Source organism: Hevea brasiliensis, unplaced genomic scaffold (genome assembly GCF_030052815.1).
Source record: "Hevea brasiliensis isolate MT/VB/25A 57/8 unplaced genomic scaffold, ASM3005281v1 Scaf1, whole genome shotgun sequence".
Lineage (NCBI taxonomy): Eukaryota > Viridiplantae > Streptophyta > Magnoliopsida > Malpighiales > Euphorbiaceae > Hevea > Hevea brasiliensis.
The window spans coordinates 726,734-870,912 of NW_026614585.1; positions in this window are offsets into that span (position 1 = coordinate 726,734).

The following is a 144,179-nucleotide window of genomic DNA, read 5'->3' on the forward strand; positions in this document are numbered from 1 at the left end:
AATAATTAGTAATGTCCAATTAGTTAAGTATAAACAAGAAAAATAGAACATAAGAAGTTAAACGAGTCGAGATTCACAACGATGAGTGACCTTATCAGGAACGACTGCGAAGTCATTTTAAACTCAAATTTCGAACCTTAAAATGTGACGCTGCGGTCCTTAGGACCCTTATAAACACAGTGGACAAGAGAAAATCATGAAAAAGAACTGTTAAGCCAGTCAAATAATTAGGTTAGGGAGCCGGAAGAAATATTGGATTATTTGCAAACCGGGAAGAACCGGCGAGGGGCAATTTGATCAATTGACCCCAAGAGCTAACTCCTGACCTAACTGTCAAATAAAATCGGAGAAAAGAAAATTTCGGAATTGAGAATTAAATTAAAGAACTAATAAAAAAAATAAATAGAAAAAAAAAAGAAAATAGAAAAGTTAAAAGGTGATGACCTCATGCATGATGCCATAAAAACAATACTTAATATATTTATTTAATTGAGATTTTTGGGTCTTCCATAAGGATAAAAATAAAAAAAAAGAAAAGAAAAATAAAAATCAAAGTCTTCTTCCACCAAGCTTGCCGCCCTCACACACTCTCTCTCTCCCTCACCATTGCAAACTCCATTAAAGCTTGTCTTCAAGCTTTGAAACCCTCACTAAACCTCAACTTCTCCCATACTTGCTTCATAAAAACTTGTTCTAGTCACTTGGGAAGGAGCTTGACAACAAAAAGAAAAAGAAAGGAAGAAGTTTTGAAGAAAAAGAAATTCTACATAAAAGGTTAGTAATCAAATTTGATAATTTGAGTTTGATTCTTACATTTCTAACTTATTGAGCTTGTAAATAAACTAAAAATGGAAAGAAAATTTGTTGAGGGATTATATAGAATTTTGGATAGCTAGGGTTTGGTTGGACAAAGTATAAATTTGTTTGAGCTAAACATGTTAGGAAGCTTAATTGAGTTAAGAGAGCATGTTTATAAGTGTTTAATTAGCTAATTGCAACAAATGACATGAATTAGGGTTTTGAACATTAGGGTTTAGACACAAAAAATGTGAAGTGCTAAATGATGTCTTTGACATTGTTTAAGGTGAGAAATGATCATTTGTGACCTAATTAAGTGTGTTAGAAGTATTTGAATCAAAGCCAAATTCAGATTGGGTATGCACCATGACCAAAAGTCAACTTTGAGGGACTAAAAATGGAAATTTACAAATCCAGTTGGTATGGGAGAAATTGGGAATGAAAATAGGCACTAAATTACACAATTTTCATTTAGGAAGCATGCCCAAAAAGTGACCAAAACCTAGTGAACAAATTGACCAAAATTGGAAAATTGCAGGCTGCCCTGTATAAACTGACCAAATGAACAGTGTTTGTTCATTTGGTCATAACTCGAGCTAAGCAGGTCAAAATGACCTGAAATTTTACCAGTGGTTAGATGAGATATAGACCTAAAACTTTTATGAAGAATACAAACCCAAATTATGCCATTAACCCAATCAAATTACTAAACAAAGTTGAACCACGAAATCTGCAGAACTGCAGATTTGCCATATGAACAGTAAAGTTTCAATGGCTATAACTCTCTCTAGAAAACTCTGATTTAGGTGATTTTTAAACCGATGGAAACATAAGACATAGTAGAACATTTCATATGAAGAAATTAGACCAAATTATGGACTTAACTTGATCAAATTGCTGAACGAAGTTGGAGCAATAAATCTACAGAACTAAATTATGCAGCATGAACAGTAACTGTATTTTGGCTATAACTTGAGCTACAAAACTCCAATTGGAGTGATTCAAAAAGGAGAATAAACTTAAGACAATAGGGAAAATTTTCTATGAAAAAATTTTTGCCAAATTCCAACAGTAAAAGGACCGATGAAATAGTGCAACTTAGGACTCCAAAACTGAAAATTGGCAATTTTTCCTTAAAGACCTAAGTTTTGAGAAAATGACCAAAACCAACAAATTTAGTGACCAAAATGTGGTATGTGGGTGAAGTTGGAGTTCCCATACCTATTAAGTGTTAGAAAGTCAACAATTTAACTTGAATAGTGTAGTGAATAGTAACCCGAAACACAAAAATTTCAAGAACGTCGAGTTTAGCACGTTAGAGCTAGGTAAAAGTGAAGCTAAATTTATTTTAGGTTTATGTTAAGTTCTAGTACTGAAACATTATAAAATTGTGTGTTTCAGTTGGAAAGAATACCGGGAAAGAACCCGAGGAACCGAGTCGAGGCCAAGAGGCGACTCGCTTGAGGTTTGTGCACAACGTGTAATTTTTGTAAATTATTTGCTGCATAGAATCTCTTTAGCCTCTGGCTATTGAGATTCTATTTATTTTGAATGGCATGAACTAACTGTGAGTTTTATGAAATGTGTTTGATACTTCGAAATGAAATTGTTTGGAATAAAATCTCATAATTCATGTTTTGTGTTTAACTCGCATGCTCAGTTCAATTTTTGAATAAATGTGATTTAAATTCTGCATAAAGATTATTTTAGTATGTTGTGCACCACTGAGTTCTAGTACTCAATGATAATGTTATTATCGCCGCATAGAGACTAGAGGAGCAAGCAGATCGAAATGAGAGTTGAGGATCTATCAGCTTGAAGTTATCGGGTATAGTTTATACCCTGGCTGTAAATATTTATTTTGATGTATGTATTGCACATAAATGTATGAACATGTAAAAATGGTTCTTGAGCAGCTTGTACAAAGTTTGTATAAAATTTGTAATAAATTTTAGTTTGGATTTTCTGAATGTAAATTGTAGTATGATGTATATACAAATTGTTTATCTTTAAGGAAATATGAATGAATGATATTGATTGACAGTATTTTGAGAATTGTTAAATTTTGAAATTGAGAAAATGGTTGAGATTGATTGTGAATTTGAAGTAGTTGAAAAATTATTGGAAGTGTTTTTTTTCAGGTATTTGAAGAACTGTTTTCTCAAAATACAGATGGAACTCTGACAAAATTTTTATAAAAGTTGCGAAAAAATAAAATGGACCAAAAATATTAACTAGTTTTAATTTTAATTAAATATTTTAAATACGTATTAGAAAATGCTCACCACTGAACAAAAGTAAGAAAATTGTTTTAAAATCCCTTGTAGGGTACTTAATGAGTTATTGGTAGGTGAAGTTCGGTAGTTCATTAGGTATTCTATGGGATCATGTTATGCTTTACAGAGGAGTAAGGTATGACATGTTTTAGTGGTATCAGAGCAAATTTTTGAAGTATGTTTTAACTTGAAAATTTGTATCTTTCCTTATTAAGTACAACTGCTCAATGTCCATATTTGTTAAATACAGTGCATTACATAATAAATATGAACTAACGGAGGAAAATCTCCTTGTGTTATTTATTCAGGAGATACCCTAACTTCAGCCTGAAATGGAAGAAAGGGGTTGCTCAGTCGAGCAGTCTGTTGAAGCTGAGGCACAAGGGGAAGCCCCAGCTTTACAGAATGTCAGTGGATTTGTAGCACCAGCCCCACAAATGCCGCAGTTTCCTGCACAATTTGTACAGCAGATGGCTGCAATGTTTCAACAAATGGCTGGGGGTATGCCTGCTCAAGCTCCACCCCAGACATCTGTGGAACAACCACTGCCTCCAGCCAGATAGCATGATAAGTTATTGAAGTATGGGGCTACAGAATTTAAGGGTACAGTTGACCCTTTAGAGGCAAAATAATGGCTTGAAAGGATGGATAGAGTATTTAAGAAGCTGCACTGCCAAGATGAACTGAAGTTTGAATATTCTGTGTCTCTACTGCAAGGGGATGCATATGATTGGTGGAAGACCATCCCCCACAGCTTAGCTGAACCACCAGTATTGACCTGGGATGACTTTATCAGAGAATTCAGACAGAAATACATCCCAGATGCATATGTTGATCAGAAATTACAAGAATTTTTGAGTTTGAAACAAGGGAACCGATCAGTGGCAGAGTATAAGAGGGAGTTCTCCCGCTTAAGTCATTATGCTGGGAGTCTCCTTTCTACCAGCAAGGCAAGATGCAAGAGATTTGAGACTGGTTTGAAGCCCAGTTTGAGGATGCAAGTAGTGGGATTCAGGCATAGCAATTTTTCAGAACTCATGTCTCAAGCACTTGAGCTAGAAAGGATTGAATCAGAAGCAACCCCAATAAAAAAAAAATCAGAGAAAGTTGAGAAATCAGAGAAAGATAAGGGGGAAAAGTCAATAGAGCCGAGTTTTGGTGGTACCTCTGGAAAGAAAAAGAAGTTTGGTGGACCCAGCAGGGGTCAAGGTGGATGATTTGGTAGGGGCAGATTTTCTGGACAGAGACCCCCTAGGTCTGGTCAGCAGTCGAGCAGGGGTTCACATTCTGCCCACCCCTGTGAGGCTTGTGGCAAGATTCATTGGGGGGGGAATGCTATTGGGCCATTGGAGCCTGTTTTAATTGTAGAGGTAAGGGCCATTTAGCAAGAGACTGTACTAGTGCTCCGTCTCCGAGATACGGTCCAGCTCCTACTACTGCTGAGGGATCTATTCAGAGTCCTGCTCCTAGAGGTTCACAGTCAGTTGGCAGAGGAAGAGGCAGAGGTAGAGGCACCGTCAGCGCCAAGGCACGATTGGTCACCAAAGACAGTGGAAGTGCTTCAGTCAGGGTTTATTCAATGAGACAATGAGAAGAGGCTGAGACTTCCGATGTAGTAGCTGGTATATTCTCTATCTCTGAACAAGAAGTATTTGTATTATTTGATCCGGATTCAACCCATTCATATGTTAGTGCTAGCATAGTCTGTTCACTTGCTGTTCCATGTGTGCAAATGGATTTTGAAGTGCTAGTAACTAGTCCGTTAGGACAAGAGGTCCAGGTCAACAGAATCTATAGAGACTGTCCTTTGGTGATCCAAGGACATGTTTTCCTATCAGACTTGATTGAAATGCCCTTCAGAGAGTATGATATCATCTTGGGCATGGACTGGTTAGCCAGGCATTACGCCATGATTGACTGTAGACTGAAGACGGTCACTTTTGGTCTCCCTCTGTACGGTGATGTGGTAATACACGGGGAGAGGCATTTACTACCATCAAATATCATTTCAGCTGCACTAGCCAGAAGAATGATCAGAAAGGGGTGCGAAGCATACTTGGCACATGTGATAGACACCCAAGTGGGGAGTCCAACACTAAGAGACATCCCTACTGTATGTGATTTTCCAGATGTGTTTCCTTCTGAATTGCCAGGATTACCTCCAAAAAGAGAGGTGCAGTTTGAGATTGATGTTATGCCTGGTGTGGACCCAATCTCCATAACGCCATACAGAATGGCACCAGCAGAACTAAAAGAATTGAAAGTACAGTTGCAAGAGTTGCTTGACAAGGGCTTTATCCGCCCTAGTGTGTCACCTTGGGGAGCGCTAGTGTTGTTTGTAAAGAAGAAAGATGGCACTCTCCGCTTGTGTATTGATTATCGACAGTTGAATAAGGTGACAATAAAGAACAAATATCCATTGCCCCGCATTGATGACTTGTTTGATCAGTTGAGGGGTGCAGCTGTGTTCTCCAAAATTGACCTGAGATCAGGTTATTATCAGCTGAAAGTACAAGAGCAGAGTATTCTTAAAACTGCCTTTAGAACCCGCTATGACCATTATGAGTTTTTGGTTATGCCATTCGGGTTAACTAATGCTCCGGCTGCTTTTATGGATCTGATGAACACTATCTTCAGACTATACCTCGACCAGTTTGTTGTGGTATTTATAAATGATAAATTGGTCTATTCGAGGAATGCAGAAAAGCATGATAGACATCTGCGGATTGTACTGTAGACTTTGAGGGAGAAACAGCTATATACCGAGTTGTCGAAGTGTGAATTTTGGCTGAAAGAAATATCTTTCTTGGGGCATGTAGTATCAGAAGAGGGTATCAAGGTAGATCCTAGTAAAATTGAAGCTGTCCTTAATTGGAGGCCACCCAGAAATGTCACAGAGATTCGCAGTTTTCTGGGTTTAGCTGGATACTACGGTCGATTTGTGAAGGGATTTTCCATGTTAGCATCTCCATTGACCAAGCTTCTTAGAAAAGATGTGAAATTTCAGTGGACGGACAAATGCCAGCAGAGTTTTGATGAATTGAAGAGATGTTTGACTGAAGCTTCAGTCCTGACTTTACCTACCCCGGGTAAAGAATACACAGTTTACAGTGATGCTTCTCACAATGGGTTAGGCTGTGTATTGATGAAAGATCGAAATGTCATTGCCTATGCATCACGCCAGCTAAAACCGCATGAGAGGAATTATCCAACACATGATTTGGAGCTTGCAGCTATTGTGTTTGCTCTTAAGATCTAGAGACACTATTTGTATGGGGAGAAATGCTACATCTACACAGATCATAAGAGTTTGAAGTATTTGGGCACCCAGAAAGAGCTGAATTTGAGACAGAGGAGATGGTTAGAGTTGATAAAAGACTATGATTGTCTAATAGACTATCAACCAGGGAAAGCTAATGTTGTGGCTGACGCCTTAAGTCGTAAGACCATGGCAAGTCTACGGGTTACTCCTTTGTCTTTGGTACATGAGTTAAGATCATTGCATGCCAGCTTAGAGATTAATAATGATGGGCAGACAGCAGTTGCATGGCATGTACAGCCAGTGTTGATTGATCAGATTAGAATGGCTGCTCAGAATGATCAGAAGTATCAGAGACTGTTGGAAGAACTCTAGCAGGGCAAGAAACCAGAATTCTCAATAAGAGATGATGGTCTGTTGCTACACCAGGGCAGAATGTGTGTTCTTAATGATGTTGATTTGAGGCAGATCATTTTGAAATAAGCATACGAGTCTCCTTTTGCCATGCACCCTGGTAGTACAAAAATGTATAGAGGGCTAAAGGAGCATTACTAGTGGATGGGTATGAAAAGAGATGTGGCAGAGTTTGTTTCCAAATGCCTAACTTGTCAGCAAGTGAAGGCAAAGTATCAAGTACCCACCGAGTTGTTACATCCACTACCAGTACCAAAATGGAAATGGGAAAGAATAACAATGGATTTTGTGATGGGACTTCCAAAGACACAAAAGAGTTATGTTGCAGTATGAGTCATTATTGACAGATTGACTAAGTCTGCTCATTTTTTTACTAGATCGAATGGACTACAGTTTAGAAAGATTGGCCAAGTTATACATCGATGAGATTGTGAGACTGCATGGAGTGCCAGTATCCATCGTATCAGACAGAGATCCTAGGTTCACTTCTAGATTCTGGGGTAGTCTTCAGAAAGCCCTAGGAACTAGATTGAACTTCAGTACTGCATTCCACCCACAGATAGATGGCCAGTCTGAGAGGGTAATTCAGATCTTAGAGGATATGCTATGGGCTTGTGTGATTGAGTTTGAGGCCAGTTGGGATACACGCTTGCCTTTGATTGAGTTTGCTTACAATAACAGCTACCAATCAAGCATTGGGATGCCTCCATATGAAGCTTTGTATTGCAGAAAATGTAAAACCCCGTTGTGTTGGGATGACGTGGGTGAAAGAAAGATGATTGGACCCGAAATTGTTCAGCAAACTGAGGAAAAGATCAGAATAATCAGAGATCGACTTAAGACTGCATCAGACCGTCAGAAGTCCTACATTGATTTGAAGAGAAGGGATATTGAGTATGCAGTGGGTGAGAAAGTTTTCCTCAAAGTTTCTCCTTGGAAGAGAATTATGAGATTCGGCAAAAAGGAGAAACTGAGTCCTCGTTTTATCAGGCCATATGCGGTTTTGGAAAGAATGGGTCCTTTGGCATATCGTTTGGTGCTACCTCCAGAGTTGGAGAAGATACATAATGTCTTCCATGTGTCTATGTTGAGGAGGTATTGATCAGACCCATCTCATGTACTACCAGTGGAAGAAATTGAAGTAAATCCAGACCTCACATATGAGAAAGAACCCATAGTGATTCTGGCTTAATAGGTGAAGCAGCTACGGAACAAGCAGATACCTTTAGTAAAAGTGCTATGGAACCATCATTCTGGCCAAGAAGCTACTTGGAAAGCAGAGGAAGACATGAGGAGACAACACCCACAGCTGTTCAGAGATTGATACCAGGTAAAATTTCGAGACGAAATTTATTTTAAGGGGGGAGAATTGTAACACCCCTATTTGTATAGCACAGTATATATTTCATCGCTGGATGTGAGTTGGTCCGACAATTAAGGAGATTAGAACCATACTTAAGACAACTAGATAACCTATAAACACAAATAATTAGTAATGTCCAATTAGTTAAGTATAAACAAGAAAAATAGAATATAAGAAGTTAAACGAGCCGAGAGTCACAGCGATGGGTGACCTTATCGGGAACGACTGCGAAGTCATTTTAAACTCAAATTTCGAACCTTAAAATGTGACGCTGCGGTCCTTAGGACCCTTATAAACACAGTAGACAAGAGAAAATCACGAAAAAGAACTGTTAAGCCAGTCAAATAATTAGGTTAGGGAGCCGGAAGAAATATTGGATTATTTGCAAACCGGGAAGAACCAGTGAGGGGCAATTTGATCAATTGACCCCGAGAGCTGACTCATGACCTAACTGTCAAATAAAATCGGAGAAAAGAAAATTTCGGAATCGAGAATTAAATTAAAGAACTAATAAAAAAAAATAAATAGAAAAAAAAAGAAAATAGAAAAGTTAAAAGGTGATGACTTCATGCATGATGCCATAAAAACAATACTTAATATATTTATTTAATTGGTTTTTTTGGGTCTTCCATAAGGATAAAAATAAAACAAAAGAAAAGAAAAATAAAAATCAAAGTCTTCTTCCACCAAGCTTACCGCCCTCACACACACTCTCTCTCCCTCACCATTGCAAACTCCATTAAAGCTTGTCTTTAAGCTTTGAAACCCTCACTAAACCTCAACTTCTCCCATACTTGCTTCATTAAAACTTGTTCTAGTCACTTGGGAAGGAGCTTGACAACAAAAAGAAAAAGAAAGAAAGAAGTTTTGAAGAAAAAGAAATTCTACATAAAAGGTTAGTAATCAAATTTGATAATTTGAGTTTGATTCTTACATTTCTAACTTATTGAGCTTGTAAATAAACTTAAAATGGAAAGAAAATTTGTTGAGGGATTATATAGAATTTTGGAAAGCTAGGGTTTGGTTGGACAAAGTATAAAAGGGAGCTTAATTGAGTTAAGGGAGCATGTTTATAAGTGTTTAATTAGCTAAATGCAACAAATGACATGAATTAGGGTTTTGAACATTAGGGTTTAGAGACAAAAAATTTGAAGTGATAAATGATGTCTTTGACATAGTTTAAGGTGAGAAATGATCATTTGTGACCTAATTAAGTGTGTTAGAAGTGTTTGAATCCAAGCCAAATTCGGATTGGGTATGCACCATGACCAAAAGTCAACTTTGAGGGACCAAAAATGGAATTTTACAAGTCCAATTGGTATGGGAGCAATTGGAAATGAAAATAAGCACTAAATGACACAATTTTCATTTAGGAAGCATACCCAAAAAGTGACCAAAACCTAGTGAACAAATTGACCAAAATTGGAAAATTGCAGGCTGCCCTGTATAAATTGACCAAATGAACAGTGTTTGTTCATTTGGTCATAACTCGAGTTAGGCAGGTCAAAATGACCTGAAATTTTACCAATGGTTAGATGAGATATAGACCTAAAACTTTCATGAAGAACACAAACCCAAATTATGCCATTAACCCAATCAAATTACTGAACAAATTTGAACCACTGAAACTGCAGAACTGCAGATTTGCCGTATGAATAGTAAAGTTTCAATGGCTGTAACTCTCTCTAGAAAACTCCGATTTAGGTGATTCTTGAACCGATGGAAACCTAAGACATAGTAAAACATTTCATATGAAGAAAATTAGACCAAATTATGGACTTAACTTGATCAAGTTGCTGAACGAAGTTGGAGCAATAAATCTGCAGAACTAAATTCTGTAGCATGAACAGTAACTGTATTTTGGCTATAACTTGAGCTACAAAACTCCAATTGGAGTGATTCAAAAAGGAGAATAAACTTAAGACAATAGGGAACATTTTATATGAAGAAAGTTTTGCCAAATTCCAACAGTAAAAGGACCGATGAAACAGTGCAACTTAGGACTCCAAAACTGAAAATTGGCAATTTTGCCTTAAAGACCTAAGTTTCGAGAAAATGACCAAAACCAACAAATTTAGTCACCAAAATGTGGTATGTGGGTGAAGTTGCAGTTCCCATACCTATTAAGCATTAGAAAGTCAACAATTTAACTTGAATAGTATAGTGAATAGTAACCCAAAACACAAAAATTTCAAGAACGTCGAGTTTAGCACGTTAGAGCTAGGTAAAAGTGAAGCTAAATTTATTTTGGGTTTATGTTAAGTTCTAGTATTGAAACATTGTAAAATTGTGTGTTTCAGCTGGAAAGAATATCGGGAAAGAACCCGAGGAACCAAGTCGAGGCCAAGAGGCGACTCGCTTGAGGTTTGTGCACAACGTGTAATTTTTGTAAATTATTTGCTGCATATTGTTTTGAATGATTTGAAAAAGTGAATTGAGACATTATTTATGATACTTTAATCAAAATTGTTGAAAGTTATTGTGTATATTTGAAATGACAATGTTTAGCAAATTATTAAGATAAGTTTTGAAACCACAGTGTCATGACCATATATTTGAACACCTCACTAGCACGACTAGTGGGGGTAATTAGTTTCGAATTTTGATTTCTTCTCTGGAGAAGTGTTGAGGTGTGCCAGTAGAAGAGAATGTGAATGGATATCTATATATTTGAGCTAGCTAGCCTTGTGATGTGATTTCTCTTTAGCCTCTGGCTATTGAGATTCTATTTATTTCGAATGGCATGAACTAACTGTGAGTTTTATGAAATGTGTATGATACTTCAAAATGAAATTATTTGGAATAAAATCTCATAATTCATATTTTATGTTTAACTCGCATGCTCAGTTCAATTTTTGAATAAATGTGATTTAAATTCTGCATAAAGATTATTTTAGTATGTTGTGCACCACTGAGTTCTAGTACTCAGTGATAGCTATTATTGCTATCGCAGATATAGAGACTAGAGGAGCAGCAGACTGAGCTGCTGAGGGTTGAGGATCTATCAGCTTGAAGTTATCGGGTATAGTTTATACCCTAGCTGTAAATATTTATTTTGATGTATGTATTGCACATAAATGTATGGACATGTAAAAATGGTTCTTGAGCAGCTTGTACAAGTTTGTATAAAATTTGTAATAAATTTTAGTTTGGATTTTCTGAATGTAAATTGTAGTATGATGTATATACAAATTGTTTATCTTTAAGGAAATATGAATGAATGATATTGATTGACAGTATTTTGAGAATTGTTGAATTTTGAAATTGAGAAAATGGTTGAGATTGATTGGGAATTTGAAGAAGTAGTTGAAAAATTATTGGAAGTGTTTTTTTTCAGGTATTTGAAGAACTGTTTTCTCAAAATACAGATGGAACTCTGACAAAATTTTTATAAAATTTGCTGAAAAATAAAATGGATAAAAAATATTAACTAGTTTTAATTTTAATTAAATGTTTTAAATACCTATTAGAAAATGCTCACCACTGAACAAAAGTAAGAAAATTATTTTAAAATCCCTTGTAAGGTACTTAATGAGTTATCGGTAGGTGAAGTTCGGTAGTTCATTAGGTATTCTATGGGATCATGTATGCCTTACAGAGGAGTAAGGTGTGACAGGGCAGGCATATAGCCCGTAGAACAATCATAACCAACATATATTGTCAGTCCATGATTTTTTCATATAGGCAGTACTGCTTTCTGTGATCCCTAATTGGTATACCAATCGATCCAACTATATACATGTAAGCCTAGGTATACTTTGGGCAAATTAGTACTATTAAGTACTTATAGTTTTATTATTTTATGCTATGTACTATTAAGGGTTCATAACATATTGTTATTTCACTTCATGTACTATTTATGCTTTATAACATTTTCATGTCATTATAATGGGAACATAGGTCCCAAGTACTTAGTCGTATAACTTATGTATTTATCACTCTCATATTTTATGTCATGTACTATACATATTTATGGTATTATTATTTCATATGATGGAAACATAGGTTCCAAGTGTATTTTCCGATGACTTATGTAGTGGGAAAGTGGGTTCTACATACCTATTTCATGTAATTTAACATGTAGTGATTTATTAGGGATAAGTCCTTACTAAAAACAATTTAATTCAAGAACCTTTCTTTAGTTTCAGTTTTACTATTTTGAATTTACATATCAAGTTGAGCAATTTGTGGCTACTGTTTAGCCCCACTTTCTTCATGGAAGTTGTTCTTCTATGTCTTGTCTTTATTTTCCTTTTTGAATTATGTCATTTGGATTTGTATAACTCAAGTTATGGTTAAATAATCATAAATGATTCAGTTGCAAATTCTGGTTCCTTATCTAGGCAGTTTTGGTATTACACTTTAACAATTTATTTGAACATGTTCTAGAAACATTTAGGCCTAGTGTTCTTCATAGGATTTGTTGCCCTATGTCTTATGGTCACTCAAAATTTCTAGTTGCAATTTCTTAAGTCATGTAGAATTACTTATAGTTACATTTTTGGCTGGACTAAAATGTCCTATACTAACATGATTTCCATTTAGGTCAGTAGCTTTGACCCAAAATTTAAGCTTCTTACATTCATAATTTGAGGAAGGTGTCTAAAACAAAGTTAAAGCCTTATTTCTTAGGTTTCCAGAACTATATGGAACATTTCAATTGAAGTTTTCTAGTGGGAGATATGCTTATAAGACTATGCTGGAGTCAATGGTTACTTATGCACATTTCTAGAATTTATGCACTAAATTGGCCTAGCCAATTGACCTATTTCTCTTGATTTTTGGGTTTTGGTCAAAATACCGATCTTGTAGGTCTATGTCTTATTGAAATTTTAGCACTAGTTTTAGGGCATTTGGATTTCTGTGCCAAGTTGGTCAAGTTCCTAAACAAAGGCAATTCTGAGCTATTTTGGTTTTGGACAGTTTTAGTGTCCCAAATTGTGCAAGCAATTTGACTTGGTTAATGGCATTTCTGGGCTTTATGTTCTTCACAAAAGTTGCAGCCCTATGTCTAAGCTTTCCAATGGTATAAATTTCAGGTCATTTGGGTCTGTCTACAGTGAGTTATTACCAAATGAAGATATACTTTTCATTTGGTCATTTTCTGGGTTTATAATTTGGTAATCCGGATTAGGGCAATATTTAGGTCACTTTTTTTGCAGAATTTAGGCATGGTTTCCGCATGAAAGTTGGAGCAATTTAGGTCTAGTTTTACCTTCAATTGTCCTCATACCAATTAGGGTCACACATATTCACTTATAGCTCAAAATACACACTGATTTCAACAATTACTCAACCTGCAAGGAAATTTCACTTCCAATTTTCATTCCTCTATCTCCTAAACTAAAATTGTGGCATTCATGGCACTTCTAACATTATCAATTCATCTCAAAACATTCATATTCTAGCAATTACATCAAGTCTCCAATGATTAATTTAGAACCCTAATTCAAATTATCAAAATCAACAATTCACATTCCATAAATTTTCTAGTACATATAACTTCAATTACTTATCAATCAACATCACTAATCTCTATTTACATGTATGAATTAATCACACTCCCATGCTTCTCAAGGTTGCCAAATTGAAGCAATTACATAAGTCTCATCAAACAATCTCAATTTGCCAATTTAAAATAATTACACAGTATCCCCAAATTATCATCAAACCCTAATTCAAGTTTCCGCAATTTATACATATCACATGCAATTAAATTCTAGTACATGTAATCACCTTAACCAACATCACTAATCATCATTTACATGTAAAAATTAATCAATCTCTCATGATTCCTATGGCTGTCAAATTGAAGGACTCATAAACAGTCATCAATTTCTTCAATTTTCTCATCATACTAACTCAATTCAACCTCAAATCAAGGATTAAGGAAGAATGGTGGGAAGATTAAGCACTAACTTTGTTCCAAAAATTTCTCAACCTTGTGAAAACTCCAAAATTTTCACTTCTTGTTGCTGCCTATAGCCTTCCCAAGGTGTGGAGACAAAGTTTAATGAAGGGACTTGTGATTTTATGTTGAAAATGAGAGGAGTTTGAAGCTTGCATAAAGAGCTTTAATGGAGGAGAGAAATTAGATGAATTCAGCCATGGGAGTGATGGAATGGAGAAGATGACTTGGTGGATGGATTCTTGTCTTCTTATTCCTTTATATACCCCCACTAAGTTTATTTAATTGATTATAGTAATTCAAGTTTTCATTTTTCAATTTACACCCCCCATATTTCCTTTAATTACATTACACATATAACTTTAAATTTTCTTAGGGTTTTCAAAATTTAATATCACTCTTTTTAAATGGACATTTAGGTCAATAGTCAACTTTAGGTATCAAATGACCAAAATGACCCTCTTTGATTTATAGTCTAACTTTTTCAATAATAGTGATTTAATTCCTGATCCAACGGTTTCTTTAATTTTTATTTTCATCTGTACTGATTCACTAAATTTTCTTTGACATTTTTAATGTCATCTGTATCTCAGTAGACTTTTAATTAGGTCTTTAAATTATTTCTCAAGGTTTTCCTACGGTCTAGGATCGTCAACTATCTATGCAGTGACTTTCCGGTGCGGTCACCCATCGCTACGGTTCCGGCTCGTTTAACCTAATTACATTCATCTCTTTTATTTTTCCATAATTTTTTTGGTATTTTCTTATCATTTATTCCATCATTTTATGCCTCCTCACTATCATTTAAGTGTAGTTCCAAATATTCTGGCTATTCGAACAAATATCATTCGTCGAAATAGTAGAACGTACGGATTATCTACGGTGAGGGTGTTACACTATATTGCATCATTCATAAATATCAGCTAAAGATTTGGTTCCCCTCACTGCATTTTCAGTATCTGAATCACTTCCAATGTCAACTTCATCTTCTAAAAAAATTGCATCTTATTCTTGAGGCATGTTTCCACCAGTGAAATCATTGCTAGCAGTCATAACTTTTTTTTTTTATCCCAACACCAAGATGCAAATTCATCAAATTTGATATTTTTGCTGATAATCACCTTCTCAATTTGCACATTAAACACTCTATAACCCTTCACATTGCTTCCATATCTAAGAAACACTCCAATCTCAGCCTTGTGATCCAACTTACTCTTAACATCAAGCAAAAATGTGTAACAAATGCATCCAATGACTATGTCGCAAGGATTTTGCGATCGCCGGATGATTCTCACTGAAGTGGAAAAAAAGTGAGGAGTCACCACTTTAATTTTAAGGAAAATTAAAGGAAACCATTACTAAAAATAAAAAACCACTTTCGAAACAAAGATTCTAGGTTTAGAGTCCGTTCACGGGTGAGGAAGGTGTTAGGCACCCCACCTCATCTCTTAACGAGGGTCAGCAAATTTAACAATGTGCTCTTAATTACTTATGATTGATAATTTGGGGGGTTTGAAGTCACGATGTCAGTCCTTATTATTGATAAAAGGAGCATTTAATATCTCACCATTTTGGGTTTCCCAATAACACGGGTACATGGGATGACCCTACAGTGAATTGATGTTTTGTTTATTTGATTTGTTACATATTTTATCTAATTTTTCTGCTTTGAATTGGGATTCTAATTCTAAAGAGATGTTATTTGGGTCCCTAAAGATTCGTAATGAATGAGGAGGATTCTTGGCTCATATGTTGTGTACCTAGGTATTTAAATATTGAAATTTGATTGAAAAGATTTCGAGAAAGGACTTTCTCCTAATCTCTTAAAATATTCTTATTAGAATTTTAGCTAAGAAAATTCGAGTAAGGACTCTCTTCCGATCTCTTGAAATGTGTATATTAGAGGTTTAGCTAAAAGAATTCGGGTAAGGACTCTCTCTCGATCTCTTAAAATGTATATATTAGAATTTTCGTTGAGAGGATTCAGGAAAGGACTCTCTCCTGATCACTTAAAATGTGTATATTAGAGTTCTAGCTAAGAGAATTCGGATAAAGACTCTCTCCCGATCTCTCAAAATGTATATATTAGAACTTTCATTAAGAGGATTCGGGTAAGGACTCTATCCCAATCTCTTAAAATAAGTCAAAGGTGAATTTTAAAAGGTCTCGGTCATGAGACCGAACTCGTTTGACCCTATTAGATATGAGAGCATCGCTCGCATCTCCTCTCACTTTTCATATTATCCTAGCCTTTTAATTTTCGATCTCATGATTTATTTATCTAAACTTTCCTTAACTTATTACGAATCCTCATTTGGAGTCTTCTAGACATCTTATTTTGGAGGTTTCCCATCTGAGCTTAATCACGAATCTCGACCTCATTCCTGTTTTCCTCAGAGCTAGACTGAGTAGATAACCTCCTAATTTGTCCGAACTGTTCCTAATCATTTTTATCCTGGTCAGAAATCTCCACATTGTTTTCTCCCATCCGTACTCCTTATGGTACTTATAGAATATCAGTATCTAGAATTATTTTTTTCTACACGAAATAACATAAAGAAATTAAGGACAACGTAAAAATGAAAGATAAAACTCACGAATGTCACAAAAAGGTGGAATAAGTCCAATTCGACGTAAACTTATTCTAAAGATTCTTTGCAATGAAAGATCTAACAAAGACTATGTCATGAACTTTTGAGAATGATAAGTCGAACACTTATTTATGGAAAAGGCTGAAATAATGAGTAAGCTAGTACCGATGTATTCCTGTATCCGAAGCCACTAAAACTGAGACGGTAAGGTGATTTTGAGGAGTTATAAATGATTGAAATGAGAGCTTATTGACAAGTGGTGATTGAGTTTTCAAGACCATCGCGGTTGTTCATGGTATGGATTGCCAGGCCTATAGCTTCTGTGGTAAGATTCTTTAGAAAACTGTTTCTAAAGTCTCTAGGAACCTTGAGAGTTTCTAATTGAAAATAAAGCTACAGTAAAATTCTAGGGTTTTTCCTTAATAATCATCACTACCTCCATAGCATTGCATGCAGGTGTTTATAGGAGATGGGTACTCAAAACAGAGGGTCAGGATTCCAGCAGGAGGAAATGCAGGGCTCGAATTTAAAAGGACGTGATCTAACGTCTTAGAATTAAAGAGAATCAAGATTGAGGGTCAGGATTTGGTTCAGAATCTCTATCCTTTCATTCTTTAATCCAACGATCAGGAATTCCGCCTTACAGAATAGATCCAAGGGCTAGGAGCCAAAGGTGCTGAATTAGTTATTCACTTTTGATCTAAAGGTCTCAAATTTGTCCTTACAAGTGTGATCAACGATGTAAATTGAGATGTACTGGGCTGCTTTAACCGTTTAAGATCCGATGGTGATGAGTTAATCTTACAAACTTGAAAGTGATCTTGATTCTCCAAGCCTTCTAATCTCTATAGGTCATTTCTCAGTTTAGCCGATCTCTTTTATGGTTGGTAGACCTGAGGCCTCTTGTTCTGATCTCTCAATTCGGCTCTCTCTGCATCTGACCTCTTTTTTTCCTGATCTTAATTTTCGACCCCTTCCTCACCTCTTAAAGCAATTATTTCTTCGATTATCGATGAACCGCTTCGAGTTCTGCATGCAACAAATGCCAAGACCCTAATATATGTAGAAAAATTTTATCCTTCGCATACTCACAACCTTTCTGTTTCGGTGAATTTTCAATGTTTTATTTTCCCGTTCTTGGCTTTTCTGTAAGAATTCTTCTCATGATAACCACCTTAATCTTTTTTTCAAATGTTTTCTTTGTTCATCTCCTAAAAATGAACAATTTCGGTGATCAGAGGTTTATGAAGGCATTGTTTGATGATGGTGAGGGAACTGGACTAATTGACTGATCAAGGTCGAAACTGACTATCGCGCTAATCTCAGATCGGCTCATCGGTATGGCTTGCAGACCGGTCTCTGATAAGAGGACTGCTAATTTCAATCTTAATATCGGCGACTACCTCTTGAAGTTCATTTTGCTCCTCACCATCTCGGGGGTCCAGATCGTAGCTCAATTCTGGTCGATGACATCAATGAAAACACCGAGCTTCCCATAGTCTTTGCCATAGTTGAGGAGAGCTACCCTCCTGATCTCCACGTATCTCTTGAATGGCATCTTGAAATCAGGAGTGGTTCGATTGGTAGGAATAAGATAGGTAGAATGTAGTGGAGGGAAATTTGTAATTGTTGATCTTGAGAGATCACCCAAATGATGTAATCTAACCTTTTGGAAATAAAATGAAGTTTTATTTATTAAAAATTAATTATTTATTTTATTTTATTATTGCATTTTTTTCTGATCTCTTAAGACTGTGTCCGATCTGATCGTCACAATTCGTACTCATGGACTTATCTCTCCTGACTGCTCTTTAAATATCTGATCTCCCTACCATGTTTTTGGAATTTACCTTTGATGAGTCATTAAAATAGTCCAATCCCATTAATTGAGGCGTCTCCTAGGGCTGCGTGAGCATTTAATGCTCGGGCAAGTATAAATAGGGAGGAGTGTTGGCCATTTGCCTACTTACTCAATTTTGAGATTCTCTAAGTAACTATTACGTTCTTTCCTGCCTTTTAAAGTTTTCTGTCACCATTTTACACTTCGGTCAGAGTTTTAATCTTTTTCTGATCAATTTTATTTTTTATCTTCAAAAATGAGCAGTACCGACGGTCAGAGAGCTGCCAGTCCTCCTTCTTTTCACATTTTGTGGACATCAAATGAAGGTGAAGTGGCCAGACTGAGTGAGTGACCTATACCTTCTACAACCATTGTCCCGATCCATGGTCGAGTGACCAAGTCAAAACAAGCATCGTCTTCAAGGAAAGAGAACTTACCAGTGGACGAGTTGCCATCGGTCCTCAAGGAGACTGATCTCTAATCTATTAACCAAGAGTAAAACCTTCCAACTCACTCCTTCGAACTTATCAGATGTCATGGCGATCTCCGAGCTAATCATTTTTTTGAAAAAATTGACCTGATCATGGTATATGAAGAACAATTAAAAGCCAAGCTTCGGTTTCCCCTGAATGAATTCTATAGAGTCGTTCTGAAGTTCCATCATGTCTGTGTAGCCTAGGTGCATCCGAAATCCTGGCGAACTCTAGTGGTTTTCAGAGGTTTATGCCGAGCTAAAAAGCTTAAGCCCACGGCTAAGGTTTTTGCCAAGTTGCATAGGCTTGCTCGATAAAAAAAATGATGAATATTAGTTTTTCCAAGCCAAGCCGAACTGTGGGCACTTCACCGATCTCCCTTCCTTGTTGAAGAGTGGGAAAGATTGGTTTTTCATATTGAGGAGCGAGGATCCGAATGGCTTTGAGGGCATTCCGCATAGTTGGCAGTATTTGGTTCCTTCAGTTCCATAGAAGATCGCCCTAAATAAAGATGAGGACGCCATGGTGAAGGAGTTGAAGGATCAGGCGGTCACTCACAAGTACTCATGTTTGGATGCGGTTATGGCCGAACTGAAATGGTGGTTAATGCGAGTGATCGCCTGTGAGGACTATGAGCTGCAACTGTCTGACCTCGGCCCCAAGATTGGTATAATCTAGATCTTCAGTCTCCTAACTTTGGTGATCTCACTAACTTGATATTTGTGTAGGTATGGTGGGAGGTGAGAGTGCAAAGGAGAGCCACAAGCGAAAAAGAGAGCTTGCCCAGAAAGTGCAGGAAATGAAAGTTACTGCTGCTGCTGCTCATACGCCAAGGCGGGACTTGGTAGAAGTATCGAGCTCTCCGTTCTGACCTCCAGAGCAACCCACTTCGGAGGTAGAAATTGTTCCTTCACCACCTCGATAAAGCCGAACCTCCACCTCTGCCGGTCTCTTTAAATGCAGAAGGGGGGGTCTTCCTGACCAGTCGTAAGGACACTCTTTCGAGGTGCTCAGGTCCTTATCCATTCTTTGGAAAGGAACTATTTAGTTCGAGGTAATCCTGACCTAGCCAAGGTCTTAGGCACCACCATCTGTTTTCAAGAAGATCGAAATAGATTGGCCCTGGATAGCATTGACGATCTCCTGGCTCAAATGATGAGCTTGGGTTTGGAGACCATTTCAAACCAACATATAATCAGAGAAAAGGCCCATCTCTTGAGATAGGAGATTCTGAAGGCAGTCCAGGACGCAGCTTTTGCCAAAGCCTAACTCTCAACTGCTCAGGACCATATCATCTAGATAGAAGATCGGGCGAAGTCTTACGAGGAAAGGATAGCTGAACTGGAGCGGGAACTTGAAGACGCTCGAGCTTGCCGATCTACCAATGTCACTCGACTTACTGAAGAGATTAAGGCAAAAGAAGAAGAAGCCCTGGCGAGAAAGGCTGGTGCTTATGTGAATGCTCATAGTGATCTTATGGCCGAACTAGTGAAGCGCTATCCTGAGGAAGACTTCTCTTGGATGGAGGATCTCATACCAAGAGCTAAAGAAGATAGCGAGGAGGAGCCTGAGAGAGAGAGGGAATGATGAAACTGAAAATGTACCTGAAGAGCAGGTTAGGTGAGACCCTCCTGCCAAATGACTTGTATATTTTCTATTTTAAAATGAATTAAGTCTTTTCATGTTCAATTTTCTTGATGAGATCGGAAAATATCCAAACCAAATTGCATGAGTAGTTAATCAATTGAATAATGTTGGACATTAAACCTGAGACCGGTTATTAATCATAAAACATCAGGCCACTTCAAGAGATCAGAAAACTATTATACGTGAACATGAGATCGGACAGTGCTGTGACCGAATATCGACTGAAACCTTGAAACATTTGAAGAGTGATTTGGTAGAATTTTAAAGATTTGAAAATGACTTGAGTTTATTAGGGTCGTAATCATTTTTTAGAGATCGGATAAAATCTTAGGTTTGTTGAGAAATGTTTGAACAATTCGAGCGAGATACTTGATTACAAAACTATACGCAGATTTGGAACTTTGAGGTATTTGAACATAGTGACATCAAAAAACAATAGCATGTAAGATCGAATAGTCCAAAGATCCAATATCGATCCGAACACATTGAATAAAGATGAAGAGATCGGAAAATAACCTAACTTGAACATGAGATCAAGTTATTCCGAAGACAAACCATTGCTGAGTTCAGAAAGGTGACCTGTGATTGGCTCATTAGTTTAGAACGGATAATATTAGGATGGAAAATCCATTTAAGAAAACATTTGAGAATTCAATCTCATTACAACTTTAAAAGAAAATTGTATATTAAGTTATGCATTTGAGGGTCGACCAAATTATAGTGTTTACAGCTGTCATTCTTTACATAATTTCTATTAAAGTGAATGAAATTCTCTTGTATAGGAATCATGTAAAGATTTAGAACTATATTTTGGGCAGCTGGGATATTAAAATAATCTTGGATCTTGAATCAAGAGGTTGATAACAGGAAATTAATGCTGAAAATTAAAATCAACTAGGATCTCGAATCCAGAGGTTGATAACAAGAAATTAAATGTTGGAAATTAAAATCAACTTGGATCATGAATCCAGAGGTTGATAACAGGAAATTAAATGCTGAAAATTAAAATCAACTTGGATCTCGAATGCAAAGGTTGATAACAAAAATTAAATGCTAAAAATTAAAATCAACTTGGATCTCGAATCCAGAGGTTGATGACAAGAATTAAAGTGCTGAAAATTAAAATCAACTTGGATCTTGAATCCAGAGGTTGAAAACAAAAATTAAATGCTGAAAATTAAAATAAACTTGAATCTTAAATCCAGAGGCTGATAACAAGAATTAAAGGCTGAAAATTAAAATCAACTTGGATCTCGAATTCAAAGGTTAATAACAAAAATTGAATGCTGAAAATTAAAATCAACTTGGATCTCGAATCTAGAGGTTGATAAAAAGAATTAAAGAGTTGAAAATTAAAATAAATCAACTTGGATCTTGAATCAAGAGGTTAATAACAAAAATTAAATACTGAAAATTAAAATCAACTTGGATCTTGAATCCAGAGGTTGATAACAAGAATTAAAGGCTGAAAATTCAAATCAACTTAGATCTTGAATCCAGAGGTTGATAGCAGGAAATTAAAGTACTGAAAAATAAAATCAACTTGGATCTCGAATCCAGAGGTCAATAGCAGGAAATTAATGCTGAAAATTAAAATCAACTTGGATCTCGAATCCAGAGGTTGATAACAGAAAATTAAATGCTGAGAATTAAAATCAACTTAGATCTTGAATCAAGAGGTTAATAACAAAAATTAAATACTGAAAATTAAAATCAACTTGGATCTTGAATCCAGAGGTTGATAATAATAATTAAAGGATGAAAATTAAAATCAACTTGGATCTTGAATCCAGAGGTTGATAGCAGGAAATTAAAGTGCAAAAAATTAAAATCAACTTCGATCTCGAATCCAGAGATTGATAACAAAAACTAAATGCTGAAAATTAAAATCAACTTAGATCTCGAATCCAAAGGTTGATAACAAGAATTAAAGAGCTGAAAATTAAAATCAAGTTGGATCTTGAATCCAGAGGTTGATAACCAAAATTAAATGCTGAAAATTAAAATCAACTTGGATCTTAAATCCAGAGGTTGATAATAAGAATTAAAGGCTGAAAATTAAAATTAACTTGGATCTTGAATCCATAGGCTGATAGCAGGAAATTAAAGTACTGAAAATTAAAATCAACTTGGATATCGAATCCAGATATTGATAGCAGTAACTTAATGCTGAAAATTAAAATCAAATTGGATCTCGAATCTAGAGGTTGATAACAGGAAATTAAATGCTGAGAATTAAAATCAACTTAGATCTCGAATCCAGAGTTTGATAATAGGAAATTAAATGCTGAAAATTAAATTCAACTTGGATCTTGAATCCAGAGGTTGATAACAAGAATTAAAGTGCTAAAATGAAAATTAACTTTGATCTTGAATCTAGAGGTTAATTGTAGGAAATTAAAGTACTGAAAATTAAAATCAACTTGGATCTCGAATCCAGAGGTTAATAGCAGGAAATTAAGGTTGAAAATTAAAATCAACTTGGATCTCGAATCCAAAAGTTGATAACAGAAAATTAAATGCTGAGAATTAAAATCAACTTAGATCTTGAATCAAGAGGTTAATAACAAAAATTAAATACTGAAAATTAAAATCAACTTGGATCTTGAATCCAGAGGTTGATAAAAATAATTAAAGGCTGAAAATTAAAATCAACTTGGATCTTGAATCCAGAGGTTGATAGCAGGAAATTAAAGTACTGAAAATTAAAATCAGCTTGGATCTCAAATCCATAGGTTGATAACAGGAAATTAATACTGAAAATTAAAATCAAGTTGGATCTCGAATCCAGAGGTTAATAAAAAAAATTAAATGCTGAAAATTAATATCAACTTAGATCTCGAATCCAGAGGTTGATAACAAGAATTAAAGAGCTGAAAATTAAAATCAAGTTGGGACTTGAATCCAGAGGTTGATAGCAAAAATTAAATGCTGAAAATTAAAATCAACTTGGATCTTGAATCCAGAGGTTGATAACAAGAATTAAAGGCTGAAAATTAAAATCAACTTTGATCTTGAATCTAGAGGTTGATAGCAGGAAATTAAAGTACTGAAAATTAAAATCAACTTGGATCTCGAATCCTGATATTGATAGTAGGTAATTAATGTTGAAAATTAACATCAACTTGGATCTCGAATCCAGACGTTGATAATAGGAAATTAAATGTTGAGAATTAAAATGAACTTAGATCTGAAATCCAGAGTTTGATAACAGGAAGTAAATGCTGAAAATTAAAATCAACTTAGATATTGAATCTAGAGGTTGATAACAAGAATTAAAGGCTGAAAATTAAAATCAACTTGGATCTTGAATCTAGAGGTTGATAACAAGAATTAAAGGTTGAAAATTAAAATCAACTTGGATCTTGAAACCAGAGGTTGATAGTAGGAAATTAAAGTACTGAAAATTAAAATCAACTTAGATCTCAAATCCAGAGGTCGATAGCGAGCAATTAATGCTAAAAATTTAAATCAACTTGGATCTCAAATCTAGAGGTTGATAACAGAAAATTAAATGCTGAAAATTAAAATCAACTTAGATCTTAAATCAAAAGGTTAATAACAAAAATTAAATACTAAAAATTAAGATCAACTTGGATATTGAATCCAGAGGTTGATAATAATAATTAAAGGCTGAAAATTAAAATCAACTTGGATCTTGAATCCAGAGGTTGATAGCAGGAAATTAAAGTACTAAAAATTAAAATCAACTTGGATCTCGAATCCAGAGGTTAATAACAAAAAGTAAATGCTGAAAATTAAAATCAACTTGGATCTTGAATCCAGAGGTTGATAACAAGAATTAAAGAGCTGAAAATCAAGTTAAGTTGGATCTCGAATCCAGAGGTTAAAAAAAAAAATTAAATGCTGAAAATTAAAATCAACTTAAATCTCGAATCCAGAGGTTGATAACAAGAATTAAAGAGCTAAAAATTAAAATCAAGTTGGACCTTGAATCCAGAGGTTGATAACAAAAATTAAATGCTGAAAATTAAAATCAACTTGGATCTTGAATGTAGAGGTTGATAACAAGAATTAAAGGCTGAAAATTAAAATCAACTTGGATATTGAATCCAGAGGTTGATAGCAGAAAATTAAAATGCAAAAAATTAAAATCAATTTAGATCTCAAATCCAGAGGTCAATAGCAGGAAATTAATGCTGAAAATTAAAATCAACTTGGATCTCGAATCCAGAGGTTGATAACAGAAAATTAAATGCCGAGAATTAAAATCAACTTAGATCTTGAATCAAGAGGTTAATAACAAAAATTAAATACTGAATATTAAAATCAACTTGGATATTGAATCCAGAGGTTGATAATAATAATTAAAGGCTGAAAATTAAAATCAACTTGGATCTTGAATCCAGAGGATATGAGGAAATTAAAGTGTAAAAAATTAAAATCATCTTCGATCTCGAATCCAGAGATTAATAACAAAAACTAAATGCTGAAAATTAAAATCAACTTGGATCTTGAATCCAAAGGTTGATAACAAGAATTAAAGAGCTGAAAATTAAAATCAAGTTGGATCTTGAATCCAGAGGTTGATAACAAAAATTAAATGCTGAAAATTAAAATCAACTTGGATCTTGAATCCAGAGGTTGATAACAAGAATTAAAGGCTGAAAATTAAAATTAAATTGGATCTTGAATCCATAGGCTGATAGCAGGAAATTAAAGTGCTGAAAATTAAAATCAACTTGGATATCGAATCCAGATATTGATAGCAGTAACTTAATGCTGAAAATTAAAATCAACTTGGATCTCGAATCTAGAGGTTGATAACAGGAAATTAAATGCTGAGAATTAAAATCAACTTAGATCTCGAATCCAGAGTTTGATAACAGGAAATTAAATGTTGAAAATTAAAATCAACTTGGATCTTGAATCCAGAGGTTCATAACAAGAATTAAAGTGCTGAAATTAAAATTAACTTTGATCTTGAATCTAGAGGTTAATTGTAGGAAATTAAAGTACTGAAAATTAAAATCAACTTTGATCTTGAATCCAGAGGTTAATAGCAGGAAATTAAGGTTGAAAATTAAAATCAACTTGCATCTCGAATCCAAAAGTTGATAACAGAAAATTAAATGCTGAGAATTAAAATCAACTTAGATCTTGAATCAAGAGGTTAATAACAAAAATTAAATACTGAAAATTAAAATCAACTTGGATCTTGAATCCAGAGGTTGATAGCAGGAAATTAAAGTACTGAAAATTAAAATCAGCTTAGATCTCAAATCCATAGGTTGATAACAGGAAATTAATGCTGAAAATTAAAATAAACTTGGATCTCAAATCCAGAGGTTAATAAAAAAAATTAAATGCTGAAAATTAAAATCAACTTAGATCTCGAATCCAGAGGTTGATAACAAGAATTAAAGAGCTGAAAATTAAAATCAAGTTGGATCTTGAATCCAGAGGTTGATAGCAAAAATTAAATGCTGAAAATTAAAATCAACTTGGATCTTGAATCTAGAGGTTGATAACAAGAATTAAAGGCTGAAAATTAAAATCAACTTGGATCTTGAATCCAGAGGTTGATAGCAGGAAATTAAAGTACTGAAAATTAAAATTAACTTGGATCTTGAATCCAGATATTGATAGTAGGTAATTAATGTTGAAAATTAACATCAACTTGGATCTCGAATCCAGACGTTGATAACAGGAAATTAAATGTTGAGAATTAAAATGAACTTAGATCCGAAATCCAGAGTTTGATAAAAGGAAGTAAATGCTGAAAATTAAAATCAACTTAGATCTTGAATCTAGAGGTTGATAACAAGAATTAAAGGCTGAAAATTGAAATCAACTTAGATCTTGAATCCAGAGGTTGATAGCAGGAAATTAAAGTACTGAAAATTAAAATCAACTTGGATCTCGAATCCAGAGGTCGATAGCGGGCAATTAATGCTGAAAATTGAAATTAACTAGGATCTCGAATCAAGAGGTTGATAACAGAAAATTAAATGCTGAAAATTAAAATCAACTTAGATATTGAATCAAGAGGTTAATAACAAAGATTAAATACTAAAAATTAAGATCAACTTGGATCTTGAATCCAGAGGTTGATAATAATAATTAAAGGCTAAAAATTAAAATCAACTTGGATCTTGAATCCAGATGTTGATAGCAGGAAATTAAAGTACTAAAAATTAAAATCAACTTGGATCTCGAATCCAGAGGTTAATAACAAAAAGTAAATGCTGAAAATTAAAATCAACTTGGATATTGAATCCAGAGGTTGATAATAAGAATTAAAGAGCTGAAAATTAAAATCAAGTTGGATCTCGAATCCAGAGGTTAATAAAAAAAATTAAACACTGAAAATTAAAATCAACTTAAATCTCGAATCCAGAGGTTGATAACAAGAATTAAAGAGCTGAAAATTAAAATCAAGTTGGATCTTGAATCCAGAGGTTGATAACAAAAATTAAATGCTGAAAATTAAAATCAACTTGGATATTGAATCTAGAGGTTGATAAGAAGAAATAAAGGCTGAAAATTAAAATCAACTTGGATCTTGAATCCAAAGGTTGATAGCAGGAAATTAAAGTACTGAAAATTAAAATCAACTTGGATCTCGAATCCAAATATTGATAGCACGTAATTAATATTGAAAATTAAAATCAACTTGGATCTCGAATCCAGACGTTGATAACAGGAAATTAAATGTTGAGAATTAAAATCAACTTAGATCTCGAATCCAGAGTTTGATTACAGGATGTAAATGCTGAAAATTAAAATCAACTTAGATTTTGAATCCAGAGGTTGATATCAAGAATTAAAGGCTGAAAATTAAAATCAACTTGGATCTTAAATCCAGAAGTTGATAGCAGGAAATTAAAGTACTTAAAATTAAAATCAACTTGGATCTCGAATCCAGAGGTCGATAGCAGGAAATTAAAGTACTGAAAATTAAAATCAACTCGAATCCAGAGGTCGATACCAGGAAATTAAAGTACTGAAAATAAAAATCAACTTGGATCTTGAATCCAGAGGTCAATAGCAGGAAATTAATGCTGAAATTAAAATCAACTTGGATCTCGAATCCAGAGGTTGATAACAGAAAATTAAAATCAACTTGGATCTTGAATTCAGAGGTTGATAATAATAATTAAAGGCTAAAAATTAAAATGAACTTGGATCTTGAATCCAGAGGTTGATAGCAGGAAATTAAAGTACTAAAAATTAAAATCAACTTGTATATCGAATCCAGAGGTTAATAACAAAAATTAAATGCTGAAAATCAAAATCAACTTGGGTCTCAAATCCACAAGTTGATAACAAGAATTAAAGAGCTGAAAATTAAAATCAAGTTGGATCTTGAATCCAGAAGTTGATAACAAAAATTAAATGCTGAAAATTAAAATCAATTTGGATCTTGAATCCAGAGGTTGAAAACAAGAATTAAAAGCTGAAAATTAAAATTAACTTGGATCTTGAATCCATAGGCTGATAGTAGGAAATTAAAGTACTGAAAATTAAAATCAACTTGGATATCGATTCCAGATATTGATAGTAGGAAATTAATGCTGAAAATTAAAATTAACTTGGATCTTAATTCTAGAGGTGGATAGCAAGAAATTAAAGTACTGAAAATTAAAATCAACTTGGATCTCGAATCCAGAGGTTGATAGCAGGAAATTAAGGTTGAAAATTAAAATCAACTTGGATCTCGAATACAGAGGTTGATAACAAAAAATTAAATGCTGAGAATTAAAATTAACTTAGATCTTGAATCAAGAAGTTAATAATAAAAATTAAATACTGAAAATTAAAATCAACTTGGATCTTGAATCCAAAGGTTGATAATAATAATTAAAGGCTAAAAATTAAAATTAGCTTGGATCTTGAATCCAGAGATTGATAGTAGGAAATTAAAGTACTGAAAATTAAAATCAACTTGGATCTCGAATCCAGAGGTTAATAAAAAAAATTAAATGCTGAAAATTAAAATCAACTTAGATCTTGAATCCAGAGGTTGGTAACAAGAATTAAAGAGCTGAAAATTAAAATCAAGTTGTATCTTGAATCCAGAGGTTGATAACAAAAATTAAATGCTAAAAATTAAAATCAACTTGGATCTTGAATCCAGAGGTTGATAGCAAGAAATTAAAGTACTGAAAATTAAAATCAACTTGGATCTCGAATCCAGATATTGATAGCAGGTAATTAATGTTGAAAATTAAAATCAACTTAGATATCGAATCCAGGCGTTGATAACAGGAAATTAAATGTTTAGAATTAAAATCAGCTTAGATCTCAAATCCACAGTTTGATAACAGGAAATTAAATGCTGAAAATTAAAATCAACTTGGATCTCGAATCTTGTAACACCCCTTACCCATCCACAGTGTAGCCGAGTAAGGCATGTCACACGAAGTGCCAGAGCACCTGATCTTATCTGATTTCATTATAGTTCTTGATTAATTGTTTAAAAGCTTTATTTAAGGTTTAGGCTATTTTTACTGTTTATGAAAATCTGACTAATTTGGAAATTTCAAAAATTTTAACGACAATCGGGCAAAGTGCCTGCTGTAATTTGGACTAATAGTTCTTCTGAATATTTGAAAAATAATTTCATTATATACTCAAATTCATAACTCAGATTATCTCAAAGCATTCTCAACAGTTTCTCAAACTCAGATTCAATCTCAAAATTTCTCAAACTCAATCTCATTCCGAATCATTATGATTATATAATCAACTCAGATATCATAATTCTTATATTTTATTAACTTATATAATTTGCCAATTAAGTACATAAATTTATCAAGTACAGGATATACAAATGAAATTACAGTTACTAATTCATATTACAATATAAGCAGTAATTATAATGTACAGGTTATAAAACATGCTTAAAATGAGTCCTATCTACATGCATTGCTAAGGAGGTGACAACCTTGTACTCTTCTGACACTTCTGCAGATCTAGACTCTAAAAATCTCAGTAGACAGTTTACTGGTTTTACCTTCAGTACCTACACGAGGAAGCAATTTCATCGCGCTAAGCATTTCTGCTTAGTGGTGCAATAGTACAACAAGAAATAATATATACAAATAAAGAAAGAAATAAATCATAATCTGAATACTCAGGAATCAATTTAATTTAGTATGGTATTTCTAGCATTAACTATCTTATATACTAGTTTGTTCCTCTTTGGAAGTGCTAAGTTTATTACCTTTTAGTAATACTACCTAGTATACAAATTATTCTAACTGTATTGTATTTCAAGTCTCTACGGTTCTGCAAATTATATTTTTATTATGTTTCTATTGCTAATCTCGTTTACTCACTTCATTCAATACTTAATTTAATTATACTGAAATTTCATTATACTTAACTTAACTTAAACTGCCTGAATTGAATAATATTTTAATTAACTGCCCGTGTAGCCTGTACACTGACCAGTATGGATAAATGGATATACTAGCACTGGGTACCTAGTACCTCGGGTCGTCACACTATCTATCACAAAGTATCTCTCAGTGTGCAAACAGTGTGGCTAAAAAGCCATATAATCAATCAGGCATTAAGTCAAGTATAATAACACAATCTGTATAGCCATAGGCTATTAAAATCATAGTATGGCATAATAAGCCATAAAATACAATATAACATAAAGCCATTTACAAAACAGCTGTCAGAATCCTATTGGCATGCCAACTTATCCAAACTAGTCAACTAGGCAAACTAGGGCATATTACAAGATTAAATATTTATTTTTAGGGTTTACTGGTCATTATACAATTCATTGGTCAATGAAAATGTTGACCTTTTTATACATCATGCATAAGTTGATTCTAGTATCAACATGTCACAATTTGCATTTAAATATGCTACCAATATAGTGCAATTTACAATTCTCACAAGTTGGCATTTATTGCCAATTTACTTCAAGGCTTCATTGTATGTTAATGTCAAATTTTCAATTTTAGTGTGCTAGATTAGTCTAGCTTAATGTCCATTTCTCTTGGTTTTTAGCTTCTGGTCAAAGAAGCAAAATTGTAGCTCTATGTCTTATTGAACTTTTGGCACAAATTTCAAGTCATTTTGAGTTGTATAGATCAAAATATGGTCAATTTACTAAAGCTGGACGATTGCATTTTTAGTGCAAAACTTGGTCAATTTTAGGTCAAATTCAGTTCTGGCAGTTTTGCTACCCTAACTTGGGCAAGCAATTTGACTTGGTTCTGGTCATTTCTGGGCTTTGGTGTCTTCATAAGAATTGTAGCTCTATGTATATGCTTTCCATGGTATAAATTTCAGGTCATTTGGACCTGCTTTGAGTGAGTTATAGTCAAATGAGTGACTACTATTCATATGGTCATTTCTGGGTTGCAATGGTTCTGGACAGTTTGATACCTCAACTTGTGCAAGCAATTTGACTTAGTAAATGACATTTCTGGGTTCTGTGATCTTCACCAAAGTTTTAACTCTATGTCTAACTTTTCATGGTAAAAATTTCAGGTCATTTGGACCTGTTTTGAGTGAGTTATGGCCAAAATACTGGCTACTATTCAAATGGTCAGTTTTCAAGTTTGCAAGGTTGCAAATTCGGATTAGGTCAGTTTTAGTGTCACTTTTCGGACAGAATTTAGGTATGCTTCCAACATGAAAGCTGGCACATTTTGTACCTAGTTTCACCTCCAATTGGCCTCATGCCAATTGGGATCACACATTTAGGGTTATAGGCTCAAATGTATACTGCCCTTAACACATTCCTCAAACACCCATCCAAATGCACATTCAACTTGTTCTAGTTTACTTTCCATACCTAATTCTAACTTTGTATATTACCATATTCATCAATCACTTTACATTATAGTCAATTTGAGCAGAATACAAATACCTTCAATACACCAATTATAATTCTAATTCACAAAGTCCAATGCTAACCATGTATACACATAAAATACTCCTAAATATTACATATAACTTCCACTACTAAATTACATACACATTCATCCATTCTTAATAACACAATTCATCAAGCAACTTCATGAATTCAAGCATTCTTTAAGAAGTCACAAAGGCCTAAAATGCATAAGCCTTCTACCATTGCTTCAACTCCAATTTCAAATACTCAATTATCACATACACATGAAGTTAACTTTCTAGTATATTAAATCACCTTAATCAACATTAATTCCCATCAAATAAATGTAAGAATAAGTCACTAACCATGCATTTTCATGGCTGCCAAAACTAAGGTTCACCAATACTCAATCATTTCCTCAATTTTTCTTAGTAATTCAACTTACCCAAAGCTCAACACAAGGATTAGTGAAGGAAAATGGGAAGATTAAGCACTAACCTTTTTTATGCTTCATCAAACTTCATCAAATCCTCTCCTTCTTGCTGCCTATAGCTTCCCCAAGTTGAGTAGGCAAAGATTAATGAAGGAATTTATGTGGAAAGGTGGCTAGAAATGGCGTGCATGAAGATTGATGAAGCTTCAGCCATGGAGGAATAATGGTGGATTCACTTCGGCTGGATGAAGAGAGGATGAAGATGAGATGTAATTCTGTCCAAAAGGCTTCATATAGGTCCCATAAATCATGGTTAGTGGAGCACTAAGTTTGATTAATGGTTTAAATAATCCAAAGTTCCTTAATTTGTAATTATGCCACCAATATTCCACTATTTATATAATGTACCACATTTTTATTTTTCATGATATTTTCAAAGTATAATACCACTTATTTTTAATGGACATTGAGGTCAAAAGTCAACTCTAAGTGTCAATTGACCAAAATGCCCCTCTTCGGGTCAAATTCAGACTTTTTCAGTGATACCAATTCACTCCTTGTACCGCCGATTCCTTAAATTTTCGTTTTTGTTTATATTGACTTACTAAATTTTCTTTGACATTTTCAGTGTCAATTACACCTCAGTAGACCTTTAATTATGTCCTGAAAATATTTCTCTGATTTTTTCACGGTCCAGGGTTAGTCAACGGTCCTCACCGTAACTTCCTGGTGCGGTCACCCATCGCTACGGGTTTGGCTCGTTTAACATAGTCACATTTTATCTATTTTATTTTCCTTAATTTTTCTCATCACATATTTCATTATTTTATACTTCCTTACTATCATTACAATGTAGTTCCAGATATTCTGACTTTTTGGGGCAGACATTAGCTGTCGGAACAGTAGGACGTACTGTCACACCCTATCCCTTATAAGGCACGACATGTTCCCGTAGCATACTTAATGAATTACCAAACTCCACCTACAGATAACCCATTAGTTATGCTACAAAGGATTTTAAAACAAATCATAACTTTTTATCTTATCAATTCTTTTGTGGAAAACTGCATGAGAATAGTTAAAATTCCATGTAAACATTCATTGGAAATAATGATAGACTAAATATTACAAAAGTTACATTTTCATAAGTCTCAAAGTAAAATACAAAATAGTTACAAACTCAAAATGAGATAGCAATGCAATGCTTTTAAATACAAACTGCTCAATATCCATACATCCATACATATAGGTACTAAATACATCCAAAGGAATCATAAGGGTGTACCTAATGTAAATACCCACAAACAATACCAAAATGCTGCTGTCAAGTCTCTCACTCGGCAGCCTTCTCCTTTCCCTTTCCTGCGACAGCATAAAGAAGCTATCGCTGAGTATATCACTCAGTGGTGCACTAAAATTTCAAAACTTAAGGTAAAAACACAATTTGTCAAAGCATAACAAATCTCATCCTTCTTAAGCATGAAAACATCACAATAGTTCTAAGTTCATAAGAATCATTTATTGGAATAACATTTCAAATGAGAAATCACATTTCATAAATAACAATTCGCAAAGCATTAGTGTTGCCAACATCAACACACAGTTTAGGCCATGACACAAAATTTCACGATCAGTGCCGTGTTGTACACCACGACAAAGCAATCTCAACCTCATTAACCGTTATTAATGAGGGAAGGGCTAGCTAGCTAATGAGTACTCATATAGTCTTACCCCACTAACCGTTATTAATGGGAGACATAATCAATATCAATTACCAACCCTAAGTAGTCGTTACTACTGGAGAGTTTCGAAAGGGACTGTCATGCTAACTGTGGTTTCAAAACAGTTTCCAAAAATTTTCCATTCAACAATCACATTTATAAACCAATAAACACATTTAAATTCATCATAATATCCAAATAAAGGTAGCAACACCTAAATTTATTAAATGTAAGAGAAAAACCATATTTCAGTCAAAGTAAACTTGTTCAAAGTAAACTTGTTCAAAGTAAAATCATTCAATTTAACACATTCCAAGCAATTTACAAATTTAAAAATGAAGAAATGTTAGTTGTGCACAAACCTTCAATGCTCTCCTTTATTGTTACCTACTTCTCCTTGTCCGTTCTAACTTCTTTTTCTACTAAAAATACACAAATAGAATACCTCAATACTAATCTCAATTGCTGCCAAGAACTCATTATATGCATGTCTAATGCATCCTAAGTTAGCTTCGAAAATTTTAGAATATTTTGGTTTTGGGACAGCTTGGTGCCCCAATCTTTGAACCCAATTTTTACCTAGTTTCGATCATAATTTGATGAGGTGTTCTTCATGAAAATTGTTCATTTAGGTCTTAACTTTATTTTCCTTTTTGAATCGCCTAATTCGGAGCTGTGTAGCTCAAGTTATGCCCAAAACACCATTACTGTTCACATCACTATTCATGCTGCAGATTTTGTTCTAGCAGATTTATCGATCCAACTTCGTTCAACAATTTAACCAAGTTAAGTCCATAATTTGATCTAATATTCTCCATATGAAATGTTCTACTATCTTAGGTTTCCATCGGTTTAAGAATCGCCTAAATCGGAGTTTTCTAGAGAGAGTTATAGCCTTGCAAAATTTACTGTTCATTTAGTCAATTTTAGGTGCCCAGATTCTGGCAGATTCGGTGATCCGAATTCGTTTCGCAATTTGATTGAGTTAAGTTCATAATTTAGCCTAACATTCTTCATATGAAATATTGTACTATGTCTTAGGTTTCCATTGGTTCAAGAATCATCTAAATCGGAGTTTTCTAGAGAGAGTTATAGCCATTGAAACTTTACTGCTCATATGGCAATTCTGCAGTTTTGCAGATTCAGTAACTCAACTTTGCTCAATAATTTGATTGGGTTAATGGCATAATTTGGGTTTGTGTTCTTCATGAAAGTTTTAGGTCTATATCTCATCTAACTACTGGTAAAATTTCAGGTCACTTTGACTTTCCTAGCTCGAGTTATGACCCAAGCATGATTACTGTTCATGTGCACAGTTCATACTGCAGTTTTTCAAGTTTGGTCAGTTTGTTCACTAGGTTTTGGTCACTTTTTGGGCATGCTTCCTAAATGAAAATTGTGTCATTTAGTGCCTATTTTCAGTCCCAATTGGTTTCATTTTTGGTCCCTCAAAGTTGACTTTTTGTCATGCTTCATACCCAATCTGAATTTGGCTTTGATTTAAACACTTCTAACACACTTAATTAGGTCACAAATGACCATTTCTTCCCTTAAACTATGTCAAAGACATCATTTAGCACTTCTTCATTTTTTTGGTCTCTAAACCCTAATGTTCAAAACCCTAATTTTTCTCCCATTTGGCCAAAACCCTAGTTTAGGTTCCATATATATTTTCTTTCATTTTCTTATGAAATTTCATCATAAATTAACTTCATTCCAAGATTATTCAACTAATCTAACATGAAAAGAAAATTACCTCTTATTGATTTCTTTCAAACTTCACTTTTTCTTCCAATTCTTGTTCTCCTTGCTTTTAATCTCTCAATCAAAGATCTCTTTGATGTTTTCTTTTAGTGGGCTATGGAATTTATGAAGAAAATTTAAGGGAATTAAAACTTAGAAGGGGAAATCAATGAGGGGAAGAAGTGGAAGAAGAAGAGAAAAAGAGAGAGAGAGAGAAAGAGAGAGGAGAGGGTGGTTGCCTCTTATGAAAAAAAGAAATGAAGAAGACATTTGTCTTCTTATATATATTATCCTTATGACACAATTAAAATTTATAATTTTAATAAGCTAATTTTGGGGATAAATATATACATATACATATATATATATATATACATACATATATATATGTATATGTATATATTTATCCCCAAAATTAGCTTATTAAAATTATAAATTTTAATTGTGTCATAAGGATAATTAAACTTAAATTTTTTTTCCCTTTTTTTTTCTTTACATTTACACTTAATTTTTCCTTTTAATTAAATAATTAAATTTAACTATCAAAAACCCATAAGTCTTTCATTTTAATTTTGTCATAATGGAAATAAAAGTTTAAGTTTTCATTTCTTAAATTTTCCCTTACATATTTTTACTTGAATTTTTCTTCAATTTTTATCCCATAATTCAATTCATTAATTTCATTTAATTTAATTGATATTTTGATCAAAAGTCAACTCTTGAGGTGAATTGACCAAAATGCCCCTCATCGGGTCATAATCCTTCTTTTTATAATACCCGATGAGTCCTTAGTTTTTTTTTTGTTCACTAGAATTTTTATTGTGTCTATCTCAATTAATTTTCTATTTATTTTTGGTCCTCAAGGTGTCTTTGAATAGTATTAGTCGCGGACCAAAAATGGTACTATTCATAACTCAGAGGTTCGGGGTGTTACAATTCTCCCCTCCTTACAAATAAATTTCGTCCTCGAAATTTACCTGGTCTCAGTCTCTTAATAGCTGTGGGTGCTGTCTCCTCATGTCCTCCTCACGCTCTCATGTAGCCTCCTGGCCTGAATGATGGTTCCACAGCACTTTGACTAGAGGTATCTGTTTGTTCCTCAGCTGCTTCACCTCATGTGCCAAGATCTTTATGGGCTCTTCATCATATGTCAAGTCTGGATTCACCTCAATCTCCTCTATTGGCAAAATGTGAGAGGGGTCTGATCTGTACCTCCTCAACATGGAGACATGGAAGATATTGTGAATCTTTTCTAACTCCGGAGGCAATGCAAGTTTATATGCCAATGGACCTACTCTTTCCAGAATCTCATACGGCCTAATGAAGCAAGGACTTAGTTTCCCCTTTCTACCAAACCTCATGATCCTCTTCCATGGGGAAACTTTCGGGAACACCTTGTCGCCCACACTATACCGAATATCTCTTCTTTTTAGGTCAATGTAGGACTTCTGTCTATTCGTTGTAACTTTGAGTCTGTCTCTAATGAGCTTAACCTTTTCTTCTGTCTGCTGCACTAATTCTGGACCAATCAACTTCCTTTCGCCCACTTCATCCCAACACAAGGGAGTTCTACACTTCCTGCCATAAAATGCTTCATATGGAGGCATTCCAATGCTTGACTGATAACTGTTGTTGTAGGCAAATTCAATTAAAGGCAAGTGTGTGTCCCAACTCCCTTCAAACTCAATCACATAAGCCCGAAGCATATCCTCCAAAATCTGAATGATCCTTTCGGATTGGCCATCTGTCTGTGGATGGAATGCTGTACTGAAGTTCAGTCTAGTTCCTAGGGCTTTTTGGAGACTACCCCAGAATCTAGAAGTGAACCTTGGGTCTCTGTCCGACACAATAGACACTAGCACTCCATGTAACCTCACAACATCATCAATGTATAGTTTGGCCAATCTTTCCAAGCTGTAATCCATTCTCACTGGCAAAAAGTGTGCAGACTTGGTCAATTTATCAATAATAACCCAAACTACATAATGATTCTTTGTGTACGTGGAAGTCCTGTCACGAAATCCATAGTGATTCTTTCCCATTTCCACTCGGGAATTGGCAATGGCTGTAGCAACCCTGCAGGCACTTGGTGTTCTGCCTTTACTAGCTGACAAGTTAGGCATTTGGCAACATATTTTGCAATGTCTTTCTTCATTCCTCTCCACCAATAGTGCTCTTTCACACTTCTATACATTTTGGTTCCACCAGGGTGCATTTCAAAAAGTGAATCATGTGCTTCCTTTAAAATGGTCTGCCTCAGTTCAACATTCTTAGGAATGCACATTCTGCCCTTATATAACAACAAGCTCTCATCATTTACTGATAATTCTGGTTTTTTGCCATCCCGAGCCTCTTCCATCAACTTCACATACTTATCATCCTTCTGTGCAACTGCTTTAATTTGTTCTGCCAGCATTGGCTTCACTTGCCAAGTAGCTACCATCTGCCCATCTTCATTAATCTCCAAATTAGCATGCAATGCCCTTAACTCATGCACCATGGACAATGGAGAAACCCTCAAACCAGCCATAGTCTTGCGACTTAAAGCATCAGCTACAACATTAGCTTTTCTAGGCTGATAGTCTATCAAACAATCATAATCTTTTATCAGCTCTAACCATCTCCTTTGCCTCAAATTTAACTCCTTTTGTGTGCCCAAGTACTTCAAACTTTTATGATCTGTGTATATATAACATCTCTCCCCATACAAGTAATGTCTCTAGATCTTCAAGGCAAAGACAATGGCTGCTAGCTCCAAGTCATGTGTAGGATAATTCCTCTCATGCAGTTTAAGTTGGCGTGAAGCATAGGCAATGACGTTTTTATCTTGCATCAACACACAGCCTAATCCGTTATGAGAAGCATCATTGTATATGGTATACTCCTTACCCAAAGTGGGCAAGGTTAAGACTGGAGCTTCAGTTAAATGCCTCTTTAACTCATCAAAACTTTCCTGGCTTTGATCAGTCCACTGAAATTTTACATCCTTCCTAAGTAGCTTGGTCAGTGGAGATGCTAGTATGGAGAATCCCTTCACAAACCTTCGATAATACCCAGCTAAACCAAGGAAACTCCGAACTTCCGTGACATTTCTAGGTGGCTTCCAATTAAGAATGGCTTCTACTTTGCTAGGATCCACCTGGATACCTTCTGCAGATACAACATGCCCCAAAAATGAAATCTCCTTTAGCCAAAACTCACATTTCGACAGTTTGGCATACAATTGCTTCTCCTTCAAGGTCTGCAATACTATCCTCAAGTGCTTGTCGTGTTCCTCTGCATTCTTTGAGTACACCAAAATATCATCAATGAACACCACAACAAACTGGTCCAAATATGGCCTGAAGATAGTGTTCATTAGGCCCATAAAAGCAGCTGCAGCATTAGTCAACCTGAATGGCATTACCAAGAACTCATAGTGGCCATACCGAGTCCTAAAGGCAGTTTTAGGAATACTTTGCTCCTGCACCCTCAACTGGTAGTAGCCCGATCTCAAGTCAATTTTGGAGAATACAGTTGCATCCTTCAACTGATCAAATAAATCATCGATCTGTGGCAGAGGATATCTATTCTTTATGGTCACCTTATTCAACTCTCTGTAGTCTATGCATAGGCGGAGAGTACCATCCTTCTTCTTCACAAATAATACTGGTGCTCCCCAAGGTGACACGCTAGGGCGAATGAAACCCTTATCTAACAATTCCTGCAATTGTACCTTCAACTCTTTCAACTCAGCAGGTGCCATCCTATAAGGAGTGATAGAGATTGGCTCCACACCAGGCATAGTCTCAATTTCAAATTGCACCTCTCTTTCCAGAGGCAATCTCGGTAATTCTTCCGGAAAGACATCCGAAAAATCACATACTGTAGGAATATCTTTAAGATCTGGACTCCCCACCTGGGTGTCTATCACATGAGCTAGATAAGCTTCACATCCCTTTCTAATCATCTTTCTAGCAAGTGCAGCTGAAATGATGTTGGATGGCAATAACTACCTATCCCCGTGTATCGCTACGTCTAAATACTTGGGAATACCAAAAGTGACTGTCTTCAGTCTACAGTCGATCATGGCGTGATGCCTGGCTAACCAATCCATGCCCAAGATGATATCATAATCTCGGAAGGGCATGTCAATTAAGTCTGACAGGAATGTATGTCCTTGGATCACCAAAGGACAATCCTTATACAATTTGTTCACCCTAACCTCTTGTCCTAAATGACTAGTCACTAGCACATCATAATCCAATTTCACACAAGGAATAGCAACAGAGCATGCAATACTGGCACTAGCATAAGAATGTGTAGAACCAGGGTCAAACAGCACATATACATCTCTATCAAAAATGGAGAAAGTAGCAGCCACAACATCTGATGTCTCAGCTTCATCCCTCTGGCACATGGTGTACACCTTGACTGGTGCACCATTCTGCTCTGGTTGGCTCACTGTGTCCTGGCTGCCAGAAGTGTTACCTTTACCCCTGCCTCTGCCTCTATTAGTTGTCTGTTGTCCTTTGGAAGCAGAACCTTGAACAGATCTCTCAGTGGTAGTAGGAGGCCCAGATCTGCGGGCACTAGTGCAATCTCTAGCAAAATGCCCACTTCCACCACAGTTGTAACAGGCTCCTATGGCCTTATAACATACTCCTCCATGAGTCCTGCCACAAGTCTCACAAGCACGGGTAGGAAAGGAACCCCTAGATGTCTGCTGTCCGGATCTAGGTGGCCTTTGCCCTGAGAATCTTCCCCTACTAGATCCTCTGTTACTTGGTCCCCTAAAGCTCTTCCTCTTACCTGAATTGTTACTTGGACTTTGACCTGTAGGCTTATTGCTCTTCTCTTTTTCAGTGGTTACCTTCTCAGATGCCCCTTCCAGTTCTATCCTTTCCAATTCAAAGGCCTGTGATATCAACCCAGAGAAGTTATCATGTCGAAACCCAACCACTTGCAATCTCAAACTAGGCCTCAAACCGGCCTCAAACCGTTTGCATCTGTCTCTACTGGTAGTGAGTAGGCTTCCAGCGTAGTGGCTGAGGTGAGAAAAGTCTCTCTTATACTCAGCTACAGTCTTGTTCCCTTACTTCAAACTAAGAAACTCCTATAGCTTCATATCCACATAGGTATCAGGAACATACTTCTGTCTAAACTCCCTCAGAAAGTCATCCCATGTCAAGATCAAGGCTCAGCCAAATTGTGGGGAATGGTCTTCCACCACTCATATGCATCTCCATGCAGCAAGGAAATTGAATATTCAAACTTCAACTCATCTGTGCAGTGCAATTTCTTGAAGACCCTCTCCATCCGTTCTAACCATTGCTCAGCTTCCAATGGGTCCACTGTACCCTTGAACTCTGTTGCCCCATACTTCATTAACTTGTCATATTGTCTGGCTGGGGATGGTGGTTGCACTGGAGGTGCTTGCACAGGAGCTTGGATCGTATATTGCCGACCATTTCTTTGAAATAGTGCACCATCACGAGCGAATCCGAGCAGAAACTGCATGGGTGGGATGGGTGCAGCCGATCCACTAGCATTCGTAAAGGAGCCGGGCTTCCTTGTACCTCACTGCATCGATTGCTCTACTGTGTGATCCCCCTCTTCCATATTGAATCACAAGGAATTCTACTCCCTGAGCAACCAGCACAAGGAGATTTCCCTCAATTAGTCCATATTTATGATGTAATGCACTATATGCATTAATAATGACAATTGAGCAGTTGTACTTATAAAAAATTTTCAAACATGCAATTTCAAAACTTGTATAAAAACCAAAGCTCTGATACCACTAAAACATGTCACACCCTATCCCTTATAAGGCACGACATGTTCCCATAGCATACCTAATGAATTACCAAACTCCACCTACAGATAACCCATTAGTTATGCTACAAAGGATTTTAAAACAAACCAAAACTTTTTATCTTATCAATTCTTTTGCGAAAAACTGCATGAGAACAGTTAAAATTCCATGTAAACATTCATTGGAAATAATGATAGACTAAATATTACAAAAGTTACATTTTCATAAGTCTCAAAGTAAAATACAAAATAGTTACAAACTCAAAATGAGATAGCAATGCAATGCTTTTAAATACAAACTGCTCAATATCCGTACATCCATACATATAGGTACTAAATACATCCAAAGGAATCACAAGGGTATACCTAACGTAAATACCCACAAACAATACCAAAATGCTGCTTTTAAGTCTCTCACTAGGCAGCCTTCTCCTTTCCCTTTCCTGCGACAGCATAAAGAAGCTATCGCTGAGTATATCACTCAGTGGTGCATAACTAAAATTTCAAAACTTAAGGTAAAAACACAATTTGTTAAAGCATAACAAATCACTTCCTTCTTAAGCATGAAAACATCACAATAGTTCTAAGTTCATAAGAACCATTTATTGGAATAACATTTCAAATGAGAAATCACATTTCATAAATCACAATTCACAAAGCATTAGTGTTGCTAACATCAACACACAGTTTAGGCCATGACACAAAATTTCATGATCAGTGCCGTGTTGTACACCACGACAAAGCAATCTCAACCTCACTAACCGTTATTAATGAGGGAAGGGCTAGCTAGCTAATGAGCACTCATATAGTCTTACCCCACTAACCGTTATTAATGGGAGACATAATCAATATCAATTACCAACCCTAAGTAGCCATTACTACTGGAGAGTTCCGAAAGGGACTGTCATGCTAACTGTGGTTTCAAAACAGTTTCCAAAAATTTTCCATTCAACAATCACATTTATAAACCAATAAACACATTTAAATTTATCATAATATCCAAATAAAGGTAGCAACACATAAATTTCTTAAATGTAAGAGAAAAACCATATTTCAGTCAAAGTAAACTTGTTCAAAGCAAACTTATTCAATTTAATACATTCCAAACAATTTTCAAATTTAAAAACGAAGAAGTGTTTGTTGTGCACAAACCTTCAATGCTCTCCTTTATTGTTACCTACTTCTCCTTGTCCATTCCAACTTCTTTTTCTACTGAAAATAAACAAATAGAATACCTCAATACCAATCTCAATTGCTGCCAAGAACTCATTATATGCATGTCTAATGCATCCCAAGTTAGCTTTGAAAATTTTAGAATATTTTGGTTTTGGGACAGCTTGGTGCCCCAATATTTGAACCCAATTTTTACCTAGTTTCGATCATAATTTGGTGAGGTGTTCTTCATGAAAATTGTTCATTTAGGTCTTAACTTTATTTTCCTTTTTGAATCGCCTAATTCGGAGATGTGTAGCTCAAGTTATGCCCAAAACACTATTACTGTTCACGTCACTGTTCATGCTGCAGATTTTGTTCTGGCAGATTTATCGATCCAAATTCATTCAGCAATTTGACCAAGTTAAGTCCATAATTTAGTCTAATGTTCTGCATATGAAATGCTATACTATATATTAGGTTTCCATCGGTTTAAGAATCGCCTAAATCAGAGTTTTCTAGAGAGAGTTATAGCCTTGCAAAGTTTACTATTCATTTGGTTAATTTTAGGTGCCCAGATTCTGGCAGATTCGGTGACCCAAATTCATTTCGCAATTTGATTGAGTTAAGTTCATAATTGGCCTAATATTCTTCATATGAAATATTCTACTATGTCTTAGGTTTCCATCGGTTCAAGAATCACCTAAATCAGAGTTTTCTAGAGAGAGTTATAGCCATTGAAACTTTACTGCTCATATGGCAATTCTGCTGTTTTGCAGATTCAGTAACTCAAATTTGCTCAATAATTTGATTGGGTTAATGGCATAATTTGGGTTTGTGTTCTTCATAAAAGTTTTAGGTCTATATCTCATCTAACTACTGGTAAAATTTCAGGTCATTTTGACCTGCCTAGCTCGGGTTATGACCCAAACACGATTACTGTTCATGTGTACTGTTCATACTGCAGTTTTTCAAGTTTGGTCAGTTTGTTCACTAGGTTTTGGTCACTTTTTGGGCATGCTTCCTAAATTAAAATTGTGTCATTTAGTGCCTATTTTCAGTCTCAATTGGTCCCATACCAATTGGAGTTGTAAAATTTTATTTTTGGTCCCTCAAAGTTGACTTTTTGTCATGCTTCATACCCAATCCGAATTTGGCTTTGATTTAAACACTTCTAACACACTTAATTAGGTCACAAATGACCATTTCTTCCCTTAAACTATGTCAAAGACATCATTTAGCACTTCTTCACATTTTTGGTCTCTAAACCCTAATGTTCAAAACCCTAATTTTTCTCCCATTTGGCCAAAACCCTAGTTTAGGTTCCATATATGTTTTCTTTCATTTTCTTATGAAATTTCATCATAAATTAACTTCATTCCAAGTTTATACAACTAATCTTACATGAAAAGAAAATTACCTCTTGTTGATTTCTTTCCAACTTTACTTTTCTTCCAATTCTTATTCTCCTTGCTTTTAATCTCTCAATCAAAGATCTCTTTGATGTTTTCTTTTAGTGGGCTATGGAATTTATGAAGGGAATTTAAGGGAATTAAAACTTGGGAGGGGAAATCAATGAGGGGAAGAAGTGGAAGAAGAAGAGAAAAAGAGAGAGAGAGAGAGAGAAAGAGAGAGGAGAGGGTGGTGGCCTCTTATAAAAAAAGAAATGAAGAAGACATTTGTCTTCTTATATATATATATATATATATATCCCCAAAATTAGCTTATTAAAATTATAAATTTTAATTGTGTCATAAGGATAATTAAACTTAAATTTTTATTCCTTTTTTTTTTTTTTTACATTTAAACTTAATTTTTCCTTTTAATTAAATAATTAAATTTAACTATCAAAAGCCCATAAGTCTTTCATTTTAATTTTGTCATAATGGAAATGAAAGTTTAACTTTTCATTTCTTAAATTTTCCCTTACATATATTTACTTGAATTTTTCTTAAATTTTTATCCCATAATTCAATTCATTAATTTCATTTAATTTAATTGACATTTTGGTCAAAAGTCAACTCTTGAGGTGAATTGACCAAAATGCCCCTCATCGGGTCATAATCCTTCTTTTTATAATACCTGATGAGTCCTTAGTTTTTTTTTTGTTCACTAGAACTTTTATTGTGTCTATCTCAATTAATTTTCTATTTATTTTTGGTCCTCAACGTGTCTTTGAATAGTATTAGTCACGGACCAAAAATGGTACTATTCATAACTCGGAGGTTCGGGGTGTTACACGTACTGACTACGAAAATGAGGGTGTTACAAATCCAGATGTTGATAACAAGAATTAAAGTGCTAAAAATTAAAATAAACTTGGATCTTGAATCCAGAGGTTGATAACAAAAATTAAATGCTAAAAATTAAAATCAACTTGGATCTTGAATTCAGAGGTTGATAACAAGAATGAAAGGCTGAAAATTAAAAATCAACTTGGATCTTAAATCCAGAGGTTGATAATAGGAAATTAAAGTGATAAAAATTAAAATCAACTTGGATCTTGAATCCAGAGGTTGATAGCAGGAAATTAATATTGAAAATTAAAATCAACTTAGATCTCAAATCCAAAGGTTGATAACAAGAATTAAAGTGCTGAAAATTAAAATTAAAATTAACTTGGATTTATTAAAGGCTGAAAATTAAAATCAACTTGGATCTCGAATCCAGAGGTTGATAACAAGAATTAAAGGCTGAAAATTAAAATCAACTTGGATCTCGAATCCAGAGGTTGATAACAAAAATTAAATGCTGAAAATTAAAATCAACTTGGATCTCGAATCCAGAGGTTGATAACAAGAATTAAAGTGTTGAAAATTAAAATCAACTTGGATCTTGAATCCAGAGGTTAATAACAAAAATTAAATGCTTGAAATTAAAATCAACTTGAATCTTGAATCCAGAGGCTGATAACAAGAATTAAAGGCTGAAAATTAAAATGAACTTGGATTTTGAATCCAGAGGTTAATAATAAAAATTAAATGCTGAAATTAAAATCAACTTGGATCTTGAATCCAGAGGTTGATAACAGAAAATTAAAGTACTGAAAATTAAAATCAACTTGGATCTTGAATCCAAAGGTTGATAGCAGGAAATTAATGCTGAAAATTAAAATCAACTTAGATCTCGAATCCAGAGCTTGATAACAGGAAATTAAAGGCTGAGAATTAAAATCAACTTAGATTTTGAATCCAGAGGTTGACAAAAGAAAATAAAATACTGAAAATTAAAATCAACTTGGATCTCGAATCCAGGGGTTGATAACAAGAATTAAAATGTTGGAAATTAAAATCAACTTGGATCTAGAATCCAGAAGTTGATAACAAAAATTAAATACTGAAAATTAAAATCAACTTGGATCTTGAATTCAGAAGTTGATAACAAAAATTAAATGTTGAAAATTAAAATCAACTTGGATCTTGAATCCTGAGGTTGATAACAAGAAATTAAAGTGCTGAAAATTGAAATCAACTTGGATCTTGAATCCAGAGGTTGATAGTAGAAAATTAATGCTGAAAATTAAAATCAACTTAGATCTCGAATCCAGAGGTTGATAACAGGAAATTAAATACTGAAAATTAAAATCAACTTGGATTTCGAATCCAGAGGTTGATAACACGAATTAAAGACTAAAAATTAAAATCAACTTGGATCTTGAATCCAAAGGTTGATAACAAGAATTAAAGTACTAAAAATTAAAATTAACTTGGATCTTGAATCCAAAGGTTGATAACAAAAATTAAATGCTAAAAATTAACGTCAACTTGGATCTTGACTCCAGAGGTTGATAAGAAGAATTAAAGGCTGAAAATTAAAATCAACTTGGATCTTGAGTCTAGAGGTTAATAACAGGAAATTAAAGTGATGAAATTTAAATCAACTTGGATCTTGAATCCAGAGGTTGATAGTAGGAAATTAATGCTGAAAATTAAAATCAACTTGGATCTCGAATCCAGACTGAAAATTAAAATCAACTTGGATCTTGAATCCAGAGGTTGATAACAAAAATTAAATACTGAAAATTAAAATCAACTTGGATCTTGAATCCAGAGGTTGATAACAAGAATTAAATGCTGAAAATTAAAGTCAACTTGGATCTTGAATCCAGAGGTTGATAACAAGAATTAAAGGCTGAATTAAAATCAACTTGGATCTTGAATCCAGAGGTTGATAACAGGAAATTAAAGTGCTAAAAATTAAAATCAACTTGGATCTTGAATCTAGAGGTTGATAGCAGGAAATTAATGCTAAAAATTAAAATCAACTTGGATCTCGAATCCAGAGGTTGATAACAAGAATGAAAGTGCTGAAAATTAAAATCAACTTGGATCTTGAATCCAGAGGTTGATAATAAAAATTAAATGCTAAAAATTAAAGTCAACTTGGATCTTGAATCCATAGGTTAATAACAAGGATTAAAGGCTGAAAATTAAAATTAACTTAGATCTTGAATCCAGAGGTTGATAACAGAAAAATAAAGTGCTGAAAATTTAAATCAACTTGGATCTTTAACCCAGAGTTTGGTAACAGGAAATTAAATGCTGAAAATTAAAATTAACTTGGATATAACTTAACCAACTGTTGTGTATATAACTTAAATGTTCACAAAGTAAATCTGATGCAGAGTGTTATTTCAAACAAAGTTTACTTAGCAAGACCCTGAAGATAAACGATTGTTGGAAAAGGCCAGAACGAGTTTCAAGGTTTGGCTCATGATTTTCTCCAGCACCCTTTTGGCTCTTTCCTTATTTTTTACTGTTTCTGACTAGAAGTGCCCTTTTGGGTTTTCACTCTTAGTTTTTTTTTTGTACTCTCTTTTCTGGGGCGTCCTTTTAAATTTTCACCCTTTGTTTATTTTGTAGAAAGCGCCCTTTTGGTTTTCGCCTTCTTTCCCTCATTTTACTAGGAGCGCCCTTTTGGATTTTTACTCATACTCTTTTTTTTTTTTTTTTACTCTTTGCTGGCTTTGCAGGAAGCGTCCTTGTAGGTTTTCACTTCTTAGGTGCACCAATTGCCTGATGATTATTTGCCCTCCTGTAAATCTCAAAGTAAAATATATGAAGTTACCTGTGTTTAGATTCTGATCTTAAAAGAAAGCTTTCAATAAATTAATAGCGCATAAACCAAGGTAGACGAGATATGCACAAATTTATTCATGGCTTAAGAAGATAATCATTAAAAGAACAAAGGTACAATTTTATGGCTAAGAGTACAGGAATAAATCTGACAAATGTCCTCAGTTAACTTTAAAGTCCCTCAACTACTATCGTTTTAAGTGACCTTTAGAAAAATGTGTTGTGTATTTTACTGTCCTATGAGCTAGGGATCATTCCTATTTCTTCGCCGTCTTCAACTAGAAGCGCCCTTTCGGGTTTTCACTCCCAGCTTTTTTTTTTTTACTCTCTTTTTCGGGGCGTCCTTTCAGATTTTCACTCTTTGCTCATTTTGCAGAAAGCGCCCTTTCAAGTTTTCGCCTCCTTTCCCTCATTTTGCTTGGAGCGCCCTTTCAGGTTTTCACTCCTACTCTTTTTTTTTTTTATGCATAATATCTTTTTACAGCATCCGCATTCACCAACTGTAACACCCCTATTTGCATAGCCTGGTATATTTTACTGTTCCGGTGATCGGTATCGGTCCAGACAATTAAGGGGATTAGAATCATATCTAGGACAATTAGATAAGCCCTGAACACAAATAATTAGTAATTGCTAAATAGTTAAGTATAAAGAAGAAAACAAAGTATAAAAAGTTAAATGAGCTGGGAGTTACAAGCCGGGAGTTACAATGATGGGTGACCTTCCCGGGAAATGACTGCGAGGTCAATCGTAACTCGAATTCTGAATCGAAAAATGTGACACCGCGGTCCTTAGGACTATTGCGAACACAGTGGAAAAGAGAAAATCACGAAAAAGAATTTTTAAGCAGGTCAAATAATTAGGTCAGGGATCCAAAAGAAATACCGAATAACTTGCAAACTGGATTGAATCAGCGAGGGGCGATTTGGTCAATTCACCCCTAGAGCTGACTCCTGACCTAACTGTCTATTAAATTAGAGAAACGAATCTTTGGGAATTGAGAATTAAATTAAAGAACTAATGAAAAAATAAATGCAAAAGAAAAAGAAAATTAAAAAAGTTTATTACATCATTGGAAGACATCATGAATGATGTCAAAATACAATTTTATTTTCCCCACCATAATTGACCAAGTCAAATAAGACTAAAAGGCATAAAATAAACATAAAATTGAAAAAAAAAAACAAATCACTCTTCTTCTCCCATCAAGTTGGCCACCGTCCCTCTTGCCATCTCCATGGATGAACATTTATGAAAGCTTGAGTTCAAGCTTTAAAACTCCCACTAAACCTTGCTTTGACCCTAAATTAATCTATTAGAACTTGATAAACTCACTTGAGAAGGTGATTAGGCAAGAAAGAAAGAAGAAACAAGGAAAGAAATTGAAGAGTTGAACATCAAAGAAAGGTTAGTGGTTTGAATTAAAAATTTATGCTTAATACTTATGTTTTTAATATAAGTAGCTTAGATCTTAACTTAAAATCAAAAGAAAATAATTATTGGGGGGCAAAAAAGAAATTTCGGCCAACTTATATTAGGGTTTGAAATGAATGATTTTGATGTGTTTGTGTGACACCCCTTACCCGTGTACAGTATACTCGAGTAAGTAATACCACACGGTGTACTGGCACTCTCTAATATACCTTACTTAATTTGTGTCATGCTTTTGAAGTTAATTTATGAAATATGATTTGTTTTAACCATTTATCAAAAGTATTATTTATTTGAGGTTCCGAAGATTTTAAGGAAAATCCGGCGGAGTACCGGCTAAAAATGGAGAAAACAGTTCTTCGGAACCTGTTAAAAACACTTCCAATATACAATTTCATTCATACTCAACTCCAATATTATCAACAAAACTCAATATCAATATCTCAATAATTTGTCAATTTCAGGTCTCAACAACCTTTTCATTTCTCAAAACATCCCTTTCTCAGGGTTCTCATATATAAACAACCATTAAATACTCAAATTAATACCATACATGACCATAAATCTTTATTATTTACATGAACCTCAAAATACATTACATAAATCCCAAATACATATGAGAAATTAAAAAGTTAATTACAAAATGACAAAATGACATCTAGTGTCCTACCAATGCACTGCAGGTGACGAGGTGACACGGACAGCGAAGCTGCGGATGGACTCACCCAGTCTGTGGTCTACTGGGCTCGCGATCGGGATCTCCAGTACCTACGCGTGGAAAAAGCAACGCGCTAAGCAATAATGCTTAGTGGTGCAATAATGCTTAGTGGTGCAATAATATAATAAACGAAAATAGCAAGAAAATAAATGTGTATAGAATGTGTATGCTTTCTTTGTTTGGTATTGATATATTCATTGTTTCATTTACGTTGTTCACTTTTATTCATTTGGTTGCCCCAAGTAACCTACACTAGATGACTGGACTGGATAACGGGTAAACTGGCACTGGGTACCTAGTACCTCGGGCCGTCACACCATCGGTCACATACGTATCTCCCGGTGTGCAACAGAACAGCTAACAAGCTGTAAATAATATCCGGCACAAGGCCAAGTCTCAATACAAAGTCAGAATGGCTAAAAGCCATGAAATCACAGAATGGCATTTTTGCCATGTGCAGTACTGCTAACTGAACCCTATTGGCATGCCAAACTATCCAAACCAATCTTGTTAGGTATACTAGGGCATTTGAAACTCTTAAATTTGTCAATTTGTGAATTTCAATTTTTTTGGTGTTACTATTCATCATGTCAACAAAAATATTGACTTTTAGAATAAAAATGTGTACATCAACTTTGGCACTCCCAACATACCACATTTGGTGTTTAAAACTTGTTGGCATTAAGTGTTTTTGCCATTCCAAAGTGTAACTCAACACAAACAGATTTTTCAATTTTGGTGAGTCAACTTCACTGTTCCATTGGACACTGTTACTGTTGGAATTTGAGGAAATGTAAAACATGAAAGTTGTTCCTTATTTTGTCTAGTTGAATTTCATTTTTTGAATCACTCCATTTGGAGTTTTGTAGCTCCAGATATGGCTCAAAAACCCAAGCTGTCCGGATATGCATTCTGCAGAAATTTACCATATCTACAGTGCATGAACAGTAACTTGAGTCACTTGGTTGAATGGTTTCTGGCCATAATTTGGGGTAGCTTCCTTCATGAAAGTTGTTTGTCTATGTCTTAACTTGTTGCTGTAACAATTTCAGGCAAATTGACCAAATCTACAGTGAGTTATGGCCAAATGAACAGTTACTGTTCATTTGGCAAATTCTGCAGAATTCAGTGCAGGGCATCCGGATTGTGGCTGAGTTTTGACCCTTTTGCTTTGGTCTTTTGGGCATGGTTTCTTCAGCAAAAATGTGCCATTATAAGCCTAGTTTCATGTCCAATTGGCCAAACACCAATTGGACTACCACTGCCCAAGTTATGGCAGTGCAAAGGGACTGAATTTTCAGTCCCTATGCTGCTGTCCTAGGCAGCCTGCAATCCTCACTTTGCAATCTCATTTTTCTGTCCCATTTACGGTCAACACATCTAAAATGGTCACTAATTGACCATTACAATGTGCCCTAACAATTTCCTAAGCCAAGTCACACTTTCACCTTTTCAAACCCTAATTTCCATATGAATTTTTACAACATGCTTTAATTAACTATCTCATTCCATAATCACATGCATACATGGTTTAATCTTGATCTCTAGTCCACTTTAAGTCCATCAAAACACTCATTCCTTTTTATTCAATAGGGCTGCCGAAACCTAGGGCATGGATAGACATAGATTTCATTCATTTTAGTCACAAATTCCTACTTATTCCAAGTCTCTAACATAGAATTTAAAAAGCTTTAGATGTATATATGCACTAACCTTGTTTGGGCAGAATTTTCCCAAGCAATTCCTTCACTTTCTTGGCTTTTCTTGGCTGCCAAAGGCTTTAGCAAGGTGCTAGGGCAAGTTTTAGTGAAGCTAGGTTAGGATTTTATGGTGAGACAAGGTAGGAAATCAAGCTTGCTTGGTTGAGCTCCAATGGAGGGTGGAAGGGAAGGGTTCACGTTTTGGTGGAGAAGAAGGAGAAGAAGAGCAGCTGGTTTTTAATTCCTTTAGCCCATTTTTAGTCTCTTTTATTGGTTAACTAATTGGTTATTTTATTGTGATTGGAGGAAATTTTTAAATGACATCATAATTTGTCATAATTTGCTTTTTATTTCATTTTTCTTTTCTTTTTTTTTCTACCACATTTCAATTTAATTTTTAGCAATATTTATTCATATTTTGAGTCATAATAATTATTTACTTAACTGGACAAGTCGGCCAAAATTCACCTCTGAAGGCGAAATGACCAAAATGCCCTCCGTTTGGCTTAACGGGTCAAAATTGGCTGTACTGATTGAAAAATTTTTCTAGGTATTTTCTTGGCATTCTAATGCCATGGGAACCTCAATTACCCTTCTCTGGAGTCCCAAAAATTATTTTATAATTTTTTCCCCAGGTCTAGGGCTCCTCGTTGCGAGAACCGCAACTTCTCTCCGGTTACCCATCGCTAGGGCACCGGCTCGTTTAACTTGATTGTATTTTATTTCTAAAATTTTTACTAAATTTTTCTTGTTAATATTTGAGTTAATTATGGTTCCTGACTTTAGTTTGAATATTTTTCCGGACATTCTAGGTCGGACCGACACCGGTCACCGGAACAGTAGGATGTACGGAGTGGTTATCGGGAGGGTGTTACAACTCTTCCCCTCTAATTTAAATTTCGTCCTCGAAATTTACCTAATGCAAACAGTTGAGGGAACTGTTGCCTCATCGTCTCTTCACTTTCCCAAGTTGCCTCCTCGGTGTTGTGGTGCCTCCATAGCACTTTCACCAATGGAATTTGCTTGTTTCTCAACTCTCTCACTTCCCGAGCCAAGATCCGTAGAGGTTCTTCTTCGTATGTCAAATCCGACTGTATTTCATTTTCTTCTCCGAGATTACATGTGAAGGATCCGAGCGGTATCTTACGAGCATGGACACGTGGAACACATTATGGATCTTGTCCACTCGTGGTAAAGCTAGCCTATAGGCCACCGGGACCCACACGTTCAATGACTTCATAGGGGCCAATGAACCTAGGGCTCAACTTACCTTTTCTTCCAAACCACAACACTTTCTTCCATGATGACACCTTGAGGAACACTTTGTCGCTAACCACATATTCTATTTCTTTTCTCTTTAGGTCGGCATAAGATTTACATGCATGCGAGGCAATCTTTAAGTTGGCTTTGATTGATTTCACCTTCTCCTCACTGTTTCACTGTGTCCGCCCTACCGCTTTTTCTTCGCTAATTCAGTCCAAAGACACCGGAGTTCTACATTTTCTCCCATACGATTGCTTCATACGGGCCATTTGAATACTAGCTTGGTAGCTATTGTTGTATGCAAATTACGCGCTGGGAGGTATGTATCCCACTTCCTCAAACTCAATGACACAACTCCTCAAAGATATCCTCAAGGACTCGACAAGTATTTCACGTTATTGTTATCATTTCAATTCAATATTTGTATCAATTTCATTGGTTTCAATTGTTTACTGGATTACTCTTTCGATTGCCCATCCGTTCGAGGATGGAAAGTCAGGCTTTGAAATGGAGTTGTGTACCCAAGGATTCATGCAACTTCTTCCAAAATCTCGATGTAAACCTTGGGTCTCGATCGATATGATGGAAAGTGGAATTCCATGCGATCTAACTATCTCACCGATATACACTCGCTAATCTCTCTAGTGAGTAGTTAGTCCTAATCGCGAAAGTGTCTCGACTTTGTCAATCTATCAACTATCACCCATCTCGCATCATGTTTCTTCCGGGTGAGAGGTAGACCACTTACAAAATCCATGGTGACCCGATCCCATTTCCATTCGGTATGCGTATAGGTCAGAGCAAACCCGATGGAACTTGATGTTCGCCTTGACTTGCCGACATGTCAATCATTTAGTCACATAGTCACCTATATCCCTCTTCATACCAGTGCCACCAATATCAAGCTTCGTGTCATGATACATCTTTGTACTTCACGGTGCATAGCATATACACTGGTGTGTGCCTCTTTTAGAATACTAGCTTTCAATTCCCCATCATCTGGTACACACAGTCTTCCCTTGTAATACAGACACCCATCTGCTTTCACCCCATAGTCAGTTGCTTCTCCCTCTGAGATTTTTTTCATAATAGCCATTAGCTTCTCATCTGCCTTTTGCCCATCTAAAATCTGCTGTAGCAGGTTTGGCCTCACTAGCAACTCAGCCAAAATAGCTCCATCTCGAACCAAAGATAGACGGGCATTCAATGATCTCAAAGTTGTGATGGACTTTCTGCTCAAAGCATCAGCAACTACATTTGCCTTCCCAGGATGGTAATCAATTACACAGTCATAATCCTTCAGGAACTCAATCCATCGTCTCTGTCTAAGGTTGAGCTCCTTCTGGGTTGGCAAATATTTCAGGCTCTTGTGGTCTGTGTAAATGTAGCACTTTTCACCATACAAGTAATGCCTCCATATTTTCAGTGCGAAGATAATTGCTGCAAGCTCTAGATCATGGGTAGGGTAGTTCTGTTCATGTGGCCTTAGCTGTCTGGAAGCATAAGCGATCACTTTCCCCTCTTGCATCAACACACACCCTAACCCATTATGTGAGGCATCACTGTAGACCACGAAGTCCTTTCCTGACACCGTCAGCAACACCGTGCCTCTCACAACATAGCCTTCAACTTCTCAAAACTGGTGCGACACTTGTCATTCCAACAATCGACATTCTTGTGTAACAACTTGGTCATTGGAGCAGCTATTAGGGAAAATCCTTCACAAATCTTCTCAGAATACCCAGCTAGCCCCAAGAAGCTTCTGACCTCAGTTATATTCCTGGGAGGCTTCCATTCCATCACTGCTTCTATTTTCTTGGGATCCACCCTAATCCCATCAGCTGACACTATGTGTCCAAGGAATGCAATCTCATTCAACCAAAAGTCACACTTGGACAACTTAGCATACTGACTTCTTTTCTCTCGTGGTTTGCGTAACAATCCTCAAATGCTCATCATGTTCTTCCCTGGTCTTGGAATACACCAAAATATCATCAATAAAGACCACTACGAATCGATCTAAGTGTGGATGGAAGATACGGTTCATAAGGTCCATGAATGCCGCTGGTGCATTTGTTAAGCCAAAGGGCATCACTAGGAACTCATAATGCCCATATCGGGTCCTGAATGCAGTCTTTGGCACATCTACATCCTTCACTCTTAGCTGATGATACCCTGATCTGAGATCAATCTTAGAAAATACTCCTGCTCCCTTCAACTGATCAAACAGATCATCAATTCTAGGCAACGGATATTTGTTCTTCACAGTCACTTTATTCAACTGCCGGTAATCAATACAAAGCCTCAAAGTTCCATCCTTCTTTTTCATGAACAGCACTGGAGCTCCCCATGGTGACACACTGGGGCGTATGAACCCCTTATCTAGCAACTCTTGCAACTGAGTTTTCAACTCCCTCAATTCAGTAGGTGCCATCCTATAAGGAGCAATGGAAATGGGTGTTGTACCCGGCAGTGTCTCAATAGCAAATTCGACTTCCCTTTCTGGTGGCAAACCAAGCAACTCTTCAGGAAATACTTCTGGGAAGTCTCTCACTGTGGGTATGTCACTCAAGTTTGGCTTAGCCTGCCTAGTATCCACCACATGTGCTAGGTAGGCTTCACAGCCTTTTCTCATCATTCTTCTTGCAACAGTGGTCGAGATAACATTGACAGAAATCTGTCCTTTCCTTACAATCGTGATCTCATTACCCTCGTGGGTTTTCAAAGAAATTCTTTCAATTTGCAATCAACTATTGCCCGATGACGTGACAACCACCCATTCCCAAAATCACGTCAAACTCATGGAAGGGTAACTCAATCAAGTCCGCCAAGAATTCATACCCTGAATCCTTAAAGGGCAACCCTTGTATACCTTGTTCACTACCACATCGTGACCCAATGGATTAGTGACTGAATGTCTTGGTCACTCTCCCTACCAAGATCCCCTTTCTACGGGTAGATTGATGCAGATGTATGAATGAGTGGATCCTGGATCCACCAATGCATGCACAGTGTAGTGTAGAGGAGAACGCACTCGATGACTCCGGGCATCTTGCTCTTCCGAGCTCTCGTGGCATAATTTCTCGGCAGTGGTCCGTTATCCGGCCTCTCGCTGGCTCGATGTAGGCCTCCGAGATGGTCCCACAGCATCGGATTTACCCGACCTTCTACCCCTTGGTGGTGCAGAACAGTCCTGCCTACTTGTGTCGGAGCACAGTAGTAGTTCTGCAAGGGCGCCTCGATTGATGTTCTGCCGACCCACATCTCAAGCAAGCACCAGCCACTCTCCAACATTCCCTTGTGCCATTTCTCGGTGCAGTGGACACGCAGAAGATGCTGGGGCTGGTCCCCTAAACCCCATCCCTGGAGAGCTGCCCACTGATGGTGTGGACTGACCTCTCCTAGGGGTGAATCGTGGCTGGGCCACCGAGACGACTCGACTCGTGGCTGACCCGAACTCGTGCAGAGGACCCTTAAACTTCTTCCCAAATCCAAGGGTGGAACTAGACTGACCTGGTCCCCTCTTCTGCTGTCTCTCCCTTCTGGTCTGCTCATTGATTCTCACTTTTTCAACACTTATTGCAGCTTCAACTAGCTTGCTAAATTCTGTGATTCCAAATGCAGTGAGCTGTATCTTGATATTGTCATTCATCCCTCTTCAAATCTCTTGCACCTTTCACCAAGTAGGGACTATTTCCTTCCATAGCGGCTTAACCGAATAAACTCCTTCTCATACTCGCCACCGACAACCGTCTCGCCTCAGTTAATGAATTCCCTTCTTCTCTCTTCCGTATACAAGACCCACATATTTCTTCTTGAACTCGGAGGGGAAGAAGTCCCAAGTTCTGACTTCGGGCTGCACTTCATCGGACACGATGTCCCACCATCCGTAGGCATTGTCTTGTAACAAGGATATAACAGCTTCTAAGTTACGCCTGGGTGCGGTGGAGTTGTTTTAAGACTCCTGCCTGCTCAACCAATTCTCGCTGCAATGAGTCATCTTCTCTCTTGCCATAGAAGTCCACAGCTCCAAACTTCCTTATCCTTTCCAGGTGTGATTTCTGCTGTGGAGCTGGTGGTGGTGGTGGTGGTGCTGGCATTACCCCGGCCATTTATCTGAAGAAGTCGGCCATTTGTTGGAACATGGCTTGTGGAGGCTGAGCAGGCTCTGCTTGAGCTGGTGGAGCAGATTCTCTCATGCCCCCAGTCTCAGCTGCTGCAGGTGGAGCATGACTCTCCACTTCCTCCTCAACGGCTCTCTGAGATGAAGGGTCCATATACTATTCAAAATAAGAAAGATAAACAGATCTGCGTTAGTGTCACCTCGACTCTTACAAATGCAATGCATGGTATGGACTCAATCTAGGCCCAGAAACGCCTAAACCGTGCTCTGATACCACTAAATGTGACACCCCTTACCCGTGTACAGTATACCCGAGTAAGTAATGTCATACGGTGTACTGGCACTCTCTAATATACCTTACTTAATTTGTGTCATGCTTTTGAAGTTAATTTATGAAATATGATTTGTTTTAACCATTTATCAAAAGTATTATTTATTTGAGGTTCCGAAGATTTTAAGGAAAATCTGGCGGAGTACCGGCTAAAAATGGAGAAAACAGTTCTTCGGAACCTGTTAAAAACACTTCCAATATACAATTTCATTCATACTCAATTCCAATATTATCAACAAAACTCAATATCAATATCTCAATAATTTGTCAATTTCAGGTCTCAACAACCTTTTCATTTCTCAAAGCATCCCTTTCTCAGGGTTCTCATATATAAACAACCATTAAATACTCAAATTAATACCATACATGACCATAAATCTTTATTATTTACATGAACCTCAAAATACATTACATAAATCCCAAATACATATGAGAAATTAAAAAGTTAATTACAAAATGACAAAATGACATCTAGTGTCCTACCAATGCACTGCAGGTGACGAGGTGACACGGACACTGAGCAGAACTGCCGGATGGACTCACCCAGTCTGTGGTCTACTGGGCTCGCGATCGGGATCTCCAGTACCTACGCGTGGCAAAAGCAACGCGCTAAGCAATAATGCTTAGTGGTGCAATAATATAATAAAAGAAAATAGCAAGAAAATAAATGTGTATAGAATGTGTATGCTTTCTTTGTTTGGTATTGATATATTCATTGTTTCATTTACGTTGTTCACTTTTATTCATTTGGTTGCCCCAAGTAACCTACACTAGATGACTGGACTGGATAATGGGTAAACTGGCACTGGGTACCTAGTACCTCGGGCCGTCACACCATCGGTCACATACGTATCTCCCGGTGTGCAACAGAACAGCTAACAAGCTGTAAATAATATCCGGAACAAGGCCAAGTCTCAATACAAAGTCAGAATGGCTAAAAGCCATGAAATCACAGAATGGCATTTTTGCCATGTGCGATCGCTAATCTGAACCCTATTGGCATGCCAAACTATCCAAACCAATCTTGTTAGGTATACTAGGGCATTTGAAACTCTTAAATTTGTCAATTTGTGAATTTCAATTTTTTTGGTGTTACTATTCATCATGGGACAACAAAAATGTTGACTTTTAGAATAAAAATGTGTACATCAACTTTGGCACTCCCAACATACCACATTTGGTGTTTAAAACTTGTTGGCATTAAGTGTTTTTGCCATTCCAAAGTGTAACTCAACACAAACAGATTTTTCAATTTTGGTGAGTCAACTTCACTGTTCCATTGGACACTGTTACTGTTGGAATTTGAGGAAATGTAAAACATGAAAGTTGTTACTTATTTTGTCTAGTTGAATTTACTTTTTTGAATCACTCCATTTGGAGTTTTGTAGCTCCAGATATGGCTCAAAAACCCAAGCTGTCCGGATATGCATTCTGTAGAAATTTACCATATCTATAGTGCATGAACAGTAACTTGAGTCACTTGGTTGAATGGGTTCTGGCCATAATTTGGGGTAGGTTCCTTCATGAAAGTTGTTTGTCTATGTCTTAAATTATTGCTGTAAAAATTTCAGGCCAATTGACCAAATCTACAGTACTGTTCATTTGGCAAATTCTGCAGAATTCAGTGCAGGGCATCCGGATTGTGGCTGAGTTTTGACCCTTTTGCTTTGGTCTTTTGGGCATGGTTTCTTCAGCGAAAATGTGCCATTATAAGCCTAGTTTCATGTCCAATTGGCCAAACACCAATTGGACTACCACTACCCAAGTTATGGCAGTGCAAAGGGACTGAATTTTCACCCCTATGTCTTGCCCTAGGCGACTGCAATCCTCACTTTGCAATCTCATTTTTCTATCCCATTTATGGTCAACACATCTAAAATGGTCACTAATTGACCATTACAATGTGCCCTAACAATTTCCTAAGCCAAGTCATACTTTCACCTTTCCAAACCCTAATTTCCATATGAATTTTTACAACATGCTTTAATTAACTATCTCATTCCATAATCACATGCATACATGGTTTAATCTTGATCTCTAGTCCACTTTAAGTCCATCAAAACACTCATTCCTTTTTATTCAATAGGGCTGCCGAAACCTAGGGCATGGATAGACATAGATTTCATTCATTTTAGTCACAAATTCCTACTTATTCCAAGTCTCTAACATAGAATTTAAAAAGCTTTAGATGTATATATGCACTAACCTTGTTTGGGCAGAATTTTCCCAAGCAATTCCTTCACTTTCTTGGCTTTTCTTGGCTGCCAAAGGCTTTAGCAAGGTGCTAGGGCAAGTTTTAGTGAAGCTAGGTTAGGATTTTATGGTGAGACAAGGTAGGAAATCAAGCTTGCTTGGTTGAGCTCCAATGGAGGGTGGAAGGGAAGGGTTCACGTTTTGGTGGAGAAGAAGGAGAAGAAGAGCAGCTGGTTTTTAATTCCTTTAGCCCATTTTTAGTCTCTTTTATTGGTTAACTAATTGGTTATTTTATTGTGATTGGAGGAAATTTTTAAATGACATCATAATTTGTCATAATTTGCTTTTTATTTCATTTTTCTTTTCTTTTTTTTTCTACCACATTTTAATTTAATTTTTAGCAATATTTATTCATATTTTGAGTCATAATAATTATTTACTTAACTGGACAAGTCGGCTAAAATTCACCTCTGAAGGCGAAATGACCAAAATGCCCTCCGTTTGGCTTAACGGGTCAAAATTGGCTGTACCGATTGAAAAATTTTTCTAGGTATTTTCTTGGCATTCTAATGCCATGGGAACCTCAATTACCCTTCTCTGGAGTCCCAAAAATTATTTTATAATTTTTTCCCCGGGTTTAGGGCTCCTTGTTGCGATAACCGCAACTTCCTCCTGCTACCCATCGCTAGGGCACCGGCTCGTTTAACTTGATTGTATTTTATTTCTAAAATTTTTACTAAATTTTTCTTGTTAATATTTGAGTTAATTATGGTTCCTGACTTTAGTTTGAATATTTTTCCGGACATTCTAGCTGTCCGGACCGACACCGGTCACCGGAACAGTAGGATGTACAGAGTGGTTATCGGGAGGGTGTTACAGTTTGATTGGTTGTTTAGGTTGAATGAAGTATATAGACATTAGATGTACATTTTGATTTTATTGAATTACACAAATGTGTAACTAGGGTTTTTAGCATTTTGAAAATTTGAAGAAAAATTTGAGAATTGGTTAATTAATGTAGTTGACCATACTTGAATTGAAAAATGGTCAATTGTGACCATTTGTGGTGTGTGTGAATTGTTAGAAGCAAGTTTCAATTCGGATTGGTTAGGGTCAGTATGCAGATAGCTTGACCTAGGTCCCTTTCAGGGACCAAAACTAGAAATTTACCAACCCAATTGATCTGATGTTAATTGGGAATGAAACTAGACACAAAATGGACCTTTTTCATTTAGGAATCATGCCCAGAAAATGACCATAACTTAGTGAACAATTAGGCCAAATCTGGATTTGGGCACACAGCCCTGTACAAAAATAACCAAATGAATAATAGTTACTTAGATGACCATAACTTGGTCTAGGAAGGTCCAAATGACTTGAAGCTTATACCGATGGATAGCTAAGACATAGCCCTACAACTTTCATGAAGAAAACATATCCAAATTCTGGCCATAACCTATCCAAAAAGTCACCTATAATCAGCACACCAAAACTGCCAGTATCCAGAAAATGCCCAAAATTCTGGGTAACACCAAATCTAGCCAGCCTTAGGAAAATAAGCATAACTTGGGCTATAAAAGTCTAAATGGAGTGATTCAAAAAGGGAATTAAAGCTAAGACAATAAGGAACAACTTTGATGAAGGACACTTAACCAGATTATCACAGTAACCAGACCAATGGAACAGTAGAAAATAGGGGACCAAAATTGAAAAATCGTAATTTCTCTTAGGAGACTTAGAAATTGAATTGGCAATCAATGACAACAAAATTGACACCCAAAATGTGGTATATGAGTGCAATTAGAACTAATAAACCTATTAAGTACAGAAAATTCAACATTTTGACACGAATAGTGCCACCATACACAAAAATATGAAAGACCCAAAATTTATAAACCATAAGAGGTGGGATAAGTCTACAAAGAAATTGTTGAAATTTAAGTATTAGAAATGGATACTAAAGCACTTTAGATTTATGTGTTTAAGTTGGAAAGGGATCTTCGAAGGAGAAACGAAAGTTTGAGTAAATTGAGTAGACAAAAGATGTTTGTGCACAACTAGTTTTTAATTGAAATTGTTTTGAATATTTTAAGAAATTAAATGATTTTATTTTTCCTTATGTACTATGTTTATCAATTATGGGATTTATTTCAATGATTATTGAAATTGGTATAGCAAGCATGAGTTTAGTTTTGTGAAATATTATTTCAACAATTATTGAATATGAAGGAACGGAAGCGTGAAAAATACAAGTTTATACCATTGAATTCAAAAAATTTTCACCTAGGGTCACATGCATCATGCAAGATTTATTTTTATCTATTTGATTTCAATGATAAACAATATATTAAAACTCTTTTAATATGTTTTTTGATCTGTATTTACCATTTAAGATTTTAAAATTAATCAGATTAATTTTAGAACCCTAGATTAAATCAAGAACAATTACACTAACCTCTTGATGCACTGCAGCGTATCTACGCCTTTGAGATTCGTCTTCAGGACACTAGATGTTGTTCCTCTAGCTTGTCCACACCAGGAACACCTATGGCAGCCCTTGAACAGCTTCTAAAGCCTTTTCTATTAATTAGAAATTTAAGTTCTACCTTTTAAGAGATTAGAGATGTAAAAAGGACACTAGAAACAATTTCTAGTGTTCTTAATTCAAGAGATTGATGACTAATCTCTTTGAATTAATGAGAGATGAAGAAGAATAGATAAAAAGCCTCAAAGTGGCGTGACAAAGGAGAGGAGTGGCTTCTGGTTATTTTTTCTTTTCATAACCATACTTAAATAGCTAGGTTAACACATTAAACCCTTGCCACATGTCACCCTTTGATTAGCTCTAGGTTTAAGTGACCCAATCACATTGTGCCAAGTGTCAAACCTATATTTAATCTTGATTTTAATCATCTTACATGATTAAAAAACATTTGGCAAGCTTATGTGTAATCCCATGTGTCACCATCTCATAGTGCCACGTGTCACACTGTGAAATGACCAAAATGCCCCTGTGTCTTAATTTTGAGTTCTTAACTCAAAATAATTATTTTTCTTTTTCTAATTAATTTATATCAAATATAAATTAATTAATTAATCTCTATTAATTAATTTCTCATTAATTAAATTCATATTTAAACACTTTAAATATAAATTTAATTTATACTACACATCCAATAATCTAGATTTGGTTTCAAGTCATGCTAGGGACTTTGCAATTTAATTGCAAAATAAACGTATTTAATTAATCAATTAAACTCTTTAATTAATTAATTAAATCATATTTAAATAGGTGATAACTTGTGTATGTGTGTGACTTACTAGGCTCATCACTAATTGGCAATGAGACATGATATCAACTCTTAATATCATCAGAACTCTTTCTTACCATAAATGATTTCTCTAAATCATTTTATGCACCTCATAGACCATGGTTAACACCTAGCATAGCATGCCATGGCCACCCAATTAGTAATAAAGTTTACCTTAAATGAACATATAATCATATGTTACCATGCACTAGAATCTCTCTGTTACAAAATCCCAACTCAAGCTGGAGTCATGGTTTATGTCAAACTCTATTTGCTATGAATATTATGTTCTCTTTTAATTCCAGTTCTTAATTAAAAAGATTTTCTCATCAGAAACTCTTTTCTGTATAAATCTATTTGTCCTGGCCAGGAACTTGAAACATCAAGAACAATTAAATGAACATAGGATTTATCTCTATTTACTTAGAGGAACAGATTCTATCTTGATCAACACCTACCTCCATATATAACTAGTAGGAGCCAACACATGCCCATATACCCATACATAGTACAAGTATGAAAGCAGTATCAAACTCAAACTACCTATATACAAGATAACTGTGCTATCTCAGGTCTAAAGATTATATGCACTGACATGATTTATGATAAAACATTGACAAGAGTAAACTCCATGTGCTTGTCATAAGTGTCACTGGTTCGGCCTACTTATCATTTATAAGTGCCTATCATGTTTGTTATATGGCATGAGACTCACCATTCCATCTTATTTATATCTCATATAAATAACTTGGGAACAAACATGAATACAATCTTTCTGGATAAGTCATGTCCTTATTATGAATTATCCTCGATTGTGAATCTATTTATGATATTTTGTGCTAGAAATATTGTCACTTACATTCTTAACAACTTAAGAATAATATTTCTAACAAAATATCAATGGACCTTTTCTATTACACATAAATATATTATGTAAACGGAAAAGTGGAAATGCCTTTTATTAATAAAAATATGTACAAGATACATACTAAATGATATGCTCTAGGGCATACTACTAACAATCTCCCACTAGCACTAGAGCCATTCATTACAATACCTTAGACCTATCTTCTCAAGATGTCGGTATAACTGAGTCTGTGACATAGGCTTAGTGAATGGATCAACTGGATTTTCAGCTGATGCTATTTTCTGCATGGCTACATCGCCTCGCCCAACTATTTCTCTGATAAGGTGGTAACGCCTTTCTATGTGTTTGGATTTCTGGTGAGACCTTGGTTCCTTAGCCTGTATGACTGCTCCATTATTGTCACAGTGTAGTGGAAATGCTGACTCAATGGAAGGAACTACTTTAAGTTTTGTCACAAACTTCTTTATCCAAACAGCTTCCTTTGCAAGATCTCGATGCAAAGAATATACTCGACCTACGTAGTGGAATCTGCAGTCGTGCTCTGTTTGGAACTCTTCCAACTGACTGCACCTCCATTACAAATGAACACATATCCAGAGGTAGACTTTCTATCATCGATATCTGATTGGAAGTCAGAATCAGTATAACAATCCAATTGCAAGTCTCCACCTCTATAAATCAAGAATAAATCCTTAGTTCTTCTCAAGTACTTAAGTATATTCTTGATAGCTATCTAGTGTTCCAAACCTGGATTGGATTGATACCTGCTAGTCAAACTAACAGCATATGAGATATCCGGCCTAGTACATAACATTGCATACATTAAACTTCCAATAGCCAAAGCATATGGAATCCTGGCCATCTTATTTCTTTCTTCAGGTGTCTTTGGAGACATCTCTTTAGAAAGGTGGATACCATGTCTCACTGGTAACAATCCTCTCTTGGAATCAAGCATGTTAAACCTCTTTAACACCTTTTCCAAGTATAGACTTTGGGATAAACCAATTATTCTTTTCGCTCTATCTCTATAGATGCGAATCCTAAGAATATAGGTTGCCTCCCCTAAGTCTTTCATGGAGAATGTATTTGACAACCATACCTTTATAGTCGTCAACATACCTGTGTCATTACCCATCAACAGTATGTCATCCACATATAAGACAAGGAAAGTGATAGCACTGTCACTAACCTTCTTATATACACATGGCTCATCCTCATTTTTGATAAAACCAAAGGATTTAATGTCTTCATCAAAACGAATGTTCCAACTCCTCGAAGCTTGTTTCAACCCATAAATGGATCGCTTTAGCTTGCATACCTTGGAACCATCTTGGGATTCAAAACCCCTAGGTTGTTCCATGAAAATATTTTCTTCAATGTATCCATTAAGAAAAGCTGTTTTGACATCCATCTGCCAAATCTCATAATCATAGTATGCAGCTATTGCTAATAAAATCCTAATTGATTTAAGCATGGCAACAGGCGAAAAAGTCTCCTCATAGTCGATTCCTTGCCTTTGGCGAAACCCTTTCGCTACTAGCCTTGCCTTATAGGTCTCTACCTTTCCATTAGAACCAATTTTCTTCTTGAAAACCCATTTGTTCCCTACAAGTACAATACCTTCAGGTGGGTCATCAAGATCCCAAACTTGATTCTTATACATGGAATCAATCTCGGATTTCATAGCATCAATCCATTTTGAAGAGTCTATATTTGATATAGCTTCTTCATAAGTAAGCGGATCATCTCCATGATCTACTTCTTCATGAGTAGACAACTCTTGTTCTTCTTCATGAAGAAAACCATATCTCACTGGTGGGTGAGATACCCTGGTTGTTCTACGAGGAACAGCTGTAGATGTTTCATCAACGGGTATAGGTTGACTAGATGGATCTATATCCATCTGATCTGTTGGTTGGTCAGAATTCTCCAATTCTAACTCTATTTGCCTTCCTTTGCCTCCTTCTTGAACAAACTGTTGTTCAAGAAATGTGACATCTTTACTTATCACAACCTTTTGTGAAGTAGGCAAATAAAAATAATATCCAAAACTATCTTTTGGATATCCAACAAATCGACCTTTTTCTGATCTGGTCTCCAATTTATCAGTGTTCAGCTTTTGATATAAGCTGGACAACCCCAAATCTTAACATGCTTAAGACTTGGTTTTCTTCCATGCCATATCTCATAAGGTGTGGAAGAAATTGATTTTGATGGAATCTTATTCAGAATTTACAAAGCTGATTCTAATGCAAATCCCCAAAAGAAGATTGGCATATCAGTATAGCTCATCATACTACGTACCATATCTAATAGGGTACGATTTCTCCTTTCAGATACACCATTCAGTTGTGGCGTTCCTGGAGGAGTCAGCTAAGAAACAATGCCATACTCTCTCAAGTATTCATTAAATTCAGTACTCAAATATTCACCTCCACGATCTGATCGAAGAGCTTTAATACTCTTTCCTGTTTGATTTTCTACTTTAGATTTAAATTCTTTGAACTTTTCATAAGATTCATGTTTGTATTTCATCAAATACAAATACCCAAACCTTGATTTATCATCAGTAAAGGTAATAAAATAATGAAAACCCCCTCTAGCCATTTCTTTAAATGGACCACATACATCACTATGTATTAGCTCCAAAATATTTTCAGCTCTTAGCCCTTGTCCAACAAAGGGTGATCTAGTCATTTTGCCCTGAAGGCAAGATTCACAAGTTGGAGTAGGCTCAGAGCCCAATGAGGATAGAATCCCCATTTTCTCTAGTTTTGCAATCCTATCTTCTGCAACATGACATAACCTTAAGTGCCAAATATATTTTGAACTTGAGTTGGTTTTCACCATGGCATTGCATTCTTTTAGATTACTTGCATTCAATTTGTGTTTGTCATTATTATCCAAATGATAAAGACCATCATTCATATAACCCGAACCAACATATTTATTTCTAAAATAAATATTACAAACATCATATGTGAACTAAAATTCATAGCCATTTCTAGTCAAACTAGATATAGAAATGATGTTCTTAAAAGCATCAGGTACATATAAAATATTATCTAAACACATAACATGTCCAAACATGTAAAAAGATTTAGATCCTATGGCTAAAGCTTCAACAGTTGAGCCATTGCCAATCCGGACTCTAATATCTTGAGAACGCAAGCTGCTACTATTTGCTAGTTCCTGCATATCATTAGAAATGTGAGAACTGCACCAGATCTAAAACCCAAGTCGTAGATGAACTATGAGTATCATCAGAATCTAAATAACAAGATATGGACATACCATCCGAAGGTGTATCCTTCTTGTACTTCAGAGAAGCAAGATACTCGGGCAATTCCTTTCCAAAGGCCCATCCTTTTGGCAAGGGAAACACTTTCCTTTGCCTCCATCGCCTTTAGTCTTCCTTTTCTGCTTAGCTATTTTCTTGGAAGGACTGTGAATCGAGGTTTCTTTTTCTTATTGCCCTTCTTCTTGTTGGACTTTCCAGTGAAGAAGATGCAACCAAAGCTACCTCTTTTCCTTTATTGCGGCATATTATTTTGGGCAATAACCAGTATGTTGAGTAAAACAGCTATTGTGCATTAGTGTTTAGTCATATGGAAATTTGTCACAAAATTCCCAAAAGACTCAAGAAGGGACTGAAGGATCAAATCCGTCTGTAGTTGGAAATCCATGTTGAAGTCAAGATGTTCCAACTGCTCAATCAGCCGAATCATCTTATGGACATGATCCCCGACATTTTGTCCCTCAGACATCCTCATACGGAATAGCTGTCTAGATATTTCATACCTAGCATTCCTATTGTGCTCACCATACAACTCTTGTAGGTGAAGGAGGATCTCACTCGCACTCAGCATGTTTTCATGCTGCTTCTGTAACTCATTACTCATGGAAGCAAGCATGTAACACTTAGCTCTCATATCATGCTCCTTCCACTTGTCCAAAGTTTCATGTTCCCCTTGTGTGGCCTCTGGAGGTAAGGGACCAGGAACATTTGAATCTAGAACATATCCTATATGTTCAAGGTTCAGGACAAGTTTCAAATTTCTTAGCCAATCAGACAGATTAGGTCCTGTCAACCTATTGTGATCAAGTATGCTTGCAAGGATATTGGATGGTGGTGGTTGTTTTGTGCTCATTTTTATCAGAAAATTAACTGCAAAAAATAACCAGATTAATTAGTAAATGTATCATGTAATTAACCAAAATGATTATGGTCTTTTAATCAAATTGGTCCTCCCACTAACTTAGCGAATCCTACACTTCCAAAGTAGAAAATGGAAATCCTAGTTGGATGGATTTCTAGTGGGTGATTGAATTCTTATAATTCTATTGATCATCCTTAGGTACATCCATTATTGGAATTACAATAAACTATAAGTGAGCAACTCCTTGCCCATCACATCTCATGTGAGGTTCAATCCTTTACCTAGCCCCTAATGCTCAAAATCTCAGGTACATCCATTATTGACTTATCTTGCATCAGTTAAGTTGGTCCCATTGAGCCAGTAATTATGCAAATAATTTTAATGTCCTCAGGTACATCCAATATTGGCCACTAAACCATTTACATATTTACAACATCTCATGCTTAACAATTATTCTTAAGAAAATCTCTTAAATTAATTGTATCTTATGCAACTATTTAAAATTTCTTAAAATAATTGCCCCAATGGAGGGCCTATGTTATAATTACTTTAATTATAGCATTTCCAACTTAATCATTTATTTGGAAGATTTTATGGTCATTCTAATTACTATTAAGGTCTCACTTTGCACATTATCCAATTAGCATGCATATATCATATAATAGCATACATTCCCATACATCTCATGCATTCATGGATAAGCAATAAATATGGTATGATCATAGACTTTCTAAGGGATTCAATTTTGAGCCACCAAGAATTGAATAAGGGCATTCCTAGGTGCATTTCATTCATTCATTCATTTTACAAGAGTTGCTGAAGGAGTACATAATCAACACTTGATCTTGAATTCCTCCCACTGGTCCCACCAATGCTCTTGACCTCCTTGAACTTCTTGCAATCCAATATTACATGGTAATCCTTGGCATACCAAGGCGAATTTACAAGAACTTAAATAAATGAAATTACAACCCAAAAATTATTACAAACTTAATAATACATGCCCAAAATAAATTAATTAATTTACAATCCCAAAGAAACATAAAAAAAATAAATCCAATCACATTGGTCTTTTATAGTCCATCATCATCCATCATGCATATCACTATTTAACAATTAAGTAAAACATACATACTTAAATTAAATTGAATATCTCATATTCAACTTAAAAATCCAGATTTGAATATGATTCAAATAAATTTAAAAATTCATATTTGAATCTCATTCAAATAAATTTAAAAATTCAGATTTGAATCACATTCAAACAACTTTAAAAATTCAGATTTGAATCACATTCAAACATTTTTTAAAAAATCAGATTTGAATCACATTCAAACATTTTTTAAAAAATCAGATCTGAATTTTATTCAATCAATTTTAAAAAATCAGATTTAAATATGATTCAAACAACTTTAAAAATTCAGATTTGAATCACATTCAAACAACTTTTAAAATTCAGATTTAAATCACATTCAAACAATTTTTAAAATTCTGGTTTGAATCATAATTTAATTATGTGATTAAAATTCTAATTAAACAATTTAATTAGACATAGGATGAGCTTTTAGATCATACAACAATTGTAAATTAAAAAGCAAACCTTGCGCCACCTTGAAGAACCATTGTTGCCGCCACCAATGGTGGCTTCACCATGTGTGCCGCCACACATCCATTGCAACCAGTAATGGATCTATCATCTCATGATCAAATCACACAATTAAATCATATAATCAACAATCTAAATGGCAAATATAGTGGCTCTGATACCAATTGAAGGAACGGAAGCGTGAAAAATACAAGTTTATACCATTGAATTCAAAAAATTTTCACCTAGGGTCACATGCATCATGCAAGATTTATTTTTATCTATTTGATTTCAATGATAAACAACATATTAAAACTCTTTTAATATGTTTTTGGATCTGTATTTGCCATTTAAGATTTTAAAATTAATCAGATTAATTTTAGAACCCTAGATTAAATCAAGAACGATTACACTAACTTCTTGATGTACTGCAAATGTCTGCGCTTTGAGATTCGTCTTGAGACACGGATGTTGTCCTCTAGCTTGTCCACACCAAGAACACCTATGGCAGCCCTTGAACAGCTTCTAAAGCCTTTTCTATTAATTAGAAATTCAAGTTCTTCCTTTTAAGAGATTAGAGATAAATGTGACACTAGAAACAATTTCTAGTGTTCTTAATTCAAGAGATTGATGGCTAATCTCTTTGAATTGATGAGAGATGAAGAAGAATAGATAAAAAGCCTCAAAGTGGCGTGACAAAGGAGAGGAGTGGCTGCTGGTTATTTTTTCTTTTCATAATTACACTTAAATAGCTAGGTTAACACATTAAACCCTTGCCACATGTCACCCTTTGATTAGCTCTAGGTTTAAGTGACCCAATCACATTGTGCCAAGTGTCAAACCTATATTTAATCTTGATTTTAATCATCTTACATGATTAAAAAACATTTGGCAAGCTTATGTGTAATCCCATGTGTCACCATCTCATAGTGCCACGTGTCACACTGTGAAATGACCAAAATGCCCCTGTGTCTTAATTTTGAGTTCTTAACTCAAAATAATTATTTTTCTTTTTCTAATTAATTTATATCAAATATAAATTAATTAATTAATCTCTATTAATTAATTTCTCATTAATTAAATTCATATTTAAACACTTTAAATATAAATTTAATTTATACTACACATCCAATAATCTAGATTTGGTTTCAAGTCATGCTAGGGACTTTGCAATTTAATTGCAAAATAAACGTATTTAATTAATCAATTAAACTCTTTAATTAATTAATTAAATCATATTTAAATAGGTGATAACTTGTGTATGTGTGTGACTTACTAGGCTCATTACTAATTGGCAATGAGACATGATATCACCTCTTAATATCATCATAACTCTTTCTTACCATAAATGATTTCTCTAAATCATTTTATGCACCTCATAGACCATGGTTAACACCTAGCATAGCATGCCATGGCCACCCAATTAGTAATAAGGTTTACCTTAAATGAACCTATAATCATATATTACCATGCACTAGAATCTCTCATTACAAAATCCTAACTCAAGCCGAGTCATGGTTTATGTCAAACTCCATTTGCTATGAATATTATGTTCTCTTTTAATTCTAGTTCTTGATTAAAAGATTTTCTCATCGAAACTCTTTCTCTCAGATAAATCTATCTGTCCTGGCCAGGAACTTGAAACATCAAGAATAATTAAATGAACATAGGATTTTATCTCTATTTATTTAGAGGAACAGATTCCATCTTGATCAACACCTACCTCCATATATAACTAGTAGGAGCCAACACGTGCCCATATACCCATACATAGTACAAGTATGAAAGCAATATCAAACTCAAACTACCTATATACAAGATAACTGTGCTATCTCAGGTCTAAAGATTATATGCACTGATATGATTTATGACAAAACATTGACAAGAGTAAACTCCATGTGCTTGTCATAAGTGTCACTGGTTCGGCCTACTTATCATTTATAAGTGCCTATCATGTTTGTTATATGGCATGAGACTCACCATTCCATCTTATTTATATCTCATATAAATAACTTGGGAACAAACATGAATACAATCTTTCTGGATAAGTCATGTCCTTATTATGAAGTATCCTCGATTGTGAACCTATTTATGATATTTTGTGCTAGAAATATTGTCACTCATATTCTTAATAACTTAAGAATAATATTTCTAACAAAATATCAATGGACCTTTTCTATTACACATAAATATATTATGTAAATGAAAAAGTGGAAATGCCTTTTATTAATAAAAATATGTACAAGATACATACTAAATGATATGCTCTAGGGCATACTACTAACAGAATATTGTTTTGGACTGGATAAATTATGTTTGGAAAATTGCGTTGGAATTATGTTTTGAATTGTGACGGCAATTTGCATGAATAAAATACAAAATTTTGTTTTGGATTGTGATGAGCATAAAAAAAAATTTATCATGGAATATTGGAATTGATCTTGAATTAATATTATGTTGTGATTTATACTCACAAAAAGGACAAGAGAAATGCATGATATGGTTTTATATCTCGCTATAGATGCTTGACTAGGTTATTACCCGTCTCTATATCATTTGTTGATGAGACAATGGAGTTAGTTTTGTTTTGTTTTGAATACCATGGTATGTGCACAGGCTTAGATTCTCCTCTTATTAGAGGTTAGATCTAAGTTTTTCATTGGCCCTTTCAGAAGTTGCATTATTGTGGTGTGTACTGTGCACGATGATTCGACCTCCCTAGCCATAGAGAGTTAAAATTGCCCTAAAGATGGCCCTTTCGGATTAGTCTTGTATAGTTAGTGAGATAAAAAATGGGTTTTGATTGATAAGAAATTGTGATTTTAAATGAGATTGTGCACAAATGATTTTGTTAAAATAATTGTTTATTTTCATAATTACAGGAATTATTTTTATTGTTCAGTTGTGATTTGACAAATTGAAGTTTTGATCAAGGTTATTTTAACAAGTGACTATTATTATTGGCAATGAAAATTTTGACATTTGGAAATTGATTAAATTTCGAGATTCCAAAATTTTTGATATAATTATTGTCAATGTATATTGTATTATATTTTAAATTATAGTTTTGCACCACTGAGTTCATCACTCAGTGATAGCTGTGTATGCTGTCGCAGGTGAGAGTAGAGATAGAGTAGTTGAGTGAGATTCCTGCAGCTGCACCTTGAAGACTGCTTGTGACTAGCCTCAGGTATATTATAGGTATACCCTTGTATATTAGATTTTGATTATGCATGTAAATATATGTTTGTAAATTATTTGAGTAGATGTATAAAACTTTTGAAATATTATTTTGGGTGTGTAATGGAAATGCAAATTTAGTTGTAACAATAATTTTAGTACCTTAATAAATGTATTATTTACTTTCTTCTCTTAATTGCAAATTATGGATGGGTTCTTTTATGATGAGTTTGGCTTGATAAGTGAATTGAATTGATTGTGATGAATGAGGATATGAAAATGAGTGTATTGGAGTTGTAGTTGTTTTGAAAACATTGAAAGTGTATTTTTTGCAGGTTTTAAGTTTGGTTTTCTCAAAATACAGACGACACTCTGCTGAAATTTTTATAAAATTTGTGAAAACTTTTAAGTTGATTTTAAATTTGATATGTGGTTTATCTTCAAAAAAAAAGTATTTAATTCCTACCAAAAGTGCTCGCCACGTTCGAAAAGTAAGAAAATTGTTTTAAAATCCCTTGTAGAAAATTTAATGGGTTACTGGTAGGCGAAGTACGGTAATTCATTAGATGTACTATGGGATCATATTACATCTTACTGAGGGGTAGGGTGTGACACTGGCCTTGGCAATTCTTCCCCATTCATGTGAGTTAAAATGAGTGCACCACCAGAAAATACTTTTTTAACCACATAAGGCCCTTCATAAGTCGGTGACCACTTGCCCCGGGAATCACTTTGATTCAGGAGGATCTTCTTTAAAACGAGATCTCCTGATTGGAATTAGCGCAGGCGTACATTCTTATTGAATGGTCTGGCCATTCTTCTTTGGTACAACTATCTGTGGCATACTACTGTCAGTCTTTTCTTATCTATCAAATTCAGCTAATCTAACCTTGATTGAACTCATTCCATCTCATCTAGTTCTGCCTCTTTTAAAACCCTTAAAGAAGGAATCTCCACCTCTATTGGCAAAATAGCTTCCATCACGTAGACCAGCGAATATGGAGTTGCCCCGGTCAATGTTCGCACTGTAGTTCGATAAGCATGAAGGGCAAAGGGAAGCATATCATGCCAATATTTATAAGTGATTGTCATTTTTCTGATTATCTGCTTGAGATTTTTATTGGTAGCTTCTACAGCTCCATTCATCTAGGGTCGATATGGCGATGAATTGAGATGCCATATCTTGTACTAATCACATAACTTCTGAATCTTCAGACCATTTAGATTCTTGGCATTATCAGTGACAATCTTTGCAGGAAGACCATATCGGTAGATAATATTATTCTTAAGGAATTTCAAAAAGGTGTTTTGAGTGATGTGAGCATATGAAGTAGCTTCAACCGATTTAGTAAAGTAGTCGATGGCCACTAAAATGAATCTGTGTCCATTGGATGCTTTTGGATTAATTGGACCGATCACATCAATACCCCACATTGAAAAAGGCCATGGTGAGACGAGATTGTAGAGCTGATGAGGCGAGACATTTATCTGATACTAAATTTGGCATTTGTGAGACCTCCAGAAGTACTTAATGCAATCCTTTTCCAAAGTGGTACAGAAGTAACCCCACCTTAAGATCTACTTTGCCATCATATACCCATTGCTATGAGTAGTGCAATTCCCTTCATGGGTTTCAAATAGAATTCTCCTTGCTTCTTTGGTGTTTACGCACCTCAACAACTCACCATTGGAGCTTCTCTTGTACAAGATTTCTCCATTGGGGAAGTATCCCATTGCTAATCTTCTGATCATTCTCCTTTCATTTTTGCTTGCCCCAGAAGGATATTCCCTATTTTTGATGTAAACCTGGACATCATGATACTAGGGTTTGCCATCTATTTCTTCTTCGATCATAAAGTAATACGCTGGCTCACTTCTTACTTTGATTTGCAATAACTGCGTTATTTGCCCTTCTTCCATCTGAGTCACCACAGCTAAAGTAGCTAAGGCGTTAGTAAATTGGTTCTTGTCCTAGCTCAGGTGAGTGAAAGAAATCTCTTCAAATTCCTTGATTACTTCAAGGAGATATTTTTGATACGGGATCAGTTTCGGGTCTTTAGTTTGCCATTCCCCTTTGACTTGGTAAATGATCAGAGCTGAATCCCCATACACCTCTAATTTATTTATCTTCATTTCAATGGCCGCCTGTAAGCCACTCACGCAGGCTTCAAACTCTGCTATGTTATTTGTGCAGTCGAACCTCAGCTTAACAGCTATTGGGAAATGTCTCCCATCTGGGGCAACAAGCATCGCTCCAATCCCATTACCGGCCAAATTGACTGCTCCATCAAAATACATTTCTCACACATCATTTGGACCCTCAGCATCATCGCCCACCGCGTTAATATATTCATTTGGGAATTCAAAATCTAGGGCTTTATAATCATTGATTAGATTTTCAGCCAGGAGATCAGCTATCACACTCTCTTTTACTGCTTTTCTCATCATATAGACTATGTCATATTGAGAAAGTATGACCTATCACTTTGCTAATCTCCCAAGTATGAAAGGACTTTCAAACACATACTTGATTGGATCCATAGATGAGCTATGTTTTATGATTCAACATGTAATGTTTGAGCTGATTCGTTGTCCAAGCCAATGCACAACAGGTTTTTTCCAGGGATGAGTATCTCGACTCGCAGTCATTGAATTTCTTTCTCAAATAGTAATGGCCCTTTCTTTCCTGAAAAGCCTCTTGACAAGCTTGATCCCACTTAGCAGTATTATTCTTCTTAAGTAACTTGAAGATGGGTTCAGCCTTAGCAGTGAGATTAGAGATGAATATTGAAATATAGTTCAACTTTCCCAGGAAACTACACACATTCCTTTCTGTCTTTGGGGAAGGCATCTCTTGGATGTCTCGAATTTTGTCCAATCCACCTCTATTTCTTTCTCACTTACTACAAATCCCAACAGTTTACTTGATCTTGCCCCAAACACACATTTAGCCGAGTTCAACTTCAGCTGATACTTTCTGACCTTTTGAACACTTTTCTTAATACTCGTACATGGCTTTCGGTCCCTTTGGATTTAATGATCATGTCATCTACATAAACTTCTACTTCTTTGTGCATCATGTCATGGAATAATGTGACCATGGCATATTGGTAAGTAGCCCCTACATTCTTTAGCCCAAAGGGCATCACCCGGTAGTAAAAGACTCCCCACTGGTGATAAAGGCAGTCTTTTCTTTATCATCATTGTCAATCAAGATCTGATTATACCCTGAGGCTCTGTCAATACATGAGCATCTCCCCAATCTTGCAGCATTGTCTACCAGTACATCTATATGTGGGAGAGGGAAATCATCTTTCAAACTTACCTTATTGAGATCCCTGTAGTCAACACATACCCTTACCCTGCCATTTTTTTTCATTACGGGTACAACATTGGCTACCCATTCTGGGTATTTTACCACTTCTAGGAATCCAACATCGTAATGCTTTTTGACTTCATCCCTGACCTTAAGCAGTGTGTCAAGGTTCATTCTCCTCAATTTTTGTTTAACTGAAACTGTTCCATGAATCAAAGGAATCTTATGTGTGACTATCTGAGGGTCCAGTCCTGGCATATCATCATAGCCCCGAGCGAACACGTCGATGAATTCCTTTAACAATTGAATCATGTCTTCTAATTCTTCATTATTCATGATTCTAAGTTCCCTTTTATTTTCCTTTTTCCCCAAATTTAAGGTACTCATTTCATCTCCACAAGGTACTAGAGTGGTTTCATCTGCTTCTCCCTGCTCTTTCACAGGCTCTTCTTTAGGATCACTTGTGTCGATGGGAATTATGGGACTCTCAAAGTTAACATAAGGAATTTCAGAGTTGATTGGATTATTATGGCTGGGTTGGTCAATGGTCCTGAAGAAATGAAAATGGATTATATTAAGGATTGGATTTTAACAATGAACTTTTAAAAGAAAATATTGGACACAGAGTTTGGGAAAATGTGCTATTATTTGTTAATTGTTTAATCATAAGAAGAGGTCCATTTACAGAATTACACTTGACACCATCGACAAAGTAATCAAGTGTTGGTAATAAAATATACTTTACTCGAAATAAAGCATAGGGATATCCTCGGCTTCCCAATTGTCAAGCTCCTGTTCCTCAGTAATTGGTGAGATCAGTATTTCGAACATGGATTCCAAGTGCAGGACATTGATAGATGACTTCGAGAGAGATTCTCCATCCTCTTCTTCTAAGTTCTCAATGATTGGTCTAGTAAAAACGTCTAAGATTTTCGGAACGCTTTTCCTCATTTTGAGAGATTTGTCGAACCTCTGATCCTTAAGTATGTTCCTCATCCGGAATCTTCTATAGTCAAAGCATCTTCATCATATCCCAAACCTGAGCAACCATTTCTCTGAGCAGCTAAAACGGGTTCGATAATTCCTTGCAGGGTGGCACCTAATCCCTTGCCCTTTTCATAGCCATTTTTCAGCATCACTTTTGCAACCATGGCTGCAGCCCCCTCGTCCCCTAGGGCAGTTCCTTGCAACTCTAATGTTTGAAATGAACTTTCTAGAGATCATTCAGTTGTTTCCACATAAGGAACTGACTGCGGCTTAGTAACTAGCATAGCTTCTTCTCCTTTCACTGTGATGATTTTGCCATTCATGACATATTTGATCCTCTGGTGTAAAGTTGAAGGCAACGCATATACTGAATGAATCCAAGGCCTTCCCAACAATATAGTGTATGTTGTTTCAATATCCATTACCTGGAATGTTACATTGAAAGTACATGCCCCAATTTGAAGTGGCAAGTCAATGTCTCCTAACACGTCTCTCTTTGTGCGATCAAATACCCTCACAATCATGGAACTTTGAGGTACTCCAGATGGGTCTATCGGGAGTTTTGCCAAAGTTATGTTGGGCAAGACATTGAGTGTTGAGCCATTGTCAATCAGAACTTTAGCAACCAAACATCCTTTACACTTAACTGTCACATGCAGAGCTTTGGTGTGCTTCAAGCCAGCCGGGTCTATTTCGTCTTCTAAGAAAGTGACGAAATTGGATGCCTGAATTTGTCTAACTATCTTTTCAAATTGCCCTGGTGTGATGTCAGGGGTTACAAAGGCCTGGTCCAGAACCTTCTGTAAGGCATGGCGATGCACTTCCGAGCTTAATATTAATGACAGCAAGGAGATTCGAGTAGGTGTCTTCTTTAATTGTTCAATCACGTCATACTCACTCTGCTTCATGATTTGCAATAATAGTTCATCTTTTTCTTTTATTTCACTGGATTCTCCCTTTTCTACTACTTTCCCCACCTTTTCCCCATTTTTGGGTGACTCTCCTGCTTCTTTTTTTCATTTACTTTTCTTCTCATCAGTGCTGTAAAACCACCCGCTTCTAGTAATAAATTTTACTTCCTGATCTGGTAGGGGCGAGTCATTTGTTAGGGTAGGTTTTAGTGTGAATTGGAGAGCAAAGTCATTGGAGGGGCCCATATAGGTCATTTTGAAGTGACCATGAGGGGTAAAATACGGTTTGGGGGTGGTGATGGGTTGAGTGTAGGTATGGCTGAGGGTAGAAATAAAAGTACTGCTAAATGCACTCTGTGTATAAACTTGAAAATTATAATTCCAAGGCACAGCATGGGTATTGGTGACTAGCAGCTGTGGTGGGGTACATATGACTGTCAGGGGTGGTGCTGGTGGTGTTGATGTGGTGGGAATGAAAAAAACCATTTTTGGAGTAGATCTTGAGATGTCTTCACCATAGATGATGGTGTTCACTCCATTTTCTTCTTTTGACTTTAATTGGCACCTCAAGATTTTCAGTGATATCATCCTCCAGATTCCTCCTTGAATTCATCATAATTCTACAATTCGTGATTGGCTGCTCCATCATGATAAGGGCACCCTGAGCCTGATAGATCATTTTCTAGAGTTAAGCCCATGCGGATGTATGTACCCTTCCAGCACTACCATCATGAGAATCTCGTCAAAGTTTTGTAATCAAGTTCTCATCTAGGGATTCTATCACACTCACACCGTTCCCTTTCCCATGTTAAGATGGGGTAATGGGTTTAAAGTGACATTAGGAGCAGAGCCATTCCCTTTAATCTTCAACCACCCATTTTTAATCAAGGATTATACTCTTCCTCGAAGGGCTCCATAGTTATCTATTGAATGTCCCACAACCCTGTCATGATATTCACATCTGGCGCTAGGATCATACCACCTGGAATATGGTGGCTGGATGGGGTCTAGTGGAATAGGCACTATCTGATTGATACCCAATAAGTAACTGTAAATTTCACTGAGTAGGAGCGGTAATAACGGATCAAAATTCCTTGATGGTCTTGGACCAGGTTGAGGAGTAGGTGGTCTAAAAGGAGCATTTTGGTCAGATGGTCTGGGATTATAGACAGCTTGGGAAGGATATTATGGGCGAGGATAATTCGGGAATGGAGGAGGAACATTTGCTACCATTGAGTTTTGGGCTGGAAGAAATGGACTTTGGGCTGAGGTGTACGGGTGAAAATTATTTTGTGGCGGTAGGTGAGTCTGTTTTGAAATGAAGTGCACATCCCCTTCCTTCTTTTTCCCAAAATTGGTAGGCTTTTTCACAGAACTCTCCCTGCTACTTCTTGTAATCTCCCCAATCGGAGATTTGCTTCAATCCTTTCCCCTATCTGAATGATATCAGAAAAACTATTGGAAGTATTTTCAATCATTAAATTGAAATTTGGGGCCTTCAGGGTCTCAATGAACAAAGAGCAGAGTTCATTGTCTGTCACCGGAGGATAAACTTCAGCTGCTTTTTCTCTCTATCTCTAGGCATACTCCTTAAAGCTCTCCCTTTCCCTCTGCACCAAGTTTTGGAGGTCTCTCCGTGTGGGGACAACATCACAGTTGAACTTATATTGTTTGAGGAAAGCATCTGCCAAATCCTTCAAGGAGCGTAATATACTCCTATCTAATTGTATGCACCAACGTAAGGCTGCCCCTATGAGGCTTTCATGGAAGAAGTGAACTAAGAGTCTGTCATCTTCTATGAGAGCGGACATTTTAGCTATGTAGGTGGCCAAATGGATGAGCGGGTTGGAGCTTTTGTTGTATTTGTCGAACTTTGGGACTTTAAATTTTGGCGGTACCACTACATTTGGTACTAATCTCAGTGAAGACACATCAACTGAGCCATACATATTTAACCCTTCAATAGCTCTTAGTCTCTCATCAAAAGCAGATAACTTCTCATTTTCTTTCTCACTATTTTCTCCTCCTATTGCATGAGCTATTCCCCTAATTGGAAAATTGGTTAGAGGGTAAGGGATTGGTGTTGAAGGATGAAATTCTGCATTCGGGACAGCCTGGTGATAAGAGACAGGTAATTCACTGCTTGGGAATGTTGGATTGAAGGTAATTGTCAGGTCAGGAATGGGAGTTTGAAAGGTGAAAAAAGTTGAGGCTTGGTCATGAAGCTTTTGGGCATGAGCATCAATTGTTGTTGTAAGTGTGGGGAAATTACTGGCAAATTTGGTTCTGGTGCTAGCCGGGTGGTTTCTTTGTTTTGGGACATTTCTCTCATCATCTTCATTAACTCTGAGATCTATTCCCTTAATTCTGACACTTGCGCCTGTAGGTTTTGCACTTTTTTTTACTCTTCCATTATCCTCTTTGTTCGGGATCTTGTTAAGTAAACTCTTCTTAGTACAACTAGTTGCTGGATCGGATTCGCTTTGGGAGCAATATTAGTTTCCTGTAGATGTAAGTGCATTATCAGTTTTATTTCTATAGATAATTTTTTGGTGACTAAAGTTTTGTTTTGGTCAATCAAAGGATACTGTGGTAAGTAATTGCCGAAATGGTGTTAGCAGAGGGTAAATTACATTATTTTTATAATGGCATCATTCGATAGTCCAACCATGAATGACGGGGCGTATGCATGGTTATGATACTTGTTCATATGGTGCATACATCTTTTCGCATAGCTCTAACGAGGATAAATCCCACGGGAGTTACACTATTCATTCATAAGTTTCAAGGTTTCAGAACGCTGTTTTACTATTTGTAAAGCATACATAGTATTATGCTATTGCCTGGGCTCAGGAAGGCTCCTTAGAATACAATGACATCTTTTGAGATTCTCATACAATCTTGCTTCTTGTTTCGTAGGGTTGAATGTCTTCAAAGCATATTTGGATTAAGGAAATAGTTCTTGTTTCCCTTGCGCTATCATCTTTTCTAACCGATCAACATTCCCTCGTAATTCTTAACAAAGGGTGGTTTCTGTCCCTCATATTCCATTTCTTCTGCCGTCATCTCCTCTCTAAGTTTCTTTACTTCCTTTTCCAACATTCGCTGTAACACCCCTCACCCGTCTACAGTATAGCCGAGCAAGGCATGCTACACGGCATGCTAGAGCACCTAGTCTGTGATTATCTCATTTTCTGAACTCAATTTGATTTTAAGAAGTCTTTTATGTGATATTCATAATATACTGGTTCTATTTTTATACTTTAATAAAATCAGTATTTCAAAAATGGTAATAAAAATCCGGCAAGGTACCGTCTATATTTCGAACAAACTATCCTTTTAAACCTGTTAAAAACAATTCAATATGATAATCTCAACCTTCCAAATTCTTTTTCAGTCTCAAAATTTCATAGTTTCAAAATACAATCCATCATAATTTACATTCATCCAAACACTCTCCATAGGAGTTTAATATATGCAAATTATTACAAACCTTAAAGTTTTAGAATATACAAAAATTACATAATAAAATGTCAATGTATGCAGTGTAGTGTAGATGACTTTGGACTCCTGTGCAGATCTGATGTCTCACCTGGTCATAGGTCTGCTGAGCTCCCTAGCTGTGTCTCCAATACCTATGTGTAGCAAAAGTAACGCGCTAAGCAATTCTGCTTAGTGGTGCCAAATATAAAGAATATACACTAAAATAAAATAAATGAATTGTTTATGAATTTATGACATCGATATTGCTTACAGTTGCTGTTTCTACTTTTATTTGCTAATATTTCAATTTTTGCTAATTTTGGTAGTGTTGTATGTCAGTAGACTGGATTTAGCTATTTGAATTTAGTAGTGCTTAAATTAACTGCCCGTATAGCCTATACACTGACTAGAGTGGATAAATGGATATACTGGCACTGGGTACCTAGTACCTCGGGCCGTCACACCATCGGTCACAAAGTATCTCCCGGTGTACAAACAGTGTGGCTAAAAAGCCATATAATCAATCCGGCGATAAGCCAAGTATCATAATACAATACGTATAGCCGTAGGCTATTAAAGTCACAGTGCGGCATAATATGCCATAAAAACACAGTATGGCGTAAAGCCATTTACAGAATAGCTGTCAGAATCCTATTGGCATGCCAACCTATCCAAATTAGTCAACTAGGCAAACTAGGGCACATTATAAATTAATTGTTTAATTCTTCATTTTTTTTTTAGTTTATTAATTATCATGAAATTCACAAGTCAATGTAAATGTTGACCTTTTTAGGTAATATGGATAAGTTGATTCTAGCATCAACATGTCACAATTTGTAATTCAATATGCTGCCAATATATTGTTATTTACCCTTTTCACAGGTTGGCATTCATTGCCAAATTACTTCAAGCATCATCGTATGTAAATGTCAAATTTTTAGTTTTAGTGTGCTAGATTGGTCTGGCTTAATGTCCTATTTCTCTTAGTTTTTAGCTTCTGGTCAAAGAAGCAAAATTATAGTTCTATGTCTTATTTGGCATAAATTTCAGGTCATTCTGAGTTGTATAGACCAAGATATGGTCAATTTACTAAAGCTGGACAGATTGCACCTTTTATGCAAAATTTGGTCAATTTTAGGTCACATTCAGTTCTGGTAGTTTTGGTACCCAAAATTTTGCAACAATTTGACTTGGTTCTAGCCATTTCTGGGCTTTGGTGTCTTCATAATAATTGTAGCTTTATGGCTAAGCTATCCATGGTAAAAATTTTAGGTCATTTGGACTTGTTTTGAGTATGTTATGGTTATCTTAATGACTACTATTTATATAGTAAAAAATCTGGGCTTGCACTTATCAATTCCGGATTTGGTCATTTTTAAGGTCAGTTTCTAAGCAAAATCTTGGCAACATTTCTACATAAAAGTTGGCCTATTTTGTGTCTAGTTTCACCTCCCATTGGTCTCATACCAATTGGGTTCACAATTTTGCACTTATAACCTAATTTAGATACTGCCAACAACACTCAACCTGCACATGAAAATTATACTTTCAATTTGATAATCCTTCTCCTCCCAACACTTCAATATTCAATCATGGTACTTCTATATATATTGAACACAATTCTAGCAAAGTATTTTGGGCAGAACACTCAAGTGCTCAATGCACACAATACACCATTAAAGTTCAACATTTACTTCCACCAAAATTCAATATACCTCAACACCTATATTACACATACACTTCCATGGCAACTACACATGCTGCCCACAATTCAACACTATCATATTTCATCAATAAATTTCATAAACTCACACACAAATTCATGAGATTTAAGGCTATCAAACATGGCAGTTTACTAAAGTATCAAAGTCCCTTTTTTAAACCCTTAGTTCAAGCACTAACATACACATACTTGGACATTAACTTACTACAACTTCCATTTGAGTTAATCAACCTTAATTCCCATCCATTAGAGGTAAGAAAAACTCAAACACATCAAGCTTTCATGGCTATAAAAAATGAATAAATTCATAACTCAATATTTTTCTTCCATTCTCTTCACCAATTTACTCACCTCAACCTAAACATAAAGTTTACTAAAGCAAGGGAGAGGATTTGGACACTTATCACTTTGGGAGCTTATTAAAAACTTGATACTTTTTCTCCTTTTTGCTGCCTATGTATTGCCCATGATGTGTAGACCAAGTTTAATGAAGAAACTTGCAAGAAATCATGGCTTGATCATGCACCAATGGAGCTTTTGCATGGGCGGCAATGGTGGAAATGGGAGGATCAATTTTGGCAAGTGAGAGTGAGGTTGAAGATGAAGTTGTTAGTGGGAAAGGAAATCTATCCTTAAGTGGTTTATATGGTCTCATTAATCCTCCACTAAGTTCCACTCATTATAGTTTACTAATTTAATAAGTAAACCTAGTAATATTTCAATTAATCCCCCCAAACTTCCTTTAATTACATGATGTGTAAAGTTTCTTATTTTCATGGCATTTCCAAAGTATAATATCATTTATTTTTAATGGACATTGAGGTCAAAAGGCAACTCTAGGTGTCAAATGATCAAAATGCCCTTCTTCGGGTTGTATTTCTGATTTTTCAGTAACACTGATTTTTGTTTGTTTCTCGATTTTTCATTTTTCTTTGTACTAATTTATTAATTTTTCTTTGACATTTCTAGTGTCAATTATATTTCAATAAACCTTTAATTATGCCCTAAAATTTAATTCCGAGGGTTCCCCGCAGTCCTGGGGTCGACAATTGCATTCGCCGTAACTTCCCAGTGCGGTCACCCATCGCCACGGTGCCAACTCGTTTAACTTAGTTTCATTTTCTCTCTTTTATTTTTCTTTAATTTTTCTTGTATTTTATTTTTTATTTATTTCATCATTATATGCCTATTCACTATCACCGAAGTATAGTTCCAGACATCCTGACTTGCCCGGACTGACATTAGGTCACCGGAGCAACAGAACATACAGAACACATACAGGGAGGATGTTACATTCGTTGTTGATCTTCTAATTGCTTTATGCGCTCTTTCAATTGCTAGTTCTTAGTGGTTGAACTTCGAAGATGACTACCCAATCCGATATCAACTTTTTCTAAATAGACTTTTTACTGACATATGCTTTCCCTAGACCCTGTCAGTTTAGAGATTCGATACTCCTTGTCCCTCTTGTTTCTCCACAGGGAATATTCCTCTGTTGTGCTCGGCTCTTTAGGTGACTGTTCTATCAAGATCACCTTTTCTCAGGATTTGCACAAAGCTTTCAGTTTGTCTTCTCTACTGGGTTCATGATAAAAATGAGTTTGACGGAATCCTTCAATGTTGGGAATGAATTGACTCGAGCCGAATTGCCTCATTACCATGGCTAGGATATAACTTATGCATCTAGTTAGCCCTACCAATAGTACAAAATGATGACCTCTAGTACTGATCAAGATGGGTTGGCCCATAGTCCATAACTTCCTCCAATAATAATTGTGACTACTAAAACTTAGAATCTACTCTTGCCATTGTTGCTCATCCTTTTGACTTATTACTAACTTCACCATCTTTTTAATAATATGTTGATCAGAGTATCAGGTCAAACCCTTAGTTTCTAGTGGGCAGATATGATTGAGGATCCAAAGATACAGCAACTAGATGCAACACTTAATGATTCCCTTATCCTGTTGCCGGCAATATGTTAGAGTCAAGAAGGTCACAGCGAGAACAGCTGGTATTGGATTGACATTCTATTTTTCCATTGCCTATAACAATTCAGTGACGTTATGAGTTACAATTCCCAGAGGTCCGGGGAATAAGACTAGTCCATAAATCCCCAGAGCTAGAACTGATAGCCTTATCCCATCTCTTACCCTAAATATGCTGGTCTAAATGCTTCTTAATGTAAACCTAAGGCCACCCATGCAAGTTTCCCTTAATGGTTTCTTTTACTTTAGCTTCCTCTATTGGGACTCCTATTATATGCGCGAACCATTTCCATGTCTATCTGTGATCAAGGTGTAGATAAATACGATTCTGGGCTACATAAGGGATCTCTAGCAGCATATGATATTCCTCTACCATGGGTGTCGTGTTAACATTATTGAAAAAAAATACTCTATAAGTGGGATTCCAAGTAAATAACATGGCCTTTAGTACCGGAGCTTGTGCTTTGACCCATATCAGAGAGTCAATCTTCCCATATTTTTCCTTGAACTGCGTTTGGGCATGATTAGGTAATGATTTCCAACTATTTAATAAGTCATTGAAACCGATTATTCTGATCTCAATTTTACTAGGATCTAATAGAGGCAATGGATGGATTTCTACTTCTATCTCACTAGTCTGTAAGGATTTCGAGTCATGGATTGATTTGAATCTTTGTTGAGTATCCCATTTCTATTTTGAAACCTCTTCGATTGACTGGCTCGAAGATGCCATTTTAAAGTTTTCCTTACCCTTAATAGACACCAATTTATAATACCTATGGAGGAAATAAGTTAGCATAATAAATTCAGGTAATTTTAAATTATACTACTTGTGTGACAATATCTATACACCTATCAAAGTAGGAAGGTGTTTAGATCATCCTGGCAATATGATTCAAAATTACCCTCATGTTATTTAAGAGAAGTTTAAAAATATAAACAGAGTAAGGTGAAAATAAGCATGTCCCTTTTATGCTAAAATAGGGTAATCGTGACACCAGGTGGGTACTAACTTAATTGGATGGTCCTACCCTCAAGGATGGTTTATTATAGGCTCAGACTAATGTGACGGTTTAGCTCAAGGTCTAATTTTCTAAAGCCACAGGTCCCCAAATTGTCCCTACTGTAAACAGTAGAGCCTCATTTCACCATTATGATACTAATGGGAAAAATCCATGGGTATCACTATAAGTGAAACAAATTCCAATCTGAGCAGGAGTCTTTATGGATACTAACGGGTAAAAACCCATGAGTACCACTACATGCTCCCTCCTACTTCCTAAAGGGTAAGAGAGCCCGAGTATAGGGCTAAAGTATGTGAGGACATCATGTAGGTGATCAGTGTGTGAAGGGACATATTTGCCTCTTCCTTATTTAGGGGAATTTAAGCGAAGATTATTGCAATAAATGAAATAATCAAAACAAATAAAACGGTTAGAAAGAATAGTAATAATCAAAATATTAAAACTTTTGATTCTATAAGTTAACCCCCATAATTATTTATTTATAAGAGCACAGAATTAAATTTGCTCTATGGACTTTTAAACCAGGGTTATTTTGGTCTTCGTCCCTAGTGGAGTCGCCAAGTTGTCGCAAGGATTTTGAGGTCACCGGACGATTCTTACCGAAGTGGAAAAAAAGTGAGGAGTTGCCACTTTAATTTTAAGGAAAATTAAAGGAAACCATTACTGAAAATAAAAAACCACTTCCAAAATAGAGAATCTAGGTTCAGAGTCCGTTCATGGGTGGGGAAGGTATTAGGCACCCCACCTTGTCTCTTAACGAGGGTTAGCAAATTTAATGATGTGCTCTTAATTACTTACGATTGATAATTTGTGGAGTTTGGAGTCACGATGCTGGTCCTTATTATTAATAAAAAGAGCATTTAATATCTCACCATTTTAGGTTTCCCAAGAACACGGGTATATGAGATGACCCTACAGTGAATTGGTGTTTTGTTTATTTGATTTGTTACATATGTTATCTAATTTTTTCGCTTTGAATTGGGATTCTAATTCTAAAGAGATGGTATTTGGGTCCTTAAAGATTCGTAATGAATGAGGAGGATTCTTGGCTCACATGTTATGTACCTCGGTATTTAAATATTAAAATTTGATTGAAACGATTTCGAGAAAGGACTCTCTCCCAATCTCTTAAAATATTCTTATTAGAATTTTTGCTAAGAGAATTCGGGTAAGGACTCTCTCCCATTCTCTTAAAATGTTTTTATTAGAATTTTAGCTAAGAGAATTCGAATTCGAGTAAGGACTCTCTCCCGATCTCTTAAAATGTGTATATTAGAGTTTTAGCTAAGAGAATTCGGGTAAGGACTCTCTCCTGATCTCTTAAAATGTATATATTAGAATTTTCGTTGAGAGGATTCAGGAAAGAACTCTCTCCTTATCACTTAAAATGTGTATATTAGAGTTTTAGCTAAGAGAATTCAGGTAAGGACTCTCTCTCAATCTCTCAAAATGTATATATTAGAAATTTCTTTGAGAGGATTCGGGTAAGGACTCTCTCCTGATCTCTTAAAATGAGTCAAAGGTGAATTTTAAAAGATCTCAGTCATGAGACCGAACTCGTTTAACCCTATTAGATATGAGAGCATCGCTTGTATCACCTCTCGCTTTTCATATTATCCTAGCCTTTTAATTTTCGATCTCATGATTTATTTATCCAAAGTTTTCTCAGCTTATTACGAATCCTCATTTGGAGTCTTCTAGGCATCTTATTTCAGAAGTTTCATGAATCTCGACCTGATTCCTATTTTCCTTAGAACTAGACTGAGTAGCTAACCTCCCAATTTGTCCATACTATTCCTAATCATTTTTATCCTGGTCGGGAATCTCCACATTGTTTTCTCCCATCCGTACTCCTTACTGTACTTACAGAATATTAGTATCCTGAATTATCTTTTTTTTTCACACGAAATAACATAAAGAAATTAAGGACAACGTAAAAATGAAAGATAAAACTCGCGAACGTCACAAAAAGGTGGAATAAGTCCAATTCGATGTAAACTTATTTTGAAGATTCATTGCGATGAAGGATCTAACAAAGACTATGTCATGAACTTTTGAGAATGATAAGTCGAACACTTACCTATGGAAAAAGCTGAAATAATGAGTAAGCTGATACTGAGGTCTTCGTGTATCCGGAGCCACTAAAACTGAGACGGTAAGGTGATTTTGAGGAGTTACAAATGATTGAAATGAGATCTTCTTGACAGGCGGTGATTGAGTTTTCAAGACCATGCGCGATTGTTCAAGGTATGGATTGCCAGGCCTATAGCTTCCATGGTAAGATTCTTTAGAAAACTTATTTCTAAAGTCTCTAGGAACCTTGAGAGTTTCTGATTGAAAATAAAGCTACAATAAAATTCCAAGGTTTTTTCTTAATGATCACCTCTACCTCCATAGCATTGCATGCAGGTGTTTATAGGAGATGGGTACTCAAAATAGAGGGTTAGGATTCCAGCAGGAGGAGATGGAGGGCTCGGATTTAAAAGGCCGTGATCTGACGTTTTAGAATTAAAGAGAATTAAGATTGAAGGTCAGGATTTGGTTCAGAATCTCTGTCCTTTCATTCTTTAATCCAATGGTCTGGAATTCCACCTTACAAAATAGATCCAAGGGCTAGTTGCCAAAAGTGCTAAATTAGTTATTCACTTTTGATCTAAAGGTCTCAAATTTGTCCTTACAAGTGTGATCAACGGTGTAAATTGAGATGTACTGGGCTGCTTTAACCATTTGAGATCCGATGGTGAGGAGTTAATCTTACAAACTTGAAAGTGATCTTGATTCTCCAAGCCTTCTGATCTCTATAGGTCATTTCTCAGTTTAACCGATCTCTTTTATGGTTGGTAGACCTGAGGCCTCTTGTTCCTATCTCTCAATTCGGCTCTCTCTGCATCTGACCTTTTTTCTTCCCGATCTTAATTTTTGACCCCTTCCTCACCTCTTAAAGCAATTAATTCTTTGATTACCGATGAACTTCTTTGAGTTCTGCATGCAATAAATGCCAAGACCCTAGATATAAGCAGAAAAATTTTATCCTTCACATACTCACAACCTTCCTTCTCCGGTGATTTTCCAATGTTTTATTTTCCCGTTCTTGGCTTTTTCGGCAAGAATTCTTCTCACGAAAACCACCTTAATCTTTTTTCGAATGTTTTCTTTGTTCATCTCCTGAAAATGAACAATTCCGGTGATCAGAGGTTTATGAAGGCATCGTCTGATGAAGGTGAGGAAACTAGACTAATTGACCGATCAAGGTCAAAATTGACTACCGCACCGATCTTGGATAGGCTCATCAGTATGGCTTGTAGACCGGTCTTTGACAAGAGGACTGCTAATTTCAATCTTAATATCGATGATTGCCTCTTGAAGTTCATTTGGCTCCTCACCATCTCGGGGGTCCCGATCGTAGCTCAGTTTTGGTCGATGACATCGACGAAGACATCGAGCTTCTCGTAGTCTTCACCATAGTTGACAAGAGCTACCCTCCTGATCTCTACGTATCTCTTGAATGGCATCTTGAAATCGAGAGTGGTTTGATCCGTAGGAACAAGATAGGTAGAATGTAGTGGAGGGAAATTTGTAAATATTGATCTTGAGATATTGCCAAAATGATGTAATCTGACCTTTTGAAAATGAAATGAAGTTTTATTTATTCAAAATTGATTGTTTATTTTATTTTATTTTATTATTGTATTATTTTCTGATCTCTTAAGACTGTGTCTGATCTGATCTTCACAATTCGCACTCATGGACTGATCTCTCCTGACCGCTCTTTAAATATCCGATCTCCCTGTCACTTTTCTGGAATTTACCTTTGATGAGTCATTAAAACATTCCATTCCCGTTAACCAAGGTGTCTCTTGGGGCTGCGTGAGCATTTAATGCTCGGGCAGGTATAAATAGGGAGGAGTGTTGGCCATTTGCCTACTTACGCCATTTTGAGATTATCTGAGTAACTACTACATTCTTTCCTGCCTTTTAAAGTTTTTTGGCACCGTTTTACACTCTGGTAAGAGCTTTAATCTTTTTCTGATCAATTTTATTTTTTATCTTCGAAAATGAGCGGTGCCGATGGTCAGAGAGTTGCCAGTCCTCCTTCTCTTCACATTTCATAGACATTAGACAAAGGTGAAGTGGCCAGACTGAGTGAGCGACCTGAACCTTCTACAACCATTGTCCCAGTCCATGGTCGAGCGACCAAGTCAAAACAAGCATCATCTTCAAGGAAAGAGAACTTACCCATGGACGAGTTGCCATCGGTCCTCAAGGAGACCGATCTCCAGTCTATTAGCTAAGAGTACAACCTTCTGACTGACTCCTTCGAACTTATCAAATGTTATGGCGATCTCTGAGCTAATCATGGTATATGAAGAATAATTAAAATTCGGGCTTCAATTTCCCCTGAATGAATTCTATAGAGCTATTCTAAAGTTCCATCATATCTGTGCAGCCCAAGTGCATCCAAACTCCTGGTGGACTCTGGGGGCTTTCAGAGGTTTATGCCGAGCTAAAAAGCTCGAGCCCACGGTAAAGGTTTTTGCTGAGTTGCATAGGCTTGCTTGGCGAAAAGATGATGAATATTAGTTTTTCCAAGCCAAGCCCAACTGCAGGCTCTTTACCGATCTCCCTTCCTCGTTGAAGAATTAGAAAGATCGATTTTTCATATTGAGGAGCAAAGATCCAAATGGCTTTGAGGGCATTCCCCGTAGTTGGCAGTATTTGGTTCCTTCAGTTTCAAAGAAGATCGCCCTAAATAAAGATGAGGATGCCATGGTGAAGGAGTTGAAGGATCAGGTGGTCACTCACAAGTATTCATATTTGGATACGGTTTATGGCTAAACTGAAATGGTGGTTGATGCGAGTGATCGCCTGTGAGGACTATGAGCTGCAACTCTCTGACCTCGACCTCGAGATCGGTATAATCTTGATCTTCAGTCTCCTAACTTTGGTGATCTCACTAACTTGTTCTCTGTGCAGGTATGGCAGGAGGTAAGAGTGCAAAAGAGAGCCGCAAGTGAAAAAGGGAACTCGCCCAGAAAGTGCGAGAAATGAAAGTTGCTGCTTTACTGCTCAGACGCCGAGGCGAGACTTGGTAGAAGTACCGAGCTCTCCGTTTTGACCTCCAGAGCAGCCAGCCTCAGAGGTAGAAATCGTTCCTTCTCCACCTCGACAAGCTGAACCCCACCTCCGCAGGTCTTTTCAAGTGTAGAAGGGGGGTCTTCTCGGCTAGTCGTAAGGACACTCTCTCGAGGTGCTCAGGTCCTTATCCATTCTTTGGAAAGGAACCGTTCAGTTTGGGGTAAATCTAACTTAGCCAAGGTCCTGGGCACCACCATCTGTTTTCAAAAAGATTAGAATAGATTGACCTCAGATAGCATTGATGATCTCCTTGCTCAGACGATGAGCTTGGGTTTAGAGACCATTGCAAACCAACATATAATCAGAGAAAAGGCCCATCTCTTGAGACAAGAGATTCTGACAGTGGTCCAGGACGCAGCTTCTGCCAAAGCCCACCTCTCAACTGCTCAGGACCACATCGTCCAGATAGAAGATTGGGTGAACTTATGAGGAAAGGATAGCTGAACTGGAACAGGAACTTGAAGATGCTCGGGCTTGTCGATCTATCGATGTCACTCGACTTACTAAAGGGATTAAGGCAAAAGAAGAAGAAGCCCTGGCGAGAGAGGCTGTTGCTTATGTGAATGCTCATGGCAATCTTCTGGCCGAGCTCATGAAGCGCTATCCTAAGGAAAACTTCCCCTGGATGGAGGATTTCGTACCAAGAGCTAAAGAAGATAGCGAGGAGGAGCTTAAGAGAGAGAGAGGGAATGATGAAACTGAAAATGTACCTGAAGAGCAGGTTAAGGGAGACCCTCCTGCTGAATGACTTATATATTTTCTATTTTAAAATGAATTAAGTCTTTTCATGTTTAATTTTTTTGATGAGATCGAAAAAATCCAAACCAAATTGTGTGAGTACTTAATCAATTGAATAAAGTTGAACATTAAACCTGAGATCAGTTATTAATCATAAAACATCATGCCACTTCAAGAGATCGAAAAACCATTACACGTGAACATGAGATTAGACGGTGCTGTGATCGAATATCGACGGAAACCTTGAAACATTTGAAAGGTGATTTGGTAGAATTGTAAAGATTTGAAAATGACTTGAGCCTATTAGGGTCAGAATCATTATTTAGAGATCAGATAAAATCTTAGGTTTGTTGAGAAATGTTTGAACAATTTGAGCGAGATACCTAATCACAAAACTATGCACAGATTTGGAACTTTGAGGTATTTAAACATAGTGAGATCGAAAAACAATAGCATGTAAGATCGAATGGTCTGAAGATCTAATATCAATCCGAACACATAGAATAAAGATGAAGAGATCGAAAAACAACCTAACTTGAACATGAGATCGAGTTATTTCGAAGACAAACCATTGCTAAGTTCAGAAAGGCAACCTGTGATCGGGTCATTAGTTGAGAATGGATAACATTAGGATGGAAAATCCATTCAAGAAAACATTTGAGATTTTAATCTCATTACAACTTTAAAAGAAAATTGTTTATTAAGTTATGCATTTGAGGGTCGACCAAAATATGGTGTCTATAGACTAACTAAAGGTTTATTACCAAACCATGCTTCGAATGGAGTTTTACCTTTTAAGGATCTTGTAGGTAACAAATTCAGCAAATATACTATAGTGTTAACTGCTTTAGCCTAAAACTTCTTAGGCATATCTTTCTCAAACAAAAGACACCTTGCCATTTCCATCATTGTTGTATTCTTTCAAATGGAGTTTTACCTTTTAAGGATCTTGCAGGTAACAAATTCAGCAAATATACTGCAGTGTTAACTGCTTTAGCCCAAAACTTCTTAGGCATATCTTTATCAAACAAAAGACACCTTGCCATTTCCATCATTGTTCTATTCTTTCTCTCGCTCACCCCATTTTGTTGAGGAGTATAACTGATGGTGAGTTGATGATGAATCGCAAATTCTTCATAAAACTTATCAAACCTCTCAGAAGTATACTCAATTCCATTATCAAACCTTAAAGTCTTTATTTTATAATTAGATTGAGTCTCCACCATAGCTTTGAATTTTTGAAATACACCAAAAACTTCTAACTTCTATTTCAGAAAGTAAGCCCAACACATTCTAAAAAAATCATCAATGAAGAGAATGAAATATCTGCTTCCACTTAAGGATGGAGTACTCATGGGTCCACACACATTAGTGTGAATGAGTTGCAGCTTCTAAGATGCTCTCCAAGCCATATTAATTGGAAATGGCAATTCTTTTTGCTTCCCTAATTGACATACTTCACATACACTCTTAGTGTCACATACCATAGGCATATCTTTAACCAACTCCTTTCTTTACATATATTTCAATGAAGAGTAATTAAAATGACCCATCCTTTATGCCACAATGAGGAATCATCAACATAACTAGGAAAGGTGTAACTCCTCACTGTAGGTAGTCCGTACACTCTACTGTTTTGGCGATTAACATTTGTCCAGACAGCTTGGGATGTCTGAAACTACCCATAAATTTAAGTAAGGAGTCAAAAATTAAATTAATAAAGATCAAGTAAGGTTGAAGAATAAATAAAAGAATTATAGTATAATTAGTTAAATGAGCGCAACACACAGCAAAGACCAGTTACCCAAATTCTATGTGTAGATACTTGAAATAATTGTTAGAAATTGAGTTATAACACCTGAAACTTAGGTGCAGGGTACTAGGGATAGGCCGGATTATAATGAGTAGGAAACTCTAAATTAGGTAATTCTTGATTTGTTGAAAACCTAAGACATCAAGGAGCAACTTTCTTGAAGATCAAAATGACAAATTCAAAGTGTAACTTGTTTAAATTCGGGCTCCAAAAACTGCCCAAAACCTATCTTACAGTTAGTTAAGTAGTGTAATTGAACCTGTCTTGTTTGCCTAGACATCACTCACTGTATATAATTCCAAATGAGGTGAATTTTACCTTATTGGAAAGCTAAGACACAGAGGAATAACTTTCATGAAGAACCCTTGACCTAAAACTGAACTGAAGATACCTAAATGTTGGCTGGGATCCGAAAATGCAAATTCTGGAACTCAGAAAAATGACCAAATGAACAGTACTTACTAAATTGAGCATAACTTATTCTACAAAGCTCCAAATTGAGTGATTCTTGAACCTGTCTAATCCTGAGACATAGGAGAACAATTCATATGAGGACCATGATGCTAAATTATGACTACAACCTATCCAAATTGACTTAACAAAGTAAGTCTAGAAATCTGCCTGAATTCTGGAGGTGACCTGAAAACTAGAAATTTGTCACCTAAATAGTTTTGGAAAAATGACCATAACTCAACCTAAACAAATGCAATTGAATGATTCTAAAGCCAAAATAAACATTAGATAGATCTACAATTCCCATAAGGAGATATGGCCTAATTCCTGCTGTACCTTAGTCAAATTTATTAAGGAATTTAAAGTACCAAATCTGGAATGTATGAAAGATGAGCCAAGTAAGCTTAGACAATGGTATAGGATTGGATAAATGGGCATGTTACCAACTAGAGCCACCGAGTGGTCAATGCCGAGAATGAAAATCAAAGTTATACCGGTCAGAGCCACCGAGTGCTCAGCACTAAGAATGAGAGTCAGTGTTACACCGGTCAGAGCCATCAAGTGGTCAGTACTGAGAATGTAAGCTTGTGCTTACTGGACCAGAGCTATCGAGTGGTCAGTGTCAAGGGGCCCATTATCCAACCTGTGTGCTGCTTGTCATTAATTACTATGAGTACTAGAAGAAAATTTCTAATTGTGATCATAAAGAAAATGGTTCCAAATAAGATATGATCAAGTGAAAGTAACCTCATTAAGTGGTAGGATTTATAAGTATAAAGTTATTGAATTATTTTTCATGTCATGATATTATAAAGTCTATATTCTTTGGAATGATTCATTAATAGTTAAAAGTACATTTTCCCTCATATCTTATAAGCATGAAATTATTTTATTTGTATATGGTACCTTTATTATATAGTGCACCACTAAACAGAAATGCTTAATGCGACGGTTTCTCCTCATGCAGGTTCAGAGGATTTAGATAGGGATTTGGCATAGATCTGCAGTAGAAATCATTGTCAGCTCTTCACTTAGTTCTGTTAGATATCATATGGACCTTAGTAGTGCATGCTTATGATGCTTTATAATTAAATATTTAAACTTGTAAATTAAATTTTGAGATGTATAATGAATTTGTATATTTGTAAATGTATGAAATGTAAGGAATTTATGTATCCAAATGAATGTGAATGGAAAAGGAGTTATGAATTGTGATACTTGAAATTATGATACAATTGAGACTTGTAACACCCCCGTTTGCATAGCCTGGTAGATTTCACTGTTCCGGTAATCAGTGTTGGTCCTGACAATTAAGGGGATTAGAACCACACTTAAGACAACTAGAGAAGCTATAAACACAACTAATTAGTAATGTCTAATTAGTTAAGTATAAACAAGAAAAATAGAACATAAGAAGTTAAACGAGCCGAGAGTCACAGCGATGGGTGACCTTCTCGGAAAGGACTGCGAAGTCATTTTAAACTCAAATTTCGAACCATAAAATGTGACGTTGCGGTCCTTAGGACCATTACGAACACAGTGGAAAAGAGAAAATCACAAAAAAGAATTGTTAAGTCAATCAAATAATTAGGTCAGGGAGCCGGAAGAAATATTGAATTATTTGCAAACCGGGATGAACTGGCGAGGGGTAATTTGGTCAATTGACCTCGAGAACTGACTCCTGACCTAACTGTCCAATAAAATCAGAGAAAATAAAAATTTTTGAATCAAGATTAGATTAAAGAACTAATGAAAAATTTAAGAAAATTGAAAAAGAAAATAAAAAGGTTTATTGCATCATGTGGATGACATCATTGTGATGTCAAAAATGAATTTTAATTTCCCAACTTTTTTGACCAAGTTAAATACATAAAATTTCACTTTAAATACCTAAAAAATTAGAAGGAAAAGTCATTTCTTCTTCCCTAAAAAAATTCAGCCGGCTCCCATTCTTTTCTCTTTCTTTTTCTTTTCAATTTCCTCCATTAATGGTCATTTAAGTTTCTTAAACCCTATTATTTCTTCACAAATTTCATACTCACCAAAGTAAGGTCTTGTTCTTTGGCTTTAATAGAGAGATTTTAAATAAGAAGGATAAAAAAGAAGTGAAGATTTGGAATTACAAATTCTGCTCAACAAGTAAGTCCCTCTTTCTAACTTAATTTGAGTAAAATGCATAGAAATGAGCTTGAATAAGTAGCAAATTACATAGAAACTCAAGAAATCACTCATGTATGAAGCTTTATGAAAGTTGGTCAGCATGAAATTAATTAGGGTTTGATAGAAATTGTTAGAATTAAAGAGGTACTCATGCTTGATTGAGTAAGTAAGTGAGACTTGTACACTTAGAATTCATGAATTGAGGAAATTAAGGAATTTGGGTTCTTGACCCTTAGGGTTTTGGGAGAAAATTTAAGAAATTGGTAAATGATGTCTTTGACTTAGTTTAAGGAAAGAAATGACCATTTTTGACCTAATTAAGTGTGTTAGAAGTGTTTGAATCAAAGTCAAATTCGGATTGGGTATACACCATGACCAAAAGTCAACTTTGAGGGACCAAAAATGAAATTTTACAAGTCCAATTGATATGGGACCAATTGGGAATGAAAATAGGCATTAAATGACACAATTTTTATTTAGGAATCCTGCCCAAAAAGTGACTAAAACCTAGTGAATAAAGTGACCGAAGTCGAAAAATCGCAGGCTACCTCTGCACAAGCTGACCAAATGAACAGTGTTTGTTCATTTGGTCATAACTCGAGCTAGGTAAGTCAAAATGATCTGAAATTTTACCAGTGGTTAGATGAGATATAGACCTAAAACTTTCATGAAGAACACCAACCCAAATTATGCCATTAACCCAATCAAATTACTGAGTAAATTTGGTGACCTGAATCTGCAGACTGCAGATTTGTCATTTGAATAGTAAAGTTTCAATGGCTATAACTCTCTTTAGAAAACTCCGATTTAGGTGATTCTTGAACCGATGGAAACCTAAGGTATAGTAGAACATTTCATATGAAGAAAGTTAGACCAAATTATGGACCTAACTTGATCAAATTACTGAATGAAGTTGGATCAACAAATCTGCAGAACCAAATTCTGCAGCATGAACAGTAAACATAATTTGCTTATAACTTGAGCTACAAAACTCCAATTGAGGTGATTCAAAAAGGAGAATAAACTTGAGACAATAGGAAACATTTTCTATGAAGAAAGTTTTGCCAAATTCCAACAGTAAACTGACCAATGAAACAGTAAAATTAGGGACACCAAAACTAAAAATTTGGCAATTTTGCTTAAAAGACCTAAGTTTTGAGAAAATGACCAAAACCAACAAGTTTAGTGACCAAAATGTGGTTTGTGGGTGAAGTTGGAATTCCCATACCTATTAAGCCTTAGAAAGTCAACAAATTGACTTGAATAGTGTAGTGAATAGTAACCCGAAGCACAAAATTTTAAGAACGTCGAGTTTAGCACGTTAGAGCTAGGTAAAAATGAGGCTAAATTTATTTTGGATTTATGTTAAGTTCTAGTACTGAAACATTGTAAAATTGTGTGTTTCAGTTGAAAAGAATATCGGGAAGGAACCCGAGGAACCGAGTCGAGGCTAAGGGGTGACTCGCTTGAGGTTTGTGCACAACGTATACTTTTTGTAATCATCTTTTGCATACTGTTTTGAATATTGTGAAATATTGGATTATGACATTCTTATGATGTTTTGATTTAAATTGTTGAAAGTTATTATGTATATTGAAATGACAATGTTTAGCAAATTGTTAAGATAAGTTTTAAAACCACAATATCATGACCATATATTTGAACACCTCACTAGCACGACTAGTGGGGGTAATTAGTTTCGAATTTTGATTCCTTATCTGGAGAAGTGTTGAGGTGTGCTAGTAGAAGAGGATGTGAATGGATATCCATATATTTGAGCTAGCTAGCCTTGTGATGTGATTTCTCTTTAGCCTCTGGCTATTGAGATTCTATTTGTTTCGAATGGCATGATCTAACTGTGGGTTTTATGAAATGTGTTTTGATACTTCGAAATGAACTTGGTTTGCATTAAAATCTCATAATTCATGTTTTGCATTTAATCCTCATGTTTAGTCAAATTTTTGAATAAATGTGATTTATATTTTGCATAAAGATTATTTTAGTATATTGTGTACCACTGAGTCCTAGTACTCAGCAATAGCTTTTATTCTTTATCGCAGATCTGAGAGACTAGAGGAGCGTGAGCATTGAGGTGTGGGAGTTATCAGCTTAAAGTCATCGGGTATAATTTATACCCTAATTGTAAATATTTCTTTTGATGTATGTATTGCATATAAATGTATGGACATGTAAATGGGTCTTGAGCAGCTTGTACAAAAATTTGTATGAAGTTTGTAATAAAGTTTAGTTTGTGTTTCTTTTAATATAAATTTGTAAGGATGTGTATAAATTGTTTTGTCTTTAATGAAATATGAGTGGAACTATTTTATTTAATTTGAATGAAATGTATTGCTAGTATTTTGAGGATTATTGAATTTTGAACTTGAGAAATTGATTGAAATGGATTGAGTTTGATTGTGAAATTGAAGTAGTTGTTGAGAAAAATTTTTAGAAGTGTTTTTTACAGGTATTTGAAGAACTGGTTTTTCAAAATATAGACAGAATTCTGTCAAAATTTTTATAAAATTTGCGGAAAAACCAAATGGACCAAAAATATTAACTAGATTTACTTTTAATCATATGTTTTAAATACCTATTAGAAAATGCTCATCACTTGTCAAAAGTAAGAAAATTGTTTAAAATCCCTTGTAGGGTACTTAATAAGTTATCGGTAGGTGAAGTTCGGTAGTTCATTAGGTATTCTACGGGATCATATTATGCCTTACAGATGGGTAAGGTGTGACATGTTTTAGTGGTATCAGAGCAAATTTTTAAAGTATGTTTTAACTTGTGAATTTGTGTTTTTCTTTGTTAAGTACAACTGCTCAATGTCCATAATTGTTACATACAGTGCATTACATCATGAATATGAACTAACGGAGGGAAATCTCCTTGTGTTACTTGTTCAGGAGATACCCTAACTTCAGCCTGAAATGGAAAAAGGGGATCGCTCAGTTGAGCAATCTGTTAAAGCTGAGGCACAAGGGGAAGCCCCTGCTTTACCGAATGTTAGTGGGTCAGCAGCACCAGCCCCGCAAATGCCGCAGTTTCCTGCACAGTTCGCACAGCAGATGGCTGCGATGTTTCAACAAATGGCTGGGGGTATGCCTGCTCAAGCTCCACCCCAGACACCTGTGGCACAACCACTGCCTCCAGCCAGACAGTATGATAAATTACTGAAGTATGGGGCTGCAGAATTTAAGGGTACAGTGGACCCTTTAGAGGCAGAGCAATGGCTTGAAAGAATGGACAGAGTATTTAAGAAGCTGCACTGCCAAGATGAGCTGAAGTTTGAGTATTTTGTGTCGTTACTGCAAGGGGATGCGTATGATTGGTGGAAGACCATCCCCCACATCTTAGTTGAACCACCAGTGCTGACCTGGGATGACTTCATCAGAGAGTTCAGATAGAAATACATCCCAGATGCATATGTTGATCAGAAGTTACAAGAGTTTCTGAGTCTAAAAGAAGGCAACAGAACAGTGGCAGCGTATGAGAGGGAGTTCTCCCACTTAAGTCATTATGCTAGGAGTCTCCTTACTACCAGCAAGGCAAGGTGCAAGAGATTTGAGACGGGTTTGAAGCCCAGCATAAGGATGCAAGTTGTGAGATTCCGACACAGCAACTTCTTAGAGCTCATGTCTCAAGCACTTGAGTTGGAAAGAATAGAATCAGAAGCAACCCCAGTGAAAGAAAAATCAGAGAAAGCTGAGAAATCAGAGAAAGACAAGGGGGAAAAGTCAGTAGAGCCGAGTTATGGTGGGACTTCTGGGAAAAAGAAGAAATTTAATGGACCCAGCAGGGGTCGAGGTGAAAGAATTGGTAGGGGCAGATTTTCTGGACAGAGACCCTCTAGGTCTGGTCAGCAGTCGAGCAGGGGTTCACATTCTGCCCGCCCCTGTGAGACTTGTGGCAAGATTCATGGGGGGGGGGGGAGTGTTATTGGGCCACTAGAGCCTGCTTTAACTGCGGAGGCAAGGGCCATATGGCTAAAGACTGTACTAGTGCTCCGAGATATGGTCCAGCTCCTACTACTGCCTAGGGATCTATTCAGAGTCCTGCTCCCAGATGTTCACAGTCAGTTAGTAGAGGAAGAGGTAGAGGTAGAGGCACTGCTTCTGGTAGTCAGGGCACAGTTGGTCAGTCGGCACAAGCGAGTGCTTCAGTCAGGGTTTATTTAATGAGACAGCGAGAAGAGGCTGAGACTTCTGATGTTGTAGCCGGTATATTCTCTATCTCTGATCAAGAAGTATTTGTATTGTTTGATCCGGGTTCAACCCATTCATATGTTAGTGCTAGCATAGTCTGGTCACCTGCTGTTCCATGTGTGCAAATGGGTTTTGAAGTGCTAGTAACTAGTCCATTAGGACAAGAGGTTCGGGTCAACATAATTTATAGAGACTGTCCTTTGGTGATCCAAGGACATGTTTTCCTGTCAGACTTGATTGAAATGCCCTTCAGAGATTATGATATTATCTTGGGCATGGATTGGTTAGCCAAGCATCACGCCATGATTGACTGTAGACTAAAGACAGTTACTTTTGGTCTCCCTCTGTACGGTGATGTGGTAATACATGGGGAGAGGCATTTACTACCATCAAATATCATTTCGGCTGCAGTAGCTAGAAGAATGATCAGAAAGGGGTGTGAAGCATACTTAGCACATGTGATGGACACCCAAGTGGGGAGCCCAGCACTAAGGGACATCCCTACCGTATGTGATTTTCCGGATGTGTTTCCTGATGAATTGCCAGGATTACCTCTAGAAAAAGAGGTGCAGTTTGAGATTGATGTTATGCCTGGTGTGGATCCAATCTCCATAACGCCATATAGAATGACACCTGCAGAATTGAAAGAGTTGAAAGTGCAGTTGCAAGAACTGCTTGACAAGGGCTTTATCCGCCCTAGTGTGTCACTTTGGGGAGCTCCAGTATTGTTTGTAAAGAAGAAGGATGGCACTCTCCGCTTGTGTATTGATTATCGACAGTTGAATAAGGTGAATATAAAGAACAGATATCCATTGCCCAGCATTGATGACTTGTTTGATCAGTTGAGGGGTGCAGCTGTGTTCTCCAAAATTGACCTGAGATCAGGTTATTATCAGCTGAAATTACAAGAGCAGAGTATTCCTAAAACTGCCTTTAGAACCCGCTATGTCCATTATGAGTTTTTGGTTATGCCATTCGGGTTAACTAATGCTCTGGCTGCTTTTATGGATCTGATGAACACTATCTTCAGACCATACCTCGACCAGTTTGTTGTGGTATTCATAGATGATATATTGGTCTATTTGAGGAAAGCAGAAGAGCATGATAGACATTTGCGGATTGTACTGCAGACTTTGAGGGAGAAACAGTTATATGCCAAATTGTCGAAGTGTGAATTTTGGCTGAAAGAAATATCTTTCTTAGGGCATGTAGTATCAGAAGAGGGCATCAAGGTAGATCTAAGTAAGATTGAAGCTGTCCTTAATTGGAGGCCACCCAGAAATGTCACAGAAATTCGTAGTTTTCTGGGTTTAGCTGGATACTACCATAGATTTGTGAAGGGATTCTCCATGTTGGCATCTCCATTGACCAAGCTGCTTAGAAAAGATGTAAAATTTCAGTGGACGGATAAATGCCAACAGAGTTTTGATGAATTGAAGAAATGTTTGACTGAAGCTCCAGTCCTGACTTTACCTATACCGGGTAAAGAATACACAGTTTATAGTGATGCTTCTCACAATGGGTTAGGCTGTGTATTGATGCAAGATCGAAATGTCATTGCCTATGCATCACGCCAGCTGAAACCGCATGAGAGGAACTATCCAACACATGATTTGGAGCTTGCAGCTATTGTGTTTGCTCTTAAGATCTGGAGACACTATTTGTATGGGGAAAAGTGTTACATCTATACAGATCATAAGAGTTTGAAGTATTTGGGCACCCAGAAAGAGCTGAATTTGAGACAGAGGAGATGGTTAGAGTTGATAAAAGACTACGATTGTTTGATAGACTATCAGCCAGGGAAAGCTAATGTTTTGGCTGATGCCTTAAGTCGCAAGACTATGGCAAGTCTACGAGTTACTCCTTTGTCTTTGGTACATGAGTTAAGATCATTGCATGCCAGCTTAGAGATTAATGATGATGGGCAGACAGCAGTTGCATCGCATGTAGAGCCAGTGTTGATTGATCAGATTAGAATGGCTACTCAGAATGATCAGAAGTATCAGAAGTTGATGGAAGAAGTCCGACAGGGCAAGAAACCAGAATTCTCAATCAGAGATGATGGTCTATTGCTACACCAGGGCAGAATGTGTGTTCCTAATGATGTTGATTTGAGGCAGATCATTTTGAAGGAAGCACATGAGTTTCCTTTTGCCATGCACCCTGGTGGCACAAAAATGTATAGGGGGCTAAAGGAGCATTACTGGTGGATAGGTATGAAAAGAGATGTGGTAGAGTTTGTATCCAAATGCCTAACTTGTCAGCAAGTGAAGGCAGAGCATCAAGTACCCACTGGGTTATTACATCCACTACCAGTACCAGAATGGAAATGGGAAAGAATAATAATGGATTTTGCGATGGGACTTCCGAGGACACAGAAGAGTCATGATGTAGTATGGGTCATTGTCGACAGACTAACTAAGTCTGCTCATTTTCTGCCAGTCCGAATGGACTACAGTTTAGAAAGATTGGCCAAGTTATACATCGATGAGATTGTGAGACTGCATGGAGTGCCAGTATCCATCGTGTCAGATAGAGATCCTAGGTTCACTTCTAGATTCTGGGGTAGTCTTCAGAGAGCCCTAGGAACTAGATTGAACTTCAGTACGGCATTCCACCCATAGACAGATGGCCAGTCTGAGAGGGTAATTCAGATCTTGGAGGATATGCTACGGGCTTGTGTGATTAAGTTTGAGGGCAGTTGGGATACACACTTGCCTTTGATTGAGTTTGCTTACAACAGCAGCTACCAATTACAAGCATGAAAACAAAGAAAAATAAAAAAAAAAGCTTGATAAAACAACGGTTCAGACGCTCACCTGTAGGGAGTTGAATTTATTGAACTAACTATGGAGTCACAAATATAGTAGAGCTGCGTGCTAATAGTCTGGGGACTAATGCTTGCCTTGAGATAAAGAACACCAAGTTAAAATGTGGTCAAGCCAAAATGACAGTAACCGAGTTTGAATGAGATTGAGCTTGGAAAATAAAAGTGGATATAAAAATGATGAAGACAAAATTGAAACTGAGAGATGGGATCGCAGAGTAATTAACAAACTGAAAATAAAGAGTTTCAGTGTCCAACACTCCTTCAACGGGAATACTTTAAAAAACTAGTTTCTAAAGTTTCCCTATTTTGAAAGCTCAAAAATAGCAGAGCAGCAAGACTGAATCAAGTTTCAGAGCCTTTCCACTATAATCACCACCCTTTTTTCGCCCCCTTTCAACAGTATTGCATGCAGGTATTTATAGGGAACGGGTGCTCCCAATGAAGGGTCAGGATCTCCTCTGAGGGAGATGGAAGGTTTGGATTTTAAAGGACATAATCTGATGCCTGAGAATTGAAGAGAATCAAAATGGACGGCTGAGATCCTATTCAGAATATTTGTCCCTTCTCTTTTCAATCCAACAGCTCAAAATCCTTTTGTCAAGGGAGATCTGAGGGCCGGGAATAAAAGATGTAGGTCTTATCGTCTTCTCTTTGATCCAAGGGCTCCGGGCTTATCCTTACAAGTAAGATCAACGGTGGAGATCGAGATGTACAGGACTGTCATGACATGTCCTGGCACCTGTCAGCAATGTGGGCGATTCTGCAAATGAGGCGTGCGGTGAAGATTTGTTCTTGTCTGCAACGCTTTAACTACCTCGGCTCTAATTATGACGATAGTTATTGGAAGTTGTCTCATTCTATCTTCACTTTCTGATCTCCCATCCCTTCTGACCTTTCCACCATGACCTTTTTCGATCTCTCATGCTGGGCCCCTCTCCTAATCTCTCCCATTCTTGAACCTTCCCTTATATCCGAGCTGATTCAATCAAAGCATTTATTCCTTCTGTTACCGAGGCATCCACTTCGATTTCCGCTAGTAATAAATGCTCAGACCCTCTATATATATATGCCTTCAACGGGGACTTTCTCCCACATTTCATTCCTTCCTATTTCCCTTTCTCTCTTCTTTTGTTCTAGTTTCCCGGTAACATTATGGCCATGGTGACTGCTTTTGATCTTTTTTCGACTATTCTCTTTGCTCCCCTACTGAAAATTTATGACCCCGGTGATCAAAAAATCATGATAACCACATCTGATGACAGTGAAAGAACTAGACTAATTTACCACTCAAGATCGAAAACATCGATCACACTAATCTCGAGTCGATCTACCAATATAATCGGTGGACTGACTTCGGGCGAGAAGACTGCTAATTTCCCTCTTAACATCGGTGACTGCCTCTTGAAGTTCATTTGGCTCCTCACTACATCAGGCGTCCCAACTGCGGCTCGGTTCTGGTCGATGACATCGACGAGGACTTCTCTTATTATCATGAGAGTCATAGTCACTCCATCTGAGCTGTACATCTGTCCGATGTCGATGGCTGGTTTTTTGATCAAACACATCTTTTGATTCAGCCACGAGACTAGGCTTTGACATAAGTCATTACAAGGTAGGACGTACTGCCGATTTTTAGAGATCACCCAAATGATGTAATCTGACCTTTAATGTAATCCGATCTCTCGAGATCGCCCAAATGATGTAATCTGACTTTTAATGTAATCCGATCTCTTGAGATCGCCCAAATGATGTAATCTGACATTTAATGTAATCCGATCTCTTGAGATCGCTCAAATGATGTTATCTGACCTTTTGGAAATGAAATTTTGTTTTGACAATTATCATTTTATTATTATTGCATTGGTTATTTTCTGATCTCTAATGTATTTATCCGATCTGATTCCTAACTGAATAGCCCTTAGCCGATCTGTAATTCTAAACATCTGCCTTAATCTACCGATCTTTAACCAGCTGATCTCCCCTTATTTATTTATGGAGTTTCTGGAATGTTCTTGCGATGTGTCAGAAAAGCTGACGAATTCCACTAACCGATACATCGCTTGGGACACTGTGAGCATTGAATGCTTAGACGGGTATAAATAGGGGAAGGGTCAGCCAGTTGCTCCCTTCTGTCATTTTCAGCACCTCGCGAGCGATTCCAAAATTCTCTCGTTTCTTCAAGTTCTTCCGACACCGATCACACTCCGGTAAGGGTTTTGATCTTTCTCTTAGTTAAATTTCTCTCTTTTCTTTGAAAATGAGCGGCGCCGAGGGTCAGAGAGCGACGAGCCCCCCTTCCATACATGTCTCATGGTCGTCAGATGAAGTTGAAGTGGTCGGACCAAGGGAGCAAACTAAACCTCCTACGACCTCTGTTTCAGCCCGTGGTCAAGCGGCACCCTTAAAACGAACGCATTCCTCAGGGAGAGAAAATCTTCTCGTGGATGAGCTGTCGTCAATCCTTCAAGAAACTGATCTGCAGTCGATTAGCCAAGAATACAACCTTCAGACCGACTCATATGAGCTTATCAGATGCCATGGTGATCTCCGAGCCGATCACTTCTTTGAAGAAAATGATGCGATCGTGATATACGAAGAGCAATTAAAAGCCGGGCTGCGATTTCCTCCTGATGACTTCTTCAAGGACGTTCTGAAATTTCACCAAGTATGTATAGCCCAAGTACATCCGAACTCATGGCGGATCCTAGTAGCCTTCAGAGGCCTCTGTCGAGCTAAGGGGCTCAATCCTATAGCGAAGGTGTTCGCTGAGCTACATAGGCTCACTCGTCAAAAGGACGATAAGTACTGGTTCTTTCAGGCAAAACCACATTGTGGGCTCTTTACTGATCTGCCCTCCTCACTGAAGAATTGGAAGAATCGCTTCTTTATCCTAAGGAGTAAGATTCTGAACGGTTTTGAGGGTTTTCCACGCAGCTGGCTGCATCTGGGCCCATCACTTCTGAAGCATATCGCCTTAAGTAGGGAAGAGGGCACAATGATAATGGAGCTAAAGGATCAGGTGGCCACTCAGAAGTTCTCCTGTTTAGATGCAGTGATGGGCGAACTGCATCATTGGATGATGCGACTGGTTACCCGCGAAGAACGCGAGCTTCATCTCTCTGACCTCGGCCTTGGTACTTTCTATATCTCTGATCTATGGGCCTTAGCGAACTCACTGACTTTTCTTTATGCAGGTATGGCTGGCAGCGAGGCTTCCAAAGAGAGCCAAAAACATAAGAGAGAGGTCTCCAAGAAGGTATGGGAGATGAAGGGTGCCGAAGCCTCACAGATGCCAAGGCACGATCCAGGAGAGATGCAGGGAGGCTCGTCCCGACCCTCGAGACCATCGATCCCTGAAAAAGAAGTGGTTCGGTCTCCTCCTCGACAAGAAGAGCCGCCACCACCTCCACCAGTTGCTTCGAGTGCGGAAGGGGGTCCTTCCCAACCTACTTCGAGGACCCTTTCCCGCGGTGCTCAGGTCCTGATTCACTCCCTGGAGAAGAACCGATCTGAATGGGAGAATCCGGGTTTGGCAAAGTTTCTGGGAGCTTCCATATGCCTCCAAGAGGATCGGCACAGGCTGACCCAAGGCAACATCAATGATCTCCTGGCCCAGACGATGAGCTTGAACGTGGAGAGCTTAGTGAATCAGCATATCATAAAGGAAAAGGCTCATCATTTGAGGCAGGAGATCCAGAAGGTGGGTCAGGATGCAGCTTCCGCTCGAGCCCAACTTTCATCCACCTGGGAATATATAGCTAAAATTGAGGGGCGGATGAAATTTTATGAGGATAAATTGGCCGAGCAGGCTCATGATCTTGAAGAAGCTCGGGCTCTCTGAGCTGCTAATGTTGCTCGTCTCACTGAAGAACTTAGAGCCAAAGAAGAAGAGGTAGTGACGAGGGAGGCCGGTGCTTACGTGAATGCCTACGGGGACCTTTTGGCCGAGCTCAAGAAGCGTTATCCTGAGGAGGACTTTTCCCGGATGGTGGACCTGGCTCCCCAAGATGAAGAGGAGAGCGAGGAGGAGGCTGAGGGAGATAGAGAGGGTGAGCGAAATGTTGAACAGGCTGGGGGTGATCCTCTAGTCGAATGACTTATACTTTTTTATTTTGAACTGAAATGAAATTCTCTTTTATTAATGACTTGATGAGATAGGAAAGTATCTAAGTTGTACAAGCGCATGATAGTTTGAACATATTAGAACACCAAACTTGGAAGCAGTTATTAATCTATGTATGAGAGGTCAGAAAAAACATTATAAGCATGAGATTGGCCGAGAACAAACACCAAATGGAACTTAAGATTATTAAAATTGGAAACCTGATTTGAACACTTAAGATCGAAAGCACCATCAAACCGGATTGAAACCTTAAATTTATTAAACGGTTATCTACAAAATTTATAAAAAGGGAGATCGAAAATGAGACTGGATGACACAAAGACCTGATGTTGGTTTGATTTCGTTTGATGAGAGATCGGAAATGTGATTGACTGGCCAGGAGACTTGATAATTGATTTGAGAGATCGGTAATGAATTGGATGACATGGAGACTTAGCATTGGTTTGGTTTCTTTGAAGAGAGATCGGTACTAAAGTGAGCGACATGGAGACTTGGTGTTGGGGATCGGTTTGAAAGTCTACTGATTTCGGGGATCGGCCAAAATATGGTGTCGACAGCTGCCCCTCCTTACATAATTTCTATTGAAGGGAAAAATTTTCCCGTGTAGGAATTTTGTAAAGATTCAGACCCATATTTTGAGCGATTGGGTATTAAAACTGAAAATTAAAGTTAGGAAACCAACTTAGGTCAACGACCTAGAGGTCGGTAACAGGAATTAAATGCTGAAAAATTAAAATCAAGTTGGATCAAGGAACTAGAGGTTGATGGCAGAAACTTAAATGCTGAAAAATTAAAATCAACTTTGATCAAGGAACCAGAGGTTGATAACAGAAATTTAAATGCTGGAAATTAAAATCAACTTAGATCAAGGAACCAGAGGTTGATAACATAAATTTAAATGCTGAAAAATTAAAATCAACTTAGATCAAGGAACCAGAGGTTGACAACAGAAATTTAAATACTGAAAAATTAAAATCAACTTAGATCAAGGAACCAGAGGTTGATAACAGGAATTTAAATGCTGAAAAATTAAAATCAACTTAGATCAAGGAACCAGTGATTGATGGCAGGAATTTAAATGCTGAAAATTAAAATCAACTTAGATCAAGGAACCAGAGGTTGATGGCAGAAATTTAAATGCTGAAAAATTAAAATCAACTTAGATCAAGGAACTAGAGGTTGATAGTAGAAATTTAAATGCTAAAAAATTAAAATCAATTTAGATCCAGAAACCAGAGGTTGATAACATAAATTTAAATGCTGAAAATTAAAATCAACTTGGATCAAGGAACCAGAGGTTGATGGCAGAAATTTAAATGCTGAAAAATTAAAATCAACTTAGATCAAGGAATCAGAGGTTGATAATAGAAATTTAAATGCTGAAAAATTAAAATCAACTTAGATCAAGGAACCAGAGGTTGATAACAGAAATTTAAATACTGAAAAATTAAAATCAACTTAGATCAAGGAACCAGAGATTGATAACAGAAATTTAAATGTTGAAAAATTTAAATCAACTTAGATCAAGGAACCAGAGGTTGATGGCAAAAATTTAAATGGTGAAAATTAAAATCAACTTGGATCAAGGAACTAGAGGTTGATGGCAGAAATTTAAATGCTGAAAAATTAAAATCAACTTAGATCAAGGAACCAGAGGTTGATAATAGAAATTTAAATGCTGAAAAATTAAAATCAACTTAGACCAAGGAACCAGAGGTTGATAACAGGAATTTAAATGCTGGAAAATTAAAATCAACTTGGATCAAGGAACCAGAGGTTGATGGCAGAAATTTAAATGCAGAAATACTAAAATCAACTTAGATCAAGGAGCTAGAGGTTGATAACAGAAATTTAAATGCTGAAAAATTAAAATCAACTTAGATCAAGGAACCAGAGGTTGATAACAGAAATTTAAATGCTGAAAAATTAAAATCAACTTAGATCAAGGAACTAGAGGTTGATGACAAGAAATTTAAAAGCGAAAAATTAAAATGCTTACAAAGTAAGCCTAACCTGACACGAGAAGTTCTTTCGCGATGAATTGTACTTAACAAGATCCTGAAGATGAATGATTAATGGAAGACGAGTTGCAAGACTTAACCCATTATTTTCCATTTCTTACTCACTTCCTAGGACTCTCTTTCTGTTCTTGACTTCCTTATTTTGCGAAAAGCACCCTTGCAGATTTTCACTTTCCATTTTGCCCATCTGACTGGAAACGCCCTTCTAGGTTTTTACCTCTAGTTTTTTTTTTCCCTAAAAATCTCATAGCAAAGTACATAAGGTTATAAATATCCAAATCCTAATCTTATGACAAAGTTTCAATAGATTAATAGCTCACAAAATAAAGATGTAGAAAAAGACAGCATTAGAGTGTGAGTACACGAGAAAGATAAATTAAATGTACAAAGAAGATAGATCGAAGTGAAAGGATGACTTTATTTTGACTCGAGAGATAAAGGTACAGTTTCAAAGAAAAAGGGTTCAACGATAGATCTCACAGATTCCTTGTAGTTGACTTTGAAGTCTCTTAACTGCCATTATTTCAAGTACTCTATTGATGAAGATTCTTGCCGTGATGGTTTATTTCCGTTCCTGTATCCCCTTTCTTATTTCTCCATTTTCTAGTTCTAAGGGCGCCCTTTTGGGTTTTCGCCCTCAGATTTTATTTTTCTTTTTCTTTTTCTTTTCTTTTCTTTTTTAGGGTGCCTTTTCGGGTTTTCACCCTTCACTCATTTTACAGAAAGCGCCCTTCCAGGTTTTCGCCTTCTTTCTCACATTTTGTTAGGGGCGTCCTTTCGGATTTTCACCGCCCCCCCCCCACCGCTTTTTTTTTTTTTTTTTTTTTTTTTTTTTTTTTTTTTAGGCATAATACCTTTTGACAGTGTCGGCATTCATGGGTTTTGGGAATTCCTCACCATCCATATGGGTTAAGATCAGGGCCCCACCAGAAAATGCCTTTTTAACCACGTAGGGTCCCTCATAGGTTGGCGACCATTTACCCCAGGCATCGTTTTGATTTGGGAGCACCTTTTTCAGGATGAGATCTCCTGGTTGAAATTCGTGTGGGCGAACGCCTTTATTAAATGCCCTAGCCATTCTTCTCTGGTATAATTGCCCATGATATGCCGCCGCTAGCCTTTTCTCGTCTAGCAAATTCAATTGGTCCAACCTTGACTGGATCCATTCTGACTCATCAATTCTCGATTCCTTCAGAATCCTTAGGGAAGGAATTTCTACTTGAATAGGTAGAACAACTTCCATCCCGTAAACCAGTGAGTATGGGGTTGCCCCAGTTGACGTTCTTACAGAGGTCCGGTATGCGTGAAGGGCGTAGGGAAGCATATCATGCCAATCTCTATAGGTGACTGTCATTTTCCGTATGATTCTCTTCAGATTTTTGTTTGCGGCTTCCATCGCTCCGTTCATCTGGGGACGATATGGTGAGGAATTGAGATGTTGAATCTTGTACTGATCACATAATTTCTGGATCTTTGGACCATTCAAATTCTTGGCATTGTCAGTGATGATTTGGCTGGGGAGGCCGTGTCGGCAGATGATATTATTTCTGAGGAATTTGAGGAATGTGTTCTGCGTGATGTGGGCGTATGATGTCGCTTCGATCCATTTAGAAAAGTAGTCAATAGCTACCAGGATAAATCTATGCCCATTGGATGCCTTGGGGTTGATGGGACCAATCACATCGATTCCCCACATTGCGAAAGCCCATGGTGAGACGAGGTTGAACAATTGGTGAGGCGGAACATTTATTGGATCTGCGTAGATCTGACATTTATGACACTTTCGAAAGTATTCGATGCAATCCTTCTCCATAGTAGTCCAGAAGTATCCCCGTCTCATGATTTGCTTAGCCATCATATGCCCATTAGCATGGGTTGCACAATTCCCCTCATGAGTCTCGAAAAGGATCCTCTTTGCTTCTTTTGCATCTACACATCTCAACAATTCGCCGTTGGAGCTCCTTTTGTATGGAATTTCACCACTGGGGAAGTATCCCAAAGCTAATCTCCTGATCATTCTTCTTTCGTTTTTACTTGCCCCTGGAGGGAATCCTCTGGTTTTGATGTAGGCCTGGATGTCATGATACCAAGGTTTACCATCTGGTTCTTCCTCGATCATGAAGCAGTATGCCAGCTCACTCCTTGCTTTGATCTGCAATACCTGAGTTGTCTACCCTTCTTCTATTTGAGCCATGACAGCCAGGGTGGCTAAGGCATCCGCGAATTGATTTTTGTCCTGACTGAGGTGAGTGAAAGAAATTTCTTCAAATTTCTTGATCAATTCCAGTAGATACTTTTGATATGGGATTAATTTCGGATCCTTGGTTTGCCATTCTCCCTTAACTTGGTAAATGATCAAGGCTGAATCTCAATATACCTCCACTTTCCTGACTTTCATTTCAATGGCAGCCTGTAAACCCATCACACAGGCTTCATATTCCGCAACATTGTTGGTATATTCAAACCTTAATTTGATAGCTATCGGGAAGTGTCTTCCGTCAGGGGATATTAGCACAGCTCCAATTCCATTACCAGACAAATTGATAGCTCCGTCAAAATACATTTCCCATACATCAGCTGGCTCTTTTTCCTCGCCATCGACTTCATTAACATGCTCATTAGGGAACTCAAAATCCAAGGCTTCATAATCCTGGATAGGATTTTCTGCTAGGAGATTAGCTATTATGCTACCTTTCACTGCTTTCCGGGTCATATAAACAATGTCATATTGAGAGAGTATGACCTGCCATTTGGCTATCCTTCCCAGCACAAATGGGCTTTCGAATACATACTTAATAGGATCCATCCTAGAGATGAGCCATGTCTTATGATTCAACATGTAGTGTTTAAGCCGATTCGCCATCCACGCTAATGCGCAACAAGTTTTCTCTAGGAAAGAGTACCTTGACTCGCAATCATTGAACTTCTTGCTCAGGTAATAAATGGCCCTCTCCTTTCGACCAGTATCATCATGCTGCCCCAAAACACATCCCATTGAGCTTTGTTGGACTGCCATGTACAGAATCAGCGGCCTTCCTGCCACTGGAGGAACCAATATCGGCGGGTTTGACAAGTACTACTTAATTTTTTTGAAAGCCTCTTGGCAAACTGAATTCCATTGAGTGGTGTTCTTCTTTCGGAGTAGTCTAAAGATAGGCTCAGCTTTAGCAGTGAGGTTGGAAATAAATCTTGAAATGTAGTTCAGCTTTCCCAGGAAACTGCGCACTTTCCTCTCTGTTTTTGGGGATGGCATTTCTTGAATGGCTCGAAATTTGTCTGGATCTACTTCTATTTCCTTCTCACTCACTATGAATCCCAACAACTTCCTAGATCTAGCTCCGAACACGCATTTGGCAGGGTTCAATTTTAGCTGATACTTCTTGAGTCTCTCGAATACTTTCCTTAGCACCTGCACATGGCTTTCTCCTTCCCTGGATTGGATGATCATATCATCCACGTACACCTCCACTTCTTTGTGCATCATATCGTGGAATAACATGACCATAGTGCGTTGGTAGGTAGCGCCAGCATTCTTTAAGCCAAAAGGCATGACCCGGTAATAAAATACCCCCCACTAAGTGATAAAAACAGTTTTCTCCTTATCTTGTTCATCCATGGAGATTTGATTGTACCCGGATGCCCCATCGATACATGAACATCTGCCCAATCTTGCAGCATTGTCTACTAACACGTCTATGTGTGGGAGAGGGAAATCATCTTTCAAGCTTGCTTTATTAAGATCTCTGTAATCAACGCACACCCTGACTCTCCCGTCCTTCTTCATTACCGAGACAACGTTAGCTATCCATTGGGGATATTTTACTACTTCCAGAAACCCAGCATCATATTGCTTTTTGACTTCATCCCTAACTTTGAGTAGCGTGTCAGGGTTCATTCTTCTTAGCTTTTGCTTTACTGGGATCGTCCCGGGAATTAAGGGAATTTTGTATGTCACAATCTGAGGGTCTAAACCTGTCATATCATCATAGCTCCATGAAAATACATCTAAGAATTCTTTGAGCAAACTGACCATATCTTCTAATTCTCCACTCCCCACAACCTTAAGTTCCCTTCTTATTTCTTTCGTGCCTAGATTTATGGTGTACGTTTCGTCCCCACAAGGCACTAGGGAAGGTTCATCTCTTTCATCCCTTTCTTCTGTGAGTTCCTCCTCAGAATAACTTGAAGTAATGGCAGTTATGGGGATTTCAAAATTAACCAAAGGAATTTCTGAGTCTATTGAATTATTAGGTGTTAATTGATGAATGGTCCTGAAAAAATGAAAGTGGAATATATTATGAAAATGGCAAAAAATAAGGAAAAGAGAATTGAATGTAAAATGCGCTATTAATCCATTAATATTTGCATCATAAGAAAAGGGTCCATTTATAATATTACACTTGTCACCATGGACGAAATGATCAAGTGTAGATAACCAAAAGTACTTTACTCGAAATTGAGTACAGGAATGTCCTCTGCTATCTAGTTGTCCAGTTCTTGCCCTTCAGCTATTGGCGAGATCAGGGCTTCATATAAGAAATCGAGATGGATGACATCAATGGATGGTTCATCGGGTGATTCTTCAGCTTCCACTGGATTTTCAATAACCAACTTGGTGAAGACCTCTGTGATTTTCGGGACTACCTTCGTTTTCCTGATTTTCTGATCAAATCTCTAATCCCGAAGCATATTTCTCATCCAGAATCGTCCATCCATGAGGGCGTCTTCCTCATAAACGAAGCCGCAATGGCCAACCTTTTGGATGGCTGGTATAGGTTCGACAATCCCCTATAATGTGGCACCTAACCCCTTGCCCTTTTCATAACCACTCTTCAGCATTACCTTCGCCACCATAACCGTGGCCCCTTTATTTCTCGAAGTGGTTTCATGCAATTCAAGGGCCTAGAAAGAGCTTTCCAAAGATTCTTCAGCTGCTTCCACATAAGGAAGTGATTGCGGCTTGGTGACTAGCATGGCTTCCTCCCCCTTCACAGTGATGATCCTGCCGTCCATGATGTATTTAATTTTCTGGTGCAGGGTTGAAGGTACGACATTTGGTGAATGGATCCAAGGCCTAGTATATGCAGGTTCAATGTTCATCACTTGGAATATGATGTAGAAAGTGCAAGCGCCGATTTGGAGTGGCAAGTCAATGTCTCCCAGTACCTCCCTCCTTGTGCCATCAAAAGCTCTTACCACCATGGCACTTTGACGCATGTTTGACCGGTCGATCGGCAGCTTCACCAAGGTGGCATTGGGCAAAACATTAAACGCAGACTCGTTGTCAATTAAGACCTTAGCAATTATGCAGCCTTTGCATTTTACCGTCACATGTAAAGCTTTGGTGTGTTTCAGGCCAGTCGGGTCTATTTCTTCTTCGGAGAAGGCGACAAAACTGGATGCCTGGATTTGTCCCACTATCTTCTCAAATTGCCCTGGCGTGATATTGGGGTTTACGAAGGCCTGATTCAGAATTTTCTGTAGGGCTTGACGGTGCACTTCTGAGCTTAAAATCAATGACAATAACAAAATTCGGGCAGGCGTCTTCCTTAGTTGCTCAACAACTTCGTACTCACTTTGCTTCATTATTTGGAGCAATAGTTCCTCCTCTTCTTTTGGTCCGACAGGTTCTCCTCTCTCCACTTTCTCAACCTCCTCTTCTGTGTTCTCTTGTGGCTCTCCCATTTTTACTTTCCCTCTCTTTTTTTCCTTCCCGTCATCCCCGTAACATCTCCCGCTATAGGTTATAAATTCTACCTCTTGCTCAGGTGGGGAAGAGTTACTAGTAGTGATAGGCTCGGGGTTTGATTAGGGAGTAGCATCACCGAAGGGTCTGGTGTAAGTCATCTTGAAGTGCTCATGAGGAGCGAAGCACGGTTTAGGAGGTGTTGAGGGTGGGGCAAGGCTAGGAGCCGGTGTACTGCTTGATGCTCCTTGGGTAAAGACTTGGAAATTATAGCTCCAAGGCACAGTATGCGTGTTTGTGATAGGGAGCTGATGCGTGGTTCGGATAACTGTCACTGGAGGTGGTGTTATTGGTGCATTGGGGGCAGAGAAGGTCATTCTGGGATTAGAGGTGGAGGCATTCTGGCCGAACCTGGCTGTATTTACTTCGCCGTCCATTTTCAACCTTGCTTGGCATCTTAAGATTTAGAGGGACAGCAAGTTTTGGACCTCTTGTTTAAACTCCCCACAATTTTACAGCTCATGCTTAGCCACTCCTCTATGATAAGGGCATCCTACGTCAACTTCAGATCCCAGTGTTTGAGGGTAGAGGTAACCTTCCCTTACTTCCATTGTAAAAATCTCCTCAAAGTGAGGAATCAGTTGATCCACCTCCAAGGTTGACCCTTCTTCTTCCGAATCTATCATATTTACGCCATTGCCCATACCATGATTGGGCAATAGGTTTGAGGTGACATTGGGAAGGGAACCATTCCCTTCAATTTTTAACCATCCATTTCTGATTAGGGCGTGCACTCTTCCCCTGAGTGCCCCACAGTTATCGGTTGAGTGCCCATGTGCCCCTCCATGATACTCGCACCGGGCACTGGCATCATACCACCTGGGGTATAGCGACTGAATTGGGTCAAGTGGGATTGGCACTATTTGTAACACCCTCCCTGTACCAACTCCGTACATTCTACTGTTCCAGTGACCGGTGTCGGTCCGGACAGCTAGAACGTCCGGAAAAATATTTAAACTAAAGTTGAGAATCATAATTAATTCAAATATTAATAAGAAAAATTTAGTAAAAATTTTTGAAATAAAATACAACCAAGTTAAACGAGCCGGTGCCCTAGCGATGGGTAACCAGAGGGAATGTAACACCCCAAAGTTCGGTAGTGCGTTCTGCTGCTCCGGTGACCAGTGTTGTCCGGACAGCTAGGATGCCTAGAACCGTACTTCGATATGAGTGAGGAGACATAAAATAATGAAATACAAGAAAAGAAAACACAAGAAAAACAAAGGAAAAATCATAGCAAAGAAATGTGATCAAGTTAAACGAGCCGGGAAACCTAGCGATGGGTGACCGCACCGGGAAGTCACGGCGTGGACCGTTGACTAGCTACTCGATCATGGGAACCACGGAAAACATTTTTAGGACTTAAATAGACCCTTATTGAAGAATAAATATCATTAGAAAGATCAAAGAAAAATTAAATAATTAGTACAAAGAAAAGTGAGAAATCGAAAAATAGACAAAATACGGTGTTACCGAAAAATCGGGAAAGCCACCCGAACAGGGGCATTATGGTCATTTGACATCCCGAATTGTCTTTTGACCTAAATGTCCATTAAAAATAAATAGTATTACACTTAGAAAATGAAATGAAAAATTAATTTGGTGGTACCTAAAATAAATAGTGGAAATAATGGGTTAAATGTGGATTAATTGAAAAATTAACTTATAATATGTTTTAATTTTAGTTAGTGGACCACTATAGGATTTATTAAACATGAAATATGGCTGAAGTGGTCCACTAACCACCTGAAATCCCATCTTCCTCAAAACCTCCCAACATTGCCGAATTGATGAACCCTTGAAAACCTCCATTAACGTTTTCTTTGAGCTTGATCCATCCTCCATTTTCAACTCCAAGCTCTTAGGTCCTTTCATGAAAAATGGTCTACACACCACAAGGAAGATATTGATACCAATTTTGGGAAGTTTGGTGAAGGTTTAGCAAGTTACAAATAAAGGTAAGTTTGTATTTCTGAGAAATCCTTTGTTAAAGTTTATGTTCATGTTATGGGTGTTAGTTTGGTGAAGGAAAATTTTGAGTTTGAAGGGTTATTGTTGTTGTCATTTTGGACAGCCATGGTCACGTTTTTGATGAGGAAATTGTGCATATAATTGTTGAGAAATAATGTTGTTCATGGTGATTTAGTAACCTAGTGATTTAATGCATGTATATATGGTGAATTATGCACTTTGATGGGAATTAGCATATGGTACGGCAATGTGATGTTGATGAGTGATTTGTGGCAGCTTGTGGACACTTGAGAAATGGTGTATATTGAAGGAAGTGTGGACAGCATATTGACCTAGAAGGATGGATGTTATGTATGTAAATTAATGTTGTAAAGTGTATGTAAAGTTTGTAATGTTTAGGTGTATTTGTAATGGTACTTAGAATTATAATTGTGAATGATATTTGGTGTGTTAAGGGTGATTGGAATCTGCCCAAAATAATACAAATGTAATGTAGAAAATGTTGTTGGTAATGTGCCAAAACAGTTTGGTAGGGTATGGAAGTGAACCTTGCAAAGGTAAGTGTGTGTTTGAAGTTTGGGTGTGTAATGCATAGTGAGGGCAGTGTATATTTTGGCCTATAACCTTGAATGTGTAACCTCAATTGGTATGAGACCAATTTGGGGTGAAACTAGGCACAAAATGTGCCAACTTTCATTGAGAAACCATGCCAAAATTCTGCTTGCAAGGTGACCTAAAAATTTGACCAATTCGGATTAGATGCAATTAGGACCTGAAAAATGACCAATTGGGCAGCAGTGAGTGTTTAGGCCATAACTCACTCAAACCAGGTCCAATTGACCTGAAATTTTGACCAAGAATAGTTAAGACCCATACCTACAAGTCTTATGAAGACACCAAAGCCCAGAAATGACCATAAGCAAGTCAAACAACTTGCACAAGTTCGGGTCCAAAAACTGGCCGAACCAGAATTGACCACTTTGACCTAAAATTGACCTAAAATGGTACCATTTGACCAGCAATAGTGTAATGACCATAACTTGGTCTACTTAACTCGGATTGACCTGAAATTTTGCACCGCGTGCAATAAGACCTAAATCTACAAGTTTGTAGTTTCGACCGAGACCCGAAAACCGAGGGAACTAGATCGTCCGGTTAGGTCAAACCAGTGTCCCGGAATCCAGAAATTTGCATTAAAATGCACTAAGCAAGAAAATGACTTTGGTAAAACATACCAAACCTAAAGCCTTATCGAGTGTGACATATTAACGACACTAAAACCTAATTTACCTAAAACGCATCGAGGGTCGGTATATTAGGTGATTAAGCGAATAATTGAGTTCAGTGCATTATTTACCAAACCCCATCGATAGAGATAGTTTAATTTGGTACTGAAACACTTCAAATTGTGTTTCTCAGTTAACAAGGACTCAGCAAAAGGGAAAGAAATACTGAGTCAAGACCAGAAGACAAATATCAGAGGTTTGTGCACAACAACTGTTTCTTTTGAATTATTTTCAATGGAAATAAATATTGATTATTTGCATACCATTATTTTAAATTGTGGAAATGTGTTTGAGGAATATTTATTGATTGAAAAATATTGTGAATAGTTTGAAACTGTGAAAAATGGTTTGAATGACATTGATGGATACTTATTGATTAAAAAGCATTAGAAATGGTTTGAAACCACAGCTATCATGTATATTGATTGTATTCCTCTCTAGCTTGTCTAGTGGGATGAATTGAATTCCCTCTCTGGCTGAAGTGTTGAGGTGTGTGCCTGTTGAGGACGAATAGAATGAGTACTCATATTTTTGCTAGCTAGCCATGTTATTCCTCATTAGTCATCGACTTTTGGGATGAATTGAATACCTCATTAGCCATCGGCTTTTGGGATGAATTGAATTATGGATCATGATTAAGCTGTGTGTGATTTCTTGATGTGTATTGTGAGATTGTGAAATGGATTTTAAACTCTCATTGACATATCTTGTCTTTTGAATTCAAACTGATCGACTTATGGAAAATTATTGTGATATTGAGAAATGGAGTTTAAATTCTTATTGACCTTTATTGTCTTAAATTTGACTATGGTTTTAAGTATCCACTATTTACATGATTTATGAATTGTGATTTAAATTGTATTTGGTTAATGTTGTGCACCATGAGACATTGTCTCTGATAGCTTTATTCTTGCCGCAGTAGAGAGATAAACAGTGGCCAGACTAGGTGCATATACATCCAAATGAGGGATTACAGTATATTGAGTATACCGCTTTTGCTTTTGTAATCAGAATGTATGACCTTTGTATGTACATATTGTATTTGGTTTTGAGCAGTTGTAAATTAAATTAAATTGTACTTGAAGTTGTAAATTAATTATGAGTGTTTTGGATTGTAAAAGTTGTATTATATTTCCTTATCTCGACTTTGAAAAATTTCTATGGAATTGAGTTGATGAATTGTTGTGTTGAGAAATGTATTGAAGTTGAGATTTGGAAAATTATAGAAGTGCTTTTACTGTTTTCGAAGAACTGTTTTATCTAAAATACAGATGGCACCTTGCCAAAATTTTTACGAAATTCCAAATAAATCAAATGAGTTAGTTGTTTCACCTCAGTTCACCAAAGTTTTTAACACTGTAAATAGTGCTCACCATCGTAAAAGAAGTAAGAAAAGTTTTTAAAATCCCTTGTAGTGTATTTAATGGGTTATCGTGAGACGAGTTGGTAATTCATTAGGTATACTACGGATCATGTTATGCCTTCAGAGGGGTAAGGTGTGACATGTTTTAGTGGTATCGAGCAAAGTTTTTAAATTCGTTTTCACCTATTATTTGAATGTTCTTTTTGCATAGTACAACCGCTCAATATCATTGTTTGATACATACAAGACATTACAAGATAAATATGCACTAACGAGTGAATATTCTTGTGTTATTGTTCAGAAAGCTAAGATCCTCGCATTGAATATGGAAGAGGGTGATCGTTCGATGATCAGTCTATTGAGGTCGAGGTGCAAGGGGATGCCCTGTACAAAATGTCGTGGTTCAAGATGCACCGCTGCTGATCGCAGATTTCTGCTCGCCGCTCGCCAAGATGGTCGCAATATTCCAACAAATGGTGGTAATGCACCTACTCAAGTCCCAATTCCGACACGTGGTACAACCACGCCTCCTACGAGACAAGATGATAAATTGATGAAGTATGGGGCTCTGAGTTCAAGGGACATAGATCCTCTAGAAGGTGAGCAGTGGTTAGAGAGGATGGATAGGGTGTTCAAGAAACTTCATTGTACAGAGGAGCTCGGACTTGAATACTCGATCCTTACTACAAGGATGCTTATGACTAGTGGAAAACCATTCCCCACGATGCAGTAGAACTGCGATCTTGACTGGAATGACTTCCTCGGGAATTCAGTAAATACATCCACGATGCCTATGTAGACCTAAACTGCAAGAATTCTTAAGTTTGAAACAGAGGGGCAGATCGGTGGTGAGTATGAAAGAGAATTTTCCCGCCTTTAGCCATTATGCGGTGAGTCTACTCTCTACCACAGGAGAGATGCAAGAGGTTTGAAGCGGCTTGAAGCCCGATGTCAGTACAAGTGCTCGGCTTCAAACACACTAACTTCTCCGAACTTGTTTCTCAAGCCCTAGAGTTGGAAAGAGTTGAGTTTGAGGCGCTCCCGAGAATAAGAGGTCGAGAAGACAGAGAAAGAGGGAAAATCAAGAGATCGAGTTCCAGTGGTCATCTTGGAAAGAGGAAGAACTATGGGGACATGGCGAGGTGGCAAGAAATCGTAGGGGAAGATATTCAGGACAGAGACCTCCCCTATCTGGCCAGCAGAGTACCAGAAGTTCCTATCCTCCCCGCCAATGTGAAACTTGTGGAAAGAATCATGGTGGAATCTGTTACAAGGCTATTGGAGCTGTTATAGCTGTGGAGGCACCGACACTTTGCCAAGGACCGCACGATGAGTCGCAGAGTTGGACCACCTCCTACTACTGCAGAGTGGTCGAGCCAGAGCCTGTCACGAAGCTCACAACCACCTAGCAGAGGTAGAGGGGGGTAGAGGTAACCCACAGCAGCCAGTGGCACAAGAAACAATCGAGCAAGGCGGTGCTCGATCGAGTCTATGCCATGAGACAGAGAGAAGAGGCAGAGACATCTGATGTTGTGGCTGGTACCTTCTCAACTTTTAACCAGAATGTATTTGTGCTATTTGATCCGGGTTCTACCCATTCTTATGTGAGTGCTAGCATCATTGATTGCATTGCTGTTCCATGTACAAAAATGGACTTTGAGGTGCTAGTAACAAGTCCGCTAGGACAGGAGGTCAGGGTTAATAGGATGTATAGAGATTGCCCTTTGGTGATCCAAGGACACACTTTCCTGTCTGATTTCATTGAAATGCCCTTCAGAGATTATGATATCATCTTGGGCATGGATTGGTTAGCTAGGCATCATGCCATGATTGGTATCAGAGATCAAGATCACTTTTGGTCTCCCTCAGTACAGTGATGTGGTGATACATGGGGAGAGGCAGCTATTGCCATCCAACATCATTTCGGCTGCACTAGCCAGAAAAATGATCAGAAAAGGGTGTGAAGCATACTTGGCACATGTGGTAGACACCCAAGTGGGGAGTCCAGCATTGAAGGACATCCCTACAGTACATGACTTTCCAGACGTGTTTCCTGATGAATTGCCAGGATTACCTCCGGAAAGAGAAGTGCAGTTTGAAATTAATGTTCTGCCTGGTGTGGATCCAATCTCCATAACGCCATACAGAATGGCACCAGCAGAGTTGAAGGAGCTGAAGATACAGTTACAAGAATTACTTGAAAAGGGCTTCATCCGCCCTAGTGTGTCACCTTGGGGAGCACCAGTGTTGTTTGTTAAGAAGAAGGATGGTACTCTCCGCTTATGCATTGACTACGAGCGGTTGAATAGGGTGACAATAAAGAACAGATATCCATTGCCTCGCATTGATGATCCATTCGATCGATTGAAGGGTGCAGAAGATTCTCCAAAATTGATTTGCGATCCGGTTATCATCGATTGAAGGTGCAAGAGCGAGTATTCCAAAAGCGCTTTTAGAACTCGATATGGCCACTATGAGTTTCTAGTAATGCCATTCGGTTAACAAATGCTCCACCGCTTTTATGGATCGATGAACACTATCTTGAGACCATATCTTGATCAATTTGTGGTGGTGTTTATTGATGACATTTTGATATACTCGAGGAGTGCAGAGGAGCATGATAGACATGCGGATTGTGCTGCAGACTTTAAGGGAGAAACAACAGACGCCAAATTGTCGAAATGTGAATTTTGGTGAAGGAAATCTCCTTTTGGGACATGTTGTGTCACCAAGGGATCAAGGTAGATTCGATGAAGGTAGAAGCTATCCTTAATTGGAAACGACCAGAACATCACGTAAATTCGCAGATTTTAGGCTTAATGGATATTACCGTCGGTTTGTGAAGGGATTTTCTATGTTATCTTCTCCTTGACCAAGCCGCCGGAAAGATGTAAAATTTCGGTGGGTGATAAATGTCACAGAGTTTTGATGAGTTGAAGAGGTGCTTAATCGAAGCTCAGTTCTCACTTTACCTACTCCGGGTAAAGAATACACGCTTTATAGTGATGCTTCTCACAATGGGTTAGTGTAATCGATGCAAGATCGAATGTCATTGCTTATGCATCACGCCAGCTGAAACCGCATGAGAGGAACTACCCAACACATGATCTGGAGTTAGCAGCTATTGTTTTTGCTCTGAAGATCTGGAGACACTATCTGTATGGAGAGAAATGCTACATCTTCACAGATCACAAGAGCTTGAAGTACTTAGGTACCCAGAAGGAATTGAATTTGAGGCAGAGGAGATGGTTGGAACTCATTAAAGATTATGATTGCTTAATAGACTATCAGCCAGGGAAAGCAAATGTGGTGGCTGACGCCTTAAGTCGCAAGACTATGGCAAGTCTCGAGTTTCTCCTTTGTCCATGGTATATGAATTGAAAGCACTGATGCCGTTTAGAGGTTGATGATGAGGGATGACAAGAGTTGCATGGCATGTACAAACGGTGTTGATTGATCGGTCGTAATGGTCGCCTGCAGTGATGAAAAATATCGGAAGTCACTGAAAGAAGTTCAGCAGGCAAGAAACCTGAATTCTCTGTGAGAGATGATGGTTTATTGCTACATCAGGGCAGAGTGTGCATTCCTAGTGATGTGGAATTGAGACAAACCATTTTGAAGGAAGCACATGAGTCTCCATTTGCTATGCACCCTGGTGGAACTAAAATGTACAGAGGGATTTGAAAGAGCATTCTTGGTGGATGGGCATGAAAAGAGATATAGTGAATTCGTTTCCAAATGCCTAACTTGTCGCAAGTAAAGGCGAACATCAAGTTCCACTGGTTTGTTACATCCTTTGTCGATGCAGTGGAAATGGGAGCGGATAACTATGGATTTTGTTACAGACTTCCAAGGACACAGAGTAGTCATGATGCGGTATGGGTTATAGTTGTGATTGACTAAGTCCGCTCACTTTTGCGATTCGATGGACTATAGCACGGAAAGATTGGCGGATTGTACATATATGAGATTGTAAAATTGCATGGAGTGCAGATCAATTGTGTCTGACAGAGATCCTAGGTTCACTTCTAGATTCAGGGGTAGTCTTGAGAGCCCTAGGAACTAGATTGAACTTCAAAGACATTCCACCCACGCATGGATGGCCACCCGAGAGGGTTATTCAGATATTGGAGGATATGCTACGGGCTTGTGTGATTGAATTTGAAGGTAGTTGGGATACACACTTGCCTTTGATTGAGTTTGCTTATAACAACGACTACCAATCAAGCATAGGGATGCCTCCATATGAAGCTTTGTATGGCGTAAAGTGTAGAACTCCCTTATGTTGGGATGAAGTAGGTGAAAGGAAGATGATTGGACCGTAAATTGTCCAGCAGACAGAGGAAAAGATCGATTGATCAGAGATAGACTCAAGGTGCATCGACCGTCCAAAAGTCCTATGTTGATCTCAAGAGAAGAGATATTGAGCATGCGATGGTGATAAGGTATTCCTCAAAGTTTCTCCTTGGAAGAGGATTATGAGATTTGGCGAAAGGGGAAGCGAGTCCTCGTTTCATCGGACCATATGAAGTTACGGAAAGAGTGGGTCCCTTGGCATACCGGTTGGCATTACCTCCAGAGCTAGCAAGGATACACAGTGTCTTCCATGTGTCCATGTTAAGGAGGTACAGATCGACCCATCTCATGTACTATCGCTAAAGAGATTGAAGTAAATCCGGACCTCTCATATGAGGAAGAACCCATAAAAATTCGGCTTATGAGGTGAAACAGTGAGGAACAAGCAGATACACTGGTTAAAGTCTTTGTGGAACCATCATTCAAAGCCAGAAGCAACTTGGGAACGTGAAGAGGATATGAGGAGACAGACCCACACTGTTCAGAGACTAATGCCAGGTAAATTTTGAGACGAAATTTATTTAAGGGGGGGGGGGGGAGAATTGTAACACCCCAAAGTTCTAGAGTGCGTTCACTGCTCCGGTGACGGTGTTGTCGGACAGCTAGGATGCCTAGAACCGCATGCCGATATGAGTGAGGAGACATAAAATAAAGAAATACAAGAAAAGAAAACACAAGAAAAACAAAGTAAAAATCATACCAAAGAAATGTGATCAATTTAAACGAGTCGGGAAACCTAGCGATGGGTGACCGCACCGGGAAGTCACGGCGTGGACCGTTGACTAGCCCTGGATCATGGGAACCACGGAAAACATTTTTAGGACTAAAATAGACCCTTATTGAAGAATAAATAACAATATAAAAATCAAAGAAAAATTAAATACTTAGTACAAAGAAAAGTGAGAAATCGAAAAAGCAGACAAAATACGATTGTTCAGAAAAATCGGAAAGCCACGAACAGGGGCATTATGGTCATTTGACATCCCGAATTGTCTTTTGACCTAAATGTCCATTAAAAATAAATAGTATTACACTTAGAAAATGAAATGAAAAATTAATTTGGTGGTACCTAAAATAAATAGTGGAAATAATGGGTTAAATGTGGATTAATTGAAAAATTAACTTATAATATGTTTTAATTTTAGTTAGTGGACCACTATAGGATTTATTAAACATGAAATATGGCTGAAGTGGTCCACTAACCACCTGAAATCCCATCTTCCTCAAAACCTCCCAACATTGCCGAATTGATGAACCCTTGAAAACCTCCATTAACGTTTTCTTTGAGCTTGATCCATCCTCCATTTTCAACTCCAAGCTCTTAGGTCCTTTCATGAAAAATGGTCTACACACCACAAGGAAGATATTGATACCAATTTTGGGAAGTTTGGTGAAGGTTTAGCAAGTTACAAATAAAGGTAAGTTTGTATTTTGAGAAATCCTTTGTTAAAGTTTATGTTCATGTTATGGGTGTTAGTTTGGTGAAGGAAAATTTTGAGTTTGAAGGGTTATTGTTGTTGTCATTTTGGACAGCCATGGTCACGTTTTTGATGAGGAAATTGTGCATATAATTGTTGAGAAATAATGTTGTTCATGGTGATTTAGTAACCTAGTGATTTAATGCATGTATATATGGTGAATTATGCACTTTGATGGGAATTAGCATATGGTACGGCAATGTGATGTTGATGAGTGATTTGTGGCAGCTTGTGGACACTTGAGAAATGGTGTATATTGAAGGAAGTGTGGACAGCATATTGACCTAGAAGGATGGATGTTATGTATGTAAATTAATGTTGTAAAGTGTATGTAAAGTTTGTAATGTTTAGGTGTATTTGTAATGGTACTTAGAATTATAATTGTGAATGATATTTGGTGTGTTAAGGGTGATTGGAATCTGCCCAAAATAATACAAATGTAATGTAGAAAATGTTGTTGGTAATGTGCCAAAACAGTTTGGTAGGGTATGGAAGTGAACCTTGCAAAGGTAAGTGTGTGTTTGAAGTTTGGGTGTGTAATGCATAGTGAGGGCAGTGTATATTTTGGCCTATAACCTTGAATGTGTAACCTCAATTGGTATGAGACCAATTTGGGGTGAAACTAGGCACAAAATGTGCCAACTTTCATTGAGAAACCATGCCAAAATTCTGCTTGCAAGGTGACCTAAAAATTTGACCAATTCGGATTAGATGCAATTAGGACCTGAAAAATGACCAATTGGGCAGCAGTGAGTGTTTAGGCCATAACTCACTCAAACCAGGTCCAATTGACCTGAAATTTTGACCAAGAATAGTTAAGACCCATACCTACAAGTCTTATGAAGACACCAAAGCCCAGAAATGACCATAAGCAAGTCAAACAACTTGCACAAGTTCGGGTCCAAAAACTGGCCGAACCAGAATTGACCACTTTGACCTAAAATTGACCTAAAATGGTACCATTTGACCAGCAATAGTGTAATGACCATAACTTGGTCTACTTAACTCGGATTGACCTGAAATTTTGCACCGCGTGCAATAAGACCTAAATCTACAAGTTTGTAGTTTCGACCGACACCGAAAACCGAGGAACTAGATCGTCCTGTTAGGTCAAACCAGTTTCCCTGAATCCATAAATTTGCATTAAAATGCACTAAGCAAGAAAATGACTTTGGTAAAACATACCAAACCTAAAGCCTTATCGAGTGTGACATATTAACGACACTAAAACCTAATTTACCTAAAACGCATCGAGGGTCGGTATATTAGGTGATTAAGCGAATAATTGAGTTCAGTGCATTATTTACCAAACCCCATCGATAGAGATAGTTTAATTTGGCATCAAACACTTCAAATTGTGTTTCTCGATTAACAAGGACTCAAAGAAAAGGGAAAGAAATACTGAGTCAAGACCAGAAGACAAATATCAGAGGTTTGTGCACAACAACTGTTTCTTTTGAATTATTTTCAATGGAAATAAATATTGATTATTTGCATACCATTATTTTAAATTGTGGAAATGTGTTTGAGGAATATTTATTGATTGAAAAATATTGTGAATAGTTTGAAACTGTGAAAAATGGTTTGAATGACATTGATGGATACTTATTGATTAAAAAGCATTAGAAATGGTTTGAAACCACAGCTATCATGTATATTGATTGTATTCCTCTCTAGCTTGTCTAGTGGGATGAATTGAATTCCCTCTCTGGCTGAAGTGTTGAGGTGTGTGCCTGTTGAGGACGAATAGAATGAGTACTCATATTTTTGCTAGCTAGCCATGTTATTCCTCATTAGTCATCGACTTTTGGGATGAATTGAATACCTCATTAGCCATCGGCTTTTGGGATGAATTGAATTATGGATCATGATTAAGCTGTGTGTGATTTACTGATGTGTATTGTGAGATTGTGAAATGGATTTTAAACTCTCATTGACATATACTGTCTTTTGAATTCAAAACTGATCTGACTTATGGAAAATTATTGTGATATTGAGAAATGGAGTTTAAATTCTTATTGACCTTTATTGTCTTAAATTTGACTATGGTTTTAAGTATCCACTATTTACATGATTTATGAATTGTGATTTAAATTGTATTTGGTTAATGTTGTGCACCACTGAGACATTGTCTCAGCGATAGCTTTTTATTGCTGTCGCAGGTAGAGAGATAGACAGGGCAGCAGACTAGGCTGCATATACATCCAAATGAGGGATTACATGGTATATTGAGTATACCGCTTTTGCTTTTTGTATTGCAATGTATGACACTGTATGTACATATTGTATTTGGTTTTGAGCAGTTGTAAATTAAATTAAATTGTACTTGAAGTTGTAAATTAATTATGAGTGTTTTGGATTGTAAAAGTTGTATTATATTTCCTTATCTCAGACTTTGAAAAATTTCTATGGAATTGAGTTGATGAATTGTTGTGTTGAGAAATGTATTGAAGTTGAGATTTGGAAAATTATAGAAGTGCTTTTACAGGTTTTCTGAAGAACTGTTTTATCTAAAATACAGATGGCACCTTGCCAAAATTTTTACAGAAATTCCAAATAAATCAAATGAGTTAGTTGTTTCACCTCAGTTCACCAAAGTTTTTAACACCTGTAAATAGTGCTCACCACTGTAAAAGAAGTAAGAAAAGTTTTTAAAATCCCTTGTAGTGTATTTAATGGGTTATCAGTAGACGGAGTTGGTAATTCATTAGGTATACTACGGGATCATGTTATGCCTTACAGAGGGGTAAGGTGTGACAGGGAAGTTGCGGTTCTCACAACGAGGAGCCCTAGACCCGGGGGAAAAAATTATAAAATAATTTTTGGGACTCCAGAGAAGGGTTATTGAGGTTCCCATGGCATTAGAATGCCAAGAAAATACCTAGAAAAATTTTTCAATCGGTACAGACAATTTTGACCCGTTAAGCCAAACGGAGGGCATTTTAGTCATTTCGCCTTCAGAGGTGATTTTTGGCCGACTTGTCCAGTTGAGTAAATAATTAATATGACATAAAATATGAAGAAACATTACTAGAAATTAAATTGAAAATGAGTAGTGGAGGAAAGGAAAGAAAATAAGGAAAAAGCTTATTTATGACATCATGGTGATGTCATTAAGAAAATTTTGACCAATCACAATTAAGCCATCAATTGACTAACTAATAAAAAGACTAAATGAAGACTAAATAACCAAAAATTGCAGCAGCCACCCCTCCTTCCTCATGCAGCCGAAACCCTAGTCCCATAGCCACCCTCCATTAAAGCTTTTTCAAGCTTTAGATTTCCATCATTTCCACCATATTTCCCTAACCCCTTTCATTAAACCTTGACCATATCACTTGGGGAAGCTTTTGGCAGCCAAGAAGAAGAAGGAAAGTGAAGTTTTGAGCTTGAGAAAAATCTCCCTACAAGAGGTTAGTGCATATATGTAGTTAAAACTCATTAATTCCATGATTGAGGCTTGTAATGGATGAGAAATTGTGAAATAAATGAAACAAATTCATGTGTATGTCCACCAAAGAATTTGGCAGCCCTAATAGAGGAATGGTTTTGATTGTTTTAATGGACTTAAAGTGAGTTAGAAAGGGTATTTAAGGTGTGAATATGCATAGATGTTGAACTAGTGTGCTAATTGAGGTTTACGGGTAAATTGCATTGGACATTAGGGTTTTGAGAAGTAAAAATTGACTTGGCTTATCAAACTGTTAAAGAACATTCTAATGGTCAATAAGTGACCATTTGAGGTATGTTGACCATAATTTGGACTGAAAAATGGTATGGCAAAGTCAAGGTGTAAGCTGCCCTAGGACAGCAGCAAATGGACTGAAATTTCAGTCCAATTACACAGCCATAACTTGGGCTATGTTGGTCCAATTGGTGTTTGGCCAATTGGACATGAAACTAGGCTTATAATGGCACATTTTTGCTGAAGAAACCATGCCCAAAAGACCAAAGCAAGAGGACCAAAAGTTGGCCCCAATCCGGACACCCTACAACTGATTCTGCAGAATGACCAAATGAACAGTAACTGTTCATTTGGCCATAACTCACTGTATATTTGGTCAATTGACCTGAAATTTTTAAAGCAACAAGTTAAGACATAGACAAACAACTTTTATGAAGAAACCTACCCCAAATTATGGCCAGAACCAATTCAAAAATGCAATCACAGTCACTGTTCATGTTACTGTAGATATGGTCAATTCTGCAGATTGGCAATCCGGCCAACTGTGGTTTTTGAGCCATATCTGGAGCTACAAAACTCCAAATGGAGTGATTCAAAAAAGGAAATTCAACTAGACAAAATAAGGAACAACTTTCATGTTTTTCATTTCTTCAAATTCCCACTAAAACAGTGCTTAATGGAACAGCAAACTTATGCTACAAAAACTGAAATTTTCTGCCCTCTTGGTTTAGTTAGAAATAGTAATGGTGACCAATTCTAACAAGTTTTAAACATGAAATGTGGTATGTTGGGAGTGCCAAAGTCAATGTACTTATTTTCTATCCAAAAGTCAACATTTTTGTTGACCAATGAGGTGAATAGTAACACCAAAACATGAAATTCACAAATTGAAGAATTTAAAAGTTTCAAATGCCCTAGTATACCTAACAAGATTGGGTTGGATAGTTTGGCATGCCAATAGGGTTCAGTTAGCAGTACTGCACATGGCAATATGCCATTCTGTGATTTCATGGCTTTTAGCCATTCTGACTTTGTATTGAGACTTGGCCTTGTGCCTGATATTATTTACAGCTTGTTAGCTGTTCTGTTGCACACCGGGAGATGCATATGTGACCGATGGTGTGACGGCCCGAGGTACTAGGTACCCAGTGCCAGTTTACCCGTTATCCAGTCCAGTCGTCTAGTGTAGGTTACTTGGGGCAACCAAATGAATAAAAGTGAACAAAGTTAATGAAATAATGAATATACCAATACCAAACAAAGAAAGCATACTCATTCTATACACATTTATTTTCTTGCTATTTTCTTTTATTATATTATTACACCACTAAGCATTATTGCTTAGCGCGTTGCTTTTGCCATGCGTAGGTACTGGAGATCCCGATTGTGAGCCCAGTAGACCACAGACTGGGTGAGTCCATCCTGCAGTTCTGCACAGTGTCCTTGTCACCTCAACTTCTGCAGTGCATTGGTAGGACACTAGGTGTCATTTTGGCATTCTGTAATTAATTTTGATTTTCATATATGTAATTAAACTTGTGTAATGTATATTAATGTTCATGTAAATTATGAAAATTGTATTTGTAAATGGAAAAGTAAATGTTTATTTGTGATATATATGTGAGCATCACATGTGATGGATGACTGAGAATTGAAATTGAAATGTTGAGATTTTGGATATTGGAGTTTGAGATGATGGAATACAAATATTGGAAGTGTTTTTAACAGGTTCCGAAGAACTGTTTTCTCCATTTTTAGCCGGTACTCCGCCGGATTTTCTTTAAAATCTTCAGAACCTCAAATAAATAATACTTTTGATAAATGGCTAAAATAAATTATATTTCATAAATTATATTCACAAGCATGATATCAATTAATTAAGGTATATTAGAATGTGTCGGTACACCGTGTGGCATTACTTACTCTGGTATACTGTACACGGGTAAGGGGTGTCACACTATTTGATTTATACCGACGAGGTATCAGTATATTTCACTGAGTAGGAGGGGAAGAAGTGGATCAGGATTTCTTTGTGGCCTTGGGTTATTTTGGGGTGGTCTGGGTTGAGTAGGTTGAGGAGGTGGTCTGGGCTGGTAAGTTGTCGGTGGTGGATAATGCGGTCATGGATGAGGATAATTTGGGAAAGGAGGTGGAATGTTTGCAATCGTTGGGCCATGAGAAGGTGGATATGGCCGAAAACTATTTTGTGGGAATGAAGATTGGGTATTCTGTCGGGTGATGGAGTGCACATCACCTTCCTTCTTTTTGCAAAAATTGGTAGTCTTCTTTGTAGGACTCTCAGTCAACTCCTGCAGTCGTCCCATTCTCAAGTTAGCTTCAATCCTCTCGCCAGCTTGAATAATGTCTGAGAAGCTATTGGAGGTGTTTCCAATCATCATATTGAAATATGGAGCCTTCAACGTCTCAATGAATAGGAAGCAAAGCTCATTATCAGTAACCAGAGGATACACCTCCACTGCCTTTTCTCTCTACCTCTGGGCATACTCTTTGAAACTTTCCCTGTCTCTCTACACCAGATTTTGGAGGTCTCTCCTTATGGGGGCAACGTCGCAGTAGAACTTGTATTATTTCAGGAAAGCGTCGGCCAAATCTTTCCAAGAGTGCAATTTGCTCCTGTCCAATTGAATACACCATCTCAGGGCTGCCCCGGAGAGACTCTCATGAAAGAAGTGGACCAGGAGTCTATCGTCTTCTATCAGGGCAGACATTTTGGCAATGTAAGTAACTAGATGAATGCGGGGATTTGAATTCCTGATATATTTGTCGAAGTCCGGGACTTTGAACTTGGGCGGCACCACCACATCTGGCACCAATCTCAGTGATGACACATCAACTCAACCATACATGTTCAGTCCCTCTATTGCTCTTAATCTCTCTTATAGAGTAGATAACTTCTCGTTTTCTCTTGTTTTATTTTCTCCTCCTACTGCATGAGATATTCCCCCAGTTGGGAAATGAGGGGCAGAATGAACCAGAGGGATCAGGATTAAAGGGTGTGGCTCGGCATTTGGGACAGCCGGGTAATAGGAGAAGGGTGGGTCATTATTCAGGGGGGTTGGATTGACAGTGATCGTCGGATTCGGGATAGGTAGCTGGAAGGTAAAAGAGGTTGAAGCATGATGAGAATCAACCGTTGTAGGAGGTGGGGGAGGTAGTGGCAAGTTGGGCTCTGATGCAGGCTTATTTTGGAACATCTCCCTCATTAATCTTATGAGCTCTGAGACTTGGTCTTTCAATTTGGAAACCTATCCTTGTAGGTTCTGGACTTGCTCCTGATCTTCCATTAGCCTTCTTGTTCGTGACCTTGTTAAGTACACTCGTCTTGGTTGAGCTACATGTCTGGTCAGGCTTGCTTTGCTTGAAGCAATGTTGATTTTCTGTAGGGAGTAAAAAAAAGAAGTCCTTTAGTGAATTTTGAATTTTGTTAAAAATTAAAAGGGTCCTAGTTTAGACAAAGGATACGGTGGCATCTGAAAGTCGGGAATGAAATCTGCAGAAGAATAATTGCATCAATTTTATCATAGCATTGTTCGATAGTCTGACAGTGAGGAATGAAATCTGCAGAAGAATAATTGCATCAATTTTATCATAGCATTGTTCGATAGTCTGACAGTGAATGACTGGATTGAATGCGTATCTATGATACTTGTCCATATAGCTCATTCAACTTTTCGCATAACCCTAGCGAGGGCGGTTCCTACGGGAGTCATACTATTCATTCACAATTTGCTAAACAATGGCTCAAAGTTATTCCATTAATCGAATAGTTCATACATAGCACTCTTTACATTGGCCTGGGCTGAGGGAGACTCTTTATAATGTAATGACACTTTTTGAGATACTCATAAAGCCTTTCTTCTTGTCTGGCGGGGTTGGATGTCTTCAGGGCATACTCAGATTCCGGCAAGAGCTCTTGTTTCCCCTGTGCTATCATCCTCTCCAGCTGGTCAACATTTTCTCTTACCTCTTGATAAAGAGTAGCTTGTCTTTCTTTTTCCTTTCTTTCCTTAGCACATTCTTTTAAAATATCATTGATAAGCCGTGCTTGCTCTTTTAGTTCAAACTTCGTCTTTTTCCCCTCTTGTTTGTACTCTTCCATGAGTATCTCTTGGTATTCCACTTTCTCTTGGAGCCTGCTATTCCGGACTTTTGCCTCTCTCATTGTAGCTTGGAGAGAGTTCTTTTCCCTTTCCCATCGTGTTTCTTGCTCTTCAAACTCTGTCTTTTCGGTCATTGCCTCTTCCCTGAGCCTTCTTACTTTTCTTTTGAGGATCTGCTGTTGGTCCTCTAACTGTTTTATTCGTTCTTGTAATTGCCAATTTTCAGTATTCGCCTTTTGTAGAGAGTCGACCAAACGAGCGCTAGCTTCTTCTGAAAGGATGTTTTGACGGGGGCCGCTACCTTCGAGTTTGGTTGGATCAGCAGTTAGGTGTCCTTGATCCCTGCTGGCTCTCCATTTAAGATAATCACCCGTGGCACTCGGGCCTTTAGGCGACTTTTCCATCATAGTGATGTTTTCCCAGGATTTGCAAGCTATTTTCAATTCTTCTTCATTATCGAGCTCATGATAGTAGTGACCCTGGTGGTACTCTTCAATACTGATTGCAGACTGGGTTGAGCTGAACTGCCTTATTACCAATGTTGGGATGTAACTTGTGTATTCGGTCACTCCGATTAGAGAGACTGAATAATTACCCCCTGTGCTGAACAAAATGGGTTGACCCGACCTCCACAATTTCTTCCAACAGTAGTCATGGCTGTTGAAGCTCAGAATCCGTTCTTGCCACTGCAACTCGTCCTTTGGGCTGATTACTAATTTGGTCATCTTCTCAATAAAAGGCTGGTCAAGATACCAAGTTAACCCCTTTGTCTCTACAGGACACATGTGACTGATGATCCAGAGGTGCAACAATTGAGAATAGCACTTAATGGATCCCCTACCTTGTTGTCTGCAGTAAGTAAGAGTCAATAAAGTCTCTGCAAGGATTACCTATATTGGGTTGATCTTCTGTTTTTCTACAGCCCAAAACATTTTCGCTACACTGCAGGTTATAATTCTCGAAGGCCCAGGGAATAAGATCAAGCTATAGATCCCTAGAGCTAGTGCTAATGAAGCTTGCTCCCATTGTTCATTCTTGATGTATCGATCCAACCACTTCTTGAGGTAAGTCCAATACCATCCATGCGTGTTTCCTTTGATAGTTTCTCTTGCCTTTGCTTCTTCCAGGGGAATCCCTAACATATGTGTGAACCGTTTCCAGGTCTGCCTATGCTCGAGGTGTAGGTAGATCCAATTCTGCGCCACATAAGGAATTTCTAGCAACGCCTAATATTCTTCCATAGTGGGAGTCGTATCGATGTCGTTGAAGGAGAACACTCCATACTTGGGGTTCCAAACCGACAGCATGGCCTTTAATGCCGAAACTTGGACTTTGACTCGTATCAAGGTCGCAATCCTTCCGTATTTTTCCTCGAACTTTGCCTTGATGTGATCGGGAAGCGATCTCCAACTACTAGATAGACCCTCGAGACCAGTCATTCTGACCTCAACTTTGCTTAGATCTAATGGAGGTAACAAGCTGGTACGTGCCCTGGTGACATTACTTCATGGGGGCACTGAACTATGAGGCGGTTCGGACCATGGTTTAGCATTCTGTTCCGGTCTAAGGATTTCTTCTACCGACTGACTCGAGGATGCCATGTGAAAAATGATGCTTATTCTTTTACAAACCCTAACTCAATGATGCCTGTGGAGGAAACTTGTTAGTAGGATAAATTCAGGTAATTTTGAATTATATTATTGACAGGGTGACACCTACACATTTGTCAAAGTAGGAAAATGTGTAGATCCTCCTAACAGTATAATCCAAAATTACCCTTAAAAGGTAAAAACATAATAAAATACAAACAAAGAAGGGCGAAAGTAAGTGTGCCCCTTTTGTCCTAAAATAGGGAGGTTCCTAGTACCAGGTAGGTGCTACCTAATTGGATAGTTCTATCTTATGAGGTAGTTTGCTACGGTTTCCAGCTATCATGATAGTTTAGCTTAAGGTCTAATTTTTTCTAAAAGTCACAGGTTCCCAAATTGCCCCTACTGTAAACAGTAGAGCCTCATTCCGTCACTATGATACTAATCGGGAGAATTCCACGGGTATCACAGTAAATGGAATGAGTTTCAATATGAGCAAAAGCCTTCACGGATACTAACGGGGTAAAACCCACGGGTATCGCTACATGACTCACTCCTACTTTCCTAAAAGGTAAGAAAGCCCGGGTATAGAGCTGAAGTGTGTGAGGACATTGTGTGAGTGTTCAGTGTGTGAAGGGACACCTTTACCTCTTCCCAGTACGGGGGAGTTTTTTCCTTTCTTTTTTTTAGACGAAAAGTGCTGTAGGGAAATAAGACAAAAATAAACAAAGCGATTAGCGAAAATAACAATAATCAATAGATTGAGGTTTTCGAATTTTGTAAATTAAACCCACTTAACTACAGTTCTAGTTTACAAGAGCATAAAATTAAATATGTTTTTGGACCTCTAAACTGGGGTTAAGGTGAAGTTCGAGTCCCCAGTGGAGTCGCCAAGCTGTCATAAGGTATTTTGTAGTCGCCTGGACAAACACTCACCGAAGTGGGAAAGAGTGAGGAGTCGCCACTTTAATTTTGAGGGAAATTAAAGAAAACCATTTGTGAAAATATATTAAAAGAAACCACTTCGAAAACAGAGATTCGAGGTTCGGGATCCATATACGAGCGGAGAAGGTGTTAGGCACCCCGCCTCGTCCCTCCACGAGGGTAAACAGATTTAACATTATGCCCTTTACAAGTTAAAATCGGAAGTTAGGGGGGGGGTTAGAATGATGATGTCAATCCCTTTAATAAAAGGGAATATTTGATTTTTCACTGTTTCGGATTACCCAGATACATAAGTAAATGAGAAGACCCTTAGTGAGTTGGTGTTGCGTAGCGGTTTTTGTTTAGAGGGTTACTTTGTGTATTGTGCCATTTTAGTTTGGATTTGAGAGAATCCGGGTAAAAGCTTCTCCCGATCTCTAGGGATAATTTGTTTAAAATTTGAGTGAGGAATCTCAGATAAGAACTCTCCTCCGACCTTTGCATATTTATTGAAATTTTGATTGAGAATCGGATAAGAACTCTCCTCCGATCTCCTTAAGTATTTATTAAAATTTTTGTTGAGAATCGGATAAGAACTCTCCTTCGATCTCTTTAAATATTTATTAAAATTTTGGTTGAGAATCGGATAAAAACTCTCCTCCGATCTCTTTATTTATTAAAAATTTTGATTGAGAATCGGCTAAGAACTCTCCTCCGATCTCTTTTAATATTTATTAAAATTTTTGATTGAGAATCGGATAAGAACTCTCCTTCGATTTCTTTATTTATTAAAAATTTTGATTGAGAATCGGCTAAGAACTCTCCTCCGATCTCTTTTAATATTTATTAAAATTTTTTATTGAGAATCGGATAAGAACACTCCTCCGATCTCTTTTAATATTTATTAAAATCTTTGATTGAGAATCGGATAAGAACTCTCCTCCGATCTCTTTTAATATGCAATTTTAGAGTTTTAATAAAGGATCTCGGATAAGAACTCTCCTCCGATCTCCTGTTTTTTGTTTGAATGAGGAACGGGTAAGAACTCTCCCCCGACCTCTTAAGATTTAATTACGATCATATATCGTAAGGACCTTAGACAAAGGGTTCTGGCATCCGAAGACGCTGAGAACCCGAATAAGGCTTCTCTTAACCCATTGGTACCTTATAACTAGGTAAGGGATACTAGACTAAATTTTTACCAATCTCTTATGTGATCGCCTTACCAGTACCTTTCGATAAGCAATATTCGATCTCTTTCGTTTACTAGTCTGGGATCCGATCTTACTTCGATCCCCCACTATACCCAGTTATCTTCTGAGCTAGTTTAGTGGTTCGACTTCATAATTTTCCTCTGATTTATTATCCAAACTTTTATTATTTTAAAGAAACTCTCGTGTTAAGGTACAGCTACCAATATTTTATCGAACTACCTATACGTTACTCTTGACCAGAACACCTACATTTGAAGTTAATAAAGGCTAAAAATAAATAACATGAACTGATGAACAAAAAGGTAAACTCAAGAGAATAACCACCTTCGTGGAACTCTTTAACATAACATAAACTTGAAGAAAATTATGAGCATGAAAACAAAGAAAAAAAAAAAAGCTTGATAAAACAACGGTTCAGACGCTCACCTGTAGGGAGTTGAATCTATTGAACTAACTATGGAGTCACAAATATAGTAGAGCTGCGTGCTAATAGTCTGGGGACTAATGCTTGCCTTGAGATAAAGAACACCAAGTTAAAATGTGGTCGAGCCGAAATGACAGTAACCGAGTTTGAATGAGATTGAGCTTGGAAAATAAAAGTGGATATAAAAATGATGAAGACAAAACTGAAACTGAGAGATGGAATCGCAGAGTAATGAACAAACTAAAAATAAAGAGTTTCAGTGTCCAACACTCCTTCAACGGGAATACTTTAGAAAACTGGTTTGTGAAGTTTCCCTATTTTGAAAGCTCAAAAATAGCAGAGTAGCAAGACTGAATCAAGTTTCAGAGTCTTTCCACTATAATCACCACCCTTTTTTCGTCCCCCTTTCAACAGTATTGCATGCAGGCATTTATAGGAAATGGGTGCTCCCAATGAAGTGTTAGGATCTCCTCTGAGGGAGATGGAAGGTTTGGATTTTAAAGGATATAATCTGATGCCTGAGAATTGAAGAGAATCAAAATGGACAGCTGAGATCCTATTCAGAATATTTGTCCCATCTCTTTTCAATCAAACGGCTCAAAATCCTTTTGTCAAGGGAGATTTGAGGGCCGGGAATAAAAGACACCAGTCTTGTTGTCTTCTCTTTGATCCAAGGGTTTCGAGCTTATCCTTACAAGTAAGATCAATGGTGGAGATCGAGATGTACAGGACTATCATGACATGTCCTGGCACCTGTCAGCAATGTGGGTGATTCTGCAAATGAGGCGTGCAGTGAAGATTTGATCTCGTCTGCAACGTTTTAACTACCTCGGCTCTGATTATGACGACAGTTATTGGAAGTTGTCTCATTCTATCTTCACTTTCCGATCTCCCATCCCTTCCGACCTTTCCACTATGACCTTTTCCAATCTCTCATGCCGGGCCCCTCTCCTAATCTCTCCCATTCTTGAACCTTCCCTTATATCCGAGCTGATTCAGTCAGCATTTATTCCTTCTATTACCGAGGCATCCGCTTCGATTTTTGCTAGTAATAAATGCTCAGGCCCTCTATATATATATATGCCTTCAACGGGGACTTTCTCCCACATTTCATTCCTTCCTATTTCCCTTTCTCTCTTCTTTTGTTCTAGTTTCCCGGTAACATTATGGCCATGGTGACTGCTTTTGATCTTTTTTCGACTATTCTTTGCTCCCGACTGAAAATTTACGACCCTGGCGTTCGAAAAATCATGATAACCACATCTGATGACAATGAAAGAACCAGACTAATTTACCGCTCAAGATCGAAAACATCTATTGCACCGATCTCGAGTCGATCTACCGATATAATCGATGGACTAACTTCGGGCGAGAAGACTGCTAATTTCCCTCTTAACATCGGTGACGGCCTCTTGAAGTTCATTTGGCTCCTCACTACATCGAGCGTTCCGACTGTAGCTCGGTTCTGGTCGATGACATCGACGAGGACTTCTCTCATTATCATGAGAGTCATAGTCACTCCATCTGAGCTGTACATCTGTCCGATGTCAATGGCTGGTTTTCTGATCAAACACATCTTTTGATTCAGCCACGAGACTAGGCTTTGACATAGGTCTTTACTAGGTAGGATGTACTGCTGATTTCTGACCTTTAATGTAATCCGATCTCTCGAGATCGCCCAAATGATGTAATCTGACCTTTAATGTAATCCGATCTCTCGAGATCGCCCAAACGATGTAATCTGACCTTTAATGTAATCCGATCTCTTGAGATCGCCTAAATGATGTAATCTGATCTCTTGAGATTGCCCAAATGATGTAATCTGACCTTTTGGAAATGAAATTTTATTTTGACAATTATTATTTTATTATTATTGCATTGGTTATTTTCCGATCTCTAATGTATTTATCCGATCTGATTCCTAACTGAATAGCCCTTAGCCGATCTGTAATTCTAAACATCTGCCTTAATCTGCCGATCTTTAACCAGCCGATCTCCCCTTATTTATTTATGGAGTTTCTAGAATGTTCTTGCGACGTGTCAGAAAAGCTAATGAATTCCACTAACTAATGCATCACTTGGGACACTGTGAGCATTGAATGCTCAGACGGGTATAAATAGGGGAAGGGTCAGCCAGTTGCTCCCTTTTGTCATTTTTAGCAACTCACGAGCAATTCGAAAATTCTCTCATTTCTTCACGTTCTTCCGACACCGATCACACTCCAGTCAGGGTTTTGATCTTTTTCTTCATTAAATTTCTCTCTTTTCTTTGAAAATGAGCGGCGCCAAGGGTCAGAGAGCGACGAGCCCCCCTTTCGTCCATGTCTCGTGGTTGTCAGATGAAGTTGAATTAGTCAGACCAAGCGAGCGATCTGAACCTCCTACGACCTCCGTTTCAGCCCGTGGTCAAGCGACACCCTCAAGACGAACGCATTCCTTAGGGAGAGAAAATCTTCCCGTGGATGAGCTGCTGTCAATCCTTCAAGAAACCAATCTACAGTCGATTAGCCAAGAATACAACCTTCGGACCGACTCATACGAGCTTATCAAATGCCATGGCGATCTCCGAGCCGATCACTTCTTTGAAGAAAATGATGTGATGATGATATATGAAGAGTAATTAAAAGCTGGGCTGCGATTTCCTCTTGATGACTTCTTCAAGGACGTTCTGAAATTCCACCAAGTATGTATAGCCCAAGTACATTCGAACTCATAGCGGATCCTGGTAGCCTTCAAAGGCCTCTGCCGAGCTAAAGGGCTCAATCCTACAGCGAAGGTGTTCGCTGAGCTACATAGGCTCACTCATCGAAAGGACAATGAGTACTGGTTCTTTCAGGCGAAACCGCATTGTGGGCTCTTTACCGATCTGCCCTCCTCACTGAAGAATTGGAAGAATCGCTTTTTTATCCTGAGGAGCAAAATTCTGAATGGTTTTGAGGGTTTTCCACGTAGCTGGCTGCATCTGGGCCCATCACTTCCGAAGCATATCACCCTAAGTAGGGAAGAGGGCGTAATGGTAATGGAGCTAAAGGATCAGGCGGCCACTCAGAAGTTCTCCTGTTTAGATGCAGTGATGGCCGAACTGCATCATTGGATGATGCGGCTGGTTACCGGCGAAGAACGCGGGCTTCAGCTCTCTGACCTCAGCCTCGATACTTTCTATATCTCTGATCTTTGGGCCTTAGCGAACTCACTAACTTTTATTTGTGCAGGTATAGCTGGCAGCGAGGCTTCCAAAGAGAGCCGAAAGCTTAAGAGAGAGGTCTCCAAAAAGGTGTGGGAGATGAAGCGTGCCGAGGCCTCACAGACGCCAAGGCACGATCCAGGAGAGATGTAGGGAGGCTCGTCCCGACCCTCGGGACTGTCGATCCCTGAAATAGAAGTGGTTTGGTCTCCTTCTTGACAAGAAGAGCCGCCACCACCTCCACCAGTTGCTTCGAGTGCGGAAGGGGGTCCTTCCCAACCTACTTCGAGGACCCTTTCCCGCGGCGCTCAGGTCCTGATTCACTCCCTGGAGAAGAACCGATCTGTACGGGAGAATCCGGGTTTGGTAAAGGTTCTGGGAGCTTCCATATGCCTCCAGGAGGATCAGCACAGGCTGAACCAGGGCAACATCGATGATCTCCTGGCCCATACGATGAGCTTGAGCATGGAGAGCTTTGTGAATCAACATATCATCAGGGAAAAGGCTCATCATTTGAGGCAGGATATCCAGAAGGTGGGTCAGGATGTAGCTTCCGCTCGAGCCAAACTTTCATCCGCCCAGGAATATATAGCTGAAATTGACGGGCGGATAAAATTTTATGAGGATAAATTGGCCGAGCAGGCTCATGATCTTGAAAAAGCTCGGGTGCTCCGAGCTGCTGATGTCGCTCGCTTCACTGAAGAACTTAGAGCCAAAGAAGAAGAGGCAGTGACGAGGGAGGCCGGTGCTTACGTGAACGCCCATGGGGACCTTTTGGCCGAGCTCAAGAAGCATTATCCTAAGGGGGACTTTTCCTGGATGGTGGACTTGGCTCCCCAAGACGAAGAGAAGAGCAAGGAGGAGGCTGAGGGAGATAGAGAGGGTGAGCGAAATGTTGAACAGGCTGGGGGTGATCCTCCAGTTGAATGACTTGTACTTTTTTATTTTGAACTGAAATGAAATTCTCTTTTGTTCAATAACTTGATGAGATCGGAAAGTATCTAAGTTGTACAAGCGCCTGATAGTTTGAACATATTAGAACACCAAACTTGAAAGCAGTTATTAATCTATGTATGAGAGGTCAGAAAAAACATTGTAAGCATGAGATCAGTCGAGAACAAATACCGAACGAAACTTAAGATTATTAAAATTGGAAACCTGATTTGAACACTTAAGATCAGAAGCATCATTAAACCGGATTGAAGCCTTAACTTTATTAAATGATTATCCATAAAATTTATAAGAAGGGAGATCAGAAATGAGACTGGATGACACGAAGACCTGATATTGGTTTGATTCATTTGACAAGAGATCGGAAATGTGATTGACTGGCCAGGAGACTTGATAATTGATTTGAGAGATCGGTAATGAATTGGACGACATGGAGACTTGGCATTGGTTTGGTCTCTATGAAGAGAGATAGGTACTGAAGTGAGCAACATGGAGACTTGGTGTTGGGGATCTATTTCAAAGTCTACTGATTTCGGGAGTCAGCCAAAATATGGTATCGACAAAAGCAGCACCACTTTCTATGTTCATATAGGAGAAGTTTTATTTGCAATAATATTAAACTTCATTAAGAGTGTAAATACTCATCCTCATTCTATTAACTTAGTGCATTAAGTACTTAATTATAATATTTACTAATGACTTGTTGTTACCCTTTAAACATTATTTAGTAATAATACTATAAAGTGGGGTTCCTATCACTAGTAAATTTAATAGAATTTTCTAAATCCTAATTCGGCACATGTATTTATGATCATAACTCTCGAGAGCCCATTTGTTAAAGGATCTGCTAAATTATTACAGGATTTAACATAAACATGGTAATAACGCTATCAAAGACTAATTGTCTCCTATATTCATGTTTATCATAATGCAAAGAAATAGATGGCATCGGTTGTGGTCACAAGTTAATATCTGATAAGAAGTTTCTTAGTCATTCTGCTTCTTTACATACAGCTGCCAAAGCTATAAACTCGGATTCCATTGCAAAATGAGTTATACAAGTTTGTTTCTTTGATGCCCATGAACTAACTCCTTCACCCAAGGTGAACACCCAGTCAAAGGTTGACTTATTATCCTTAGCACTAGTGATCTAACTGACATCTGTATAACCTTAGAATCTCTGCCAATTTGTTTCACTAGTCTGCCATAGATAATTCACAATCTAGATGTGTACCTTATTTATAGAAACAAATTGCTCTATAACTTATTTAAAATGAGAGCCTCTAAAATTAAGAAACAAGCCAAACTTGTACATGCACAAATATTCATTCATTTGTCCATTTGTCACTCCTTACAATGACTTGTTAGGCTCTTATATTTACTACTCAAAGTGTACCAGCTAACAAATTCATCTCTTCATGCATATAACTATTAAGAAGTATTGCATTTCTTTATTCAGTTATATCTTTTAACCAATGGACACAACTCTTTATATGGATACAACTCTTTATATGTTTTTAATACAATTTGAAATTTATTATAAAACAATCCATAGTTTATTTCTTTTTAAATATCCAAAAAACCCTTGAAATTTATTTCCAAGGTTCAATACTATGATTACTAGCATATCTTATGTGGCGTGGAGGGTTATGTGCCATTAGGTAAAAGATTATCTACTAAAATAACATAAGATGCACCAGGTAATGCCCAGAAAAGATGGTGGAGTCACATTGATGGCTGTCAAATCTACCATAAATTAAATTAACTAAAATTACCAGTTGTGCAATATTTTCTGTAGTAAGTGGTAAATCCAGGTCAAACCCTAGAGACTGAATTATTAAATTTCGTACACTTGTGTAATGGAAAAAAAAGAAATAAAGGTTGGGGGGGTAATTCGCAATCCAAAGAAAAAATCAAAAATCAAAAATTAAGAACTAAAATTAAATATGAAACTCTCAAATTAAACAAACTTCAGTCCAAGGTAATTCGCATTCCAATGCATTGATTCAATCATAACAAAAGAAATACAATTATATCTTATTGAATACTTAATGTAGATTTACCAAACAGTGAGGTAAAATCCCTAACTTCTATATACTCATCAATTCAAGCCCAACACTCTTGTTGACTCTAATTATTAACTGAATTGGTATTAAGCAATCCTCATCAAATTAATAACTGCTTTAAGAATAGGAAGTAGTTAAGCTAAACAATAATTTATGAAGCATAAATCATTTAATTCACCCTATTGTTTCCTTAGGTTATTATCGAAAATTGGGATCGTAATCAATAAAATCTAATTGCTACTCATGTTCAATCTTACACAACAATTACGGATTATGAAGATAAACTAGCAATTGATCACATCAAACAATTAACTAATAGGCCTTTTTAGCAAATCATTCAATAGATCAAAGACAATGAAATCAGAAAACAATAGATATTCAAAAGACATAAATTAAATTAAGAACCTGGTCTCACAAATCACGCAAAAGAACTTGAATCTCTTGAACTGAATTAAGAACTTAGCCACTCATGTTTATAGCTTACAGAAAAATAAAGCAGAAAATTGAAGAAATCTAGAATGTATATGAAGAATGAAGGTCTGATTCTTATGTCAGCTGCTGCCTCTTCTATTTATAATCAATGGCCTAGGGTTAGGTTTTTAGAGTCCCTGAGGTGTTAAGAGTCTTTCTCTCTGTCAAAAAATGCAACTGGAGCAAAATCAGGAAACTGATTGTCAACGGATACACGGCTCATGTATCACCACACGGCCTAAGGTCGTGTAACTT